The sequence below is a fragment of the Epinephelus moara genome, chromosome 19 (assembly GCF_006386435.1).
Source record: "Epinephelus moara isolate mb chromosome 19, YSFRI_EMoa_1.0, whole genome shotgun sequence".
NCBI classification, from domain to species: Eukaryota; Metazoa; Chordata; class Actinopteri; order Perciformes; family Serranidae; genus Epinephelus; species Epinephelus moara.
Genome location: NC_065524.1, coordinates 20,254,847 through 20,386,862, shown reverse-complemented (window position 1 = coordinate 20,386,862; position 132,016 = coordinate 20,254,847). Strand labels below are relative to the sequence as shown.

At 42.0% G+C, this 132,016-nt stretch overlaps 9 protein-coding genes across 12 annotated transcripts; 4 read left to right on the top strand and 5 right to left on the bottom strand.

Moving 5' to 3' along the window:
* Positions 1-10,360: 10,360 nt before the first annotated feature.
* Positions 10,361-24,419, bottom strand: trim8a (tripartite motif containing 8a). Of its 2 annotated transcripts, none has more exons than XM_050071558.1 (7): positions 24,155-24,419; positions 22,978-23,580; positions 14,054-14,149; positions 13,178-13,411; positions 12,883-12,914; positions 11,738-11,853; positions 10,361-11,630 (listed from the first exon to the last, which is right to left on the bottom strand). In XM_050071558.1, exons 2-7 carry the CDS (start codon positions 23,545-23,547, stop codon positions 10,972-10,974), a joined length of 1,707 nt encoding a protein of 568 aa, XP_049927515.1. In that variant the 5' UTR covers positions 23,548-23,580; positions 24,155-24,419; the 3' UTR covers positions 10,361-10,971. The 2 variants fall into 2 exon arrangements, with proteins under 2 accessions (XP_049927515.1, XP_049927516.1); XM_050071559.1 differs by having other exon boundaries at positions 24,159-24,419.
* Positions 24,420-26,406: 1,987 nt separating this feature from the next.
* sufu (suppressor of fused homolog (Drosophila)) lies at positions 26,407-37,758 on the bottom strand. 2 transcript variants are annotated; one of them, XM_050071589.1, is made up of 12 exons: positions 37,396-37,758; positions 36,889-37,023; positions 36,462-36,598; positions 34,570-34,712; positions 33,534-33,619; positions 32,871-32,943; positions 32,125-32,281; positions 31,866-31,968; positions 31,328-31,462; positions 28,150-28,288; positions 27,998-28,066; positions 26,407-27,904 (listed from the first exon to the last, which is right to left on the bottom strand). In XM_050071589.1, exons 1-12 carry the CDS (start codon positions 37,542-37,544, stop codon positions 27,815-27,817), a joined length of 1,416 nt encoding a protein of 471 aa, XP_049927546.1. In that variant the 5' UTR covers positions 37,545-37,758; the 3' UTR covers positions 26,407-27,814. The 2 variants fall into 2 exon arrangements, with proteins under 2 accessions (XP_049927546.1, XP_049927547.1); XM_050071590.1 differs by having other exon boundaries at positions 32,125-32,278.
* Positions 37,759-42,941: 5,183 nt separating this feature from the next.
* mettl18 (methyltransferase like 18) lies at positions 42,942-47,601 on the bottom strand. Its single transcript, XM_050071150.1, has 2 exons — positions 47,363-47,601; positions 42,942-44,063 (listed from the first exon to the last, which is right to left on the bottom strand). The coding sequence occupies exons 1-2, from the start codon at positions 47,465-47,467 to the stop codon at positions 43,098-43,100; spliced, it is 1,071 nt and encodes a 356-aa protein (XP_049927107.1). The 5' UTR covers positions 47,468-47,601; the 3' UTR covers positions 42,942-43,097.
* A 241-nt stretch (positions 47,602-47,842) lies between these two features.
* zdhhc16a (zinc finger DHHC-type palmitoyltransferase 16a) lies at positions 47,843-53,401 on the top strand. Of its 2 annotated transcripts, XM_050071140.1 has the most exons (11): positions 47,843-47,990; positions 49,454-49,711; positions 49,814-50,008; positions 50,115-50,203; positions 51,228-51,256; positions 51,344-51,477; positions 51,677-51,760; positions 51,850-51,935; positions 52,406-52,529; positions 52,757-52,827; positions 52,930-53,401. In XM_050071140.1, the coding sequence occupies exons 2-11, from the start codon at positions 49,478-49,480 to the stop codon at positions 53,030-53,032; spliced, it is 1,149 nt and encodes a 382-aa protein (XP_049927097.1). In that variant the 5' UTR covers positions 47,843-47,990; positions 49,454-49,477; the 3' UTR covers positions 53,033-53,401. The 2 variants fall into 2 exon arrangements, with proteins under 2 accessions (XP_049927097.1, XP_049927098.1); XM_050071141.1 differs by lacking the exon at positions 51,677-51,760.
* A 3,059-nt stretch (positions 53,402-56,460) lies between these two features.
* On the top strand, positions 56,461-63,321 carry ubtd1a (ubiquitin domain containing 1a). The gene is made up of 5 exons (XM_050071364.1): positions 56,461-56,796; positions 57,219-57,305; positions 61,227-61,454; positions 61,965-62,150; positions 62,366-63,321. Exons 1-5 carry the CDS (start codon positions 56,745-56,747, stop codon positions 62,578-62,580), a joined length of 768 nt encoding a protein of 255 aa, XP_049927321.1. The 5' UTR covers positions 56,461-56,744; the 3' UTR covers positions 62,581-63,321.
* Positions 63,322-66,061: 2,740 nt separating this feature from the next.
* On the top strand, positions 66,062-79,054 carry rrp12 (ribosomal RNA processing 12 homolog). The gene is made up of 34 exons (XM_050070916.1): positions 66,062-66,266; positions 67,605-67,825; positions 68,048-68,131; positions 68,218-68,294; positions 68,400-68,505; positions 68,595-68,711; positions 68,798-68,936; positions 69,039-69,166; positions 69,271-69,369; positions 69,447-69,538; positions 69,651-69,762; positions 71,438-71,538; positions 71,632-71,746; positions 71,833-71,975; positions 72,059-72,180; positions 72,265-72,329; positions 72,416-72,578; positions 73,112-73,266; positions 73,479-73,546; positions 73,636-73,729; positions 73,818-73,976; positions 74,090-74,170; positions 74,253-74,358; positions 74,457-74,564; positions 74,643-74,800; positions 74,883-74,974; positions 76,434-76,589; positions 76,678-76,850; positions 77,684-77,794; positions 77,884-77,930; positions 78,055-78,133; positions 78,317-78,384; positions 78,479-78,561; positions 78,657-79,054. Exons 1-34 carry the CDS (start codon positions 66,128-66,130, stop codon positions 78,757-78,759), a joined length of 3,864 nt encoding a protein of 1,287 aa, XP_049926873.1. The 5' UTR covers positions 66,062-66,127; the 3' UTR covers positions 78,760-79,054.
* Positions 79,055-79,209: 155 nt separating this feature from the next.
* On the bottom strand, positions 79,210-109,689 carry antxr1d (ANTXR cell adhesion molecule 1d). Its single transcript, XM_050070917.1, has 18 exons — positions 109,331-109,689; positions 102,071-102,142; positions 101,916-101,987; positions 101,489-101,570; positions 100,879-100,909; positions 100,720-100,793; positions 99,455-99,523; positions 99,283-99,363; positions 99,101-99,161; positions 93,903-94,001; positions 93,691-93,760; positions 88,913-88,991; positions 88,540-88,635; positions 88,407-88,445; positions 88,195-88,293; positions 87,954-88,118; positions 86,711-86,791; positions 79,210-81,231 (listed from the first exon to the last, which is right to left on the bottom strand). Exons 1-18 carry the CDS (start codon positions 109,486-109,488, stop codon positions 80,932-80,934), a joined length of 1,728 nt encoding a protein of 575 aa, XP_049926874.1. The 5' UTR covers positions 109,489-109,689; the 3' UTR covers positions 79,210-80,931.
* A 1,563-nt stretch (positions 109,690-111,252) lies between these two features.
* Positions 111,253-115,966, top strand: prdm8 (PR domain containing 8). The gene is made up of 4 exons (XM_050071999.1): positions 111,253-111,414; positions 112,163-112,382; positions 112,654-112,882; positions 113,039-115,966. The coding sequence occupies exons 1-4, from the start codon at positions 111,404-111,406 to the stop codon at positions 114,106-114,108; spliced, it is 1,530 nt and encodes a 509-aa protein (XP_049927956.1). The 5' UTR covers positions 111,253-111,403; the 3' UTR covers positions 114,109-115,966.
* Positions 115,967-118,320: 2,354 nt separating this feature from the next.
* Positions 118,321-122,729, bottom strand: gdf10a (growth differentiation factor 10a). Its single transcript, XM_050071922.1, has 3 exons — positions 122,203-122,729; positions 119,550-120,691; positions 118,321-119,421 (listed from the first exon to the last, which is right to left on the bottom strand). Exons 1-3 carry the CDS (start codon positions 122,462-122,464, stop codon positions 119,230-119,232), a joined length of 1,596 nt encoding a protein of 531 aa, XP_049927879.1. The 5' UTR covers positions 122,465-122,729; the 3' UTR covers positions 118,321-119,229.
* Positions 122,730-132,016: the final 9,287 nt, after the last annotated feature.

Below are 132,016 nucleotides of genomic sequence, written 5' to 3'. Positions count from 1 at the left end.
CACTTTTCACACAGGGCCATGTAGCTTTGGATTTTTTTTCTTCCTCATTAATAAAACCCTTCATTTAAAAACTGCATTTTGTGTTTACTTGTGTTATCTTTGACTAATGTTTAAATTTGTTTGATGATCTGAAACATTTAAGTGCGGAAAACATGCAAAAAAGTAAGAAATCAGGAAGGGGGCAAACACTTTTTCACACCACTGTATCGTCAGTGGGTCCCTTAGGTCTTCAGACCAGGACCCTGGCTGTCCCCCACTCCAGAACAAACACAAAAGGTGATTGTGCCTTTGAAGTCGTGGCACAAACGTTTACTATGCTATTTACAGAGATAGCACTGGCGATCTGAACCGGTCAGTGGCGAAAAAAAGCACTTTTAATGCGCAAGCTTATACGGGACGCATTTGCCCCCGTTACCGTTTTAGCTTGTTTCGCGGCTCCCGGCTGCATCCGCCTCCCTCAATACTGAACCAATTTTAGAATGAGTTGTACCTATGAATCATACGCACATATACACATGGGGAAATAGGGCCCAGGTTGAAAAATACTGAAGTTATCCTTTAAGAAGTAGTAGAATTTTCTCAACACATAAAGCAACATTTCATCCTTTAGTTTAGCAGAAATGTTTGAATTCAAAGTCAGTAAATTTGGAGATAGGTGGTTTTCAATGGACAGAAAGGGTATGGAAAATTGAAATCTGAAAAGTAAAGCTGTCAGACAAATGTAGTGGAGTAAAAGGCACAATATTCATCTTTGAGATGTGGTGGAGTAGAGGTATTAAGTTGCATAAAACAGAAATACTTAAGTAAAGTACCTCTGATTGGTACTTAAGTAGAATACTTGAGTAAATGCTCACCTGCATGAAATCCCTCCTCTCCTGTCTGCGTGATGACGGGCAGCATGTCTGTGGCACAGTGGGACAGAAGAGGAAAAAGTTGAGGGAGAGACTGCTAAACAAGCTGAGCACCAGATGTCCATGAGACAAGTTTAGTCAAAACAACTAAGTCATGCCAGGTGCTGCCATGGCAACATGAGAAATGACCACCTGTGTGATGCCCTTGATGGCAGCTTTCTGTTAACGAGGAGACAGGATTGAGGGGGAGGCGCGAACACGAGAAGGTGCAGGGACGCTTTAATTAGAGGAAGATTAAATAGATGATTTAGCATTATTCATACTCAAGCTGTTGCCCTGCACTATCCCAGGTGGTTGCCGTCATTGTGAAAGTGATGCCGTTTCCTTTTCTGAGAGGGGAAGGTGATGATTCAAAGGTAAGAAACAAGACGAGTAGCCCTCAAACGGGTCATGTGACTGATGGAAAATCGATGTGTTACAGTCCTCCGACCAGTTAATGTCACCTTGACGCGGAGCAGGTGCTGCTGCTTCTTATTTTCTGACTCATAAACCACATCCAACTTGGTGCGCGCTGAGTGGGAGTTTTGTGAACCTTTACACCCCTTTTATTGGATATAAGGGTTTTATGGTCCAGCGTCTGTGTGGTGATGCATTAAGTCTTCACCCTCGATGTAGAGGTTAAAGCAGCGTCCAGAGCAGTGCTTGTGTCTGTAGCATAGGCAGCAACAATCTGGCAGTTAACTCGGTGAAGTATGTGAAGACGTGTCACTGAAAATGAGGCATCACTCACTGCTAAATCAAATGTCTTGAGGGAAAAATTCACCCTACATCAAATTCCTGTGTACCTGAACTTACCTTTAGGTCAGGCTTTCTTTTCGTGGACACTCTTTTGCCTCAACTTTGAATTATGAATTTCACTTTACACTTAAACTTCCTATTTCTCTGTCCATATGAAAGCAAGGACCTGACCTTCTCACAGCTCTAAATTAGCATTAAAAGGCACCATTCTCCAAAAATAGCTTGTGGAATATAATAAGTCTATCCATCAACCATATGATTAGGATGTACTGTTTACCACAGCACTTTTGGGGGCACACAAATTAAAAAAAAGACAAAAAGATGGCCTCATTAATTTCAGAGCATTAGGAGAGGGCTTAGAAATGCTGATCTATGGGAGCATTAAAGATCAGCATAGAGTATATGGATTACTGATTTCAATAGGAATGACTGATGACTGGAAAGTACCATAAAGTACAGTCAGAGTAATCAAGTCACTACAAAAGAATACAACTTCAACTTCATGCCAGAGGTTGACTCATCACTTATGTGGCTGATGCTGAGTCACTCATTTTTAGCTCATTAAAGAACAGAAAAGCTGTGATGAGAGATAAGATGATGCAGCATTGCGGCTGGCGTACATGATCAAGGTGCTCAAAGACCTGAAGTGACGTTCAATGACGTTCGTAGTTCGCCAGTGGAAGAAAGAGTCGTATGGTTTCTCAAAGTACAGCAGCTGCTCTCAAGTGTAATACTGCCCGTTCTTAAACACACAGACGCACACACTCATAAACAACATATCAGAGTTCAAAACACTTCCTGGGGCCTGTCATCTGTCCACCTGCAGCTGTCCTCCGGTTCTCTGACCAGGGCCAGGGGTGGCATTAGGCAGTAGGATACTTCAACAGTCTGTAAAACTGAGTAACAGTTTCAGTTATCTAATAAATGTCAAAGCAGTCCACGTTCATTGTTAGTCCACTGTTGGGAGATCTAGGTAAGAAGGGTGAGTAAGAACATCAGGTAAAAGGATATCTGCCTCAGTGTGACATCTGTTTGCTATGGTATGTTATTTGGGACACTGGCTTAACGTATGCCAGTTGATTTAGTTCATGTCTGACTTTCTAAACAGACTTTCAGCTTTGCTTGCCCACCATAGGGATCACCTGGTAAAGACTTAAAGTAGGTAAACATTCCTGTAATTTTAGTGACTAATATTACACAATCGGTTTTGCTTTTTACCATGACATATAGCATTACTACGAACAAAGATGCCTTGAAGAATAGACATACAGCATCAATATACATTTGGCATGGGCTAATACAGTATAAGGTGCTACACTGTCTTTATTATTCCAAAGTAACACTTGCCAAAATATACTCTAATGCTATTTGTGACAGTTGAAGGCAGCTTCCTGCTACTCTGAGACACACACTCTGGCTGGAAATCTATTTTCCAAACTCTATCCGATGTTTACAGGCGGGTATTAGAACCTGATCCTTCGACGGCCACATTGGACCTCTCGGAAGATAATAAGTCCTCTTAAAGAAGCTAATTTCAAGATTGGAACTTATTTATGTTATTGCTAATAGTGTTACCCACAACCTTCCAAATGCATGCAGTTATTGCTCAGGCTTATACAGTGTGGTTCTGCTGACAAATTTGAGAAACTGCATCATCCCTTTCTGGACTCTGAAATCTCCTTATATGTAGCTTGCAAACTTTCAGTCACTGTCATTATTTTTTGGACACATTGCACCCATGAATCATTTTATTTTGCTTTCTTAACCTCTTGAGACCTGAGTTTTTGTTTGATTTGCATTTTTAATTTGTCCTACCTACTTGGGATCATGGGACCCACTAAGTAAAAAACTCAACATTGTCAATGATACTTACATTGTTTTTACATGGATTAGTGTATTGTGCTCTTATTACCACTAGATGGCACAAAAAATGTCCACAGATGAGGACAACAGATCTAAGTTTTGAGTTGTAATGGAGCCAGATCATGTACCGTCCCTGGTTTTATATAAGAAGAAGAAAAGATCGCCTGCTGCTAAGCTAATTTATACAGTGTAAAATGCCATAAGCTCGTGCTAATAACGTTAGCATGTTGTATTTGTGAGGAAAACATGTCCAAATAAAGACAAATATTTATTTGTGAATGCTGTGAGTTATGGTGAAGCCAATTTGTGTACTTGTGTTTTAAACTGTCTCTATTAAGCCATGTTTAAAGTATGTTTTGGGTGTATCTGGAATTAACTAAACTTTACAGCACTTCACAGAAACCATGCTGCTAACCAGTGTTTTGGCTGCGTAACTGCAGAGTGACACAGACACACCACTGCACAAGTATAAATGCTCACAATGGCGTAGGGTCTGCCGCACAGTACAGGTATAAATCCCGCTTAAGGATCAAGTAAACCCAAAATGCGATGTCCCCGTATGAGAACTGAAGATCCAGGAGGTTAAGCAGCTCAACATTTTAACACGCAAGTTAGGCTACTTTAATAACACTTAGCGCTTGAACATGCTTTGACACTATTCTTTATATTGTGATCTTTAACATATCCCATGATCGAGTTGAAGCTGTTCAACTTACTCATTCTGAGATAGTTACAGTGTACATATTATAGTATTTTTATAGTAACTTTTTCTTATTTTTATTGTGGACTGATGTTTTAATTATATAGCCTATTTATGTTTTTTACTTTTGCAGTACTTTGCCTTTATTTTTATTTCCTCTTAATATGTTCATTAGATGCACCAAACCCAAAACAAATTCTTTGTAGCCCAGCTAAGTGATAACCCACTTAGCAGTAAACCTTTGTCTAATTTTATTTACTGTACATCTACCCAAATCATTCACACATGTTGTAGTCTCTCCAGTCAGTTCAAGTAAACCAGTAATGCAGATGATTTTGGAAAGTACAGTCACTTCAAACATACCAATGAAACAGAAGAGTCTGCTAACTGGGGGTTTTGACTGTTTCTGTATCTGTTTCCTGCCGCGTCAGGTCGACTACATTCAACTTGTGTTCACTTTCTGTCGGTTTTATTTTCCCAATGCGACGAAATATCCTCTAAACGAGGCAGAAAACTGAAGCAGAAGTAGTCTAACTAACCGACACGTGGACATACCTGCACTTCTTTTGAAAAGTGCCACTTCCGTAGTGTATGTGTCAAACTGAGAAGTGATACAGGCGGGTTTTTGGTGGTAATTACCTGGCTAGGACAACTTCCTGTTTCCTGACTCGTCATCCTCGCGTCATCATGAGCAGACAGCACAGGTCAGTCCTTAGAAATGTGTCTCCAGTAACAGGTTGTAACAACGTTAGCTGACAAACGTGTATGGGCATGATTTCAGTTGTCAGGTAACGTAGAGCTAACAGTTTTTTCCATCATGCTGGACATTGTTATTCATCACAAATTTGTCAGCTAACGTTGTAACCTGTTACTAACCTAACCGGTTACATTGAGCGATAGGCCTACACTAGAAGGATGCAGTCGAAAACATAGCTAGATTATCATACCCTGTGTGTGTACTAATTACGTGCCTTACCCTTATTGATCCTGTAGCTGAAATTGTCTAGGAGCAGGAGCACGGATGCAAAATACATCCATGAGCAGGAGTCACCATGGATGCAGGGGTCACTTGCAGGTGCCAGGTGGGAGCTTCTCGCGAGATTTTGAAGGATCTCGTCTCCTCGTTCAGGAAAAAAAAATACCACGAAAAAAAAACAGAAAAAAATACTCAGAAAAAAAGAAAAAATTACACCAAAAAACAGAAAAATAAATAAATTACTCAGAAAAATAGAAAAAATTACACCAAAAAACAGAAAAATAAATAAATTACTCAGAAAAACAGAAAAAATTACTCAGAAAAACAGGGCTTTTTTTATTTGTCAAGTGAATGCAATACACTTCCGTAGTTCCCAGCTGGTGGGTCCCGGCCCAAAAGTGGTTTGGTTTGTCTCAATGGACCGCAAGTGAATCACGAATGTGTCAAATTTTGTAAATAACATTGAAGTGCATTGAACTTCTGGCGCGGAGTTTATATTTTGAAGTGCTGTCTCCTGCTGTAGAGTGAGTGAATAATGGACAGCTACTTGACAGATAGTAAACTAGCTTGAAGCCATGGCCAAAAACAAGTATGAGGTTGAATATATTAGACTGTGTGGACCTTGAACTCATGACAAAAAAGAAATCTGGACCCTATGGCTGGACCAGTTGCACAGCTGAGAGCTGGTATTCTTCCCCTGGCCATTGAGATTGAGTGATTCAACCACATCACGAAGAAAGCAGAATATGTGAGTGTGTGATTTGGGTGAAGTGGAAAGTGAGTCCCATTTTTATTCTATATTGTACAAACTATGATGACTTAAGGAAGATAATGTTCTTGACTCATTTAAACCCTGACACTGTCTGCTGCTCAAATGACCAAAACCTAGAATGTTTTTTTTTAATTCTGATGTATTTAAGTTTGCCAACTTTGTTGCTAGAGCCTGGACGAGAAGACAAGAAAGTTTGTTTAATTCGTATTTATCTTGAGTTCTTTGTTCAGTTTCACATGATAAATGCCTTTGTGAGTGATCCACAAACTTGGTCTTCCAAAATGATGATTGATGAGTCCATTTCCTTTCCTTTTAACACTGTCAGAATTTATGTTTGCTGGACTCTGGTCCTGGTTTGCTCCAAATTTATGGTGTCTTGTAAGCTTATGCAGGCTGAGCATAACTGCTTACATGACACAATAATAAAAATTCCTTCAATCATCCCACATCCCATAGTTTTCTGTTGGTATGTATATTTACTGTCTTTACTGTTCCCATGCGGTGCCTGAATAACCATCTGCGTAACACTGGAATTTCCCAATTTAGGAACAATAAAGTAGCTATCTATATCTATATGTCCATCTACGTAATTTAGTGTACAGTAACTTACAAAAAAGAGGAAGTTGTGGTATATGTGTGGGAAAGGGAATAACTATAAACTCCACATTATTAGTGCAGTACTTGAGTAAAGATATTTTATTAGTTTCCACCTCTGACACTTGCATGTGTCACTCCAGTGTGGTCTGAAGTTACTATGGCAACGGCTGAAGCACGCCTCTGTATACTCAGTCAATAACTGCATACAGCTGTTCTCCAAAGGGGGACTCTGAAATGCCTGCCATATTCACATATACCAACTGGTGCAGCTCACCTGCACACACCCTTCCTGCTCATTTCACGTATATACATTGTGTTTTTGTGTTGCCTGTTTCCCCTCTGCTGAAACCCGACAGAAAACTGGTTTGTGTTACAATGATTTCCAACGGCAAAAATAGACCTGGAGATCAATAAACATTGGCCACGGATCTTTGTCTTTGATGTTTTAGTGCTGTGTGTGTGTGTGTGTGTGTGTGTGTGTGTGTGTGTGTGTGTGTGTGTGTACACACTGCTATCCTGGATTGGAGTTTTGGCACAGATTTCAAAGGCCTTATCAGATGAAGGTTAGCATTCAGCATGGTTGATGAATAGCCGCTCTGTATGCATTATGCTGCATATGTCCATGTTCCTGTCAGTGTTACTGGGAGGGCTGCTACATCCAGACTAATAGCACTAATGGCCACTTATTTATTCCACATACTGTGATACTTAGGCTGCTATGTCAGCCGCTTCTCAGATCCATCGCTGAACTGACGGGACGGTTATGCAAGCTGCAAGCTGTGCAAACGCATTGGGACTATGTCAATAATATTCATGAAAGGCCTGAGATAGCGAGGAAATCTCCACCCTCGGCGGCTATATATCACCCGTGTGTGATGTTCATTACATTCCAGGAGTTATTTTATGACGAAGTGCTTTCTTACATCCAGTTTTTCTTTCTTTTGAATGACTGCTTTCACCCCACCCTCTTTGTGTCTGTATTGACCCCGTTTGATTATTCAATCTTAGAGCAAAATGATGAATCTACAAAGCCCTTTTCTTTCATTCTAAGAGACTAACGCTAAAATCCAAGGTGATTTAGGGGCAATCTTTTACTTTAAAGGTTCAGTTTGTAGGATTTAGGGGGGTATATTTGCAGAAATGCAATATACCCCCCTAAATAATGCAAGTAGGCTTTCTTTGGTGTATAGTCTTTGTGTTTTAGTTACCTTAGAATGAGCCGTTTTTAGCTACAAAGGGAGTAGGTCCTCATCTTAGGGGAACACCATGTTGTATTGCCGTGTTTCTACAGTAGCCCAGAATATACAAACCTAACGCTGGCTCTAGATAAGGCCATTCATGTTTTTGCGCTGGCCACCGCAGTTCAAAGGCCTTCTGCGATGAGAGCGTCGGAAAAACACCAATTTGATTTAGTGTAAAACTGCTTTATAAAAAACCCTCTGAGCCTCTGGATCTTACGTTATCAGAGAAAAAAGGTGAGCACACATTAGCAGTTGCGAACAGCGGCGGAGAGACACTGATTTTTTTTACGTGGAACTGCTTCATTCAGTGTTTTCACTCTTTTGATCACTGGGTCTGTTTGTTTTGGAGAGGAAGAGACCTCTGCAGATAAGGTGGCTCGTGGTAAAAACCTCCTGACCAATGACCACTGATGTAATTCTTCCAACTGTTTGCAATCTGCAATCCTCAAGGCTAGATGCCACCAAATCCCCCTTATTCTGACACACTGTTCCTTTAAGACATAGTAGATGTGTGTAAAATATCCTCTTCTCTATAAAACATCCTCGTCTGACTTAGCAGCAGCAGATCTGTGGGTGTGATGTGAATGTTGCAGAGCTATTAGTGACATCTCAGGATGCAAACATCTGTTACAATATCAACATTTCATCAAACGTAAACATTCTCTGAGAATGATAATAAATGTGGGGCAGGGAAATGTGTGTGTGTGTGTGTGAGAGAGACAGCGAGAGAGAGAAGGAGAGAAAGTGCCCACTCTTACTCCGATAGTACATTTAGCCAGTGACTAAAGCACACAAACGACAGCTGCACAACAGCTGATAGTTCCCCATGCACTGATAACACACACACACACACACACACACAGACACACACGTCCTGTTGCAGGCAGGGGCGTGCTGTACTCATACATAAAAAGCTCCAACACACCTGCCACAACAGAGCACAGCTGTCAAGTGCATCACCCTTTACCCTATATGTAACCTCACTGAGCGCGCACACACACACACACACACACACACACACACACACAGCCAACTTCTCCACATATATGAGGAAACACACAGTAACTGGCTGACTGTGCACCGACACCTGAGCACACATTCACTCATACAACAGGATTCAACTCGCACAAAACCTGCACGAGGCGGCGCAAACCAAACGCACGCAAAGCTGCACCCCTTTTTTCAAGCTTAACGTCTGTGCTAATACAAAGATTAATGAATTACTAATAGACTGTGTAACAACATGTAGTGGGCATTCAAAAAATATTGCTTCAAATAAAAATATATATACAATTTTCAAACTAAAATAAGACCAAATTCAGCCTTCTTTCACATTTAAATCCCTGCTGGTGCTGGTTTTCCAGTTTAAAAATGGCAACGCTGATATAAACATGCTATGAGTGAAATTATTTATATGGATTAAATTAATGGTATGGCCTCCTTCAGGATATCTGCTGTATGTTTTATTAATAACACACAGAAGGAACGGTGCTCAAGGGGAATGCTAATAGGCTTCCACACACAATAAATGTCAGATTCATGCCACACTGTAACTAAACCTCAGCTCCTCCTACTCCTACTCTGCCTCATGGATTCACTGCTGAAGGGGGCCGGGTACCAGAAATTTTAGTATTCGCTCTCTTGAATTTGAATGAAAAAAGCAGACCGGACGAGAGGAAACAGAGAACGAAACAGGAGGGCAGAACATTTTATAACCCATAAATAAGTGATGTGCCTCAGTTGCTCTGTATTTCCCCCCTCTCTCTAACCATTCTTCCCTTTCTCCTCTCCTCCCTCTTTAAACCCTCCACCCCGCCCCTCAGCTTGCTCCATCTATCTCACCGTCTAGCTGAGGGGGAGGGGAATGATGAAAGGAGTATGAGTGACAGATAAGTAGATGACTATGCTGTCCCAGCCCTCATTAAAACTCTGCGCTTATATCATCCGCCGCTCAAGCCCTCCTCCTCCTCTGCTGCCGCCGCGTCGCGCCCCAGCAAATGATACCCCGGGAGAGGAAGAGAGAGAGAGAGGTGAGGGGAGGGAGGTGCTGCTCATCAGTTATTCCTGTTCTCTGACCTAACTTGACAATGAGCTCCAATAATGAGACAAAGAGGGATGAGACAGAGATTTTGCCAGAGACCAGGATGTTGACAAGGAAGTGAACTGTCCTAAATTGGCAGATAATGGGCCTGCTGTGGTGCGGTCTGCAGCAAATCATTGTCTAAACCTCCTCCTCCTCCGTGTTCTCAGATTCCTCTGAATGCAGGAGATCTCAAACATGCGGTCATCCACTGTCCTTTTTTCCCATTTACAAACCTTTGAGCCTATGAATAGATTGTGGGTGACTTGCAGGGTGGGATGCACTGAAATAATAGCTTTTCTTTTTTTTTTCTACAGGAAGCTCTGACATTTCAACTGTTACCCAGTGACTGTAAAAGCTAAACAAATCACACAATGTGCCTCTCAGTACAAACAGGCCTTTGTGTGTCACTGTTTAAAGTGGTCAAAAGCCCAGAGGATGACTTTAAAAAGTGTAAACCAACGCTTAAAATACAACAAAGGTAAATTAATATGCTTGTTTATTTAATATTTTCCACTGATTTTGGTTTATTCATAATCTTGTATAAAAATTCTTGAAAAACCTGACAAGCATTTGTAGTCCAGTGTGTTTCTAAAGCCACATGGACTTTGGAGTGCATGGAGAGGCTCCCTGCATGCTTTCAGCCGCAAACAGGAAATAATCAAGAGCTAGGAACTTGCAAGTACAATAAGAGCGTGTTAACAGTCTTTTTAGGCACTGAAGTCTCTGGAGTCCCATGTCAGGACTCGTGATGAAGGATATGTTGTTTCTTTAGTTCACTGCTTGGATGAATTTTAAGACTACATTATTCACATTAGCACTTCCAGTCGAATTGATACGGAAAATAAATAAAAATGCAAACTTGTGTCGTCAAATTAGAGCATTACTACTGTCACTGTGATTCAGGAGGTAAACAGGGCTACCAATGTTATCATTGCATGGTTTTCCAAAATGGGAAATGTCAAAGTAACATGATCATGAGAAGCTGTGTTGGAGATGCAAACCGATATCTCTGAACCAAAAAACAAAATGTGGAAAATTTATATGATAATTCTAATTTAATAGAAACGGAACAAATGCTGATTCTGGTTGGTTACTTGGTCCCATAATGCTTGGTTGAAGACTGGCCGTACAGCCCGTAGAAGTCAGGGTGCCGGGTCGCCTGCGAGGCCTCCATCAGTCCCCTCATGGGAAAATGCTGCAGTGGCTGGCTTGCAGGTAGCGTGGCATGTGGGGGAAACTCCTGAGACGTCATGGAGGGGAAGGAGTCCGATGCTGGGTACGGAGGCCGGGCGCGAGCAGTGGATGCCCTGGAGCAGCAGCAGTTATTCAGAGTGCACATCAGTACTTTCCTCCCTTCGTACATGGCTTGTTGCGAGGCACCTCCACTGGGGAAATGCGACGGGGGGAATATGGTCCCTGAGTGGTGGCTAGAGCTGGACCCTAGACCCACCATGTGATGGGCTGCAGAGTCAAGGAGTCGGCTATGGCCGGGGCCACCATTTGGATTCTGGGAGAGGCCTTCAGAGGAATACATAGATGATGCACGATGGCTCTGATCAGCCAGGAAGGGTTTTTTGCTGCTGTAGATCAGGGGTGGAGGATCCTGGGAGGCGGCATTTGCTGCGTTACTCTCCAGGAAAGCCATGCCGTATTTCCTTTTCTGTAGTCCTGAACCAGTCCCCATGTGGGAGCTGGCAGAGCTGCTGTGAGACTGGACAAGCTCAAGGATGGGCGCCTCATTGAACGGTTCTGAGAGGGGCAAATGGTGGTGGGGCAGAAAGAGATAAGAGTTAATTCTGACCATACTGACATACATATCTCAAAATACACTTTTAGTAGTTGCAACTTTTTCTCACCTTCCAGCATTTTTCGCATGTTCTTTTCTCTTGTTGAAAGTTCGGTTAGCAAGTGATGAGAGTTGAGCTGGCCCACTCTGAGTGGAGGGATAGCACTAATCAGGAACGAGTTTGACCTAAAAAAAAAAAAAAGGAAGAGGGACACATTAAATACTTTGGACCAGATTCAATGAGCAGTTTGCACCCTTGGTTGAGATGCATTCTGCACCTTGACACCAGACTGCGTTTTACCGGAAGACTGGAAGCATACTTTGCTTGTCAAATGACCTACATACCTTAAATTAGAACCGCACTATATGAGGAAAATATGCCATATGCAATACTGTTGTTGAATGATATTCGCTGTGATAAATACAGGTGGTGAAGTGTACTCAGTTCTGCCTTTCTGCTCCTTTCAGTGTGCTGCTAACTACAAAAAATGACTTGCTGAATCAAAAAAATGAAAGAATATTAAGTCAAACATTCTTTTATTGAACAGACTGAGCGTTGAACTCAACATAAAAAGGCACCAATAAAAAAAGGAATGCAATTTTCTATGGATGTTCTCTTTTAATTAATCCAAAAATCCCTGACTGCACTATCACAGCCCTTTGCAATGTGTTCACAGTGGAGTTGACATCACGATGACGCCAAAAAATATGATACCGTGCAGCCCTACCTTACATGCAACAGTCAAGTATACAACTCTGCTTCAAGCATACATATCTTAAGTAGGATTATGCGAGTAATAAGATAAAAAAATACAGGGTGGGTGACTGCATATTCCTCTACTAGAGCCCACCTAAATTGCACAAGTATATGAAAAATAAATTGTGGTTGTGAAGGGAATGAGAGTCAGTGCACCAAGAAAGCATGCAGGAAAGCATCAGCAGTTTAGTTCAAAGTAATGAACAACTTCTTAGAAAGAAGAGAGAGCAGGAATATTAAATATCTACAATATGTAACTGTTTAATAATAGCAAACAACACTTCAGTACTTGCTGACTCGCTGCTTTTGTAAATGAGTTTCTAATTACACAAAGATTGCAGACACTAAGTTGCCTCGCACTTCTGTGTACCTTCTCACCCAGACTGTCTAATGTATGATTAACATTAAATTAACCATGTACCAGTTAAGTGAAATAAAACACAAGAACAAATGCGTACCTGTCCATTAGCAGCTGGTAAGGTTTTGTGTTCTGAAAAAGAAAACAAGATGCACAAGTCTTTCAGATCCACTTTTAAACAGCTACTGAGGAGAACAGAGGAACACAGACAGTGGGCCTGCTGTGATCTGTCTCTGCACATTGTGCATATGCATCAATGTTACAAAAAGAGCTTTGTGTGCGACAACGCTTTGACAACATTTGATTCTGTGGATGCAAACACTGTAAAAACATTGCCAGTAGGTGTGTGAATCATGCGTGTCTGTGTGGCAGTACAGACACGAGTGCATTTGTACCTTCATGAAGTTAATGCCGTCTGCTCTTTTGAAGAACGTTTGTACTGAGCTCAGGAGTTTTTCTGCTTCCTGGCGCCTCTCGTTGAGCTGCAAAACCTGCTGGGAGTTTTTCCTCACATACATGGTGTAAGTGCTCTCCAGCATCTGCATGGTTTCAGCCTGGTTCGCCTCTAGCAGCGCATGCATCCTCTGATACTGGGCTCTGGCACGCTCCTTCAGATCAGACACTGCGTCCTGTGCAGAAACAACAAGTTGGGGGAAAGGCTGATTTACAAACACACACGCTCACACCAATTATACGGGCATGCCCTCTCTGTTATGTCAAAATGAATCAACCAGCAATGGAAAGTGTGACTCAGCTTTTTGTCATGTCTGGAAAAACAAAATTACTAACAGGTTGTCACTATTCTTTCTTTAATCTGTCTCCAAATCCTCCAAAGGTGCAATATTAAATCTCTCTATTGCCAATTTAAACAAAGAATTTAACATTTTTAGCATTCAGCATAAAAAAAGACCTGGAATAAAGTAAAAGTGTGCTTCAGTACACAGTAATGAAACGAAGTGTTCTCTTTCTGTAGGTTAAAGTGTATTTTTTCTTACTTCATTTTGTTGAATCGGTGCTTTTTGAAGTGGGGGAAGTCATTTGCAAAAAGCATTTTCCACCCTAATGCACCAGCCATTCAAAGCTAGAGATAAATTACATTTTCTTTTCATTTCGCAACAGTGAACAAAGGTACGGAGTCATTTCATTACAGCGGCGTGTGGACGGAATTATTGCACAAAACCCACACGATGACAAATAACCGAGGGACACGTACTGATAATGTTCAGAACTGTGTCTCTGCGAGTACATGAAACGTGTGTGTTGTACTGTACCTTCATCAGTGTCTTGTCTGACTCCAGTTTGGTGAGCTGCTCATCGATGTTCTGAACACGACCATCCAGTCTGTCTTGCTGCCTCATTAGCATGGCCTGTGGAGAGATGGCACACAAGAGATGGATTAGACAGATGAACCACAACAGGATCCAGAGAAAAATTGAAAAAATATATATGTACAAACTCTTTCTTATAACTCAGACCTCTGCTGTGACCTCAGCAAACCTGGCTGCTATTCATGAGTCACTAAGACAACGTCCTCCACAATCTTGATTGGACGGAGGACAGAACAGCTGCCAGCAACAACCACATGCATTTATCGATGAAGCAAGCACAAACAAAGGCAAACACAATTGCACAAATCCATCTCTGATTGCTTCTGAGTTAGTCGGGGACTGTGCTACATCAAGTGAAGTCCATTGTTGGGACCAGCCTACTTCCTCTGTGGGCTGAATCAGGCTGCAAAAAGAGCCAGAGGCCAGTAAAAGAGCCGGTAAACATAATCCTTCTCCTTTTACTGCAGGAGATGGAAATCAATCTACAGTCACAGGCTGACAGCTAACTAGGAACAGGGGAGGGCAGGTACGCTTTTTAATGAACTGTTTCTGCATGGGAAAGGCACCATGCCCAAATAAGAGAAAACCTGCTGTCATGGCAACAAAGCCTTGTGTATGTATTTATATGTGAAAGCTAATGTGTATGTGAGGGAGCAGGAGGGAGCAAAAAGCGGGGGTGTCTCACTACCCCTCTCTGCTTTCTCATTTTGCCACATGCATTGCTCCCATTGTTTGCATTGGCCTCTGTGTCAGTGACAGATTGTCATGTCTGTGTGCATAATGCCGGGGTCGGCTCTCGGCTCTCTCCCTCCGCATGAGTGTACATGGGAGAAAGGGAACGGGAGGAAAAAGTGCAGTTGGGCTCTGCTTGCACATGCCAAGAACGGGCAGAGAGAAAGTGAGAAAGACATACAAAAAAGAGGGTGAAACCAACAGAGGGAAAGTTTGAATCGAAAAAGAGAGATAGGGAGAATGAGGACATTCCTGCGGTCTCTAGTGAGCGAGTTTCAGGGTAGCTGCGTTGTGGTATCACAGCAACAGGCCTCTTCAGCTGCTTACAACACTCATGGAGTCTTATGTACAACAACTGGCTGGCAACTACACTATACCACAATGAACAGTTCCAACAGTCAATCTGATTTCTAAAACAAATCTGCAAAAAAGGACTCAAATGCTAGCCAATACACAATACTACACATGTTCTTAGTGGACTCGGGCTGGCAGTTTTCCCCAGACATTTTTCTGTCTCTTCCAGTTCACATGGTTCACAATGTAAGGTAACTTGAACTAGGACACTGGCTTTGGGCATTTGAAAGGATGCACTAACAAAGGAAAATCCACATAATAAAACACAAAAGTAGTATTTAAAGCAACATAATGTGATTTCTTTGGGACACAGCATTGGCATACCTGACCAATCAATCACCATACAGTTGTTGGCGTATGTGTTAGCAAACAGTAGCCTAATTATACGTACAGCTGATGGATGTATTATTAAAAGTGGACACCAGACCCCTGAGATGGGGCCTATTCAGTCCAGTGACAATGTCCTTGCATGGCGGAGCTAAAAAGTTTCTAGCCTCAGGGGTACGCAGCCCACTAAATATGTGCTGTAGTGTTCCTCCCACTGGCCCCGCCCCAGAGTTCCTACTAGGCTCACAGACTTTACATCGTGATTAAGTCACATATTTTTAAATTGCTTTTTTCAGCCTATAATAAAAAGAGTCATAACTCTCGAATAAGGTGTCCTGTCAACAGTTTAACACGTCTCTTTTATGGTGGTCTATGGGGAAAATGTTTTTTTTTTTTTTTTTTCCCCTACTGTAATACCAGGAATGGCCACCGGGCACAACACACATTCCAGTTCTGTAATACATTCATAATCCAGTCGTATAGGACCAACATTCAAATTCAATTGGAGCCATGTGTCTAGCCTCCCAACAAATGTAGGTTCAATACTCATTCTTCATTTACCACCAAATCCTCTCTGGCTTCTCAGCTAAATGCTTCTCAGCAATTGTTAGCTAGTAGCTGTCTGAGCGTCCAACTTCTTATCCACTATATAATGCCTTCAAAAAATCCACTTTGTAAAAAACAGAAGCACTGTTCATGGTAGGGCTGGGTAATATGTCCTTAAAATTATGTCACGATATTTTTAGGCTATATCTCGATACACAATATTTATCTTGATATTTTTAAATCTGCTCAGAAGCACTCCATTAATGCTAGGACAGGGAGACAAAAAATATTTCTGACCAAATAACCTTTCTGATGCAAAAAAAGTTGTGTGGAAGACTTGTTTTTTTCTCCCAGAAAATAAAAACACAATGAGATTTCTGATTAATAATCATCAATAATTTGAATATAACCACTGAGTGGGTTACGGCAAGCGTTAAAACAAATAAAAAATCTGGTAAGTTGATAAATTTAACTCACTTTATCGAATTCAGCCTTAAAAAAAAAAAGGGAAAAACACTATTTATGCCATATCACAATACAACGATATCCCAAATCTAAGACAATATTCTAATATCTTGATAATGATGCCCTAGTTCATGGTATGTACACTACTCTCTAACAATCCCACAGTGCAATGCATGGTGAGTAAATATTGCACATCTAGATTGCCGTGTTCCCAATAAAAGTCCATATGAATCCTTCCCTGTTGTGATAATTACAGCCTCGGAAGGGGAAATATTTTGAGAGCTCCTAGTTCAGGAGTGACTTCCCGTGTCATGAAACACAAGCTCATGAGTTCCATCTAAAGACATATTGAGTGTCTATCATACAGGAAGTAGTGAATAAGTGAATGAAGGCATGATTTTAGACACAGCCGTTAACTGTGGTAGCTAACTTCAATGTTAGCTAGTAACAAACTTTGTAGGAAGCGCACAGCAGGTTTATCAAAGTCGTTTGTGTCACTACTTGCTGCAGCAGGAAACGTTGCTGATGAGAGCAGTGGGGGTAAACCAAATCAGTAAAGTTGCCTTATGGTCATAAAACCAAAACAATTAACTGAAAAACACTAAAAAGCTTCATAGAGAGGAGAATAGTGCAGAGTTGGGTGATAATTCTCTGTGGGTTTGTCACTACGAGTGACCCCTCTTAGATTACACAGTCATTTAATCTGCTGTTCATACAAAAATATTGATCAGTGCAGCTTTAAGTGCTTAGAAGAAAACATTTCCAATAATATGATCATGCATTCGTTGCTGCATCCCTGTTGCACTGTCAACGGTCAGCGTTACAGGGGAGTCTCACTAGAAAAATCAAGAAAGCATTTTACTTTATGGTTTGTATTACCGAGGTCGATGCAGTGTGAGCACAAGGGATGGGGACTAACCTGAGCTGTTGAAGCAAGCCCAACATCATAAAATCATCAATTATACAGTTGCTGGGGCAACATGCCTGCCTTTAATTAGCCTTCAGCTAAGTGTATGTTGTTTTTACTTTGGAGGAATGTAACTGACATCTACACTTGCATATAATTTATTTTTTTTCACAGGCAGAATACGAGCTCAGGGTTCAGATACTTTCCCTGTAGCCTCAGGAAGCTCAGCATCACGCACCTTGGAAACTATTCTTCTCAGTTCTGTTTTCTGGGGCATATAAACTAGCGTTTCGATGACCAGTTGATTGAGTGGTCAATTAACAGAAAATTAACTGCCAACTCTTTTGATATTTATGGATGGGTATCGGGAATCAACACCTTTAAGGTATTGACCCAAATAACCTAGTATTTAGTAGCACTGAAACTTCTCAAGTCAAACAGTTCGTGCATTTGATCTTTTTAATTCCCACCAAATAACCGCAGGAGTTGTTAGATTTAATGTGCCTTGTGACAGGCCCACTACCGCAGCAGCTCCAACCCATGATGTCTGTGGTGTGGTGAAGTCAACGCAGTGTATTTCACGATGTTCAGCATGCCAAGATGCAACCCCACAAGTGGTGGTGGCATTTTCTGCAACTGAATGCTTCCAATCAGACAATGGGTATCAAACAAAGTAGGAAAAAAAGTATGAAATTTAATTTCAAGGGTGCTAGTACTGGTATCATAACCCTTTAAAGCCTGCGACTCCGCACCGATTTGTTAGAACAGAAGAAGCCTGAGATGAGAGGTGAAACGTCTTCAAGACACTCAAGCATGTCCAGTTGCCTACGATATAGCACTTAGGATTACCATGACCTGGATGACTGAGAATCTTCACTAACAGCTTTTTAAACATTACCCAGCCCTGTTAATAATCATTTTAAGTCATAATAATCAAATAAGTCAATCATTTGCTTGCTCCATGCTTGTTAAACATGAGAATTTGAAGATTTTCTTTGTCAAACATACTAAGTCAACTGAAGAGGTTTGGATTTTCAGAATGTAGGATGGATAAAACACACCATTCGAAGACATCACGTTTACTGACAAAACAACAGCCCTGATATAAACCCAGTTTTTGACCAGTGAATGCACTGTAGAGCCATGTCACTATGAGCTATTCCTTGTATTGTTTGTATCAGATGTTAGTTCTATCAGTATGCACATTAGGATTGCAGATGTATTAAGGGAGCACCACTGGCTGAGCAAGTTGTGTTTGATGAATGGTTGGCCATTTCACCAAAGCATGACCTGTTCTACTTAATACATCAGTCATGCACATGCAAACCACAAGCACAGGGGTGAGGTGGGACATTGGTGGAATTCATCTTTGGTAAAAATGTACCAATTCACTAATGAAAGAGGACGAGAAGACAGCGCAGAAACATGTATCCATCCTGTTTGTCAGACCTTAAAGAAACACAGTAGACATGCTATGTAGCTACCGTTAGCAGCTAACATTACATTCAATTACTTTTGTGCACCTATAGAGGTTGGCCACATGGACATCATGCCCTGACATGAGACTGGCAGTATTCATGTTGAAAATCAACAGAGTGGTCCTTAATCATGTGTCACGCACTCATAACACATCCCACACCTGTTCTACATCTCCACACTACCTCCTGCTTATACAGGCCGTTTCAGCTGAACAGTCCTCTTCAAACAACCCCTAAAGGCTGACTCTGCCCTGCACGCTCACGTGATACCTATTTACTTTGCTGTGCTTTTTGTGTCATCCAGTTTTTCATGTACTGTGTGTGCAATACCTTTCAGACAGCACACCTGCATTAATAATAACCTTCTTAACACAGGGTATAAAAGCTCAGGGGTGTCTCATACCTTCTGTGTGACTGTTGTATTGACGAAAACAGGAAAGAACACTTTGTTGGGTTATTGCTGTCGTAAACGGTGCATGAACTGCTTTATGTGACTTGCCGTCACATAATGGCAACAGCTTCTCTGTGCCTGGATGCTTCTGCTCAACAACTGTGTCTTCCTCATTTTGCCATGTTTCCTCCAATTCCCTTTTTGTCTTGTGTGCTTGAAATAGCATAAGGGGACAGGAGGGAACTGTCTGGTTGCTGATCTCTCTGTAGCAGCGTGAAAGCCTACCTTTATCAAGATTAAATCCACCAATGATCACTTTCCCCACTGTCCTATTTAGGCATCCAGACACCCGCGGGTTGCCAGGAAGCTCATGTTTAAATGAGGAGCCTCAGGCTCAATGAACAGAGAGCCTCTTTCACAATCAACTGACAACCATTCCCTACGTCTGATGTCAATGGACTGCCCTCAGCATTCTGGGGAACTGACTCACTTCAGCCCAGATACAAGAAACTGCAAACGGCAGAGCTTCCATGAGCGATGGTTTCCTGCTGAGGTGCCTGAGAAAACCAAGGTGAGGCTGTGTGGGAGGACTCCTCCTCCGCCTGTCCCAGGGACGACATTACCATTATATTACTCCTCCTTTCTCGTCTTAAAATTACCAGCAAGCCTGCAAAAGGTTACTGTAAAAGTCTCCTTGGAGAGCCAAAGATAACCAAAGATATGAACATAGCTACATTGGTTTTTCCCTTTTTGTTTATCCCAAAAGCAACAAGAGTGCTGCCAGGGGAATTTAAAATCCTTTTACCAAAATAGACCACAGCTCTGTCAAGGAGAACGACCTCTTAGCAAGAAATGTAGAGAAGCCACTCTGGCCTCAAATTACTCGAAGAAATAAAGCAGCATACAAGAAGCCTAACTTTTGGCCATTGCCACATTTATCAGTGTTAGTGTGCACTCTGCGTCTGAAGGCCCAAGCATGGACAGTGTTAATTTGAGAAGAGCCAGGAACTCTGACTCCTGGATAACTCCATTTACCCTGCGAACATACAGTTGTGAAGGAACAGAAAGATGGGTGGGTGTGTGCATGTGTGTGTAGAGAGCAGCTGTGGAAAGGGCTGAACAGACATCTTTTGTCCCAATAATAGCTCTGAACCAGAGCAACAGTTTGCACCAAAGGCTTCAACCGATTTAGAACTTTGTGATCCACACACTGGAGAGAAATGCGTCTGTAACTTTCCCGACTGGAATAATACGATCACCAAACGTATCAACAAGACCGCAACACGGCAGATGCTAAAACTAATCTGATTCTCACATCCGCCCCTCAGCGATAGGGAGAAACAGGGAAGAAATGTGTATAAGGCAGTGTGGGTGGTTGTTTTTTTTACACCTTGCCACTTACATTAGACTTGTGAGAAAGCGAACCAAGATAACGTACAGACCTGAGGACAATACAGAAGTGGACGCAGCCATGACACCATGGTCTTAAATGCATCCTGAGGTCAACCCTGCCAAGGCAGTTCACTTTCCACCTACTCTCGGCCTAGTCCACACGCACACGGGTATTTTTTACAACATAGCTTTTTCTGTGCATGTTAGTCTTTTGTCCACATTCAAACTGCATTGTAGGTCACTGACCAGAGTCCTTTTGGAAACTCCTTTCAGGGTAAAGATTCTCAGAAAGTCCATTTTCAGTGTTGACGTGTAGACAGAGAAAACTAGGTTTTGGCACGAGATGTCAGAGTGTGCTTTTGTGAGGCATCACAAATGAGGCGACATTTCATGCAATGGTGGACGTGACAAAAATAGTGCTGGCTCTAACCTTGCTAACAGGACTTTTTACATGTTTGTACAGTTAGTCGTCGGCTGTACTGAGAATCAGAGGCACCAGAATGTGCTACAGAGGTCACATAGTAGCATTGCAGCCAGGTAGCCTTCGATAATAGCTTTTTTTTTTTTTTTGATTGGCCAACAACTTCATCTTCTTGAGGATAAAAAACAACCATTGGCCAGCTCACCCAGTGTAAAAGTCCATGGTATGTGTACTTAACTGTAGTTAAAACCCTTTATTAATACATGAATAACCAAGGCGTTTCGATGATAACACCCTGATAAAGACTCTGGTCGAAACACGTTGGTTATCCATGTATTAATAAAAGATTTTTAGCTAGACTCTTTGCCCCATCCTTGAAGAGCACCTGATTTTTTTTTTTTTTTTACAACTAACTACACAGAGCCTTAACCCAGCTCAGCACTAACTAGTTTTTCCTAAACTTCGTCTTCTTATGTGCGTAATTGGCCAACATGGCTTTGGGTAAGGTTTTTTTTTTTAATCTACAATAGAGTTGGTATGATACCAATACCAGTACAAGAACTGCCTCCAATACTTCTTAAAATGCTGGACTGGGTATCGACGAGTGCACGAATCTATGCACAGATCCGATACCACCTAATTTATCCATTACCTTTAAAGTAGTTTCACAACCGGATAAAATGGCAGAAATCAATTTGCTGCCTGCTACAGTAGCCTACACAGCAAGCTGCGCCATGCAGCCATTGGCAACTACTGTTTTAGAGCAGTGAAGAAGAATTGATTTCCAGTAAATAGTAAGAATAGAATAGAACGTCAAATTAAATAATAATAGAAAGGTCTATAGCATTTATTCTCTGTATGTATTTGTGAATGCTTTACAAAGGGTTTAACCTGAGTCATGCCATACAATGACAGCAATCATTTCACCTTTATACAGGGAGTGTTTACGCAATGGGATCAGATCAGTACTTGGTATCAGCCGATACACAAGTTCAGTTATCTGATTTGGTATTGGGAAGAAAAAATGGTATTGAAACGTCTCTAGTTTTATGGCTGACTGTTGGTTTGGCATGATCCTGACAGCATTTCAATTGTGTTTTTGCATTGTCATTTTGACAGAGATTTTGGGGGGATTTTTTGGGGGAACGAAGGAGAAAAATGTCTATTTTCAAAAATGCCCATGTATGTTTGATAACCACATACTGTAGAATCTATTTTCCTCTTTTCATCCCTTCTTTGTCTTCCTGAAAATTTCCAACCCCTGAAAATGGTTGAAATGCAAAGTTATAAAATTGCTGCCTTGTAAACATTTATACAAATCACCACATTTCCTTCTCAAAAACATTATGTCAGATCATTTATGGGCCTCTACAGCCCTACCCGTGTGCATTTCCTCCTGAACAACTCCTGAAACTGATCAGGGTAGCTAACATAAACAAACCACATGTGGATCCACCCCCACTGCACAGGGGTCACTGTTTCCGGTGGATGCAGATTGCATCACAGCACTTACCCGAGGGCACAGGGCGGCTAATGTGAAGGCGTGGCAATGTGGAATGGGTGGTTTGATCAAGGTTAAAAGCTGTGTGGGACGTATGCCTGCATGTGTGTGCATGTGTGTGCTATCATCTACCCCCTGAGGGGTGGCTTTCACCTGTCCAGTCCTCTCACATCAGAGTAGATTAAAGGCAGAGGCAAAGAGAGGAGGCCTTTATAGACTGCTGGACTGAAAGAAATGTTTGCTTTCAGGAATCCACGCAGGAAATCAAATCTTTTGACAGTCACCTGCCTGTCAGCTGACCGTTCCAAGTGAATGGGTGAGTAAGAGAGTATGTGTGGGTGCGAATTATGTACCTGCATTTGTATGCGTTGCGTATCCACATCGCAGACTGTGTGTCTTTGGTTAGTGCAGTGAGAGATGCAGCAGAATGGACACAGAGCCACCTGCTCTTCTTCACAGTGGAGCAGCCTGTACTCCTCATGACTGGGACAGGTCCAAGCGCTCAGCTCCTCGGCGTCAACTAACAGGTGTCCCGGGGCTGCACACGGCTGCTGTAGGTGCGTCTGGATGTGAGTTTGGCAGCAGGGCTCCTTACAGCGCAGACAGACCTTCCGCACGGGCAGCGGGGGGCCTCGTCTGCACAGGACACAGTGCAGCACAGCAGGGACCTTCTCAGTGTTCAGCGCGTTAAATCGCTTCACTATGTTGGCGAGCTTAAAGTTCTTCTCCAGTGTGGGCTTCTGCTCGTAGTCATGGTTGCACTCGGGACAGCGGACCGCGGCGCTGTCTTTGGCCCAAGCCTCAGAGATGCAACCCTTGCAGAAGTTGTGCTTGCATGGCAGCTGGATGGGTTCTTCGAAAACATTCAGGCAGATGGGACACAGGAGCTCCTCTTCGAAGCAGTTCTTCCAACTTTCATCCATGACTTCAGCTGGATCCAAACTGATGCTGTGTGACTAGAAAGAGCAAGAGAGTTAATTTCTAAACATGCATTACATTTTCCTGCAGAATGCTATCTTTGAAATGTCACCCTTATGGAAATTAAGCCTACATATTTCTACTTCCAAAATGGCACAGAGCGATGTGTGACGAACTATTTAGAGGTAAATGCCTGTGAGGAGTAGATCATAATGGTACAGGAATAAGCAAATGGAGCACTAGCAGGCGACGACTGACTCCAAAGGCACAGATTAAGTCAAGTGTCCAACCAAGTGCAACCACAGTGAAACTTCGACAACGCACCCCCAAACTATTGGCACGATAAAACAATTCACATTACGCACAATGATATTACAACATTTGGCTTGTGAGCTGGGGAATTCGCGACAGGACGGTACAAGCTGTGGCGTCTCAAAGCAAGTGACAACTTGCTACAGAATAACACTAGAAATGGGACTAATAAAATGTCACGCTGGGCTACACTGACATTTTATTTTCACGCGAGGACACTCTTTATAACTGTTAATAAAGCATTATAGCAGTGTAATAAAGCATATTAGGTGTGTTCTTATAGAAGAAAAGCAACGTTACCAACTATTTATTTTCCATGCCGTCGGCGGACTCAGTGCACCTATAATGCCGTAGAGCTTCGCATCCAGCCCGCGGTGAGATTCAGCTCCTCCGGTTAGGTGTTTGTGTCCGACGCAACGTTCAACACCGGGATTTTATAAAGATTCCCGGCTGGTGGTCGGCTCGTTTCGCTTTCCCGTCAACTCTCTGACTAATATTTAATGGTAAGTGCAGGCAGACTGTGAGTCGTCGGCTGGGAGCTCAGTGCTTCCACACCGACTGCCCCCCTCCGATAACGTGACCCGTCACAGAGTTGATACATAGACGGGGAGGAGCCGAGCGGAGGAAGGCGAGGAAACGGCCACAGCAAACTCTACCGGAGAGACTGCAAATGACCAGGAGACATGTGTGTGACCTGTCATCCTTTGCACCACTGGTTCCTAAAGTGGAGGCCCGGCTGGCTGACACAGAGGCCCCCAGGGGCCCATGAGAGGATCGGTGCATGAGGGGAATTTTAAAGACACAAGCTGAAACAATGTGAGCACCTTCCCTATGTGTGGACACAGTATACCTGGTATCACTTTATAATATCGCCAATAAATTGTAGCCAGCAGCTTTATTAATGGCTAATACACTTTCATAATGCCTCTGTCAGGCTCTATATTTTAACTGTTTTATTACCATAGAAATGGGTCAACACCAGCCAACGGGATTTACCACAACCTGGCAACCCAAACTTGCTTTTGGATCCATAAAGCATAAGTAAACTGTTTATTAAACATTAATAATGCCATAGTTTTCTACTTTAAACCCTTTATAATGAACCCTATTTTAAGATAAGACTGTATTAATCTCCCACCGGGGAAATTCACACATTACAGAGTCACAAAAATACAAATGAAATAAAATATAAAATCTATATACACTACATGCACCTTTCACTTAGGCAGATATAAGTATATGTCCATGATTTATAGTTGCATGGAATAAATGTATTACACATATGGTGTGTATTTTTACTGTAAAAATACAGAATTCTATCAATATTAATGCACAGTAAGTGGTAGAATTTCGCACAGAAATGCAATGTTACACTGATATAAGTAAGCCTACATATAAATGATATATACAATTATTATTATTACATACAAATATATAATTATCATACATATGTATAGCCTACATATTTTACATACTATATATATATATATATATATATATATATGACATAGTATAATTAAATGATAGATATAAGAATATTTACACAGTATAAATATTTATAATGTGTATATTACATATATAATGTGCATACATATTTTTCACCACACATATCCTCAATATGTAAAGGAAAGTAAAGATTATTGGAAATTCGTCTTGGGCACAGTGCTACATTTCATTGCTTCACAGCACAAGATAAAAACATCATCACAAGGAGAGTTCTGTCACATAAAACAGATGTGGACTGCATTTAACAATCACAACACAGGGACATACAGAGACGTCTAAAGTGCAAGAAAAAGTGCCGAGTGCTTGGGCGCTGTGTGTTCATTGCACTAGTTTTTAAACATTGTTCGACAGCTTAATGGAGGCTGGAACAAGTCTGTTGCTGTATATTATACACACACGTGGTTCACAAAAGACAAAGATCCTTATGTGCACACTTGCACTCAGAAACATTATCGTTGAAGACTGGAAGATTTAACGCCACCCCAAAGGAGGACAGAATTTGTTTGTCGTGTAGGTGAAGTTGAGAATGAGGTTCACTTCTTGTTATACTGTCCTGTATATTAAGACATAAGGAATGTACTTTTCAGTAAGATGGCCTCTATCTATGTTGATTTCTTTTGGTTGGATGATGATGAAAAATTTGAGTTTTGTTTCAGACAGGGAACCTTTTTTTGTGGCTGAATTTCTTTGCCAGGCCTGGGACAGAAGGCAGAGTTTTCTGCTTCTGGACTGAGTAGTTAAATAACATGTACTTTTGATTGTTACTGCAACGTTATTGTGATGGTGTCTTGTAAACCCATGAGTGTTGGGCACATGTAAGTGTGCGTGACACAAATAAAAATCAATCGTATAGTATGTGTAACATGTAGGCTATGAATATGTGTAATATATTCAGGAATACTACTGCACTTACAGTATACCACATACACATCACTTGTCAACCACCATGGTGATGCTGCATTATGGCAACAGTGTGTTTGTGTGTGAATGAGAGGCAAACACATTAATAAAAGCATTTACACACAAAATAGACAAACAGGCTCCTCTGTACTTCTGCATTAGTGTTCCATCTTTATTTGTGTAAATACCTACACGCTTTAATGCACTTGGGATTACAATCAGGCAGTTCAGTCATAAGATAGTAATTACAAAATACCATATCAACGATGTCTAAACTTTACATGTGTCACTCTGAATAAAAAAGACAAACGACAAAAATAAGATGCCATCACGTGTTGTATAAGAGTACATTTTGTAAAAAAAGACACTGGAGTGAAAGTAGTCTCTGCTTTTGTGTTACAATGGAATGACGGTCTCAGAGAAAGACTGAATGCAGCAGCCTTGATTCAAAGTGACTTCTCTTTAACAATCTAGGAGCTGTAGGCAGCATTAAGAGTCAACGGAGTGTATATGGTCCTTTTCAACACAAGGCACTGAGGAATTTTAGTCCAACTCGTTTTCAAGCAGGTCCTACTGAATAATAAAAAAAAAAAAAAACACAATTCTTATTGATGTGGCTGCTGGAGACAACACTTGAGAGAGGACACTGCACATGGTTTCCCAGTCTTTGAACACTTAAATGGACTTGATCTATTTTGTTTCATAACTTTTAAACACGCATCATCATCATGCGTGAGGAAAAAAAAGGAGTCATGTTATGGCACAGGGGAGTAGAGGTGGTTATACCTGCAGCATCTGCCACATAGCCAGGGAAACAGGTCAGATGCTTGTTTGATTATCTCAGACAAACAGGCACTGAATACTTGTAAATCATAGTTGAGCATGTCATGTCAATATTACAGAATCATGACTCATTTGACACAGTTAAAACTTTGGTATGACCACAAACACATAAGAGAAAAATGTCCAGCATTTGTAAATACTATACACATGAACTCAATTGAAAGAAAAAATGTTCAACATGAGACTTTTGCGTCCTTTCTAAGGCCAGTGGAATAAATAGACCTGTTTTTGAGATCAGCAACAGTTATCACTTGGGATATTACGTCAGGCGATCACAGGATGCGTTCTCAACTATTTTAGTGACGTATGTTTTGGACCTCAGACCTTGGCAGGCCTGACTGGAGGAATGACAACATCCTGTTTTGCCCTTCAGCTAGTGTGTCACCTACAATGATTGTTCTTACAGGTCAACCATCTGGACAGGCTGGTCTGAGGCTGATTTGACATTCTCGAGAAAGCATTCAAGCCTCGGAGAAATGTTGTAAACAGTGGGGGTAGTCTGAGAATGCAGTAACAGTCAAAAGTGTTTCGATCATCCCTCAGATCATTTTCAGGAGTGAAACAGTCTCGGGCCATCCACTGTGGGAACAGCATTAGCGAGCGACCTGACGGCTCAGGGTCGCTGCATGTTCTGGGAGGTCTCCTGTTCGTGATGGTCCACTCTGGGAGTGTGTGTCTGCAGGTGTTAATGTTTTCTAGTCATCAAGTGTCTCACTGCAGTGGATTATCAAACACAGAGTCTGGTAGGACAGAGATCTTCAGCTTCTTTTCTGGCCAACTGTACTCCTTTGGTAACTTTGTCTACAGAAAGAGAAAGGATATACTGGGTAAAACACAGAGTTGAACAAAAACCAAACAGAAAATAAAAGTTTAAATACAGGGGGTTTTACCAACCTCCTCCCGAGTGTTAAGTTCTTGTAAATCCCCAAGCATCTGCTCCACAAACTCCTCAGTCAACAATATCTATACAGGCAGAGCAGAAGGTCAAATAAATACATGAAATATGAAAGCACCACCTGAAAACTTGAGTTTATGTGTGTGTATACCTGAAGCCAGGGGCCATGGGCTGCATATGGATGCTCTTCAGTGGCAAAAGCTCCTTCAACTCCCGTAGACACAAATGTAATGGCTGTGTCTCCGTTGATACTTTTGTAAGTGAAGTGTCTCCCATGGAGCAACCGGCCCCTGTAAAAGATTAAACACAGCACAGCTTGAGCTACAAATTTGGTGCATGAGTGTGTGTTTTCATTCATTTTAACCATAACTAAACACTTATCTTTCCACATGATTTTTATTAGCAAGCTTTTAAAGTTAATATTAAGTTAATATTTTAGTTTCTGAAAAACATCTTTGTGCTGACTGAAGATATTCACCAGTTTTGATATCTACAGAAACATCTTTTTGCTCGAGGCAACAGTAACAGTCAGCACCTAATGGAGAAGCTTTAAAGAATTTATCTGTTGCAGGGACAAAAATGAAAATATAATTTGGAGAATGGAACTTATGTTGCATGTTTCTTCATGTGGCTTTATGTGCTGGTGCCAATTTCCTTGAGTAACTGCAGGCATTTATTAACAGTGAAATATTTAGTAATAAATCAACACAGGTACTAATGAAACCGTTCTTTTAGATATTTTTATCTGCAGCCAACATGATAATTTAAATGTGATAGGTGCATTTTACTGGTGGATACAACATATATAGGGGTTTTGTGATTAAACCAAAAAGTGATATCACCCTAAATTGCCAAGAAATTGGTTAGTAATAAGATGTTCAACGCAGTCTATTTCTAATATGACAAAGATGGATGGATCGGATCTTATGAGGTACTTATCTATAGTTAGTGAATTACCCTCAGTAGATGATAGTCAGCATGCCCCCAGCTTGGAGAAGCATGCAGGAGTACTGCCATGGAAGCTAAGTAATGTACTGCCATGGACAGGGACAGCAGGAAAACATATTTTGGCCGTCTTAAAAATCTTTAACAGTTTAAGTGTAGGCTATATTGAGAACATTTCCACCACTTCATCTTGATGCCGACAGCCTGTTCTGATGGGGAAGCCATTAACGGCTTCAGTTCCCAAACTATGCTTCCGTCAAAGTCACCAGACTCATTTTAGCTTGTTCAACAGAGAAGCTGCTCTTCTGCTGCCTTACTCAATTAGTTTGTGCCATTGTGTGACTTTGGTAAATCCGAACTAACACTTTTAAACACATAAATCACAAAAATAATACAACCAAACTGATCGAGGCAGTGCTACATCTGCAGCTCCTGCGTTCAGTGATGTTAAACGACTGTTTTACTCAATGGATTCTGGCTTTAAAGAGAGCAAATTAACAGCTTCAGTTCCCCTTCAGAAATCGCTGTCTGTCAGCAAATTAAAGAGGTGAGAATATTCTCAGTATAGCGTACACTTTGACTGATATTGATTTTTTTTAGGTGGCTAAAATACATTTTGTTGCTGCCCCCTTCCACAGATGTACATTGCTTAACTTCCGAGGTGGTACTCCTTCATGCTCCTCCAAACTGAGGGCATGCAGACTGACATCTATAATGTGTAATACACTAACTATGGGTAAGTACCTCATACACTCTCAATCAAAAGATCCAAACCATTCCATTAATTTGGGTCTGGTTGGATCTGTTGCACAGTGTGAAATGTTCAACTATTTTCACAACCTTTTCGGCTATTAAAAGTCACATAGCTTGTAGGCAACATTTGATGTAATCACACCCCATTGTCAGTATCATATAAATCGGGCCCTTTACACTGTGTTCTCACTCTTAACTCCCAGCACATCTCTCCCTCTCACACACAAAGGTCTCTGTGTCAACTAACTTTGGTCTTGTTCTTTCCTCAGACAGAGATTACATAAAGCAGGTTCATCCTGGTCTATTGCCTGTGCAGAGAGCATCACCAGCGGAGCATTTCTAAAAACCCCACAGTTCCCACTGAACAGTAATTGCTTCGTTGATATTTTGTCCGAGAAAAAAAAACGCATTCCAAGAAATGTCAAGTTACGTATAAAGGTGAAAACCAAGCCCAGATAGATATCAGCCATGGGTGTGCAAATTTTATCAGACACAGATCAAATCAGAGAAAGCCAAAACTCAAATGTTAAGATCCTGCAAACTGCTATGCCCCCATTTTGTTTTGTCACCATGACACGTAATGTAATAACTGTTTGTGTCTGCATGCGTAATTTTTTTTTAAATTTTCCTCATGTCAGCTAACAGCAACTTCATTATAGAGTTTAAGGTCACTGAAAATCATAGTTTTAATTCAGCAAAGCATGACCTTTAGTACTCTAAAGCTACTTCCTCCTGTTTAACACACTTCTTGTTGGTTAGGTGAGCAGTAAAGAGAGCAAGTGTCTCAATCATGGTGTCATTGAACAGTTATAACCTTTGCTTACTTCTCTAATTCATCAAGGATCAGGAAAAAAAAGTAAAAAATAAAAGCAAACCAATTTACACAAAACAAGCCAGACAAATACAAGAGACCAAAGTCTAGTGGCTCATGATCGTGACAGTACAAGATGTTAATATTAATGCCCCCCCCGGCTGAGCTGTACCGTGAGCTTCACAGTCGATGCACGCTTCCTTCTGCGCTATGATACAGTTGGCAGGTGAAGATCAGAGGAAGGAAAATAGTTCCTACATGAAACTAATTACAGCAAGGTCTGTTATTATCTTGAGTAACTGGATCAGGATTTGTGTAAACAGACATTGCTGTAGAGTTTTTCAAATGTCGTTTTTAGTGGTTTGAGCTTAACAAGGTGAGTGCTGTCTAGTTCAATTATATTCAAGAGAAGGCAGACATCTCTATGGCCGATATCTCCAACACCAGGCAGCTCATACTAAAACAATTTAGATAGATAATTAGCACTACAGGTAAGAGAAAATATATGTATTTTGATTCTGGGGTAAACTGTCTCTTTCAGTTATAAACCTGAAGGTCAATTTATCCATTTGACGTGTTGCATTTATGGCACCTAGCCAGCTTTTTACTCGACATTTTGAAGTGGCATTAAAGTAAAAGTAGTGGGAGGAAAGTCAGAGTTTAGTGCCAACTTGCAACATCTGATTTTCTCTGTGATATTCTGCCACACCCATCCAACACGAATATCTGGACTGTTTTGTTTTTTTATCTTGCTGTCTTCAGGACATTCCAAAAGGGTACATATCTTGTGTGGGAGTGGAAGAGAGAAATAGTGCAGTACCGCAGGCAGAGGGGCAGCAGTGTGCCTGACTCTTGGTTGAATTTCAGATGGACGCTCTCCAACTGTCGTGTTCGGACCAACTCATGAGGAACAATAGCTGCTGAACTCTCACTCTCCAAACTGTCCTTCCGACTCCTACGAAACAAACAAAGAAGAGAAAATAAAGCGTGGAAGGCAACAAAGGGGAAACACGAGTGAGGAAGCCTGATATGGTACACTCAGCAATGAGAGAATGTCTGTCTGTGAATAACAGCTACCGCAAAGGAAATGGCAGCTCCTTGGGCTTTGTCTGCGAATGGAAATGTACAGATTTCACAACTGCTCTCAAGGAGCCGTCACCTGATTCTGCGGAAGACTTAATTTCCACAGAAAAATACCAACAATTTAGTGACAAACCTGAATATTAAGCTTGTAGCTAAGAAACAATGGTGATAACAGTTCAGATGTCAGTTGCACCGTGAGTTACTACACATGGCGAAGGGAGTTATCCTGGTGCAACCCTAGTGATCCCATTTTGGTGTGTGGGAGGAATACTCACTGAGGTCTCTCGTGGCCCTGTCTCTGGCTGCTGATGGGTGGTAGTGCTGCCTTGCTGTTAAACTCCAGTCCTTTCCTCAGGGTCTCCCTGATCTGCTCTGTGTCTGTCAACACACAAAGATCAGCATGGAATTATCCCATCATGCACCGCTGACAGCATGAAGCCACAACTCCTGTGTACAGATTGGTCAAGCATTCTTGGGTCTTCTCAGCTTTAATTATAGGATCTACTCTTTTGAGTCCTTTAGGACTTGGCGTACCTTTGTCTGAGAGCCTCCGTGGCTGTGATCCTATGCAGATAGACCGGCTGTCCTCCTCATCCTCTGGCGGTCGACTCAGATCGTCCCACGCACACTTGGCGCTGACCCCACTCAAGTTAGAGCCCTCTGTCTCAATACCCTGGTCCACTCTATCCTGCTTAGATGAGCAAGAAATATACGCAATCATCAACACTAGCTCCCATAAAACTCACACAAGATTATTAAGAAAAGTTATGAGATTCAGAAATGAGAAGACACTGCATAAAGATTTCTGGGCCAACAGGGGGCACTCAATACTGTCAGAGAGCAAAATAATGTAGTTATGGAAAAGTCATTCTCTATAAAGGATTCCCCTTAAAATGCTTTGTAGATGTAAAGGTCACTTTGCCTCTGATATCCAGGACAAATCCTTGACCTGTTCCACGCCAGTCCCAGGTGGCACTGCAAGTTATAAATAGCAGTCTATATATATCTTAATGTATGGGCAATCGGTTTCCTTTGGATCACTTTTGAGTTAACTCTTCCAAATTTAGCTTCACTTTTTAACCCGAATCCTTTTACTGACCGTCTATCCAATCACAGGCCATAACTATAAACCTCTCTCATGCTATAATAGTAGATTGAGATGATGGTAAACAATTAATTTGGTAATATAGCAAGCAGCATAAGATTGCCTTTCATCTAACACACTATAAACACAACACAGTTCACTCTGAGGAGTGTGCAGAACTTAAAAAAAGCCTTACTTGTAGGTGTGGATCAATGTCAAAAATGGTCTCCCCTCTCCTCATGTCTGTGATTAGCCAGGGGCCACCAGCTCTGTACACAGGACAATCATCAACATTAGTCCCAGACAGCATTAACCATTAACGTTAATAGAGTTAAACACAGAGTTAATAAATAAGCAAGTAACTACATGCTACACTTGCTGGTCACAATGTATTAACTTCAATGACTGATGATTTGGAGGCAAGTGTAAATACTGTGTTACAATAGAAAATAAAGTCGTCTATATTTGATTTGTTAATACCAAACCATGAAATAAGATCTGGTCTGCATTATGTCAAGTAAGGACATGTTGGAAAATCATCAGCAAATTCACAATTTTTTCACACGCAAATGCACAAAAGAATGTCTCACGTCAAGTTATATTTACTGCGAATCTAAACGATGACTATCCCATCACATACTGGAATTAATTGTACTGACATTTATATTGACATGGCAATCCTGAGTCATGACACAGCAAATTAACATAGCTTGGTCTGAGTCACTTGTCAAACAAAGTTAAGCAACAAAGTAAAACCTAAGAATATTAACACAGCCCGATATATAAAGTTTAATTTTTAAATCTAAAACATGGCATCCTTATCTGGCTGCATTATGAATTCATGCCCAGCTGTACTCACACTCTGATTCCACGCATCAGCTCCAGGATGCCTTGACCGTTCCACTGCTGGGCCGCCTGTAGCTCCTCTGTACACACACCCACAATCTATAAGAAACAATGCAGAGCATGAAAGGATGTCGTCTACAGTCTTGTTACCTTCTGCGTACTTTTTACTGCTGCTGCCTTTATCTAAATGACGACAAGAACTAAGTCTTTGAAGTTAATATAAACATCACTAACAAAATTCATCATGTTTGCAGAAAACCATCTGTCTCACATTAGTGTACTGTGGCTGCTGATATTTGGTACCATTATGTTATAATAACTAAATGTCGCAATGAGTTTATAACAATTCAGTTGATGTGACTTGATGCAAAGAGGATGCAAAGACACTACAACACACTGAAGACTGTTGATCTCCTGTTGCCATAGAACTGACAATACACATACACTGAATGAACACCCGAAACTTATTTAACTGACGAGATGAGTGTACACACATCATTTACTTGACAACAGTAAGTCATTTCTACTTGGGTTTTCATTTCATACGTTAATTTAAATGCTTTTATTTTAGTATTTTGGCCTGATAGCAGACAGAATTTTTAACTCCCTACACTTTGTTTCCATCTTCAGCCTCACATTGCATCCACGCTAAACAATTTCTGTGGGAGAGGGGGATTTGATTTTCCCTCGATAGCAGTGACCATCTTGTCATGATAGTTATTACTCATAAGCATTGGTTGTTTTTCATTTCAACCGAGAAACCGCTGTTCCATGGCACGATGTCAGACAAATCAGTCAACTTGGTGGAGTGGGTGGATTCCAAGGTCTGAACCCAGGGAAAGTTTAGCTAAATGCACTGTATCTTATGATAAGTATGTGTCCTTCGTGATCATCACTAATACTAAAATGCAGTGCTACGGTCATCCTCATCTCTTCTGATTCTGGTCCATGTTTTGTCCAAATACCAGTTATCATCTTTGATTTATTGTGCCAAAAGATCCCAAAAGTGCTTGACATGAAGTTGCTTAAACTATGTGAATACTACTCACCTGCAGAAAGCTCACTGTGCCAAATGGCGTTTGAATTGGTTGCATCTGTGGGTCCTCTGTAAGCAACATATGCTGGATACGAGATTCACTATTGTCCAGTGGGCTGTGCCACGACACATGGTCGCCACTACAAAATGTGTTTTCTGCAGAAGAGAGAACAAAATGAGAGAATCACTTTTAAAGAACAGTAAAATGTGCTGTTTAAAGTTGTCTACAATACACACACTATCCTGCAAAGTACATTTTGGCCTGTACCTTCGGTCACTAGTGGGAAGCAATCCTACTTTCCTAAGTTTCATTATCTCATGGTACAGAATTGCTGAGGGAAAGTTGCAGTAACAGGAAAAGAGGGGACACAGATCAGCGAGAGAATGAGAGTGAGTAAGTGAGAGAGAGAAAAATCGAGAACCAAATGTGGCAACAAAAAAAAACTACATTTCCATTCAAGGAATCTGTCTGCTTGGGAGGTAACATGCACCCCGTCCAGATTCACTGCAGGAGAAAAGCGAGGGGGAAGATGGCCAGGAATCAGCATTCATTTAGCTCAGGAGCCCAGCCCACCCACGCGCAAATTGACCCCAGCTGGATAGCAGAGAAGGGCTGGGTGGTGAGGAGAGGGGAGCCTGGAGAGAATAGCCTTCTTCTCTTTCATGGCTTTTAAATGCCCCCTCCTCTCTCAACCACACTTTCTTGTTCACGGTATAATACACAACTGAAGGATTTAAAGAACTTAGCAGCATGGTATACACCCATTCCACAGAGTATACATTCACACACGACAACAACGATCTTGTTTGCCATTTGTGCAAACAATCCTATTAAAACTGTGAAGGAAAAGAAAGGGGAAACTAGACTTCCTGTCAATACCCAGAGCTCCAACAAACACAAATAATGTGTACCAAGACCACAGCCTGCAGCAGACTCCTCTAATCTTGCATGTTTGAATGTATCATAGGAAATACAAGGTACCTTTACAAAGAACACATTCTTCACATTCACAAAGACGTGACAAGGAGGCATGCCAACTGCAGCCACAGAGAGTTGTTCTATTAAAAATGTGTGCAGATGAATCATTTACTAGACTATTAACAAAATGTGACCAAATGAAAACACAAACCATTACTTTAACTTTGTCACACATTTTCCAGGTGACGGATTAAGAACGTAGGGCTTGAACTAACAACGTTTTTCATTACCTCTTTATCTGATGTCACTTTATTGATTAATCAAGTAAACAGTTCCTCCTTAAAAATTCTGACTATGAGCCCAAATTAATGTCTCAAAACTGCTTGTTTAATCTGACAAATATATAAAACGTTTAACTGAATTTAGATTAGCATGCATTTTTTTTAACAAATCCAGCCATCTATTTACACCAAATGTTTAAATCTAAATTCCCTCATCACTTGAACACTGGAATCTCCTTATTCTTTATCATTACTGCTGCAAAACTGTGCACAAGAGTTGTTCAAACCAATTTCTAAGTTGTTTAACAATAGAGTATGGCATTAAATTACTTGCCTTGACCTTGAGGGTTTTTTCTTAACATTTACAATCATCAATCATCACTCATGTTCAACGTCAGCAGATACTACACTGGACAAAATATATACTTCCTACATACAATAATGTGAATTCAGCCTGATTATTTTTCATATTTGCATCTTCCCGTACTGTTTACATTTCATATTGCTTTGTATTTTCTAACTATGCTCACTTATTATATTGCTTTCTTGTTTTTGCTCTATCCTCTTTACTGCTTCAGTGATGCAAATGTCCCTGCTGTGGGACTAATAAGGGATTATCTTATCTTTTAATGTGTGGCTTGCTCCATGCAAAGATGCAAAACGTACAGCTTTGTTTTGTACTCCTCTTAAACGCTGTGCTCTTACCTGACTGGAACACGTAGCGAGCCAAGCCTTGCATGAGTTCTGCGGGCCAGGTTGGTGGTGCCGTCTCTCCCGTCTCTCTTTTGAGTCTAAAAGTGAGTTCAAAGCCAAAACCACTGGGTCCGTCTGCCCCTGTGAATCTAATACGCACACACACACACACACACACACACACAAAAAGAAACTGGGTAAGAAGCTGTACTTTTATTTAATAGTAAATCACACTACTTGAGTTAGTCGGTGTTTAAGGGGTTCTGACAGGAGCAAAAATGTGGCATGCTTAAAAAGGCTTGATGCAATATGTACAGATTTCCCAGGTTTTTAACAATGCACAAACTAATGAAAAAGAAACAGAACAATGCAGCTATTAATCTCCATCTACCCAACTCCCATGTGCAACAGCAAGTCAAGTATTTACATTAGTACTTACTCATGAACCCTATTATCCCCATACAGGTCACTCAGTCCAAAGCTGACATAGTGCCAATGCTCCTGGATGTCTTGAGCTGGACAGCCCGTACTCCTATACATACTGATGTAGTCTAACGGGTCAGGCCCCCCTAACCTGTGAGAAGCATAAAATGAAAACCATCGGCCATGTCAGAAATTGTTATTGTTGTCAGTGCAGTGTGTTTACTCTTGAGTACACCTATATGAAGACAGTAAGCTTAGTTGGGAGACCATAACTGTGTAAAATTAATAGTAGTGTGCATTTTAATACATAGATTTTAGTTAGGGTGATATGCTTTGTAACTGAATCCTCCAACTCCCAAAAACAAAGTAGCAGTTACCCACTGTGTGACTCCTGTACGTAGTTAGCTAAAAAGTTAGCTTAGCAGTCATTAGCTAAACGTCTAGCCATCACTGCATGAACTTGTTCCACAAACTTCAGGCCCACAGATTTGACAGACCAGCAACAACAAAACGAGGTACCTACCAATATTTAACAATAGCTGTAACTTGAAGCGGGTTGGCCTGTTCGGGGTAAAGTCGCCGGCATTCCCCGTAGATAGCCTGCAGTCCAGGGGGAAACGTCGGCACCAGCCCGTGGGCTTGAACACCACTGCTAGGCCGTACCTCATCCATGCCACAACCTCGAACAAACCTAGTTCTTCTATAAAAAACAGCGTATACGCAGTTATATTCTGCTTTCTACCCCCGCTCAACTAAAACGGCACAACCCCAAACCATAAAAAGTCTTACACTACAAATGTAGACCGACGAAATACTGATTTAACTCGGACCGCTGTGCTGCACTCAGCAGGGACACAGCCTGTTGCTCATCTTTACAAAAAACTACCTCACCATTGGTTGGATGGGGTCGTGACGTAACTGACTGACGGCTTCAAATGACCAATCAGAAATGTTTTTTTAGGTTTGTGTGGATTGGTTGATAATTATGATTGGCTGATACACTGTCAATCAAACAGTAAGCAGATGTGATTTTAGGTCGAGGCTTCAAAAACTATGGCGTAATTATATTCTTTATTTTAGTAAAAATAGCAATACAAAAATGTAAATATACTCTCTCTATACATATATATATATATACTTTAACCCTGCATTTAAAAAAATACTTGAGTAAAAGTTCATTTATATTATCAGCAAAAATTAAGTATTTAAAGTAGTAATTACAAGTAAAAATGGACTACTGCTTGCAAAAAGAGTTATCTCACTCTCCTGGAAAAAGACCAGTAAACCAAAGATCATTAACTGAATTAAAGAATTATTCATAACTATAGGCCTACCTCTGGAAAAGATTACATACATTTGAATTCATTTTCTACAATTTATGGAGGATATTGATATACCTATTGTATTATATAACTCCATATTCACCGTGGAGTTATACCGTTTTAATTATAAAAGTATAACCAGGGACAGGGGTTGCAAATTAGCCATGGCTAGAAACCTGTAGTTATTGCATCTACTTTGTATTTTTCATATGAAGCAATGTCTAACGCATTTGTCCTTGTCAAATAAACAAGCAAATAAATAGAAATAAAATAGGATATCTGGGATGTTGGCATGAGAGTGCATATAATAGGCTTCTGTCTATATTTGGGCCACATGGCAGGGGGCCTTATTACATCCCAAATTAATAATAACAAGGAAGGAGTGCCAACTTGTAAGATGAAAAGGATTTATTTCAGAAAAATGAAAATATGAATTAGCAGACACTTATAATGGAAAAAACCAACATGCTAAGGTGAGGTACTTTTTAAAATTAATTTCCCCTGTTACTCATGGTACTGTGTCTCTCTTTCATAGTACTGAATGCAAGCATAGTGCACCAGTAATGAACCACAGTGTTTTATTACTCAACAGGTTTCTTCACACTACACATGCAGTGATGCAATAGCAGCCAACTTTTTCTGCCTATCACCAACACACAGTATAGACAGCCTGGAGCCAGGAAGTCAGGAACCAGGAGTATTAAGAATGAAACCACTGCTATGGACCTTAAACCTATAATGATGTTCAATCCATGTGGGAGATATGGGTGCAAATATAGAGTTTATATGGCATGGTATATCAAGGGATAACTTTAAAACACTACAGATACCTCAAAAATAACTGCTTTAAACCAGTACTATTGTACTTCAGGTCATCAAAGCAACTTATACCTCAACAGTAGCAGCCCATGATCGTGTAACTGAAAAGGATGTTGGCTGTTGTATCTAATCATATTGTTTATAACTAATCTAACTAACTGCCATCACCATGGCTGCAGATTTTTATAGAGCTAGGGCTGAGATAACATCTGAATAAAAAGACGTCCACGTGTGTGGGTTGTATAGGGCGTGGTAGCCCTTGGATTCTGGATATATTGTCCTTAAGTGCTCTCACTCCTTGTACTGTAATGCTTAAATGATGTAGGATTTTAAAAAAAAGTTATTAGAGTCAATAAGTTACAAAGGAAAATAATTCACTTTGATTTATTTTATTAACAACATGATTGATACATTTTTATCAGTCATTTACAAATGGGTTTATTTTATTCACAGTACTATTACATGCAATTTTAAATGAATTCCTCATTCATCATTTGAAGAAAAACAATAAACGCAAAATATAAATGAAAGTAACGCGTCGTAAAAACAAGACATGCTGGAATGAGTGTAAAACACACAAGTGTTTGTGCTTTCTTCTGATGGTCATGATTTCCGCTCTGTGGTGTGGTGCAGTAAGGCTGACAAACAAGTACCATGCCAAAAGAACTGAGCCCATAGATGACACCTGAACACGCCACCATCTATGGAATTCAGTTCTCATAGTAAAGCACTTATCAAACGTTGGTCCTCGGGTGCCTCTTGATCCTCGAATGGCTTATCATTTGACACAACTCATGCTTCATTATTAATGCTCTTTTCGACTTAGTTTATGGCCCACATCTTGATGAAATAAAACCACAATAAAGCCAATTTGTAATCAATAATACAGCATAAGAACGATGTACATTATACCAGATGCTGAGCAGCATGTTGAGCTGTATGCAGATCTTGTCGTCAGATCATAGCCAGCAGGTTATGAGACTGACTCACCCATGACCTTCCCTTTTTCTCAAGAAAAGCAGGGTGATGAGACGATAACGTCAGCCCTGCTTCTTTCATAAGAAGATTGAGCAAGAGGCCGTTACTGTATAAGGTGATATTAAACAGTGACCAATCATAGTTGGCATTTACATCACACAGTAGTGCAGTATGTACTTTAAAACACTGACTTCTTCATAAATTGGCATGAGATTGAGGGGCATTCTATGAAAGTGAAATGAAACCAAAGTGGAAAACAAACCTCCCAAATGTCGTTATGATTGAATGGACCCAGTGCTGCGGTTAGACTGAGCCTATGGAGAGTTTCAGGGTCGTCTGAGGAAACCTTCTCAACCTAAGTATTCCTGGAAATGCTTCTCAACCACTGAAATAAAAGTCTGTCCAGTGAGCTGATGCAAGCAGTGAATCAGATCATGGTGATAGTGCTCTAGTCGAGGCATGAAATGACTCATCATTTATGGCCGTACACTCCCAGGAAAAGAACTTTGGGACAATGTGATTACTGACATCCAGTTGGTCAATGTATCTTTGAACCCTCCAAAGTAAGTTTGAAATTAACCAACCTGAGTTCTTTTACAGTATCTCTTTAAAAAAAAAAAAAAAAAAACTTCACCTCATTCAAGGCCATATTGACAGTGACACTGCGGCGAGACAATTCCTAAATGTTATCTCAGTCACGGTAGTTTATTCAGTATGAGTGTACATTCTTTTAGGATGCATGCAATACAGTACAATGAACTTTCTGAGGAAGGCCACACCTGAACACGTTCAGGAAACTCCTATCTTTCCGGCAGTTGGACTGGGAAACAACCGGTTCTACGGCCTGTTACTAGAAAAGAATGAGGGCATGAACTCAGTCTTACTGCCTGCACTCATTTAAACAGCTCTCATATAAATATCTGGCACATTAACATAGCATGACCGCATTAACCCCCTTCATCATCTTCATGCTCAGAGAATGTGGAAGTTGGTTTTTCTTGGTAAGTACTCATTTCTACCTCATTTGAATATTTCACAATTTAAAACATGTTGAAAGTTCGTAGCTTGTACTTTAAAACAGGCACTTTTTACAAGTTTAAATACAGTGTCAAATATTTTTTTAATTGACTATAATTTGAGTTAGTTTCCTAATATATACTTACCCCAGTCATTCACTGAAAGCTTTCTCTCCAGATCTTGAATGTATCAGAAATACGTCTCCTCCTAAAGGACTCCTAGGACTGAGTTCCAAGCCTTAAACACTCTTTGGCAGTCCCATCTCAACAAAAAGATGTTTGAGTGTTGAATCAGCAGCATGTCTCTCCCAGCTTAATGAACATACAGTAAGCCATCCCTCCCCAGTTCACCTGCATGTTCTGTTCACTCTCCCATGTCCTCCAAGTCCCAAGGAAGGATACAGCATACTGTCTGACATTCACAGCAAAGGACCTTAAATACCACCACCTTTCACATCACCCATCAGCCTCCCTCCCTCCTCTCTATCTGTGTTTTTTATACGCTCCCTCCGTTCGGTAAGCCTGACAGTCACTTCCCAGTAAGAAGGAAACAGTGGGAGTGGTGAGCAGCACGCCCCCTCACAGTGAATCAACACATAATAGTTTCTGAGGAAAACCATCTGACTGGCCCTGCCCCCTGTTCCCATAAAGTAAGCAGGGGAAAGGCTGTGTCTTCTCGAGGAACCAGGAATTCCCCCACAGGCCGTGAACAGCTGTCGAGATGAGAGATGATGACGAAGCCGACACACTGGAAGCTTGCTGGCTGGGCATATGCAAACAGAAACCGTGTTTGGTGTTTCTCTATCTGCGTAAGAGTGAAATAGTGTTTAACCCTACAGTATATTTACATAATAAGTAAGTGGAAATTCTATCCACACACTGTGGGTGTCGAAATGCTCAGTCATGTTTGAGCTGGTGACACTGTGTTTCCTAGAAAAGTCTTTTATCTTTGCCCTTCTGATGAATAATATTTAGCAGTGTGTGCCACTTGCGTCATGGGCATGTTTATGATGAGATTGATTCATGTGAATATTTGTGTAGCTGGAGTCGATTTATTCTGGTGAGGTCTGATAGGGGTGTATTCAATAACACAGCCTACCTAAAATAACTCTGTTTGCTCTCCGCTCATAGTCAAACACGAAAGGGATGTGATACTGATTGTGTTCAATCAGCTGAAGATGATAGGACTGGGTCAGCAGGGTAAAAAAACCACAGCTATTAAACACGCTAGCTGACAGTAAAAGAGTTTCGTTGTTTGGTGACCTTGTAAAAATCCTCAGATTTCCTCATCCTCTTTACCTAGTCACCTCAAATACGAGAAACTAGTCTGGATTTCAAGCAAACTTCCTCAGAGAAAAAGCCCTGTCAGATTAATTCAACTGACTTCCTTGATCTGGACGAAAAGGGGAATCCAACGGTTTAGGGAAAAATTTCAGCAAAGTTCCCTTCCTGTACTCGGACGTGTAATTGCACATACTTCTTGGATGTATACACTCATTGTGTGTCACGTCTTTGTTTTGCAATGGAGCACACCCAGATTACGCAGTGACATTAACTGGAGGTAAAAACCCCGACAGAATCAAGAGGAGCCATTACTTGAATAGGAGGTACAGAGACCCCATAGAGTCCCACCGTTGATGTGCAGTGACTCTAGAATCCACTTTCAAACTACATCCTTGGGCTGGTGGGATAAGTTGCAATTGACATTTTGCGCCGGACTTCAGAAACAAGCCTGGCTTTCATGCTGCTGTTTGAACACTGGGGAAATCACTTGCAAAGGTCACTGAGCCCATTTCCTTTCTTTCCTCCCCATGCGTCTAAAGACCTGTAACAGCCCCTTTCAACTGCACTTCACTTACCAGCAGACATATTCAAATGTCTATATAGGAAGTGAGAGAAGGTATAGGTGACCAAAGACCAAACAGGAGATAAGACAGCATATTTTATTACAGCTTTTCTTTGTTTCACCATGGTTGCTGTTACATATCACGCACAAGCTTCAAATAAAAATGAAGTCCTGATATGAATTAGGATTAAACTGTGCAGTGATTCCTCCTCAAAGTGGAAACAGACATTTTTTTTTTTATTATTCAAGTTGCTTTTGCAGTTTTAAAACGTAGGACTACTACATGTCTCTGGAGTCCTTCTTCCCCGTCCCACCGGTGATCCAAAGAGAAAACACCCCTCTGCTCCACAAACGTCTCAAACAGGTGCAGCCCACCACCTACACCAAAGTAGTGGGACTTGGTGGCGAGGTAGACGAGTCCATCTGGGGCGAGCAGTCTGTGGAGGGTCTCGTGTAGCACTGGGTAGTAAGCAGTGTTGTATATTGTCTCTGAGGTGAATATAATGTCATATTTGGGATGTGGGTTCTCCGTTTGAAGCAGAGCAAGAAACGTGCTCCAGTCACCGGAGAAAAATCGACACTTGGCTAGTAATGGGTGCTGGGATAGGTCAACGGCTCTTATCTTAGGGGGTGGGTCGCCATCTTTTACCTCTTGTTTTGCTTTCACCTTCTTACAACCACCTTCCTCCTGGATTTTACCCTTTCCCTTCCTTTCTTTGTCATCTTCACTGTCCACTTCATCATCCTCTTGGCAGTTAAGCATTACATTTGGCACTGTGAGCTGTTCAATAACTGTACTGTTATAATCTTGGAAGTGGACCTCCCTGGCTCCTCTCTGCAGAGCCAGTATTCCCAACAGCCCCGCGCCACAGCCCAAATCCAAGACCGCCTTCCCCCCAAAGGTCTCTCCGTCTTTCTCAATCAGCTCCAGAAGGTCGTAAGTGCACTCCCACACTTTCAGCCCCCCCTCGTACACGCCAGAGATGAGATCAGACCTCTGCTCAGCGGTGCGCGAGAGAATTTCCTCACCGTCATCTCTCTCGGAGGCCGTCTTTTCAAAAACCGTCTCGTTGAGGAAGTGAAGAGGGGGAAGAGCTCCTATGGTAACTGTTTCAGTGACAGCATCCCTGAGGAGGAAGTGTGGGTCAGATGGCTGAACGTGCTCTTTGGCTTCTTTTGCTGGCTCTGCTGGTTTGGTATCTTCCTTCACCTGAAAAACACAAAACAGTGTGAATGATTGTGTGTGTGACAGGTCTGTGTGAATATATGACTACAATTCATAGAAAACATGTGCTTCAAGCTGAAAATATCCTGGCTTGAGAAACATTTGGAAGTACAGATATATAAATCAGAAAATATGCCTAGGATGTGACGCTGGAGGCAACTACTCACAGCACAGGAATGTTCAGATATAAATAATCATGGTGCTTTTGGGTGTTCAGAGGAATTTCCTACAAATTGTGGAGGTCATAAGTATGCTGTGCTGTGGGCTGTCAGTGTTTTGGACAGAAACACTGTTCATGTTTTATTAAAACAATTTTAATGTCACTGTCACTCACTTTGGTACTTTATTGAGTTACTTTTAATTCCGATATCACTGACGTGAGGTTGAAACATTCACAAAACTAGACTACACTGACATTGGGTCCAAACTCCAAGTTTCAGCTGACATGGCTCATGTGAGATCTGCTTATGGGATTAATTTTGTGACATCAAATGAAGCAGATGATCTGTTATTCAGTCTGGGATCCTATGAACATGTAACAACTTGAATCTATACGAATGCATAACAGTGCTGTCTTTGACTGGATGTTAACTGGTTTACAATTATGCTATAGACTATCTACCTTATTTTGTTTGTTTGTACGTGTATTTATTAGTTACAAAATGCTCTTTACACTGTAAAATATGATCTATTAGAAAAGGACTGGATGACTGGCTGATGAATCTAAGACATGAGACTGTTACACTCAGCCATGTGATTTATTGTCTGACCGAAAAACTGTTGCAAGTACAGCAAAACTCCAGATATCATGTGTGGCTTAGTCGTCAAACTGCTCATGTAGTCACACTTTCACAATTTAAATAAAAATTCCTGATTTTGTTTTTTTTCTTACATGCCTCTGAGCTTTGACGTCAGACATTGCAATGTCGACTCACACAGTCAGCTATCAGAATGACCTTGTATGGTTTCTGCGATGACTTGTTATTGACATGCCTCTGCCCTGTGACATCATGGCTCATGGGCAAGGAGATTGTCAACCTACGCTCTCTAGAGGAAGCACACCTACCTTACATTTCAATTTTCATTGGTAACTGTGATGAAATCATATAGTGGAACTTGCTTCATGCATAGTTCTTGTGTGTGTGTGTGTGTGTATGTGTGTGTACCCCTGACGATTTCTGGTCCATTCAACAGCATATTTTCCTACTACTATAACAGGAGACAGGTCTATATTTAAGCAATATTACGCTCGAGGGTGTGCTCAAACGTCATTTGTGGCACTTTAGTGATGCGTATGGACCTCGGTGCAAGCGCCTCGGTCCTGACCGCATCACTGTTTTGCCACAAATGATGTCTAAGCACACCCTCGAGCGTAATATTGCGATTATACAACTATTAACAGTAACAGCGTTGCCATGGATATGGCGGAGTAATATTTTTAGTGATGAGCCAGGTGTGCTGTTATGCTGATTTGAGCACATTTTAAATGTCTTGTCGACCAATCAGATTGCTTGGTCAGAACTACTTGTTGTATAATTATATTTGGATATTAGGCTATCTAAAATTTTCAGGATTGTGATGAGTTTTTCTTTAGATTTTAGGCCATATTTATGAATTCATATAGATCGTGTGTGTGTTTAGTATGTACCAAAGCAACAGCAGCAGCAGCCTCATCTTTTTTTAAACAAATCCATCCATTTAATAGCCTTTTGGTTTTGCTCTGGCAGTTACAATGTTGCCATGTAATATTTTTAATGATGAGCCAGGTATGCAGTTATGCTTATTTGAGCACATTCTAAATTTCTTGTTGACCAAATAGATTGCTTGGTTGGAACTACTTGTTGTATAATCATAGTTGGATAAATCTTAAAATCAATACTCTTCAGTCCTCTGATTTAGTCTCAACTCTCCTCTGTAAAAGGAAATGTCTGTAAAGATAAATTATCTGTCATTATTATAAATAAATACCACATCAGTTATTAATGTATATTGAAAAACTGTATAATTGTTCGAGAATTGTTTATCTTTAGTCATCTCAGTTTGTTTTTTATTACTTTTTTTTATTGAATCCATTTTAACGTCTGGAACCTCCCGTCTGCATTGAGCTTGAGACGCATCCGCGTTGAGGACTTGGCTCAGATTCTGGAGTTAGTCTCTTGTCCTGAATCCTCCTGAAGGAATCTGATCCCGTTTAATTCGGCAGTGAGAACCTCTTGCGACTGCATGCCTTTGCTGAGGTCGACCCCAGTGGGATTCAAGCCCTGGACCTTCTGAATGGAAGATGAGTGCTCCAACCACTACACTAGGGAGGGCCCATTTTACTACTTTTTTTTTTTTTTTTTTTAATTAATTCTGTTTCATAAATTAGGATATTGACCCCTTGAATTCATGCCTATTGATGTATAAATTCATAAGGGGTGCGTAAGGGGTGAAAACCATGATGTGGTAGTAAGTGGACCTTATATCATTCTTCTTCTTTTTTTCGAATGAATTTTCACTTTTACTTTCACAAGCAATAAGTTAGTGTTTTGCTTTCTTTGCTCTATACTGTCCAAGACTTACTTGTTCTCCTATGATCTATAAATGTTAATGCAATGCTGATGTTAGGCAGTAATTATAATAAGGTTTACGCCTATCATTATGGCTAAATATAGCACACACAGTGAAAACACCACCCATCTTTAAAGCCCTCTACACTGAATTTTTGTTGCACTTTTACTCCCTAAAGTGCATGAAATCTAAATAAGCAAAGTAACTGCTCAACTGTCAGAATTTACAAATTAACGGGCACTTAAAATAATACCTTTCACTTTCAAATGAAGACCAGTTAACTTGGTTTTGTATTATTTTTGTTGTATTATTTATAATTTGTATCTTTATTTATTTATTTATTCCAAGTATTTTAATTTTTCCTTTATTATAATTTATCACTTTTTCTCTCTTTTTTTTCCTACTCAGTTTCAAGCCCATTTACTCAATAATATGATGGTCTTGCCTTATTGTTGTAATTCTAAATTGTTAAATAAAGTTTACATAATAAAAGGTCTAAGCCCAGTGAGGGTCCTCTTCTTCCTTCACTGCCCCAAGCCCTCATAAAACCATACACGCCACTGCATGCACATTATGTTCCTTTCTTTAAATAACGACCTTACCCATGCCACCAGGTGGACTGGCATACGTCTCTAGTCTAAACTAACTATCTCACATTCATTTGACAGCTTTGAGCAGTTTGAGTAACTTAACCTAACACACACTATTAGTGAGCTAACGTTAACGTTACTCACAGATTTAGCAGCATTGCCTTTCTTTCCGTTTTGCAGTTCATTTCCATCCACGTCGTCTGGCTTTGTTGTTAGTGCTGGAACATCGAAGTTAAAACTAAATGACATGATGACTGACAGTGCTGCACACAGCTAGCCTGAGGTTGGAGAGTTGGTACCACCGCTTACTGCAGGATCCACATGGCGAGCAGTCTGTCGTGCAGTGGCGTCACTTAGCAGAGCCGCTCCGTGTAAGAACTACAAGTCCCAGAATGCTGAGAACCGCTGTAACCGTGCCCTAACTTGTTAATTTTTTTATTAATGGAATAGAGTAACCTTTTCTAGTCAAGTGTAATTAGGTTTAGAGGCATATTACATGCGAAATGTATGCGCATGAATGCATTTTTTTGAGAAACCATCCTTTCTTGAAACGACGTCTTTAATTCCTGACTCAAACTACCAGGATGCATTTCGCCGCAATGTCTGCGCAAGCGCACTAACTCGGGATCAGATTCAGATCTGTTAACTGTCACAGGAGGTCCATGATCCTGCCCTTCTTCGCTGATATGTGGCATTAATCCCGTTTTTGCTTTCCTTTTGAAAATGTCGACAGCAGGGCTGGTTTCGACGGGCTCCTTGCCTTCATAGAACAGTGAGTATTACCCTAAAATATTTTCAAAATGTTATTAAATACTACAGCGCAGCGCACAGCGTCGGGAAAACACTGTACACTGACATCCATACAAAAGGGATTTGGGAGCAGGACTCTGTAGGACTGTTTACAGGAGTGAACATTATGGACACATTAAATGTTCAGGCTTTCACGAGGCCGTAGTTTAGCTTATTGTCTTGTAATGGTGTTTGAAAAATAGCCTTACATTGTCTGATGGTGTGAAGCTGAATGCTACTGCTGCTGACAAACTCAGCTCCACTTCAGACCACTGCACCCCTTACACCTGAGGTGGCTGCAAAACCTCCACCCAGACTCCACCCTGTCTGGAATGCAGCAAAGCAACTAGGCTTTAGCACATTTACCTGATAGCTCGATTGTTCAACTGTCAACTGATTGTTTGGTTGCTTGTATATCTATGTTTTATTCAAGTAAATGGTCTGGGCTATTGATCTAGCTGCACTGTTAAATGATAGCTGGATAAAGTTGAAGTATCACTTGGCACAGACGGATGTCTGATATAAAAATAACTCAACAACAACAAAAGAAATCCAAGTTGACTGGCTTCCAAATTCAGCCTTAGGTAAGTTTGATATGATGCACTGGAACAGAGTGGAAACCAGTAGTCAATTGACAGACAATTAATTGGTGGCTACTCAGGTAATCGATTAATTGTTTCTGTCGTTTTTCAAGATTAAATGCCAAACATTGTCTGCTTACAGCTTAGTATCCGCAAACAATTTGGCTTAGTTATTATTTTTCTATTTCGTCATATTTTCTTTATGCCTACACACACATATATATATATATATATATATATATATATATATATATATATATATGTATACCAGCAACTTTGACGTAATCCAATTTTGGGGAACAAGAAAGTGTTTCTGATTCTGATTCTAATTTTTGTGTCTTAGGGGATAGTAACGTTAATATCTTGGTTTTGGATTGTTTGTCAAACAAATCAGGTGGTTGCCTTGTGCTTAAGGAAATTGCAATGGACATCACTATTTTTCTACAATTTACAGACCAAGAAATTCATTTATTAACTTAGAAAATATAAAGCAGATTGTGTGATAATGAAAATAATTAGTTGCAGCCCTATACTGGATTGTTTGTTGAAATTACCTCCTGTGTTCTTTTGGATCTATAAGGATGAGTTATACATGCCATTAGTGTTTATAATAAAATAGTCACGGGTTGCTCACTAGCTCACCTGATAGAGTGGCGCCCCATGTACAAAGGCTGCAGCAGCTGCAGTTTTGATTCCAACCCACTGCCCTTTGCTGCATGTCATCCTCACTCTCTCTCCCCTTTTCATGCTTTATCTGTCCTTTCTAATAAAGGCGTAAAAAGCCACCACAAATATCCTTAAAAAACAGTTACATTTAGTTAATTTTTGTTTTTGTGTGTGTTGTCGTTTCTTTATTTTCTTTTAGGTGTGCGCACATCACAGATGCAGGATGCGGTGTTGTCCCAGCTCAGCGCTCCACCTGCTGCGGTTTGTGCGGTTGCGGTCATGCACCAGGAGAGGAAGGATCACACTGCCCTTTTGGATAAGAGAATTATGGGCTTACATGAAACTGCTGGTGAACTCACTTTACTTTAACTCCCTCACAGACTCAGATGTGGTTTTCGACTCAGTCTTTGAACCAGTGTTTTGGACTGTGGATTATATCACACGCTGGTTTGGCTCGGTGAGTGAGTGGGTTTGTCTGTGGGCTTTTTGGTTACAGAGAGTTTAAAAGTTTTCCTCTGAGGAAAGTTCTCTACATGTGTCCATTATCTTTGCCTCACAGGTGTTTGTCACTTTGGTGGTGATACTGACGAGCTCCGTCTTGTTGGTAGCCTATCTGGTCCTACTGCCTATGGCCCTCAGCACGTACTCCCCTGGATGGATTGCGTGGCACCTTTGTTACGGCCACTGGAACCTCGTTATGATTGTTTTCCATTACTACAAGGCCACCATGACTTCCCCAGGGTACCCCCCTACAGTAAGATACCAAGTACACTTTACTGCAGAACCACAAAACTTTACTAATCTGGGTTTGAATTAAAGTTATACCTGGTAATGCAACGTAAATGTGTTCTTTCAATCAGGAAAAAAATGACAGTCCTTTTGTGTCATTCTGCAAAAAGTGCATCATGCCCAAACCAGCAAGAACACACCACTGTGGCATCTGTAACAGGTGAGTCAGTGTCATTTTTCTCTGGTTCTAGTATTGTCCTAACATGTAATTTTGCAGTCTCCATAGAAAGCTGGGGTAGGCAGAAATCTGGAAAGAAAAAAACAAAAACAAATGGAAGAATCTGAAAACACACCGTCCTCCTGCAGCTCTCCCCTCTCTGTCCTAAACCTCTTCCACCAGACAACTACATGCATATGCACATGCTTCCTACAGGATCCCAGTGTTTTCTATACATTTTATAGAGCTGCACATAGCTCATTTGTGCAGCTCCCCATTGCCCCTTTCTCCCTGCTGCTGTGGGGGCGTCTTCCCCATGTGGACAGTGAGCAGCAGCTCAAGAGACGGACCTTTCGTCGGCAGCTGTAGCAACTCAAATTCAGCCAGAATCTGTCATAAGCATTTTCTGTCCACCTCTGAAACACTTCACTGATATTGACACATTTTAATTTGTTTCTTGTTGGACTCTCTTTTTTAAAATCTGCCTTCCTTTTTTGGGTTGCTTTGCAGTGTAGGCAGTTGTTACCAATGCTGGAATAGCAACTCTCTATGCAAGACTTTGTACCATTACCAGGCTTTCACAGAAGGGGCGTGCATGCACATCTGCATTTGCAGAACAGCCAATAGAAATGCATTCTCTTGGAAAATGACCTGTGATTGCCTCAAGTGTCCAATCGTGGCCTAGATTTTCTAAAGCCTCAAAACAGAGTCAAGAGAAGGTGCAGAAATCGAGCGTTCTCTCAGGCCACTTTAATTACAATGTGCTCAAAGTGTATTATGGGATTTTTGTTCAATGAGGCCAAAATTAAACTTTCTACCCCAGCTTTAACCGACTGAAATGTCTTTATCGACCAATATCCTTTCGACTGCTTAGTGGAATTTATCGGATTTACAGGGGACAGACCTGGTTAGCAACAACTCTTTTGGTGGCAGACTTTTGGGTGCCATAACTTAATGTTAAGCAAGAAAAAACCTGCAGAGTTGTCTATTAGGTGTCAGAATTCATATTTTCTTTTTCTTTTTGCAGGTGCATTCTGAAAATGGACCATCATTGTCGTATCCTTTGTGCAAATATTGTTTCAAATATTGTATTTTGATGTGACTCTGAGGAGATGGTGGTTTTCCTTAACGTCGGCATCTCAGCTTGGCTAAATAACTGTGTGGGCCATTTCAACCACCGGTACTTCTTCTCCTTCTGCCTCTTCATGGCCATGGGCTGTGTCTACTGTAGCATCAGTGGCAGAAACCTGTTCCTAGATGCGTACAATGCTATCGAGGTAAGATGCTCAGATTGCTTGGACTGCTGCTGCCTGTGGGCCTATTTGCGGTTCTGTGCTCGGAGGGATTGTTGGGTTTTGTCTGTTACTTTTTATCCATGTTTGGCGTCTTTCTCTGCGGGGCTTAACTGTTCCTCACTGACACTGCCTTGTTTCTGTCTTTAACACTCGGGTTTCTGTGTGCGGGCTCTTCCATTAGCGCTTTAAGCATATGGATGCGGAAAAGCCAGGGGTGCCAGTAACAGGGATGGGACTTCTCATAGGGCTTCTCCCCCCTGGGCAGGTACAAATGTACACAGACACTAAGATGATTAAGCTTAAGTGTTTTTTATTATCTGTTATGTAACATGTGCTCTTTTCATTTATGTCAAGACCACCTATCAGACAGCTGCACCTCCGTACACCTTCAAGGATAAGATGATTCATAAGAGCATCATCTACATGTGGGTGCTTACCAGGTAAAATACACGTTTCATCTTGCACCTTGCTATACATAGCATACCATGCCACCTGCTGCTACATAAATCCATTATTCAAAGCAGGTTATGTGTGTGAAGTGGTTTCACTTTGGAAAAATGGCACAATTAAGGATACTCAAACTTATTAGTATGGATACCAAATATGCTAAAAAGTCTCAGCGTGCTGCTGATGGACACAGTTGTTCCACAATGCAGTGTACAAAGGAAATGTAGGAGCTGCTCTTAAGTGCAAAAACAGAGGTGTAACAGCTAGAGGGATACAAATGTATGAAATGTTTGGAAAACCATTTTAGTCCCTCTTTGTCAGCTATTATATGGCAGACGCGTCATGACTTACAAAATAATACAGTACAGTGATTTCTATCAGGCCAACTCCAAACATGGTGCACTACATATTACGCATTCTTAATGCAGCAGCAGATCAAATATAATGTATTTTGGTCTCTTAGCACTGTGGGATTGGCCCTGGGAGCCCTGACCTTTTGGCATGCAATGCTCATATCCAGAGGGGAGACCAGCATCGAAAAACACATCAACAGCAAAGAGACAAAGCGACTGGCAAGACGAGGACGGGTAAGCTTGTTCAATATATCAAAAGCTAAAATAATTCAGACTGTATTAAGTCAAAGGAAACCCCAAATCAAAAAACAGTGTCTCCAACATTCTGCAGCTTACACTAAAGCAGTCTAGACTGATAAGAGGAGAGATGTGAATATTTAATTGAGGGTGAACTGTCCCTTTTAAGGGAGGTTTAATAGGTTTTTAATTGCCCCTTTGTTTTCCTTTAACTTCTCTGTCAGGTTTACAGAAACCCGTTCAACTATGGCAGGCTGAACAACTGGAAAGTCTTCTTTGGTGTGGAAAAGAGAAGGTGTGTCTGTAATGATTTTCTGTTCAGGTACCTGCGCATTATATATGACCAATGCTGCCCTGTACTTCTTGTAACCTGTTTTACCTCATCTTTTGTCTGTAGCCACTGGGTGACGCGTGTTCTCCTCCCCTCTGGACACGCCCCGCTTGGAGATGGCTTGACATGGGTTGCATTCCCTTTTAAGAAGGACCTAGTACCCGTATGACAGACTCTACTCAGGCATACTTGTAGCCTAATTTCAGCAGTTTTTGCTGAGTCCAACCAGCTCTGGACATTTGATCTGGTTGGCTTAAAGGATCCTTGCATGGTGGCTCCATTCAGCTGAAGAAATGGGGTCACGTCAACCTCCAATACCTCAAGAACTTGCAAAGGCTTTGCTCATGGTTTGACGGTCTACATTTTTCAACAGTGAGGAGGCAATGTGTCATGGATGATTTGCTCTTTACTGGGTTTTACTTATTCTTACAAACAGGTCTTACTTGACTCTGAGCGTTGCGGAGACTGCAGCACCATGATAATGTGTAATTTATCTGTATTTTGTACCTGTTAAGTTAATAAATCTTTATAAATTGCTTTATTTAAACAGTTTGGCACAGTGAATACTCAGATCTTACCGTAGATGAGCATTCACTCTTATTTCATACATAGATTGCATTTTTTTTTTAAGATCAGACTCTTTTCAAAAAGTATGAATATTCACTCTAGTGATTTTAAGGTAGGCACCAGGATCTCTTCACAATACTGAGCAGGCAAACTCCAGCCCCAGTGTTATGTCACAGCAATGCTTACGCAGACAGACGCAGAGACATGCTGCTAGTAGTGGTGTGTGGGGGGGGGGGATTAATTGAGATGCAGATTTGATCTGCAGATTCATATGAATGTATTACATCAGAAACAAGCAGCCACAGTAGTTGAGATGCACTAAGATGATAGCAAATGAACAAGATGAGATATGAAAAGTTTTCTTTTAACTCTGCTAAAATCCTGCTGGCATGAAATTATTCCCAGGACATATTATTGATATAAAATTTGCATTTAATGCCTTTGATAAGCAGACAATTAGAAAATAATGGTGATGTCAGTTAAAGGGGGAATGCAAAAGAGAGAGACTGGCAGATAAGGAGAGAGGAGATTAAGGGATGATAACAGATTTCAGTCTGTTTCCAACCCTCTTTCACCCTGCCACTGCTCATCACATCCCCCACTGCATCTGAAACACATGACACTCACTCACACACACACACACACACACACACAGACATACTGTGCACAGACACAGAGGTGTCAGTATTCAATCTTCCAGCAGATGCCAGTGTTCAACACGTCAAGTTTAGTCAGAAGCTGTACAGTATGTTCAGAGGAGGAGGATAATGAGGAGTGCTCTAATTGAGAAAAACAAGAATCCTGCAGTTTTTTAAAAAGTTTTTTATTTTAGAAGTCATCAGTATTGATAATCAGGAAACAACAGCGTTTCAATAGTAATATTAAAACTGCATACTATTCTTTTTTTGTTAAAATATTTTCTCTCCTCCTGGTATTTCGGTATGTTGGTGTTACACACAGTTGTACTTCAGGTATTTAGGTGTTAAAAAGCCTAATGGCTGTAGGGACAAAGGATCTCCTGAACCTCTCGAGTCGCTCACTGCAGCTGCTCCACTGTCCTGCCAGGATGTTGCGGAGAGGGTGATTGACATTGTCCATTACGGCTTGCAGCTTATTCTATGTGCGCCCTTTCACCACAGTCCCCAGTGAGTCCAGTCTCCCGCCTAGCACTGAGCTGGCCTGTTTAACCACCCTGTCTGGATGTCTGCTGTTTTTGTCGGTCATGCTGCTTCCCTAACAGACTGCAGCATAAAACAGGGCACTCGCCACCACAGTGTGATGAAACATGAACAGCAAACTTGCAAACATCAAAAGATTTGCGTCTCATGAGTGCTCTTTCTTGTACAGAGCATTTGTATTTGCAGAGCAGTCCAGCTTGTTGTCCAGGAGCACACCCAAGTATTTATAGGTATGCACAACCTTAATGACCTCCTCCCCTATGCAGACTGGCTGGCAGGGTGGCTTTGATCCTCTGTAGTCCACCACCATCTCCTCAGTCTTGGTGGTGTTCAGGAGGAGGCGGTTCTTATTGCTCCAGTCGAGGGCCTCCAGCAGGTCCCTATACTCCCCCTCCTGTCCACTTCACACACATGCCACAACAGCTGTATCACTTCAATACTTCCAAATGTGGCAGGACTCTTACAGTCGGATGTGCGCAGTGTGAACAGGGACAGAGCCAGAGCTGTCCCCAGTGGGGCCCCCGTGCTGCACGCCAGTGTCCCAGAAACACAATTCCCCAGCCTGACGAACTGCGGCCTTGCTGTTAAGTAGTCCGTGATCCAGGAAGTCAAGGAGGAGGCCATCCCCATACTTCTGAGTTTGTCTCTCAGTATGGGAGGCTGAATAGTGGTAAATGCACTTAATGTGATACAGTAGATACGATACCTACAAGGGACCTCATTCAGGTTTTTAGTGGCAGCAGCACTATCTAGTGCCTTATAGGAGGTTTTAGGTGGTTTAAAGCTGTCATTGCAAATTGTGCCAATATCAGTGGTCATCAGGGCCCCTTTTCCCAAACTTTTTGTCATGGCCCTATACATTTACCTGGTTTGCCTTGCGTCACAGTATGCCCTTGTCTGTATGGTGCAAATACACCACATTGTCTTTATGTACTCTTGTTCCCAGATGGTTACAACACTACACATACTCTCAAGAAATGTAGTGTTTTCATGAAGGCCAGGATCAAGTTGAGCACATTCAATTGGCTCATTTTCTATCAAGAGCACATACTTACATCATCCCAGGAAGATTTGGATGCTTGGCTTCATGAGCAATAACAGAGTATTCCACCACACCTTACCCTTACCTGCATATACTGTACATCTACACCTGTTAATAGATAAGATGATAGAGTTAACTCAATTTTTGTGCCAGTTTTAAATTGGATAGGATTAACTTGCTCCCAGCCTGAGATACAACATAATCCAATATAGATTTAAACTTGATAGTTGACTTTATTCAGGCTGCATACAAGAGTAATTTACTTGAAACGACATATTGGTGGTTTTGTATCAGACTGGTTTCACGCAGTTTTATTTTAAATAAACTGTTAATAGCTAAGCAATAACCTTATAGAAGTGAGTTTTTGGAGGAAACACCAACAACGATACTTGGTTACTTAATTGTTTTGTTATATCATTAAAAGAGGTGTGTGCGTTTCAGGGCAGATAGTAGATTTTATTGAAACAAGGCCAGCACAATGTTCCCTGCCAGTGGAGAAACGTCAATAGACATTAATATAACAATAATAAAATTACTTCCGCCTTGCATTTCAGACTAAAATCCTTATTACAGGGGTTACAAGCGTCTATTTCACAGTAACCCCAAATGTTTTTTAATATTTTTGTTTCATCACCAAGTTTATAGTAATGAATGTTTTTGTTATTTCAAAATTCTGCTTATTTGCAAATTAAATTGTTAATTATTTCCAATTCTTCCATTATTCTGGAGGGGTAATTTCTCAGTTTCCGCTTTTACTCTGATTATCTTGACGCAGAGGTGAAGAGTTGGTCCAATCTGCGCATGCGTGCAGCCTGATAGGGATTTAATTCTAGATCAGTGCAAAGGGATTGTGCGGGTGAGCTGCATTCATTATGATTCGTGGGGGAAACGGATGTTGATTGCATTTTTTTTATTATTATTTTTTGGAGAAGCTGTTCACATTTCCTGGAAGGTCTGCAGGTCCAGACTGGTCACCAGCCCGCCAGCTCTGCACACACACACACACACACTGCTCCCAGTTTGTCAACCTGCTGACTCGCATCTCCTGCTGATCGTCGCGTCACGGTGATAACTTCACTTGGAAGCAAGTTCGGATGTGGCAAGCAAATTGCAGACGGATGCATAATTTAGCAGACTGGATTTCCGGTAGGCAAAATAAATTGTTTGTTAATACTAACCTAATATATTAAACGGCCTGTGACTGATAAGACTGCTAAATCCAATCCAAGTAGCATACATCCTTTCAACTATAAACATATACTATAAATTGTAATCATGCATGAACACATTTTTTTTTTTTAAATATTTGACTGGAAAATCAGAGCGGCATGAGGTTCAGGCGCGTGCCCCGTCAGCTGGCAGTACACGTGACGTAAACATCGCAGCTTGTCTGACCTCACAGGAACAAGGAGTGCTGAGCTGTCATTATTCCCTGATGATGCTTTTCACATAAGGCACCTAATTTACCATCATCTTTATATTATGTTTATGTATCCGACGTGATCGCACGTGCATTTTAAAGCATTAATAGACAGACTGATGATTTTTCTCCTTGGTGTGGCTTGTAGGGACAGTGATGGGAGGCTGTGTGGGGAGGAGTAGGATGGATGGACAAGGGAGTGCCCGAAGCTCGACAAGGATCAAAAAACGTGGAGGTAAGGAGCTGGATTGAGCTGCAGCCTCTAGGTTTATGAAATAAGGACATGTTTTTGTGAATGCTTTGCTGCACAAAATGTGAATTAGACACAAGAGATGATGCCCTTAAACCACACACTGGGAATAAGACAGGTTAATTTGTTAGGTGTTACAAATCAAATGAGGTGGACAATATGAGTTTAAGAGAGCCTACTAATATTTTTAAAGGCCTATTAGCCTACTATAATGTTAGAAATTGCTTCTGTGGTGAGTGTGCACACATCCTCTGACACATACTTATATAAGGACACATTATCAGAACCAGCACAGAGCAGCAGTTTTCATGAGAAGAAGTCTTAACAATTCATGCACCTATGTTAACATGCAGGCTGGGGTAGGATGCTTTGCTACACCCGTGTTGCACTGACGTCTTTCTCAGTCTGACAGCTTACTGTCTCAGGTGTTAAATGTTTCAGGCCGGCTCGTCATGTGTCTAATCTGTGCAGAGGACCTGCCCTGATACGACAGTGTTTTATGTAAACACCGGGCAATCCACTCCTTGTGGAAAAAGCGGCTGTGCACTCAGCTGGATTGTCATGCATTATGTATGGACAGCAGCAGTACCAGCAGCAGCAGCAGCGTTGGTCTGCACAGAGAGTTTTCATGTCAAAGTTTGACCTACTTGGTGCATGATTTGCCTCAAGTGGATCTGCTGCAAAACATATTTACATGCAAAAAGAAATCATTTACCTGCTAGGCAGACATGGATCACCTCACATGTCACAGGCTCAGACCTCCTACGATTGTTAGATAACTATTTGTTGATCAGCATCTGAGAGGCAGGTTTGTTTTTATTCGTATAAATAGCAGACTCGTCTCGCAGGAAACAATCACCTGTTGTGGGCAGTTCGCAGAAGTAGCTTCTCCTTCAGATTGTAATAGTCTGACAAGGGTTTATTGTCTGCTAATAGGTTTAGCATGTTGCCTTTGAGTATTTCTATCCTGCCTCTAAATAGAGCTGATAGGATTAGGCCTCTTGTGTAAAGAAGCCACCTTCTGCCTAGGACACTGAGTTTACTCTCTCCTCATTTTGAACCTCATTCCATGAACTGATCCTGTGGTATTTTGGGCTTGCGAGGTATTTTCAATCAGAAGGGATATAAGTGGAGGGAGTGTTGTCATTTTTAAGCAACTGGGGAAGTGTTACGATGGTTCACTGAGCTCCGAATCTCAGTCTGCACATCGTGGCAAACTAGATCAGGTGATTGTATCGACAGTTGGGCGGTGTGTTGAAGCAAGCTGGTTGGACACGACAGGACTGTCCTCTTCTTCAGGGTTGGTGTCTGTAGGTCATTAATGCGGACTTTTAACTGACTCACATCAAACCTCAGAGTAAGAGCAGCTATGGGAGTACCAAACTCAAGGGAGTACACCTACTATCACGGCCCAAACACACCCTTGAGGATCTTGCTGAAAAGTAAGTATTGGTTTTGGGTGTGGGGTGAAAGAGATGCTGACATGATTTTGGTTTTTGCACTGCTGACTGTGTTGTGCCATAATTAGTCTCAGAGATAGTCTGTACTGTTGATGCTGTTGTTAATGTATGAAGGCTTTTAGGGCAACAAACAATGTATGCTGTAAATGGAAATAGAACAAATGACTACAGAGAAAACAAACAACAGAAAGAGGTCGTAACAAAATGATTGAGAAAATCCACATTGCTACCTCTAACTGAAATGCATGTGCTTATGGAGAGGAACACGGATGTCACTTTGATGGAGATGTGAGGCTGATTTAACTCAGAGTTGCAGTGCTGATGTTTCTGAGTTAATGTATTTTCCAGTATGACAGGCATTCATGTCCATCCATCCATTTCTGCTGTTTGTATGCACCATGCTGAAATACTACAACTATTACAACAAGTAGTAGTAATGGTACTTAAATGGAGCAGCAATGATAATATCCCAAAAGTAACACTTCAATCCACTAAAACAGAAACTTAATCATTTCCTGTTTTAGTGGATTTTAATTGGTAGTTCCTCCGTCCATCAGACGTGTTTATGCCTGTGGAAAAAAAAACTTGCCTAAGCTTAGATTCCAGGTAGTGAGGGTTACATCTGAGGACACACTGGCAAAGCTGCACTCTGTGAACACGCACACTCCACTGTACACAAACACTGGGCCACTGACTTACTACAGCAGGGAGGTGGGTAAAACATTCTTCAAATAATGCAGGTTGCCATCACTGGTTGCATCTGCCTCATTCTAGTAAGCACAAAACCCAAATCAAAACAGTTCCTCCAGTTATGTAATGTTACAAATACAAGCTTTAAAACTTAAAAATGTCCCACATGAACTCTCTGAACTAAAAACTAGGAGTGGTGTTCATCCTCATATTTCTCGACAGCGGTGTTTCTCTAGCTGTTAGGCGCAAACTTCTTGAAGTCAGTGTTCATCAAACAAGGTCAGAGCAACTTGCAATTATCTCTGCGTACCTTCCAGCTTCTGGCAGTCAGGTTGCTTGTTATGATTCCAGACACAAATAATATTTGCATTGGTTTGGCTGGCATGTTAATGGACTCCTTTGCAACTTTGCAGCTGCCTGTGCTCAATCACAAAAGCAAACACGATGGCTAAAAACCCATGTTAATGCAGCATAGGTAAAAAGTTATAGCATATCAGTAACATAATAATGTCACAGACACTGGACTTCTGCTATATTGTAATTATGGCTCTGAAACGGAGAAATAGTTAATTTGATTTTAAAACTCACCCTGTTATTACTCATTCATAAAATGTAAATGATGATATGTGTACATGTATGTAGTTATGCAAGGAATACACCTCATATAAATCTGAAACTCAAGCCATCGTCTCATCTCTATAGGCCGTGCTGTCACATTTATCATCATATGGAGGCCTGCATTGACATTTGCTTGATGGGAGTGACATTGTAGCAGTGATGATGTCATAATTAATTTGCAGATGCTACGTGTTTATACTTCCATGTGCTTGTTGTTTTGGGCTCGTAATAGTGCCTGAGCGTTTCTGCTTGCTCTCATTGGTCAAAGAGTGCTCATCTCTCCAACCAATGCCTCATGGGATAGGGGCAGATAAATCCTGTTATGTGGAACCTGATTACTGCCCATAATCCACTGGTGTGTGCTTGTGTATGTGACTGCTTGTCAGTGCACATGTATGTGTTACTCGCCACCGCAGTAATCCACAGTACTATAAATAATCACTTTGATTTGTCCCCCTCTGTGAATCAAATGGTCCTTTTCTGTATTGCTGGTGCTGTACATCTAACATGCTATATACAGGCATGGAGACACCTGCAGTGGGTGTATGAAGCTACTTGGTTTATATGTTGTTTGAGTTGTGACAAAGAGTAGTTACATGCATAACAGTGCTTAGCCTATATTGCAAATGAATATCACAGATGCAATTGTGTAATCTCAAGGGCTGTTTTTCATCCGTCAGTATGGGAGTCCTAAGATGAGCCTTTTTGTCCATGTCTGACCTCACTGGTGTTTATATAACCAAATGTACACAACACAATAAAGCTGTAGTACATTTGAAGCATTTAGCTTCCATAATGTTTCTTATATTATAATGGGAAAAATGGGAATTATAATGGGAAATTATTTCTTGACACTCACTTGTATCTGAGAGTAAATGGTAACAGCTCAGCCATTTTACAGCAGCTATGACCTGAGCCAACCTGGCAACCATCAACAGCAGGTTTCTCAGAGCTTCACTACCAGATACTTGGTTTTACTGCCCTATAATCCCTTTGACATTAACTGTTTTAGCTGCGGCCATTCTATCATTAGGTGCAAAGTTGTTTTCATGACTGTCCAGCAGAGTGTAGCCCTGATCCTATGACATCGGATAGGTCTTTTGATCAGACTGAACACTCCCTTCTTTTTTACTTTCAGGACGCAATGAGCCCCTGAAGAAGGAGCGTCCAAAGTGGAAGAGCGAGTACCCGATGACGGAGGGCCAGTTGAGGAGTAAGAGGGATGAGTTTTGGGACACAGCTCCTGCCTTTGATGGACGGAAAGAGATCTGGGACGCACTCAGAGCAGCAGCCCTGGCTGCGGAGTGCAATGACCTGGAGCTAGCGCAGGCTATAGTGGATGGAGCCTGCATCACCCTGCCACACGGTATGAAACCACCCACAGGCACATGAACACTCACACACAAACTCACACACATGCCCTCTCAGATATGGAGATATGTGCTTCATCCAGCTATCAATTGTAAGCTTCAAATACCCTGGAACTTTCAGCACAAATGCATAAACTCACTGTAATAATTCTCTAAATGTCAAAGGACAGTTTGCAGAATCCCATGCATCAGTTGTTCAGAGATTACTGCTGTAATAGTTACATAATAGTCGCAGTGCTGCGTGACCACTGTGAATGGATTGGTGCACAGAAAGCCATGGCAGAGTTAGGTGGAAAAAAACACACTGTTCTTGCATATTTATCTACTGACACAAAAGAGTTTTGCTAGTTCAAGGACAATGGCGTTGTTGATGTTAATGTCATCATGCTTCCCCTGGATTATCTGACGAGAGAAAAGGTTTATGTCAGGGATAAAGTTAGTTGCTGTTACTGACAGGAGGGTTTTTGGAAATCAGTTGTTTATGCAGTCCATTTTTCCCTCTGCAGGCTCCCTCACAGAGAGTTATGATGAACTGGGCAACCGCTACCAGCTCCCAGCTTACACTTTAGCCCCACCTGTCAACCTCATCTCTGAAACGTCCACTGAGAGCAAAGTCTCTGACTCCACACAAAAACAAGCTCAACCTCCTCCATGCAGACAAGAGTTCCAGCTGAGGGTACGATTGTCAACAGGTAAGAAACACCCAGTGTAACCTATAATATGTATATTTATAATATGACATTTAAATCTACAGAAGTACATGTTCTACAGATTGCATGCACACAACACTTCATTGCATCTTGTCTCATCTCAGCTTGAGACTGATCTATAATTCATAGCTTTTCAGTGTCTCACAGCTTGCTCAGAAATCTGTGTCAACTCTATTCTTGCCTTGTGGTGTTCTTAGGAAAGGATGTGCGTCTGACAGCCAGCATGGCGGACTCCATCGCCGAGCTAAAGAAACAATTGGAAGAACAGGAGGAAATTGATGTGACTCGCCAGAGGTGGTTCTTTTCCGGGAAGCTCCTGACTGACAAGACTCGTCTTCAAGACGCCAAGATCCAGAAGGACTTTGTCGTCCAAGTGATTGTTAATACGAACCCTACGGTCATAGCTAACTGAGGGGTGAGACAGGCGGCTATGAAGAGAAGAAAATTTAAAGGACGTGCCAGAGGGGGGGGGGCAGGAATAGGAGTAGGGCTTGAAATTATTTCCAGTTGGCAATGCAGTGGAATTTTGTGTACATTTTTATATAAGAAATTATTGCTTTTATATTGCTCCTTTTTGTATTTTTTTCCTTTTTCCAAATGAAGTTAAAAATATTGAAAAGCACTGAAACACTTTAGATTAGAAGTAGAGTCCATAATGCACATCCCAGTGTCTGTCTGTCTGTCTGTCTGACTGTCTGTGTGGACATAAACTCACAGCTCTATTGTTTACACAGGTCCCCCTCCTCATCATGTGTGTTTGTACTTGTGCTTAAACTCAATATGGATCACTTGGGGGTCCAACTAAGGAAAATCCATTCCCTCTTTTTTTTTCTTTTTTTTTTTTCTTTGTTAAAGATTTCTATCATGCGATTTGAGAAGTAGGGTGAGGATGGCAGAGACCTATAGAGAAAAAGAAAACTGTAAATATCAGTTTCCATATGTGTTGTTTGGTCATGTTACTGTGCACATTTTCAATTCACAATTGTAAATTCGTAATAAAGACACGGAATGTAACGAAGGTACCTTTCTAAAAGGTAATAATAAGAGATGATCAGGTTTGTTTTTTATTTCATCACTCCAAATGAGATACTGTAGTCTTATGTACATATGATGCTCACTGTACTTGAATAACTTATCAATAAATATTGTACATTTAAGTCATCTTCCACTTTGCTGATTCTTACATACCTAAAGTGTCTATAGGAATGTGTCATGTTACGACTTATCCTAAAGCAATGGTTGGCCGACCAAATGGTCCCAGGGTGAATCTGAGGGATCACAAGATGGTTTAAGGGATAAGAAGGAAAGAAGGAAAATATAAATGTATTTTCAAGAGGTGTGGACTTGAGTCATAAATTTGATGACTTTAGACTCGATTTGACAAAGTAAAAAAAAAGACTCGCAACTCGACTTGGACTTTATGACCAGTGACTCATTAAGTCACTTGGACTGCATTTTGGCTTGAAGATACTTCATGCCTTTCCCCAAGCCAATTTTGGAACAGAAGTCATGGAAATGTTTCCAATATGAGACAAGTTAAATACAACAAGACAGTAAAGACACATATGAAATTCATTCTGTTGTGGTACAAGTTAATAGTGCTATGCTACGAAACTGCAATGTCACCACTAGTTTTTTATGATTAAATTCAGTTGCACTTTTTTTCTAACAAAATAAAAGTTTTAGAAAACATTCATGATTTTTGTAAATGCAATATATTATTATTCTGTTGTTAAAATGTCATTACATTTGGTGAAGAGTGCATGGTCTTGTTCAGGGCTTGACACTCAGAGTTTAGGGCTTGGGACTTTACTTAGGACCTGAGTGCAAAGACTTGAGACTTACAATATTCCTGACTTGGAAAACTTTTACTTGGTGCCACTTCTTCTCTTTTCTCACTTTTCGTCCTTTTTTCCCTAGTGAAATACAGGCTACTAACATCTCTGCAGGCCTATAAAAATCTCTCCAGTGACACAATCTAAAAAGAAAAAATGTTGTCAAACTGCTCACAGCTCATGACCAAAATGAGGCCATAATATGAGGTGAGGGGTCTCATTCAGAAACTGATCTGTTTTAAGGGGTCACAAACAGTGGTGGATAGTTACTATGTACATTTACTGAAGTACTGTACTTAAGTACATTTTTTAAGGTACTTATTTTACTTAAGCATTCCCACTTTTTGCTACTTTTTACATGTACTCCATTATATTTCAGACTCAGATATTGTACTTTCTACTCCACTACATTTATTTATTATCATTAGGCAGTATGAATAGTATTTGTTATATTGTAAAAGCTCACTGCTGGTACACACCTCCAGAAAAGATTAAATTGAGCCTTCAGTTGAAAGTAAGGTTTGGATTTGAAGATGACTCAAATCCAGGGTTTTCTAGAGGGTCCAGGGCTTTCTGGAGGGTCTACTACTACTACTGCTACTACTACTACTAAACTTTATTTATATAGTACCTTTCAAGAGTAAAACACAATAACAAAGCAAACAAAATCACTGACAAACAGTTTTAAATAAGTAGATTTTCAGAAGTGATTTAAAAGATGAGACTGAGTTTACAGCCCTGATTTCCTCAGGCAGCTCATTCCAAAGTCGTGGAGCTCTGACTGCAAAGGCTCTGTCACCTTTGTGGATTAATCTACACCTCGGAGCAACAAGCAAAGATCCATCTGAGGATCTCGGGGGAGAGGGAACATAAGACAATAGTAGATCTGATATATAACTTGGAGCAAGGCCTCCCAGGGCTTTGTAAGTAATCAATAAAATCTTAAAATCAATTCTAAAATTAACAGGTAACCAGTGTAGGTAAGACAGGATTCGTGTGATGTGGTCATGTTTCTAGTCCGTGTCAAGATTCTGGCAGCAGAGTTTTGGATGAGCAGGAGGCATGAGAGGGATTTTTTTTTACTGATGCCAGAGAGCAAGGAATAATCTAAACGACTGGTTATGAATACACAAATAACAGTTTCCAGATGTTTTTTTGGAAAGAAATGATCTGATTCTGGAGATATTTCTGAGTGGGACAGAGAACAAAGACTGTTTGATATTTGAACATTTGCACTATCTTGTCCTATGATCTCTGTCTTGTCAGCATTAAGCTGAGGGAAATTTTGTATATCCACTTGTGAATGTCACGACTGCAATTTAGCGGGTTAGTCATGTTTTGATAGTTATTAGTTGGATCACAGCTTAAATAGATCTGAGTATCATCTGCATACAAATGGAAACTGATACTATGCCTACGTGTAAAAGGCCAAGAGGGAGCATGTAAATTGAAAAGAGAATCGATGATGAATTAAACTAGACAAAGATACGACTTTATTAATCCCTTTGTCAAAATCACAAGCTACTGGGCAGTGCATATAATAAAACACAAGCCCCACCTTTACTGATATGTAAATGTATGTCTATTACTGCATCAGTAATTATAATTTAAAAGTAGGGCATACGCTATTCTGAAATGTGCCACTCGTAATAAGGAGTAGGCTACTTTTACTTTTTGAACTTTACGTATATTTTAATGCTAACATAATACTTTTGTAATTTTACTTAAGTAACACTGTAAATGCATGACTTACTCTGAACTGTAACTACACTGTTGTAGCCTACTTCTTCCACCATTGGTTAAAAGGTCAAATCCAAAAAGGTGAGGAGACACTGGCCTATAATTGGAATATAAAAAGAGAAGGACTGTTAATAGGAATACATTATATTTCATTAACGGAACCAAATTAAAATCCATGATTACAGCGGATAATGGTTCCTGAAGATGCTGTGATGCTTTTTAATGTTGTGTATGTTGTTTAGCGCCATCTCCTGGCCAAATGACACCAAGCCCAGGTCAGCCACGTGAGGTGAGTACACTCGTGACGTCATTAGCTAAGCGACAGAGTCATCTGGAGCTGCACAGACAGTTTTGGGGTAACGTGACTATTTTTCACCCCCGAAAATGGTCAAATCGGGGAAACTTCGCTCCGGGACAGCCTCGAAACTCACACGGTGGAAGAAAGGACACAGCAGCGACTCTAACCCGCAGACGAGTCGCTTCCGGCAGGCTGCTAAAAGCCGCTTCTTCAGCCGACCCTCCGGTAAGCCTCCCATTACACGTGGGTCTCAGGCTAGTGCTAACTTTAGCTAGTGTCAGCCATTTAACTTGGTACAGCTCAGGCTAACTATATATGTTGCGGCATTAAATGGTATTCAGCAATATCAGTTGTGTTGTCAGCTGGTTCCTACCTGTCTGTCTATTTCATTTGGTCAGCTGAAGTAACGTGACAGTCAGTTTAGTCTGCGAGTTCACATGATAACAACTGCTGTGTGTTTGTGCCTGTTGGAGCCACAGAGAGGGTTAACTGTGGGGTTAAATTAAGACAACTACTAATTACTGCTGATGTCATGCAGTTAACCTTCTGAAACAGATGGTCTCGACTATGACAGTGCAGAAATGTTCCTAAGTTTTTGGCTAGAGACACATTTGGTTGTGTTGGCTCCTGCACATTAGGCTTTAAATGTATTCATTGAGTTTAGACTGTAAGCTGTGATCTGAAGGTGTGTACATCCACACATCTGGTGAAGTGTACGACATGGAATCCAGAATTTCAGGGTCCCAAAAACAGTTATGTCATTGTATTTTTAATATTTGGTTGCAATCTACTGCAGTTATGACTGCTTCTATTTAACAATCCATAGACATTAGGATACACAGGAAGACAACCCAGGCTGTCCAGACACATTAAAAGAGGAATGAAGTATTAAATAGTCTTAATTAGAGTGGCTAAATCATTAAAAGAGCCAACATGTTTAGACTATGACCATGTTTCGGCAGGGCTTTAAAGACACACAGCTAAGGTATGGCCCCAACTATATAGTATATTACATATTTGTTATGTGTCTTTAAAGCCCAATTGAAGACCTGCAGTGGTAACATATTGGCTCTTTCAATGATTTAGCCACTACAATGAAGGTTTTTTAATTTCTCCTTTCTTGTTTTCTATGCTTTTGGAGTGCCTGGATTGCCCTCCTGTGTATCCTGTTGTTTCCTGCTCTCCATGAGCACTTGACACAGGGTTTAGATCTACATTTGATCACATAGAGCAACCGGTCGTCTCTCTCTTTCTAAATCCATAGACATTATTGGATACTAGGTACCCTTCCTGGTGATGCTTTGCCAGGCCTGTGCTGCACCAAGCTTCAATTCATTATTGCTTCAGAGGCTTAATGCCTTCACTCTCTCAGAAATTGAAATTCATACTTATGTGTAGTCTTAAAATATCTAATATGCTTTTGGATGTATGACCAGTATTCATCTGCATTATCTTCAAGTATCAGGCCTAAATAAAAAAAGGTGTGTACATGTGAAAACCCTGTGTTGACCAAGGATGAGTTCAGCTTAATGTTATGGTGTGCCTCTTGTTTTTCCCCCGCAGGAAAGAGCGATCTAACAGTCGATGCTCTTAAGCTACACAATGATCTGCAGGCAGGTCCGCTGGAGATTGGGCGTAAAGATGCCTGCATGGAAGAGGAGCCAGATTTGGCGTTTTCAGAAAGGACCTCGGGTACTTTCCTCAGCGGCCTGTCAGACTGCTCCAACCTGACCTTCAGAAAGGTGCAGCGCTACTGGGAGTCCAATTCAGCCGCTCACAAAGAGGTAGGCCTTAGACTGAAGGTGGATCATTTATTCCCAACACCCCCTAAGTAATAAGCTTTATACAGCTGGTTTGTATTATTTCCAAATGTCTTGTTTTAATGTAGTAAAATTGCTTTTTGCATTAGGAGCAAAAGCTAAAAAGTTGATGCAAGGATACCAACATTCTTAACAAATATATAACTTTTCTGTAGCTGTAACATTGTCACCTGTTGTGCCTCACAGATCTGTGCAGTGTTGGCAGCTGTTACTGAGGTGATCCGTGGCCAAGGAGGGAAAGAGACTGAAACTGAGTACTTTGCTGCTTTGGTGAGTTTTGCCTTAAAAACTGAGACATTACCAAATAACTTGTGGTGTTTTGAAAGCTGATAGTGAACCTGGATGTGCTTTTCTAGATGACCACCCTGGAGGTTGTGGATTCATCAGAGTCTCAAGCTGCAGTGGCGTACCTCCTTAATCTCGTCATGAAACGGTTGGACTTCAACAATTCTGGCTAAAACAAAGTTCCCACTCATGTCAGTGCTCATTAGATATGACTTGAAATGTTTTTTTCTGATCGGTATATTGTCTTCCCCAGGGTTCCTGCTCCAGTGCTCATGTCTAAGTTCTCGGACACCACTAAGGCTCTGATGGACATCATGTCTAATCAGGCCACGTCTGAGACCGCCTCTGCTCTTAGATGGGTAACTGAATTTGTCTCTTTGTGTTTGTCTTTATTGTTCACTGTTGAAACTTGCAGCATAGATTGAGGTTGTCATTTTTGCGCTTACAGATCCTGTCATGCCTGGCCACTTTGTTGAGGAAGCAGGATGCATCTGTCTGGACCTACCCGTCTACTCTTCAGGCTTACCACGGACTTCTCAGCTTCACAGTGCACAGCAAGCCAAAGGTCTATCTCACTTGCATAGTAACTGTCCTAGAGGTATTACGTGTAAAATGAGATGCTAACATTTCATGTCCACTTTGTCCTCTTAGGTCCGTAAATCAGCACAGCAAGGTGTCTGCTCCATCCTCAGAGGCAGTGACTTCCTGTTTACAGATAATGCCCCGACCCATCACCCTGCTGCAGTGACCACAGCCAAGTTCTGCATAAAAGAAATGGAACAGGCAGGAGGTGAGACAATGATTTAGTTTTTCTTACTGTGATGAAGGTAAATAGGTTATAGGATGTTCTAGTTGTACAGCTAGTTGTAGCTGATGTCTTTCTTCCCTTCAGGCAGCAAAGAGGACACCACCACACTTCACGTGCTGGGTCTTCTGAAGGAGCTGATGGGGACGTTTCCTCTGGGAGCCGTCAAGTCCTGCTGTGAGACTCTGCTGCGAGTGATGACACTGAGCCATGTGGTGAGAGCACAGAAACATTCATAGGTGCAGCCAGGTACAATTTGTCCACCTACATGGATACTCAGGTGTAGTTTTTAATGTTGTCACTGTGTTTCTGGCTGCAGCTGGTGACGGCGAGCGCCATGCAGGCCTTTCACAGGCTGTTCAGCGGGAAGCCAAAAGCTTCATCACTGTCACCAGAACTTAACGCACAGATCATCACGGTGAGAGGATAGAAACAAAACAAAACTCATGACACAAAATGTGCTGTTAAAGCTGACACGCCATTTCTGACCCTCAGGCTCTGTATGACTACCTGCCCAGTGAGAACGACCTGCAGCCTCTGCTGGCTTGGCTCGCCGTCATGGAGAAAGCACATGTTCACTTGGCGAGGTAATAAACTGTGTTTTCTATAACAGCATCGCAAATCCTGTCTTGTACTCATGTGATTGCATGTTTTCCAGCCAGCAGTTTGTGGATCAACAGTTTGTGTGTCTTTGTGTAGTTTGCAGAGTTCCCTGAGTTTGGGTCACCTCCCTCGCCTCTTCTCTGCCGCCATGTCCTGCCTGTTGTCGCCTCACACACAAGTGGTTTCTGCAGCCACCAATACACTAAAGGTAAACATATTATCTTCAGGACATCCACATTGAGTGCTGATAAAGATGTTTTTGTCTGTTAAGGCTCACTAGGCTCAGTGGTATTTCTGGATTATAATTAAATCTTTGAAGAATGCATTCCAGACAGGGAAGACGAAAAAATTAAATCTTCCAAACCAGCCAGAGCTAGAAATACCAGTGGACTGTAGTGAGCTATAGATGCAGTTTTCAGCTCTCCATGCATCTGTGTATGGAATGCAGGGCCGCCAACTATTTTGCGTTGACTGTGAGACTCACAGTCAATTTTTAAAACAATTTTAAAAGCACATGCCCCGTGCACAGCGCTGCTAGTCCTTATAACTTGGTGCAGGTGTTGGCAGTAAATAAGCAGATACACCGCACACAAGAGGGCTGTATTGCTTCCTCTTTTAATATAGTCTTCATTTGAAATATTACAAACAGTGTGTTTTACCCATGGCTTCATCAGGTTTGTTGTATTATACAACCCACAGGTGTTTTTAACAAGGCTGCAGCTGCACTGAATCCAGTCAGCAGCAGGGTGGACCATGTGCTGAGCAGACAAAAAAAACACCTGTGCATTGTATTATCCAACAAACCTGATGAAGCCATGGGCGAAACGTATTGTTTGTATTCTTTCAAATGAAGACTAAATTAAAAGAAGAAGCAGTCAGCCCTCTTGCGTGCAGTGTACCTGCTTACTTACTTTTGAAACACTCTCATGTGTTTCTTTTCTCCCCCGAAAAAGACATTTATAATGATAACATTGTGATGCATAAAGAGGACAGGACAGACAAGACCGCAGCACAGTGTCACAGCAGCACTGTGTAAACCCAGTCAAACATGCCATCACTTGGATTTTGATGAACATCTATTCATGCTGTTATGATACCGGCATTTCAGCGGGCTAATATTACAGCAATATCACTTCACATTTTATGTACCAAATAAAATCATTAGCAATCATTTTACTGAAATTTTCAATGTAATCATGTTCAGGGTGACGCTGACTATGACCACGTCAAATTTTATATTTATTATTTTACTGTCCTGTTTTGGAGAATTTAAAGGAAAAGTTAGCTCAATTTACATTATTACACACTGACAATTTCCTCATATTTGAATTGTCATAATTTCTTTTTCACTAAGAAGTTTGCTGACATTTCAGGATGACCCTGACTACGACCGTGTAAAATCTGAAGGAATGTTACTATCTCACTTCAGACTAAATTGAGAAGTTGGCAGCTCTGTGCTACTTACTACAGAAAATATGTTCTGTACAGCACTTTACAACCAATAAATGTGGATCCAGCTGTGGAAAAAGTGCACAGAAAGAAGGACAAATAAATTAAGTGGTGCAGTACACAAAATTTTAGGTGCAGGTTAAAAACGTTGCACAGGAGCGTCAGTAGCGTAGTGGATAGTGCCGGCGCCCCATGTACAGCTCTCTCTCTCTCTCTCACCCCGTGTCACTCTGTCCTGTACATTAAAGGCAAAAAGCCTGAAAAAATAATCTTTAAAAAAACAAACAAACAAACAAAAAAAACGTTGGTGCACAGAAAAAAGTATTTTGAGCCCTGCCAGCTAAGGAAGTTTAACAAAAAAGTGAGTTGGTAGTTTTAATTTGCAGCGTATGCAGGGTTCTAACTGATCATTTATTCATGATTATCTGTTTCAGACTCTGTTGACCGAATGTGTTGCACCTCACATGGACGAAATGGGCACGATCACTGCCACAGCCTCGGCAGGGAACCCCTCCTATGTCTGCAAAATGTTTCGGTAAATGTTCGCCAAGCTCAGTCTTTTCCCCTTTTGTACAGACTACATGTTAATGCTCGTCATGATAATTGTGGCTGTGTGCTTGTGTTCCAGTATCATAGAAGATGGTTTGTCCTACCGCTTCCATGCCTCCTGGCCATTTGTGCTGCAGGTCCTGGGTTGCTTCTATCGAGTTGCAGGGAAACAAGCTCACCCCATTATGACCAAGGTACAGACGCAAAAACTCTGTAGATCACTATGTGAGTAGAGAGAGATAAAAGTTTGTCTGAGTCTTTTGTGTTGTGTCCTTGACAGTCCCTGCAGTCTCTGGCAGACCTGCGCTCCACTCCTCAGTTCCCCTTCAGTGGTGAGTTGGACCTGGCTGTAGGAGGAGCCGTAGAGAGTATGGGACCTGAAGTTGTGCTGGGTGCTGTGCCCCTCAACATCACCGGCTACGAGTGAGTGAAAATATCACAAACACAAAACACTGAGTTATCTTCTTGTCATTATAGTGGTTTAACTGAGTGTGTTTTTTCACCAGGGATGACTTGGAGTTCCCACGCAGCTGGCTGGTCCCGGTCATACGGGATCACGTGAAGAACACTCACCTCGGCTTCTTCAACTCTTATTTCCTCCCTCTGGCCTCGACGCTCAAGCAGAGAGGTACACATACTGTGTAATGCTCCACACTGTGATGCTGGGTTTACTTTTTATGTATATGAACTCATGGCTGTTTTTGTGTTGTAGCTGAAGAATTAGAACAAGCTGGACAGAAACTTGAGGCCAAAGTCTACCAGACATTACAGATACAGGTAGCTCTACACAGACTTTGATGTGTTAAGAGTAAAAAAATCCACTGAATGAGTTGTTGAGAAATTCATGTCTGTACTGCTTTCAGATTTGGACCATGCTCCCTGGCTTCTGCACATGTCCCGTGGACCTGCTGGCATCTTTCAAAGGCATTGCCCGCACACTCGGTATGGCTGTTAATGAGCGGCCAGACCTGAGGCTCATAGTGTGCCAGGCTCTACGCACGATCGTCAACAAGAGCTGCTCCACTGGTGAGAAGACACACGTGTTCACAGATCCCCCTCATCCACCAGATTAGCTCTGATTCTTTAACTGGTTCCGTTCAGGTTCGGACACACAACAGCACAACGGAAGTAACCAGTTGTAAGATGGCGGGTTACAGTGATTACCTACAAGATTATGTTCTCTTAATACAGATATTTGCTTTTATTCAAATAACAAGATAGACCGGCTAATGATGATAAGATGACGTAGAAGACTGTTGTGTGCAAGACTCCATTCTCTCTTTCCGACCTGTAAAATATGACTGATCTCCTCATAGTTGGCACTTTAGGTCAAAGAAAACTTGCTGTTTTTAAATACAACTAGAAACCAACTTTTCAGGCTGCGAAACGATTTATTTTTGGTCTAAATGCTCCGAATGGTTCAAATGTAGGTGCAGGAACTGAACAAAACCTGTTTGATATTGGTGGACAAGGGGTAAGAGAGAGACGAAAACTACCCCAGCTACTTACTGTGGAATCAAGTAATCCCTTACCCTTTTGTTTCTGTTTTGTGTGTGTAGAGGAAGAAAAGGCTGAAGTGGGCCGCTTCTCTAAGAACTTCCTGCCTATCCTTTTCAATGTGTACGGCCAGCAGCCTGCAGCGGGGGAGTCTGGCACCTACAGGATGGCCGTACTCGACACCATCAAGGTCTACCTAACAGTCTCCGAAACACAGGTCAGTCAAGTTCGCTCACATTCTGCTGCTCAATGTTGTTTTGTGTTGCAGTTTGTGTTTTGTTAACATAGTTTAAAATTGTGATACTGGATACCTTGAGGTGTGCTAGGGTTGGAGGGGTGGGCATGCATCAGAAAAAACTATGTGTGGAGCTTAACATTTTTGATATCAATCCTGTCATGTGGTGGTGTCTAATTATAAACCATCCTCAGCTGATCTGCACGTTCCTGCAAAAAGCCACAGACAAGTTGAGCTGCAGCGACACCACTGAGTTCACACGGTAGGACATGAATATGATATATTCAGTTGCTCATATATCTTAGAATATCGTAAATAAAGGTATATGTAATCTTCCATTTTACTTCTCAGGCTGTCAATGATGGACCTTGTGGTTGCCATGGCTCCGTCCGTAGACGAGGTCACCATGACTAAAACCTTTGAGTTGATTAGGCCATATTTGGAGGTAAGGGTGCACACAATTTGAATTAAAAGCTTGTGAACATGAGTGTATTTCTTGTAAACTCTGTGTCTGTCGGTGCATTTGTTCTCAGACCAAGGAGCCAGGCATGCAGAAGAAAGCGTACCGTGTGCTGGAGGAGATGTGCGGAGGGGAGAGCGATGGCTGCAAATTGTTTGTCGTGGCTAATCTGGAAACGCTCAAAGTCGTCCTCCTGGAGACTCTGAAAAATGCCTCTTCGCCAGCTAAGAGGGTGAGACTGCCGTGTAGAGTGAGATAAAATAACTCAGACATTAAATGGGGTTGTGTGTCTTGATTTACGGTGCTGTCTGATTGAATCTTTCCATTTGTGTTTCTCTTTCCCAGCCGAGGCTGAAGTGTCTGATCCACATCGTGAAGAGGCTCGGTGAAGAACACAAAGACTTCATCACCACACTGCTGCCAGAGGTACAAACACAAGTGCTTGCAACAAACAAACACACTCAGTACTGATATTTGTTCATTTTCATGAGGTTGTTGTCTCTGTCAGGTGATTATATGCACCAAGGAGGTGTCTGTTGGAGCTCGTAAGAACGCCTACAGTCTGCTGGTGGAGATAGGAAACGCATTTGTCCGCTTCTGTGGAAACAGAAAAGGTAATGCACTTCCTCCTCCTTGTATTGTGAATGTGTAGGTACAGGCTTCTCATGTTGATTTGATTAGCATGCGAACTGAGTGTCTGTCTCTGATCCAGATGCCATGGAGCAGTATTTGGCATCAGTGTATGCAGGACTCACAGGCTCCGTCACCATGATCACCTGCACAGTGCTGGCACTAACCCGACTGGTGTTTGAGTACAAAGGTAAGCCTGCTGACTTTCAGCACCTTCCTGTTGGTGTTTTCATGGACCGGATTCAGTCTGACACCTTTTCCTCACCAGATGCTATAGAGGTGACCACCATGGAGCAGCTGCTGCAAAACATCTGTCTGCTGCTGTCGTCTCGCACCAGAGAGATTGTCAAAGCTGCCTTAGGCTTCATTAAGGTCATCCTCTTCATCATGGACCCCAAGACGCTGGCATCACACGTCACTGTCATGGTAGGCGTCGACACTGTGAACACGAGTCCACTGTAAGAGACTTTTGTGCCCTAATTTAATGCACTCTTTGTCTTGTGTTCAGATGGAGGGAATTGGGAACATCAAAGACGACGTGAGGAGGCACTTCAGAGCCAAACTGAAGAACATCTTCACCAAGTTCATCAGAAAGTTTGGGTGAGTGCTCTTTTTCTGTTTATTTTTTAAGACACTGTAAACCTCAACAGGGCACCATAAGGCTAGCTTGTGACTCTTAACCTGTGAGAACCCTTTGAAATCTGTGTGGCAGCTTTTACAAAATGCATGCCCATTTCCATTAACAGAAATTCTTTCCAGGATGTCTATCAGTACTATCCATTTCTCTCTTTGCATGCCAGCTGTATTGTTGTCCGGGTAGAAACAGTAGGCTTAAAGTCATAGGGCTTGGCTTACGCATGTGGTATTGTGCCATAAAAAGGTTGGGAAGATGAAAAAGGAAAAAAAAAAAGATTTGTAAATTTGTAAAATCGGGAGAAAGGGGAGAATTGTGAGTCCAGGAGGGAATCGTGAGAAGACAATGAAAAACATGAATCTCCTGGGAAAATAGGGAGGGTTGGCAAGTATGTCTTAAGGTGTGTGCAGAACCAAAGGTGAAGCAAATTTTCACCTGGCATTACACATACAAAAACAGCCACTGGAATGTCAGCTATGCTAACGGTTGTTCTAACTTACTGTGGAAGGCAGCTTATGCTGACGTTGGTGCTAATTTGGTTCATCGTAAAGTACAACTAGCTGATAGCTGATATTTTCAGAACTTACCATGCTGCTCGCTTTCCTCCAAGCACTCTCCTTTTCTGTCTCTGTATTGACGTTGAGTCTTAGAGCTGTGGGTGCCCACAGATGGCGACAGTAAGTTTGTCCTCCCTTTCTGATTGTTGATTTGGTTGATTTTATGATTTTTACACTCAGGTATTTTTCTCTTTTTAATTTTTGCCTATTTTTAAAAACCAAGTGAGGAATTATTTGGTTGTTTTTCCTGTTTCTGTGGCACTTCAAACAGCAGTGTCGGTAAACCATGTTAACTTCAACAAAGATCAAGCAAAATTACTGCATTTGTACATAATCATGTTCAGTCAGTGATTTGGAGCCTAAATAAAAACGTCTTTCACTGTGGTCTAAAAACTGAACAGAGCTGATGACTTTCTGAGCTGTTTCTGATTTGAAACTAATATTTGATCATCAAGGATGTTTTTTTTTTTCTTTTTTGTGTAAATAATGTGTGTTTGTCTGCTACCAGTGAACCAAAGCAGTGTTCTTGTAAACACAGCTGATTAAAGCCCTGTCAAGTGAAATTATTAGAAGATGTGAGAGTATGATTTGTACTCTAACATTAATATTAACAAAGGGGTGCTTTGTTTAATAATGACACCAGATGTTTGTTACACAGCTGACTCCTCTTAAACTGATTGTTTTGGAGCAACGGGTAGGGCTGAGGATCAGTCATGTACTCAGACACTACTTGCTTGTAGCCAGTTCTGCACCAGATGTCCTGATGGTACCAGGTGTCTCCTCTGGGAAAATAATAACCCAACTCTATCACTTCTATATGTTACAGTGTCATGTTACACATGTGTCTGATTATCTGCTGCATTTCCAGTTTTGAGCTGGTGAAGAGCATGCTGCCCGCAGAACACCACAAGGTGCTCGCAAACATCCGCAAGGCGGAGGCTCGCAGCAAGAGGAGGAAACAGGCCTCAGAAGAGCAGGATGACTCCGAGAGTGAAGAGGAGGAACCTAAAACAAAGAGTCAAAGGTAGATCACTTATCACCCACACAAAGCCCTGCCTGTCCCTCATACAGTTACACTTTATGTTAAAAACCTTCTGTCCTTCCCTCCTTAGTATTGAAGACATCCTTGCAGAGTCTGACAGCGATATGTCAGAGGATGAAGGAAAGGCTCGTAATGCTCCGAAGAAAGCAGGCAAAATGCAGAAAGCACGGGCCTGGCTCAAAGAAGGAGAGGAAGACGACCCACTTAACTTCCTGGATCCCAAAGTTTCCCAGAGAGTGTTAGGTGACACATTTTGTTTTTGATAGTTGCAGTGAGCCTGCATTTTATCATGCCTCTGTACCAGTAATAGCCATGGCTGGAGGCATTACGTTTTGGGTTGTCCGTCTGTCCATTCTCGTCCTGTTGTTGTGACCGTGATATCTCAAGAACACCTCAAGGAAATTTCTTCAAATTAGGCACAAACGTCCACTCCACTTAACAATGAACTGATTACATTTTGGTGGTCATAGGTCAAAGGTCGGTGTGACCTTACAGCCGTCTCAATCTCATGAATGCAATATCTCAAGAAGGTCTTTCCTCAAATTGGCACAAATGTCCACTTGGGCTCAAGAATGAACTGATTAGATTTTGGTGGTCAAAGGTCACTGTGACCTCACAAAAGATGTTTTTGGCCAAGACTCAAGAATTCATACAGTAATAATGACAAAATCTCAACAAATGTCTCATTGGATAAAATGATGATGTGATGATGTATGCAAAAGCTCAAAGGTCAACATCACCGTGACATCAGAATGTTCTGCAAAAACACTTCTGGCCATTACTCAAATATCATATCTCAGGAACAGAAAGGGAGACATTTGGTCAGATACTGAATCGGTGACTCTGATCTTAAGTGCCCATTTTGAAACTGTGCTGATTGGTTAGATCTCTTTTGCTGTCGGGGGGAAGACGTATATGTAGCATCCATGTTTTCACAGACATGGATGTAAACTGTAAGTGCAACTTGACTGGTACGCGGAGGCATACGGCCGCAAGGCAGTAATTCTAGTTTGTCAAGAAAAAAAGCTTACTATATCCTGTGAAGTTAGTTGTTAAATGGTTTTGTTGTTTCTCAGCCACCAACCCAGCACTAAAAAAGAGTGCCAAGGTCGACCATGGCTTCAAGGTGACATCAGACGGACGGCTGATCATCAGAGAGGATGACGAGGAAGCTGCCAAAGACAAAGGTAAGAGGAATCCTGTAGTTAGTCCAGTCATCTTCTACATTCCTTCTGTCTGAACGGGCTGTGGCAATAACTCATTACTTTTCCCACAGATGATGGAGAGATGAAAGATATTCTAGAAGAGGCTGGAGTCAAGAGTGTAAGTACTTAACGTGTGTGACACTGTAGTTATGTGGCGTTCTTGTTGCTGTAGAGAAATTATCATTATTGCTATTTTTCCATTTGTCATCTGTTTTTTTTTTTTTTTTTTTAATTCCCTTCAGAAAAAGACACAGAAAAGGAAGTTCCGAGATGATAACTTCGACGACGACATGGACATTGAACCCCAGCTGAAATATAAAGGTAGGGCTGGTAGATCACTCACCCTGTGTTACACTGAATCCATGAGGAAGACTTTGTTTTTCTTGCATGCTTCCAGTGAACGAGGAATCCAATACTGAGAAAATTCTTGATAAATGGAGTTGCATTTTGTCATGTCCCTAACGAATTGTGATTTAGACTAAGCAGCACATTTTCTCTTCTCAGCTGGGGGGTCAGGTATCCACAGACCGCTAGGAGGAAGGGAAGACGCTGGAGCAGATTACAAATCAAAGGTGAGTGTGACAGCATGCAGAAATGCACAGTGCAGGAGGTGCTGGTGATAAACTAGAGTTCTGAGTGTCTGTTTTTTCATCCTTCATCTCTCAGAAAGGAAAAGGAGATGTGAAGAAGAAAGGAAAGCTCGATCCTTACGCTTACATCCCTCTGAAGAAGGCCCAGCTCAATCGCAGGTAACAAAGTGTACTTTATAAAGCTCTTGACAAGGAATTGATTTATGTAAGAGTGTCAGACGCTAACATGTCTTCTCTTCTTTGTGTGTTCTCAGGAAGCGAGCCAAACTGCAGGGCCAGTTCAAGGGCATGGTGAGAGGAGCCCAGAAGGGGGCGCTGTCTGGAAAGAAAATGCAGAAGAAAAAGAGGAAAGCCTGAAGAACATTATCACTCAATGGACTTTAAATGCGTTATGTGTGTGAGGGTGTGTTCATTAACATATGAAAATGTAGACACACACCATGGATGTGTGCCTCTCTGAAAGACTCATGGAAGGTGAAACCAGTTTGTTTTGAAACTGTTTCATCTTTTAAAGCTCTCGAAATACTCTGATCGGCATCATACAGCTTTGAGGGCCTTTGGCTGTCAAGAAATGTGTAATCTGTTGTTTATGCATCAGATAAATTTTTTGGTAAACCCTTCTGGTAAACAAATGTATTTATGTGTGAGCATTGCCTGGCTACTGTACTGATTTGGGAGGAGTAATCAGCCTTTGTTACTGCGTTATTCTGTCACTTGAGGGCGCTGCAGACTTCTGGCTTGGTGACAGTGAACAGGAGTGTTCATGGATGCATTTAAGATGATTTAAATACATATTTAAAGCTGTTTGTGTACTGTAAAGTACAACAAAACAATATTTTCTTCAATATATTCTTCTTCTGTAATAATTTTCCTTATCAGAAACCCTGTTACCTCCAGCCTGCGGTTAGTTTGTCATGAGACAGTAAATGCAGCTTCTCGAAGACATTGACAGAGGAGCTGTAGGTTGTTCTGCAGGATGAGTTAACATACCATTACCCTCGTGTGATTCATTTCCCCAGATGGATCGCAGCAAAGTGAGTCATGTAGCGGCAGACTGACCTCCTAATCGCACTCCTCTTGTGTCTGAGCTCAGTGTCAGTCAGCGTTTTTGAGGAAGGGAGCAGATGATTCAGGACATTCTCAGACCAGACATCATCAGCGCTGCGGTTAAACGTATATAAAGTGGATTCAGACAGTATTCAGTCATCACTCTTTGGACACGTATAGAGTTAATTATTTTTTGGTTTACGGTGCACAATAACCCATAATGACAAGGTGAAAATGTGTTTTTAGAAATTGTTTTTCTAAAGTACGCTGCAGGACTACTGTACAAAAAGGTGCCACAAAGATTTATATCTTGTTGCAGAAATATGACTTTGAATAGACTCAAAAGCAATTAAAAACTCTTAGAATTTGGTATTAATTTTGCAGCCTACCTACATAAATGTCACGGATAGATTATTAGTTCCCTGAGTGTAATTAGTTTAATTAAATAACGTTGCTTAAAGAGAAACACATCACCTAATAAATATGTCCTAAGGTGTCTGTTGCACTCACCCCAATGTGTTTGTAAGCTGATTCACAATATGACTGCAAAAAACGTCCTCTTGAAATATAGTTTAACACTTTTAATAACTATAAAAGAAATAACTGCCAGACAGCACATAAAAAAAACATTTTGTTTATTGACACAAAAGGTTGTTAATAAAGAAATAATGCAGATGATCATTTCAGTCAGTAAATGCAGTATACAGGAGAACCCTGACGATACAACTTTGTAACACAATCTTTCATTTGATGCTAATGAAACCACAAACGCATGCCAGAATGCTTCTTTACATCCACCTTGATATCCCTCCCTCAAAGACTTAAAAAACCCACCTGGTGCTAAGTAGAAAACAGATGCAGACAGGGCTGGTGTTATAATAAATAAAATATGGAGAAACTGCCCTGCAGTTACAATAAGATCACTTAACTTTTGCACTAAATTTAGCTACGATGTAGAAAAAGTTTCTGTGGTTGAAAAGGTAAAATGATGAATCAGTCTGATTTATAGGAACCTAAAATATTGTACATTTAAAAGCCAACATAACCGACATTGATATCCTCTTTCGCTACATCCTCACTTGCCATTATTATACTCTACCAACCCAAACTATTCACCATCGTCACTCATACACAAACAGTCACAATCTAACGTTCAACAGCACATTAATCATTTATGTCTCATTTCCAGAAAGAATTGCACTTCCTCTTACCACTTAAATCAACATGACATCTACTACTGTACATACAGGCTTAATCAAGTAACTACATGCTTGCTGTTTCTATAGTTTCTCTTTTCTATAAAAATGTTAACTTTGATGAAACTCTAGCTGATTTCGACATCAGATAAATATTTTCTTGCTGTCCAGCAACAAAGCACAGAGCTTTAAATCAGAGCTCCTGGCTTGTAAGATTGAAAGACTGGGGGTGTTTTATGGAACGAGTGGATGTATCAGTTGTTTATTGGAGGCCCTCTCTTCGTGATCAGAGCCTGGGTGGGGGTCGAGACGGCGGGGGTCCTGGGGGCCCCGGGGGTGCACGAGATGGGGGTGGACCTGGAGGGGGTTGGGCCATGGGAGGGGGTGAGCGGGAGGGCGGCGTGGTGCGGGGCCCTCTCGACGGAGGCTTCGTACGGGGGACAGAGTTGGAGACCAGAGGTTGCTGTTCGGCGGGCGGGGGACTAGCAGGAGGAGGCGGCATGGGAGAGTGATGTGTGCGAGGAGGAGCCCGGTTGTTAGGGGTGGATTCCCCATCTTTGACCCGCTGGAAATTGATACAGCGACCCTACAACACACACAGGCAGGCAGATGAAAGTTAACCACACATCATTTCAATGCAGATCATAGATTTAAATGCAGCTCGTCTTTGTTCAAAATCAATGAGCCTCTTAGAACCACCAGCCAAAGTGGTGTGTGTGAGTTTTCGCCCAGCTCTGCTGACAGAGGCATGTGTGTTAGAGGCCTCCGGAGGGCACACAGAGCTGCTTCTGTCTTCTGTCCACACCTGCACTACAATAGCTGTGATGCTAGCAAAGACAGGCACTGACGAAGTTATCACACACACACGCTTTTGCAGTCTGCAGCTTTCCCCGTTTCCCCTCCTCTAGCCGAGGCGCCACTGCTGTGACTCGGCCTCTCTTGATGCAGAACAGAAAGTGGTTTATGTCTCTTATGTGCTTGACTTGTTGGAATGTAAAGGGACATTTCAATATCCCCACAATAGTTAACAGAGGCCCCTCAGCGTTTAACATAATTTACAAGACAGGGAGAATGGAACGCTTCTCTTATTGTTCTCATTGATGGTTTTCCTCTGTGTTCACTGCGTAGCATCCTCCTGCAGACACACACACACACACACACACACTGTCTTGCTCAGTCAGAATGTGAAGGATGGAGAGTAGGTCTCTGTGTCACAGACCCTTGGTGGTCTGATTATAACACCTTATTAAACAGAGAGGCCCTAAAGTCACCCAGGGGCCAATAAGAGGACCCCAGAAGCAGTAGCTTTGTGACTGAGGGGGCCATTGTGTTGTGTGTGTGTGTGTGTGTGTGTGTGTGTGTGTGTGTGTGTGTGTGTGTGTGTGTTTGTGTATATGAGGGGTGCGTAATTGATTGGGGCCAGCCCAGTTGGGGGGGTGACTGCTTCGGTCTTGTCACCGGGCCGCAGTGAAAAGGCCAGTTTGTGAGCAGCAGAGCAGCAGCACAACACCAGAGAGAGCATATGGACACAATGAGAACACAAGCTCATGAATATGAGTGTGTTTGTGTGTGTGTGTGTGTGTGTGTGTGTGTGTGACTGTAAGCATGCCTCCACCAGAACATATGGCCTGAATGAAACCTCGGCCTCATGAATAACAGAAAGAGTGGGAGAGAAAGGTTAGAGGCCCGGCTGCAAGAGAGCAGCGAAACAACGTAAGATTGGTGTTGCTGCAGAAAATTGGCGAAAAGAGGAGTTTTTTTTTCACTTTTCAAGTAGATGATTGTGTAAGAGGTCAGCAGTGTGTCACTGTGGTGGTCAGTCTCCCTGTGTGCCCCTTTGGCTGTGACGCCTGCCACTGCTTTACTTCCCCCGTTGGCGACTGTTTACTTCAAACCCTCAACTCCTTTCTAGGAGAAAAACAAAACCACCAAAACACCTCCAGCATCCCTCTCCACACCACTCCTCTGTCTGGCCTCTGTTTCTCCTCCTGAGCCCCAAGACTTCCCTCACAAACACACACACACACACACTTAAAAATCAAATACTTTGTGAGGGAACTGATGTGCGCACCCATTTGTCAACATTATAGTACAGAAAAACGGGGGAAAGACGGGAGAGTGGAGACACACATCTGACCTGACAGCTCTGCTTGTCACCTCGCATGACATTACAGCAATTCCACTCACATAAGGGAAATGCTTCATGTGCGCTCACAAGAGTTAACACACTTCATATGCTGCTCTGAAGCATGGAATACTTTGATAATGTCATGATAACAGATCTGAAATGGAGAGTATTAAAGGCTTTGTTTATCCAAATTACAAACACATATTTTATCACTCACATGTAGTGGTATCTAGCCATGGAGATAGTTTTGTTTTTATCCACTGAGGTTTTCAGTTGTCAGTTTCTGAGATGTCTTCTACCATGCCAATACATTAGAGGTAAATTACATTTGTGGTGCTTAATGCATTAAACAAATCACATTTACAAAATTCATCGGTAACATGTTTTTCCAAAATCAATGGCACGGTGGTTTTGGATCAGTACTTCCCATCTTTTTTGTCTGATATAGCACCCTTGACTCATGTTGGTTGGATGCATTTTCTGTGTCGTCAACCTATTGGCTGGAATCACTGTTCAAGATGAGACACAGTTGTCACTGGAATTACTTTTTATGGAGGAAATACTGGAGGAAATAATGGCTGACAGCATTTTCTGTGAATTATTCAGAGTACCAGTGAAACCGTGACATTATAAGCACACAGGTTTTTAAAACACGGATGCACATGCTAAAAGTATGCTACAGACTCCTTTCCCATTGCCAGTAAACCAGAGATGGCCCTGCAGCAGACGTCTTTCTGTGTATGTGGGGTTTTTCTTTTCTTTTTTTTGATGTCACTTTGACGTCACAGACAGGCCAGAAAACAGGTAAACAGTAGACGGCACTATGAGACGGCAGCACGGAGGAAAGAAAACTTAATGGTGGTTACTTTTTATCTTTCACTTTTTTTTTATGCTTGAGCGCTGCTTGGGCAAAGACGGATGGTGTTTCGTGATGGCACGTCATTGCATCTTGCCAGTTAAGGGGCTAAAATTAGTACATTCACCTGGGTGTTGTGTGCCCATCGGAGCCAGAGGCGATAAATACTCCTGGTGACTACAGAGTCATTTGACCTGGGTATGAATGCTGATTAAAATCATTCCCATTACATTAAAAATGTGCAGTGGGAGAGGGGCTTTAGATTTCCCTCATTGTTCATCGTTCAGGAGGTTTTTACCAGGAGCCAAATTTTCCGCAGTTGGGATGCATGATAATATTGGCCCAACATCAGTATCAGCCGATACTGGCTTAAAAATGGACTATCGGAATCAGTCAACATGCTGATAATGTTGATACATCATCGCTATTGGCCAATATCAGTTTTGAATTTAAATGTCAGAATCAGCCAACGTGCTTTTTCTAATTTCTGATTAATATTATATACATTTAATAGCATTCTATTTCATGTCTCCATCATAATATGATGTTAATTCCACAACAGAAGACACTTGATTATCTCTAAAATTAGGTAAGGAAAAAAGTGGATACATCGATACTGTTACTGGTTATTGGCCGAATCAGTATATCAGATATCGACCAAAAAATCCAATATCGTGCATCCCTAGTCCACAGAGTCTCTTCAGGGTCTCTTCCTCTCTAAAACAAATAAATGCAGTAATTTAAACCAGCAAAAACACTGAATAAAGCAGTTTCACGAAAAAAAGAAGAAGTATTTTTCGTACACTTTTGTCATAGAAGGGCTGCTAACTATGGTGGCCCATGGGAAAATACAAAAACATAAATGGCCCTATCTAGAGCCAGTGTTTGGTTTGTCTGTTCTGGGTTACTGTAGAAAAATGGCCCCCTCCCTATGTAGATATAAACGGCTCATTCTAAGGTGACGAAAACACAGTGATCTTTTTTTTTTTAAGGTGAATATACACTAAAGAAAACATGCCTCTTATTTACATGTAATTTCTGCCAATATATCTCCCTAAATCCTACACACTGGACCTTTAAAGCAGAAGAAGTGAGTAAGTTGACCTTGCTATGAGATTGTTTTGTCAACAAAATGATCAATGCTTTGAGCACCACAGACAGAATTCCATTCACTTTCACTGTAATTTGAGACTGAACCTCAGTTAAACTAAAACTATCTCCATGGACAGATACCAAAATATTGTGTTTGTTTTTGTAATTTGGGTGAACTGATCCTTTAACAGAGGTGATGGGGATAAAGAGGGAAGAGGGTGAGGGAGGGGAGGTGCTGCTGTGCTCATTTGTGCCGTCTGCATTGTGAGGATGGAGGGATGGTGGCCACCCTCTGGTCTGGTCTGTGCTGTGTGACGGGGCCATCAGAGCCGTCAGCTCTGGGGACAAAAGAAGGGAACCTCTTCTGTCACAATATGGCTCGTGGCCTTTCAACTCCCCATCTGTTTGTGTGACGCTCACTCGGGAGAGCTGACACACACGTTACAGTGACACGCACATGCACGCACGCACACACGGTAGGGAGAGATCAGATGCAAACGGGGAGCGTGGCAGAAACTGGCAGCCCCGCTGATGGCCGTTTGCAGAGGCAGTGATGTAGGAGTAATGTGGGGAGAAAGCAGGACGAGCTCCTCCTGAGCTGCTGGTTAACAATCTGCGTCAAGAAGACTGATCCACGCTAGTTATCGCTGTGCTTTTAGCCACCTTGTTGGGCTTTTTTTGCACTACCACTCTGCTGTTTGTCACCCTGCTACAGTTTCTTGCTTTTGCAGATGTTTGACACTGTGAGGTATTTAGATCTGGCTTTTGTCAACATGAGAAACCATCGTCGTCTTTTATGTGCGATATGGCTGTTAGCACCAATTCTGAACAACTATCACCCTTGCAACAAAAGTGGATTTTATCCCCCCTCATTTCTTTCCATGTGAGAAGTAGCGTTTCATTTTCCTCAGTTAATGACTCGTGAAGGGAGTTGTGGGGGTCATTGTTGAACCACAGTCCCACAGAAAGCAGCTGACAAAGACTCTAGAAACTTCTGTCCTGACAGAGATTAATTGTTCTGCTCCGATAAAAGCGAAAAAAAAAATCCAAAATGGAAAGACGGGATAAAAGCAATGATGATGAGCACTTTTATAGACTCCAGATACAGTACACACACACTGACACTGTTACATAGTAAAGATGAATCATGCAATTCAAAGAACAAATCAATAAATTTTACAGCGATATGGCCTCGGCTACAAGAGGCGACAATGAAACCATTTACAACGGAGCAGCTGTTTCTCCATGACAACCAGTATGATGATGAAAACATGTCAGTGGGGTTATGGGATGCCATACACAGGGTCAAGGTTAGATAAGAGAGGCTGCTCTGCTCTCTCTTGTTCTGCCGCTGTCGCACACTCGGCCACCACACAGTGATGTCATGATTTAGGACTTGGCTGCAGTAGCCGGTAATATAGCAAACACAGCCGCAATAAAACTCAGTATGACACTTTATTTTACTATAATTATCACCTCAAAGTACAGAGTGTGGAACATGCTATTTGGAAACATGACAGAAACCCAGTCATTTTCCGGGAGTCAAAGGGAATTCTCGGGTACAGAAGAGCACAGTGCTCCTTGTGCATGAACAATGGCAGCTTTGATGAAGAGAGCTGTATCAGTAACTCATTCACTGCTGTGTGTGTGTGTCAGTGTGCATGTAGAAAATCAGTACTGAGCTGCTGTGTCGGAGATTGTACATGTTGCTCGCTGACACGTGTTGTCTTTATGCAATGTGACAGACAGAATGCAGATGCTCAACTGTCCACACACACAGATGGTAAACACACTGAAATCTTCTGTACCATCAACCAACTCATTAAAAGCTCTTTGGTGGTTGTTAGCCACACGGCAGTCCCCCCAAATTACATATAATTACCAAATTATAGTTAGTCATCTCGTCTGTTTGTGGTACATCAGATTTTCTAGTCATGTTTTAGGTCAAAATTAAAATGAAATGTGACTGCAGCTGAGTATCAGGCTCACCTCCTCTCCAGGCTGTGGTCTCATCAGTGATACCTGGTCGTAGCCTCTCCTGAACAGAGCCCACAGAGCATCTAGCTTCCCCTGGAGGACGCAGAAAGAAAAACAAATGATTTCACAGGGATGTTAGTATTAAATGTGGCCAAAGTTTCAAATAACGAGGTAGACAACATATGTAAAAGTAGTCTAGGTGAGCAAAAACCTCAGGCCTCAGACCATTCTGAATACTCTGTATCCAAGGTTTTTTTCTGTTTTCAAGACAAGCTGATGTTAAATCATGATGGATTTCCTTATATGGTCATCTGTCCAGGGACAGTACTTACACTGCTACATGTAGCTATATGCTAACATCAAGGAAACATGTAATCTTGGATGTCGATGTTATTTTCTCCCTGATTTCGCATCATACTCCTGCTACTCAGAAGATTTTTTGATTTTTTTTTTATGGTAACATGCCGCTCCATTACAGTCATTCCCCACCTGCAATGACGGTGCACCGCATGGATGTGTAAAGAGAACTGGATGTAGTGTTGGAGGCGGGGCCCTGTTCATTCCTATAAAACTTGCTCAGTGGCCAAAAAAGTTCAACCTTCCTGGTACAAGATTACCCAGATCTTCCACATCATTGGGCCCAAGGAGCAAGTGCGCAAGTGACTTTCGCCAGCTGAGTGGCTAACTTTTGGTTTAGCCCTCTTCTTTCGTCAGTGGGGATAAAATTACATAATTGTGCAGCTCTTCTAGACTTTAAAATTGTTACCAGACCAAATAAATCAAATTGTGATAGTGAAACAAGTCATTTTTGGGGGGTTGTGACAAAATGTACTCACTCATTTACAGATGTCTCTTCAACAATTTAAGTCTATGCAAAAGTTGTAATTCCCCAGTTTGGCCACTATGTATAATTGGCTTCAAAGCTTGGCGCTGTTCCTGGGGGCTTGATGCAGAGATACTGAGATACAGAAAACCTGAAAACGCTGACCAATTAGAGCAGACTTGGTCTTTTCAGGAGGGGGGCATTAAGACAAGAAGAGACAGGTGCTCAAATGGAGCGTCTCAGACAGAGGGTGAATACAGGTGTTCCAGCACAGACAATATGAGGAAAATTAAGAGCTTTCTGAACGTTAAAACATGTAAACATGTTCTAGTAGAAACCCCAAATACAAGTATGGAGTATGGACATAGAAATGAGCATAATAGCCCCCCTTTAAACATACATTTAGCTTTAGGTAATGCATTAAAGACTTACCTTAATGGGTGTGTACCACCTCCTCTGCTGTGGGGGGCGGCGTGGTGGTTTTCGAGGCTTGGGCTCATATGGTTCAAATTCCTGTTCTGGCATCTTTACAACTGCATTTTTAGGTTTGTCCAGCTTCGCACCTTCCTCAGTGGACCCCTTCTCCCCCCATCGCACCTAAGAAAGCCTCATTAAAATGTATATTCTTTTGAGCGTTGGAAATGCGTGTGTGTGTGTATGTGTCGATACAAACCTCCATGCGTTTAATGCCACCCACTCCTCTTCCTCCGTAGTAGGATGCATCCACTGTGGGCCACCTCTTCTTTGGCATCCCATCCTCATCATCTGATTCCTTAGAGTGAAAGTCAATACATGACACTGCCCAAATTCTCCCAAACATACTACCATCAGTATTAACATCAATACTATCAATACAATCATTATGAGAGAAAAAACAAGTCTTACTGGCTCTGGAGGAGGAGGTGGTGGAGGTTCCTTGATCACCTTAAAGTTGAAAAAGAAAAGTAATGAGGGAACCAAAGATATACTCAACAGATGACCACACACTGACACACTGAAGTCTGAAGTTCAAACTTACCAAAGTGCAGCAGAGAGGCCAGAACCACCACATCAGCAGCAGAGCCAACAGCAGGAACACCACCAGCAACGATATTAGCACGATGGTGCCGTCGAACTGCACAAAAACACAGAATGATGGAATTCAGGTTAAACTGAACTACAAGATAACAAATGAGAAAAAGGTGAAAATGAAAAGCGGAAGTACTCACAGCCTCCTCTGATGACAGACACAACAGAGGAGACCTCAGAGAGGAAGGAGAGAAGAAGAAGACTGGAGGACCAGGAGAAGATAAGAAGGTTGAAAGAAAGTTTATTCAAATAAGGCAGCATGCCAGAGGGAAATATCATCATGTGTTGTGATAGTGCGGACTTTTTGAACAGGATGTACTTACACATTCAGTAGTAGTGATGTGAACGGAGCTGGTGATGTAGGAGAGGCCCTCATTCATGCTCACCTGCAGGTAGATCACCCTGCAATAACACAAACTCGTGACTGGTTTGATCTTCCGACACAGAAATGCAACACACATCACACGCTCAAGTGCACATCTGCTTGCGTGCACACATTTGCGGTCTTGTTGCGGCTACTGTAAAAGCTTGCCCCGAGGTGTCAAACACATTCCTCCATCTACTTTGTCCATACTCGCTGCTTTATAAGTGCACAAACATGCTGACATAGACACAAAGCCAAAGTCTTTAAAGAGGTCAGGGAGTTCTCCACCCACAGAAGGAATCTCTTCTGTTTGGATCAGACCCAGGCCTCTAATGTGGAAACCACAGACAGCTAAATGACTTCTTTTTCTGCAGGATTCAGTGCTGATATCTGCAGCTGGAGCTGCACAAAGATAGGGCAGGGCAGGGACAGGACACGGGTGAAAATGTTTAGTTTTCGGTGGGGTAGATGGCAGGATAGTGAGGGTGATGAAAACAAAGATTGAACAGCAATGAGGCAGCAAAAAGGACAGCAGAATATTTAGTTGACAAGTTATTCATAGAGCTCTTAAAGGGACAGTTCACCTCAAAATCAAAAATACATATCTTCCTCTTGTTTCGGTGTGAGTTGTTGATTGTTGGAGATATCGGCTGTAGAGATGTCTGCCTTTTCTTGAATGTAACAGAACTTAATGGCACTCAGCTTGTGGTGCTCAAAGCGCCAAAAAATGGGAAGCGTGCATCTACTGCTAGCTCACCTAGCACCACTGAGCTAGGTAATGTCACAGCTCAGACAAGAAGGGCGCGAGTAAATGCACACTTCCTTCTGCGTGGTGAAAAAGTTGGTAAAAAAGAAAATAGTTCCTACATGAAACAGCTCACAACAAGATCTGTAGATTATCTTGAGTGGTTCATGATTTCTGGAAAGAGACATTGCTGTTGAGTTTTTCAGATGTATTTTTTGGCGCTTTGAGCACCACAAGCCGAGTGCCATCTAGTTCCATTATATTCTATGGAAGGCAGACATCTCTACGGCCGATATTTCCAACACTTGGGAACTCACACCAAAACAATCTAGCAACAAACAAACTCGCACTACAAGTATGAGTAAAAATATGTATTTTTGATTTTGGGGTGAACTGTCCCTTTAAGACATATGGCCAAAAACAAGACATCTTAGCCAAATAGGCGTTTGAGGGCTGAAATGCAGACAGCTGGACTGTAGCTATAGGTTTGGTAAAGAATAGAGAAAGGCTTCTTGTGCTGTTCTTATGGTTTGGGGGGGGGCAGAGACAAGGGGGGCATTGAGCTCTGGGTTTAGATCTGAGGAGGGGGCGACAAGGATTAGGTCACTGCAGGGGTAGAGAGACGGGCAGAGGAGAGGAAACAGAGTGGGGGATGGTAGGAGGAGGGCCCTTCCTGTGCTACATCCCTTCAGCACTGTCCCTCCCTTCTGAGACCCCCTCTTCACTTCCTCAATCGCCGACTCTGTTTTCGCCTCCTCGCCCCCTCCTCTGTCCTCTCCATATGACTGTAGCTTGTCTTATAACTCATGCTGACACTGACTTCAGAGTAGGAAATTGGCGGTGCAGGTGCCACTCATCTTTTATTCTACTTCTTCCCTCCCTTCTCTGTCCCCCCCCTAACCCCATTTTATGGTCAGCCCTCCTTTCAGGCAGGCAGGGGACACGCTGCTATCAGCTCCTCTCTGACAGATAGATCTCAGCCCCTATCAATCATCAATCTGCCCACTATATATGTCTTTGCCCTGTGTGTGTGTGTGCAGGGGGGGAGCTGCATCCGGAAGGTTCCCAGTCAACATAGATTTGTATGACAGCAATGTCAATGACTTCATCATATGCGACAAGGCTTGGGTGGATCAGGAGGTGAGGTGAGGGTCTTTGGGGTTTGGGTGAAGAGGTGACGCTGGGAGCTGGACTCCCCAAGTCCCTCATGTATAGACTTTACAACTGCAAAACAGGAAGCAGTTTACCTATAATGTGATCTGACATGAAAGGGTGGTGTTACAGGGCTGCAGCTAGTGATTGTTTTCATTACCAATTAAGTCAGGGTCTATGAAACTGTGAAAAATGTACTTTGCAATCTATACAAGTAGGCGATCCATATACTATTGGTATAATCTGTCTACTTCTTGATGTTTGCCTGATTGTATATCAGCGAATAAAATGTGAAAATCTTTTAAGTATTTTGTCTCTCTGTATTACATTATATACAAATATCATGACTTTTTTTTGGTTTAGTTTACTTTTACTTTATTTACTGCTCACTTAATGACTGCCTCGGACAGATGGTGTGATATCAGGCTTGAACTCGGATCTTGAAAAAAAGCAGTTTGACAAAAAACAATCCTAGCACATGATCCACTGAGAAAGGCCATGAGACGGAGCTGAAAGCTTCACAAGACTCAAGTAAGTGGACCTTGAGCTGAGAATTTCTTTTTGTCAAGGCTTTAACTGTGTTGTCACAATGGTGCTGTTATTTTAGTAAGTCTGTGTTGTTATTTTTATTTTTTGATAATGTATCTTATTTACCATGTTTTTTGTAATAAAGAAGAATTCTAAAAACTTAAAGTTACAACCTCGAAGATCTCCACTTTGTTCTCTTTGGCGGCACCTATGGTGACAAGCAGTAATTGCAAGTGTGTTATTGGATCTTACTTCTCAAAAATCCAAACAGTGTCACCTGTCTTTTCCTCTGAATTTGCACCGCTATTATTTAAATTGCATTGCCTGACTGGAAAAAAACTGTTTGCCACTTCACACACGAGTGAGTTGAAGAGCAAGTCTGTCGTATTAGCTCCACCTAACCTCTCTGGTGCACCAACCACTACTGAGTAATGGAAAATGCATCAGTATCTATGTGCCGCTTGTGATTTTCCCAGAAATGTCGCTACAGACTTTCATCCATTGGTGTAGATATTACGGGGGGACACAGGGGACACACCCCCCTCAATATTTAGAACATGTGCGTTTTTGCCCCCCAATAAAATCACGAATTCAGCAGAGCACATAATTTGATGCAGACAAGGCATATATTGGTGCATAAAATTCCCCAGAATGCAGGAAATTACATGTTGACACTCAAATTTTCAGGTGGAGGACCCCCAAACCCCCTGTTTCATATGTGACCCCCATATGTGCTTAAAAGAAATGTAAGCCCTTGCTTTCATCAGGCTCACCATTGTATTACCTCATTTTGGAGATAGGTAGTGACTTAACTGACATTTTTTCAAATGGAAATCTTTGAGATTATTACTCTAAATAACAAATAAACTTGTGAAAACTGACCATCACAATTTAACAGCACCCAAGATGTTCTTGATTAGCTTGTTTTGTCTGTTGAAAGGTGGACTGTTTGCAGCTGTTAATATTTTAGTATGTGTTTCGATCATTTTAATTGTCAAATAGAAAACGTGATGATCTCAGGTGATGAAAGGGGGGATTTTGTTGAGAGGACCAGAAACAGCACTATTTTGGCACACAACAGTACATGACACCTGTCCAGCCTGCACAGTGGCACTCTCACTTCTCTACATATTTCCAAATCTATCTGCATGTTACTGCACCGCAGTCCAGAACTCATAAGCCAGCTGTTGGCCTCCTGTCTGGGCCCTTCAGCCATTCACAGCTGACTTCCTCTTTAGTAGCACTCACGGTGTTGAGGCAGTGCTGACTCTGCTCTAATGGACTTCAGTTATATGGAAGGATGTCTTCTTCAGGCACCATTGCAGTGTGTAATGACGCTCCCTGTTTTGCTCTGCTCTCAGGAGGAGCAGCCCCACCTGCAACAACGCCACGCTGTAAACAACTATTTATGGATTGTGACTGAGGTGAATTGTTGCTGTCTTTTTGTCAGTCCCCCAATACTTATCCTGTGAGGTACAATTAAAATTCCATGTGTCACGTCTGCTAAAATGTGTAAGTGAAATAATACTGTAGGTGACAGACTCTTAAATCTCCCTGTTGCCACAGTGTGAAAACTACATTTCTTCTTTCCCCATCTCTGAATAGTACTTCTCTATCAAAGCAGTACTTTTCACTGGCAGACAAGACAAGCTCAAATCACGCTAGAAATCTGAGTGACAGCAACAAGACAGATGATGACTGGGAGGTGTCTGAGGCCGCAGGCTGGAGTGTATAATTATGCACAGGACTGAAGGCAGCAGGGACGGGAAGGCTGCCGGGCCTCGGTCCTCTCCGAGCTCCGCTCACAGCATTGCTCTGTCTGCCCCACTAGAAACTTCTGCTCTGAATCCCCAAGAGCAAAGCTGGAAGCCCTCAGAGGAAACTTTACACTGCCCCACCGACTCCACTCACACTTTCGCTCTCCCAAAGTGTCAGACAGAGATTGGGATACATCACACAACACGCAAATGCACAAAGACATACACACACATACACGGTTGCGAAGGTCCTCTCCAGCAGGCTCTCATTAAGTCATGTTCCTGGGCTCTACTCCTGTTGTCCCCCTGTGATTGGTGTCTGGCTTCGTTAGCTGTGACAAACACTGATTGATCACAGACACTCAATGACTTTGGCCCTAATTTGTTCAAGGACAGCGGTCTTCTGTGTCCACACCAAACTTGCGTGCAGCTGGCAAATATCTGGGCTCAGAGTGTTACAGCTGAACACGGAGAGTTTGGCAACTGGAGTGATAGCCGAGAAAGAATGTGGGGGGTGAAAGAGGCAGTGAGAGCCAGAAGAGATGTGCAGCTTACCTCCCAACCTCCTCTACAACAGGAGCAGGACAGAGCAGGAAGGTATCCTCTATTCCAGCTGGTCTCTCATCTGCACAGGGAGAAACAAAATCCCACTTTATATAGCAGACATTTTAACATGTTCCCTAATTCTTCTTAAATGCACAAGCCAAACACAGAATCCCATGATGCATTAAAGCTTGTATGTGCTTGTGTTCGTTTGCAGAACTCACCCACAGTGAGTGTATCATTCAGTTTAAAGCTGCAGAGGACCTGGTCAATATTTCTGGCATGAAGAAACCCATTGCCTCTCACCACCACCTGGAAACTCTCTGTGACAAAAACCAACAGTGAGCGGGCACCATCAGAAATGATTGGCAATATGCACACTTGTGCAAAACAACGGTAACATAAACATATTTTCAGCTGTATGAGAGAGATATAAAAGATCAAAATTGGTCTCCTAATTTGGTTTGAAGTGGGAGAAAATTTCTAGTCTGCCATTATGGTGAGTGCTGGCAGCCATTCCCTTTCTCTGATGTGCTCAACTTAAGCAGGAGAAACTTGTGCATGCCTCATTACTGGTTGTTTATATCTGTGTGCTCGTGTGTGTATGTGTGGAAAGGCCATAATAAGCTCCGATGGTGCTAATGCTAAAAGTGCTGCTATTCACAAATATGTGCTGTGCAGTAGCCAGGAGGTGTGTGTGTGTGTGTGTGCGTTGCTGACCTTTAGTTTCCCTCAGGCGCTGTTAAAGCGCACTGACAGAGGCTTGCCAGCATATGCTGTAGTGTCTATGTGGCTGCTACCCAGCATATGTTAGAGAGTGGGAAAAAAACACTTGCTTAAAAACATGCCTGCAGGGCTGACAACAGCACAGCACTGTCACAGTAGGTCTGACCTTACCTATGGCACCATTAACACATGTCTGTATGCATCTGTATGCAACGTAGTGTACATACTGTATGTGTGCATGTGCATGTGTTCAGTATGTGCATGCATGTGAATGTGGACATGTGTATGTGTGTGTGGTCTCTGGCTGTGCACCGAGCTTTCCTCTAGCATTATCCAGGCTAACAGAAGTGAACGTTTGCCACACCTTTAACATTTAAAGCTCCAGCGTGAAGATCACTGGATAAAAACATCACCGGGTGTGTATGTGACAGTGTTCCCTTAAAGGTCAGACAGGCTGCTATGAAAAGCCGTAAATACAGATACACAAACAGAGGCAGAGCTGAGTGGAGAAAACAAACAGCACTTTACATTTGCCTGCACATCTCTGCATGTTTACAGATGCTGTTAAAATGTTAAGAGTGCAGATTTGTTGTTGGAGAAGATCCAGGAGGAGAAGTGGTGATCTAGCAGGCAGATGGAAGTCAAGCTCTCGCAAAACAGGGATAAGTTGTATATATATTACACATATAATAAAGATAATAAACACAACTGAATACGCTGCATCGTAGTTTGTACAGACAGTGCAGCCTCAAAAAGATAAAACCTTCTGTAAGTGAAATTTCTGATATTCTGCAACTGTGCACAGATGACCTCATACAACTGTGTCTATCTGTGTGTGCGCGCTTATTTACAGATGTTCAATGACTTGCAACTTGTCAGTACTGCTTATGTCATTTCCTCAGCCAGACTCAGATTCTCCATGTGTATACACACACACACACACACACAAACACACACACCACCCGATTAACCGCACATCTTATTGCAGACAGCCTCATCATTTACTGTTCCCAATGCCCCGTGTCTTCTCCCTCCTCCTGCCCCAATTTTACTATAAAACACAGCCGCAACAATCAGAACAATAAATTACAATAAATCTACAATAAATCTATATAATATAATCATATACAACTTGCATTGTATTAATTTTCACATAAACTGATGGTTTATGTGGTTTGCAGCCACAACAATGTGCAACGTAATTGGAGGTCTTAGAACTAATCATTCCTAATGCTCAGTGCCTTGGCTGCTTTAGCAGTCATCTCCCTTTCACACAATGTTACCATCAAACAGCATGAGCTGCACTGTGACAGGATGCATGTGCACACACACAAAAACACACAACTTGGAAATGGTACATGGCAGATATTATTCATATGACAACTGTCTAATTTTGAGTCTGATTATTGTTCTCTCTTTTAAAAGTAGAAAATGAAATAGAAAATTGTGTTTTTTTCCTCAGTCATTAAGTAGTGCATTGCTTTATAACTACATGTAACCGCTTAACATTTAGCAGAGAATGGTTTTATTCATTCAAATATTAAATCCTGAGTCATCCTGAATATTTCCCGACCAAAATGTTTGCTAGAAATTACCATTGTCAATTATGACGTATCGATTTTTCCACAGATGTTTTATCCATCTAATCTTACTAATCACTGATGGGTACAAAACAACAAAATCTGAACACACTATGACACAAACACACACTAAAAGGTCAGTGCTGTCAGACACATGGTGGGCACAGACTGGTGGTTCCCTGCCGACATGTTCAACACATATGCTTCTGTTCTCTGCTCTCTGCTCTCTGCCTGCCTCCGTGGCCACATGTCCGTTTACATCCACACCTGAGCGTTTGACAAGGATTAGATGTGTATGAATGTGTGCGACTATACACACGTACATGTGTGTCTTGTTCACGTGGAGAAAATGGACTACGGGCTTGTCCGAACGGCGGCTCTTCAATCACGTTAGTGCGACGGGACAGTGAAGGGCAGGGAGGGGCAAAGGAGGACGGAACAACGGGGAGGAAAGGGTCAGACGTTAATGAAAGCAGCAATCCCTGCTGTCATGTTAGATCTAAGGCCCAACTCTCACTGTCCTCTCAGTGTGTGTGTGTGTGTGTGTGTATGTGTGTGTGGGGAATCAGTGCTGTCATGTCTGATAGTGTGGCCCAACGTTCACTGTCCAGTCTGATGGCCTGTTTGCAGGCAGCTCGGTCTGGTCACTTCACATCAATGTGAGGGACATGTGTGTACATGTGCTTTTGGATGTGTGTGTTTGTGTGTGTGTGTGTGTGTGTGTGCTGACTAAAGGACATCTTTACGTGTGTGTTGGTGTAAAGCATGTATGGTATGTGACTACATGCAGGCACAGAGAAAGACAGAGAGCAAGACTGTCACAATACCTATGCAATATGTCAGTGTGTACTTATATGTAAATGCAGGATGGATGGATGGGGGTAGATGGTTATATTCAGACCTCTAAAGGAATCTTGTCCACACTCTTGAAGTTCCAAAATATAAGCAGACTCTTTCTAAATGCTTGCCAATATTATTATATGACATTATATTGCAAGAATAAGCTTTGAGGCAGGGACAGAAGTACTGTTATTTCTCCACAGGACAATTTAAAGCCAACCATAAGCATAAGATGTAAGCATTAGATGTCTAGTCTGGCTTACAGGATGTAGATTGTTGTAGATTTTAGATTAATATTTGTTGCATGTTACCATTTTCAAAATCCCCATCGTGTCGCTACATGAAACTCGTCTTGCAAAGACAGACCTATTTCCATACTCTGTTTAAGTGCTGTGTGTGAAACAACATCCTCTGGGCTAGCAACCTACACGCTAAAATCATAGCCTGTCCACAATAACGGATGTAGCTACCATGATGTCACCCATTGGTTTATGGACTCCATAGATTTATGATAATAACGAGATATACCAGAAGCCAAGATGGCACCTTATTCAGTTCAATGGAATTTTTTGTCTGGCGCATATGCCAAAAAAAATCCTTGCTTTTGGGTTTACTTCCATAATATGCGGCTTACTCAATATGCGCGATAGTGTTTTTCCCACTGGCCATGCCCGCAAGTTCCCCCTTGGATCATAGACTTTAAGAGACATTGTGATGATGTCACAGATTTTTTGCTTTTTTTGGCTCGAGAAAGTCATTATCAGCCTTGATTGCAGTTCTGTCAACAGTTTTACAGACGTCACTTTTGCAATCTTGGTCTAAGGGGGAAATGTTTTTTGGGCTGCACTGGATTTTTTTGCTGCATTACAGCGAGTTACCACTGGAAAAACTGGAAGCAAGGCTGAGCGGCGTTTCTAGTGGCCTGGTGGACTCCTGTTTTAAAGCCTCGAGTTCAGCATTTCGGCTGTAAACATGTTTCTTTCTGCTGTAAAGTTTGGTATTTTAACATGGGTGTCTATTGGGATTGATTCACTTTGGAGTCACCCCCAAGTGGCCATTAGAAGAACTGCAGTTTTTGGCACATCTGCGTTTGCTTCATTTTTCAGCCCTGGAGCTGCTTGGCTAAAATGTCATTCAATGTTTTATGTGGCTTTTTTTGTGGGGATTTCGCCATTTTAATGCCACCCCATAGTCCTCCTGATATTTATATTCCAAGGGCCTCCTTTCTGCAACCTGGGCTAACCTTGTTTAAAGAAATACAAACAACACATGGTGTCGGTGGGTTCAGTCAGACCTTTCTCCAGCACTGGCACACTGCAAGACAGTTCCGGCTCTGATTATTTGATGTCTAAAGTAAGAGTTGTATATTATTCATACACATCATGTTACAACAAAGGCAGCACACGGTACGCATCAGCCCATTACAGTTCTTGCCATTAGTTAATTAGACCAGAATCGGCTTTGGCTAAAGTGGGTCCTCGGTTTCTTAGTTCACTGACCATTAGGCTGTTCATCAATCGAATAATAAATGAGGCTGTTGCAGGATATTTGGGCACATGTCGAGTGACACACTCAGCCTCTTTCAACAGACCAGTAATTATCACATGGGTACAACTGTGAGTCTTTATTATTCCTTCCTCATATTTGTCCTTTAAAGGCAACATTTTCATTGCTCTAAAAATCCTCTCCCCTCCTCTCCATATCCTTTCCTGTCCTTCATACCCTATAATAGATGCTAATCTCCATTGGTCGCCCTGGTAGCACTGCTGCAAATGCACTCTCTTAAGTGAGTCCTAATAAGGTCATGTCAAAGCCCATCCATCCTGCTGGCTACTGCACATAACAGCTCCCTCTCTTCGCTGTTATCCTGTTTCTTACTTCCTGGAGCTGCTCTCCAGAAGCAGAAGAGCTGGACATGGAGGAAGAGGTGAGAAGGAGGACAGGGATGAAACAGCAATTTAATATATACGATGTGGCAAACTAGGCCAGAGAAGCAGCCATGCTTAAAGATTCACGGCTAATTCCTTTGACCAACACCCGTCCCCCCCTCTTCTCCTTTTTGCACACACGCTGTGCTGAAGCGGCTATGCTAATTTCCCCCGGCCGTGAATGACAATACGCTCTCTGTCACTCCGCGGTCATAAGCGTCCATGCGATTACTCAACCTCATGTTCCACTCCAGAGGCTTTAGATGACTGTCATCTGACACAATCACACACCGTGACTGCCCGGCTCCTTAACAAGGAGGGGAAGCCCTTGCACCTCACACCTCTTACCTCCTGCACACACACTGGATGGCTCTGCTGCTAGAATCTCAATGCAGGACCTCTTGATGATCTGAGAGAAGAAAAACACAGGCACAAGGCAATTTAATAATAATATAATTGTGTTAATCTGTGTGTGTGGATGAGTGTGTATCTGTATACATATGGTATGTACAGTACAGTATGTGTCATACTGAGTCAATGATTCCTCTCAGGGCTTGGAAGCCTCCCCACACAGGAAACACATGCTCCACGGTGTCTGCAATAGTTGCAAGCTAGAAAAACAAACAGACACAGCAAGAAAAAAAATGTTATTTGCTTTTCTATGTATTCGCAGCATCCTCAATATCCTGCTGCGGATCCTACCTGCGTCTGATTGAACTCTTTGACCCCTACGCAGTAAACAATGGCTCCCATGGACCTTGCTCTCTGAGCCTGCAAAAACAGAACAAATAAACCAAAATGCAGTGAGCCTTAAAAGACTTTGGTCGGCTCATGGAGGCAAATAAATCTCCCGAAAACACATCAGACCCTCTCAGTCCTCATGGTAGAAATTGTACACAGGAGCTAGATGACATGAAGCACATTAGCTCTGATGTAGCATAGCATAGTGTAGCAAAATCAGGTGCTCTTCAAGGATGGGGCAAAGATTCACTTAAAAAAAACAACAACTGGCCAGCTCACTCCATATCATAGGCAGGCAGTCCAAAAATGCATCCGAGGCACTCTGACTGTAGTTAAAATCCTTTGGATAACGAACGTGTTTCGACTAGTGAGTCTTCATCAGGGTGTAAAATGTATCAGAAACAGGTGTGCAATTTAAGAGCTCATGTGAGGGTCCTGTGACATAGCTCAGCTTTTCAATTTCTGCCACTTTATGTGTAGATATGTCACAATATATAACAATTTTTACTTTATTTCACTGTTGTTTCCTTTTTATTTATTTGGCATTGAACCTTTTTTTTTTGTTACTAAATATGTTCATTAATTTAAGTATACAATTATATAATTTTCATGTTTGTCAATGTGGTTTTTTTGTCTAAGGCTACACCAATATATCATGTGACCTGTGTGACATGGCCCTCACATGAGCTCTTAAGTTGCACACCTCTTTCCAATGCATGTTACACCCTGATGAAGACTCTAGCTCACGGATTTCAGCTATCCATGTATTAATAAAGGATTGATGCATTTTTTGGACTGCCTGCCTGTGAGTGAGCTGGCCAGTCCATGTTTTTTTTATTTTATTTTTTTTAACCAAAAATGTATTATTCACAAACAGGCAACTAAAAAAATAGCAAGATTTACCACGTGTTCAGTGTGGTACTCAATCTTAAATCATTAAAGTAATGTAAAACGATCAATGGAGCACCAAAGAGGGCGAGTCATTAACTTCATTGCAGGTGCACCAAAAATAAACCGTGAAATTATTTAATATATGAAGGGAAACAGTTTTAAAAAATACAAATCTCACAAAGTACAGAGCACAGTAAACAAAAAGTTGCTACCTACAGTAACAAGACTCACCCCTGGGGCAATGTTTGCAAGTCATTCCAGTCCTTTCTCATCAAGTGTTCACATTATTTTGTCTATCCATTTCAGATGCCCCTCTACTTTATAACCCATCTTACCTCTCGCTGAGCTGTGTCAAACTGCCACTCATTCAGCTCTCCGTCCGTCAGAGCGATGATAACGCTGGCTGTCCCTGCAGAACACAAAACTCTCTAATGTTCTCTGAAACAACACACTAAATGTAGGCAAATGCAATGAGAATATTAAACACAGCTTACCGTGCTTCTCTTGGTATATCTGTGCATTAGCCTGCAATCACAAAGTAGTTAAATAGTCAAGATTACGAACCAGTTAAATTAACTAAAAATAAAACAAGTGTGAGAGATTACAATCATCTGCACTGGTTTGAAGTGTGCTGATATTGCCAGAAAGCCAGCTCACAAATGTCACTTTGTTCAGTGTAGTCTGGCGAGGCTCCTCACTCAGGACGTCAACATGAACCATTCCCACACCTGATTAATCTTTGTTTTATATTTTCAAACTAAGATGTCATCTGGAAATGTTGTTAAAATTAAAACCACCAAAACATGTTGCTGACTGAATTGAAAATGAGAAATAGGCCACATGGGAGTGTGGAATCATGCTTTATCTTACAGTGCCTCACTTAAACAGTCATTCAGAAAGCTCAGCAGTTTCAAGAAGCAGCAAGTCATTCATGATCCGAGCCACTCCTCATACAGTACTAATCTAATTGGCCCTGGTTCCAGCTGCCAGGCTCAGTTAATCCTCAGTGAATATTTTCCAGAATAAAATCTTGTAGCGAGGACTAAGCTCGTGAGATTTGGGGCTGGCTTTGCCAACGTGTTGGGTTCTCAGCCTCATCCTTACCATCTCCAGGCCTAAGTTCATAAATGTGTCTCCTCCCGGGATAACTCTTCTCAGAGCTGTTAAGCCTCCAGTGATGGCTTCCCTGTAGAGTAAACAGACAGAGTCCTTGATAAAATACACTGGAAGAAAGCTGCTCTTAGGAAAAGACAAAGAAATAGAAAGAGGGAGAATGGTTTTAGTTGGAAAGTAATTGTGTGGCTCAGGTAGTATCCAGTCCTCAGCCAAAGTCATCCTCAGTTGACTGAATGCAATGCTTTGTGTTGGTAGGTTGCTTAAAACTGGATAAGATTTGTAAAGCAGTTAAATTCTGAGTTGTGGGAAAATCTGTTAAGAGAGGTCTGGAAAACCAAAGATAGAAACAACAAGAGGGGACATGTCTGAAGTGTAGTGCAAACCCAGACAGCGACAGTACAGGTGTGTGTCTCACCTGTTCTCCGTCAATTTCAGGATGATGTTTCCTCGTGTGGAGAAGACAATGAAGGACATTCGCAGCATGGGGCTGCAAACACACAGTTGTTTTACATTAAAACGGACAAAAACAGAAAAACACCCAAATTCTTGAATGACTAATCCGGCGAGTACCTGATAAACTTCTCTGCCAGCTGCTCCACAAAGGAGTAAATCTCTATCCAGTGATTCTTCACACTTCCAGATCTGAAAAACAACAAAAACACAACCTTATAAGGAAACAGTGGGATGTTGCCACAGATGACTAATTATCATCAGCCACAGCCAATTCAATTTAATTTAATTAAATGCAGCATTACTGAGAAACATGCCCAGAACTCACAGGGGGTTTGGGCTTATTCATTCGAAAATGTAAATGTTTTTCATCTGATAAGCTCAAAACAAAACTGACAGTGAAACTACGGCGGTTTTTATCCATGCTAGGGAGCGCAATGCTGGTCTGTCAGACACTTTGGTCCAGACTAAATTATCTCAAAAACCTTTGGATGGATTGCCATGAAATTTTGTAGACATTCTCAAGAGGATGAAGCCTACTGACCTATCATCTTGTTGTGACATGAGGTCGACTTTTGTGGTCCTGAGTGAAATGTTTCTGTTAAATGGATTGCCATAAAATTTGGTTCAGACATTCATGTCCGCCACAAGATGATCTGTAATAACTTTGTGGATCCTAAACTTTCATCTAGTGCCATCATCCGGTCAGAATTTTGATTTGTCCAAATACTTGATTTATGAGACCAGTACTTTTAAAACTAATGACAATCATTAGCTTTGACTGTACTCTTGTGTTCAGTGCTAGTTAGCTAGTGTTAGCATACTTACACCCTCATCATCAGTGTGAGTACTGGGGATGAGCCAGTACACAGTCCGTATCCATATCTGTACTCGGAATGGGCGGAGTTTAAACCAAATTTGGGTTGGGTTTAAACTGGAAATGGGTTTTTATTTTCTCAGGATTGAGCTTTAGATCCTTTTTTATCACAAGAGTAAGAGATTGAACACAGCTAATCGAACCCACGACTGCTGCGGCAAAGAAAATGCCTTTGTACCTAGAATGCCCACTCTGACCACTTAGCTACCGGGCACCCCTGATGATACATGTGCTTTTAAAAATACATTATTGTTACCACATTCTTGTGTCATCCGAATATTTAGCTTAAACCCAGAGAGTATGTTAGCATGCTGTACTTCGGTTGACATTGTACGTTTCTGCAAACCCCAGATATGTTACATTTCGATATGTTGAAACTTTACATTTCTTCGTGTTTTAAATTCAAATTTCATGTTGTGACAACACCGTGGTTAATGTGGTTATAGGCTTAGTCACAAAATCCATTTGGTAAGGGGGACGGAAACGATCATGTTCAGGCTCAACATACCCAGTTTGGTCACAGCTGGAAATGTCTCCGCCTCTCATTAAAAAATCCCGCTTTTGTTGGTGTATAGCAGCGGTCTGCTGCTTGGCAGCCGTCCCCCCTAGGTGTCATGCCATCCACCACCCCCTCCTCCTTCTGATGATGAACTCAGCTCATAAAAATAAAATCTGAACGACATCATTGGTATGAAACATGTGAGTGTAACATAACTGTGGTTTGCAGAAATGTGCAAAGCCAACATTTCATCCAGGAGACTGAGCTGCATAATCTATACCTTAATGAAATTTTCGAGCCCCACCTTAGCTTCAGAAAACAAATGGTAGGATTCAAAGGTAGTGTAGGTTTTGCGTGCAAGTATGTACAGACTGGATTTAATGGCCACTATATGTTTCAGGAACAACCGTGACAGTTTATCTGCTCCTCATTCGAGGACATTCCTCTGGCCACTCAGTCACATTCCATTAGTTTGGACTGTAACCTGTGAGCAGTGAAAGCTGCTGGTTAGCCTGCTAGATGCTGCTGCGTACATGACAGTGTCCTTAATGAAGCCCAATCCCAGGGGGCTGCTAATGGGGGCTAATTGCTGCTGGGCCAGAGGGTTGAGGTTAGACAGGGACAGATGTAGCAGTCCGCCTCTAGCAGGGACCATGAAGCAGGCAGCTGGCCTGTGTGTGTCCGCTTGTGTAGCCTTTAGTATTTGTGTTTATGTGATTGTGTGTGTGAGTGTGAGTGTGTGAGGGGGAACAGATGGTCCCAGTGAGCAGAGCCAGTCTAACAACAGGTTGGAGGTCTGCAGAGTGAAAAGACTGCGACATGAGCAACAGAGGGACGCAGAAGTAACACTCGGCGGGGGGTAAATGTGAGTGTGAGTGGGTGTGAGTGTCAGACTGTATGTGGTGAGTGTCCATTGAGGGAGGCAACATCGCAGAGCAAAAGGCAGGGCTCTGTGTGTGTGTGTGTGTGTGTGTGTGTGTAATAAGGTCATAAACACAGTGAATGTCTGAGCTGGTTAGACTCACTATGGCTCTTTTGTACCTCTCATTTAACCAGTTGCTTCCTGCTCCACTTATCCTTTCCCCTGGAAGGGAGGGCCATGATAAAGCCCTGATCCTGGAGGAGTCTCCTGGGGGAACGAGTCTCCCAGTTTGAAAAAATATTTATCTCATCCTAAGAGTCACAGAGTTTACTGGCACACAACAGAAGCTCAGTTTTAATCCAGTAAGCAGGACAGAAGGCATCTTAAAACACTGCTACAGTAAAACATGTTTACCAGTCCTTAAAGTGTTCTCTTCCTCAAACAGAGTGCAGCAAATGGATCCAACGCCAGACTATATTTACATGTGAATGAATGACTGAGGAGAAGTTGACCTGAGTAGTATTATAAGCCCTCTTTGTTCAGCTAATTAATTGATCAGAAATGAACAGGTAGAAGTTTTATTGCAGTCAATCATGCAACTTCTTAAATGTAAATATTTGCTGTCTGTATTATGTCTTTAGGTTTTGGACTTTTGTTCAGATAAAACAAAAAAAAAAAAATGGATTCATTACCCAGCCCCTCCAGGATGTTGTGATTGCAACAATAGAAGCAAATTCAATCAATCACTCTGAATTTGGTGCAACCTTTCAATTTTTTTCAATCACCGCAACGTTTCTACAAATTGGACTAATCATAGTAGTTTCCCCTGAGTTTCACCGATCATAGCAGCCCCACCACACACCAAAATCACTTCCTTGTTCCTGGTTGTGAAAATGTAGAAATAACCTCTCACATTTACCAACAAAAATTACTGCTAAAGACCGTGCAAGGCAATTCCTTGATGATCTGCACGAAAGCGGGGGTTTTGCATCGCTTGCAACGTTGTGGTGGAATACAAATAAAAATCACTGATAAACACATTTCCACTGCAAAACATCACTGGAGAATGGCTGAAATGCACGGACAACAGACAAGCCAAATCTGTTACATCCACAGTGCTAACGTTAGTGTATAAACCACAGACTTAGAAAAATTGCCCTTAATTTTAATGATTATACCAGGGGTGTCAAACGCCTGGTGGCCAGAACTGACTCGCCTGAGGGTCCAATCCAGCCGACTACACTAAGAGGTGCCAGGTTTCAGAGCAAGTTCAACAATTCTGTGTCAGAGGCTTTTTCACCCTGACCAGAGTACAGTTCACTGATATAACAATGAATACTTACTGTGATCATGTTTAAAGATACTGAACATTGTGCAAAATATTGTCAATCAGCAGCTTCAGTACAAAATAATCTGTATCAGGAAATGTATGGATAAATGTACATGTAATGACAGTGAGAAGTAAACTGACTGAACGTGGAAAAACTGAGACATACTATTGAAACTGAACTTATTTTTCTTAAGACTTCTCAGGCTGTTCATCTGTTTTATAAAAGAATGAACATCTACAGAGTGTAATTCTTTACATACACACACACAAAGGAAAATATTGGAGCTGATGGTACTTATTTTATTGGTCCGGCCCATCTGAGATCATACTGGGCTGTATGTGGCCAATGAACTAAAATGACTTTGACACCCTTGTATTATACACAAAAAACTGCATATATTTTTGCAATTTTCAACCTGCTCCTGTAATTTAATTGCAAAAATGCCTAACAACATAACATGCATCACTTTTTTTTTTTTTTCTTTTAGAAAAATGTCCGTGGAATCGGGCACAGTAGTCAGCAGCAATACAAAAAAACAAACAAAAAAAACAACCACCAAATCCTGGAGGGACTGATTACCCCTTGGCTCTGTGCATTTTTCATTATTTTCTGACATTTTAAGGGAATAAAATGTTATTTAATTAATCAGGAAAATAACTGAGAGACTAGTCACTAATAAAAACATTCCCTCCAGACACTGTATGAATGAATTTAATTGCTTTTAAATACTGCAAGAGGAAAGTTCTCATTCTTAACAAATGAAGAACAAACTTCAGTCAGTTGTTCTGTAAACTTATCTTTGCTTCTTTTATCAGAGAGCTACAGATCTAAATCACTGCCAGTGTCCATTTGTCCTCACCTTTCTACCTTCATTCCTAACTCTGCATAATATACGGGCAGGATTTCCTTTTGCCTGCAAGTATATGGACCAGTGAAAACAAATCCTTGTTCAGAACCCAGCCATATAACACAACACCTATTATTCTATTTGTGGGCAACCAGATAGAGAGGAAAAATGCAGCCTGGTATTTGGTGTGGGTCAGACATGGAGTGCAGGAATGTTTTCTAATGTTCATTCTGTGTGCTGAGATGCATCCAGTGGAGCACACACACATTCTACCCAGCATGCCTCATAACCCTGTGGAAGGTGAAGCCAAACATGTGAGTACGAGAAACAGTGAGGAGATGAGGATCAGTGCAGAAGCGTAAAAACATCCCTTTTGCGTGATTTCGCTCTGTTCTCTATCACTGGAGATTAGATTAGGTATCTGTGTGGCATTTAAGATGTGGAAAACACCCAACAAGTCGGTGCCATCCTGGGAAAAAAAAAAGAGCAGAAGCTTCCTGAAGGCTTGCTGAAGCATGCAGGTCCAGACAGTCAAACAAACAGAGGCGTACCACAGACTTGGCCGTGCGTGACATGCCACGCTCCCCAGGCTCCCCTGAATCTTTTTGAAGCAAAGGGTAAAGACTGAAGAGCGGCTGACAGATGTTCGCCATGGACATCCGAAAGATCATCAAATGTGTCGAAACCAAAGTAAAATGTCACTCAACGTGTCCAGCTCATAGATGGTGCACATGGGGCAACCAAGGACATACGGCGACCTTTTACTCAAACCATTACCTCACCGTACTCCCAAACGATATACACAGATACCACAGTGTTTAACAGCTTCACCACTAAATCACTGCTCTCATTCTTTTGACATCTTAACCTGTTATTCCTCTGCACAATCGAGGCAACAAATTTAACCGTACCTTTCGCTGTTTTAGTTGACATTCTATCCCTCTGTCTCTTCGCTCGCTTAGCACGTTTTGACAAGTCTGATCTTTCTGTATCCACATTTAATCTCACCTTGCAGCTGGAGCCAAGGTACGCCAAAAATGCCAATTATAACGTCTGAGCAGCTATGAACAGCAGCACAGTCTGAGGCCACAGAGATACCATCACACGTGGATAACTACTGGAATAGTCACAGGCGTGCACAGCCAAGAAAGGTGAAAGACATTCTCAGTGATCATGTAGCCTGAAAAATCTAACTATTATGAGATTTGATAGTTAGATATGTTTGTTGGGGCTTTGAGCTGGCCTAATGTGCCTTCCTTTTGTGCCACCAAAAAGCTTCAGGGCAGGCGGTAGTGTGTTTCAAATGGCAAACAGATATTTAAAGACTAATGTAGGGTTAGTCTAAGAGTTGGTATTAATGTTGGAAACAGGGTCACAGGCGTCTTTATATCCTGGAGGTCCAAGACATGGAAGTAATGGCAAGGTCTCTGGTTCAAAGAATGCTGGGGACTTTTGTCATCCTCGCTCTCTCGTTCCTCATTTCCTGTCTACTGACTTCTAACAAATGAAGACAAACATGCCCAAAATACTTAAAAGAATAAATAAATGTTCATTTCTAAGGATGCAGCTGCATCACTTTTATATACAGTGCAGCTTATGAGACATACTTTTAAAAGGGGACTTAAACTGTAACAAATTTTTTTCTGGAGGGTCAGTGGTTGAAATGACTCACTTTGTATTGAAGATCTATTCTGGTTGTTTACCTTTGTGTTGACATTTTATACTATTTTTGTACACCATACCAGCACTGGTGGTCTAGAGTAAATACATCACATCCTGAATCTGACTTGTCCATTGCAGGTGTCTACGAGCACTAAATTACAGAGGCGGAGGAGCTGGAGGAGGCTACACATTTGTCATAACTTGGCAACCCAAATGTTGTCCTTACAAACGGCTATAAAACTGATGGATAAAGCATTAATACATAGCTTGTAAACCTGTGATAACATCATTAGTCACAACTTATAAAACATACCTCTGGAAGTGGTGCCAATATACATGCTTTATGGTGTTTTTGTTCCATAAAAACATTAACCTAATCAGATTTCAACAGAAAAACAATAAAGAATGGGCCCTTCTTCTGGTGACTAAGCATGGCCGCTTCAGGATACAATCAGCCTAGTAGAGAGAAGAACAGTGGTTCTCAACCAGGTCCTTGAGTGACTTCCAGGGGGTCCCCAGAAATATAAGGAACAGTTTATTTTTAGTTTTCGCTAGAAGTGAGTCCAATATGAGTAAGAGTCATGAATGACTATTCTGATGACAGGTTTCATATCCTGCATTGTTACATCAACTGCTCTTAGTCATATTTAACAACCCAAATCTTCTCAGATGCATGGTCCCTGAAGCCATATCGTATCAAATGGGGGTCCATGACCAAATCTGATTCAATTTAGGGGGTCCTTGGCGTGGAAAAGGTTGAGAACCACCGGTTTAAAGGATCACCAGGCCACATAGCACCGCTGTGGGGCAGCTGCTGCAGCTGTGTCCGCAGGCGTCATCAGCCTGAAACTCTATCCATCCTGCTCGCCCTGCCCACATCCCGTGGGTAAAAGCTCAGTCTGTTTGCCTCTCCAATTTGAACCGGACGAAAAGAAAAGAAAAGCATGCCCTAATGTCCGCAATATTCCTCCTTCTTCAAATACAGTGCTATAAACATGCGCGAAAAGACACTTAAAGATAAACAACAAGAGTTGAAATGGCTTTGAACGTGGTTTCTGTGTTCCATTAAACAAGAAACTGCTCTTATTTAGGAGTGATTTTATGATACAAAGGTCAAACTGATGAAGGCCGGACTTCTGAATTTACAACTTCAAACTTGTAGGTGACTTTTCTTTAGTGCCGCCACAACAACAGAGCCTGAATCTGACTGATGCGCTCCGCGTTTCCAAACAACTGGGCGGTTGCATGGCAATGCGCAGCGATGGGAAAGTAACAAAGCCGTAAATAATATCGGACACTCACTTGTCCAGGACAAAATAGAGGTCGAAGGCTCCCTGACAGGACCTCTCCTCCTCCTCCTCCTGTTGCTCTCCCTGCAGCTCCCCTTTCACCGAGACATCGAGGAAGAAAATTCCCAGCAACGCCAAGGCGAGGAACATGCGAGTCTGTGTCCTCGCCATCTTTCCCGGTTACTGTTGACTACTCCAGCACTGTGACAACTACAGATCTTCACATTTTCTCTCTATCAGCTGTTTCTGGGTCGAGTGCGTGTGTATAACGCGCTGTTTTCTGGCTGTTCCGTCCTGTTAGGTTGGGCGCATTCAGCCCACAGGAGTCGTGTTCAGTTGAAGCCGGGCTCTCCCAACTCTTCTCTTTCAGCTGAGGAAGAGAAAAAAAAAGCAGTGGAGCAGGGCAGGATGGAGGAGAGGAGCGACACCCGAGGAGAGACACAAAACTCCACTTTTACACAGAAAAAAATGTAACACAAATCATGAGAAATAGGAAGCAGATTATCTGTCTGGGTGATGTTACGCAAAATGACAGACTGTTTGAGAATGGGAACAAACATCCTGTCTTTTTTGTTTATGAAACAGGATTAGAGGATTATAAATCAGATGTATTATTCTTTTTTTTTATTTTTTTTTATTTAGACTTGGTTAATTCAAATGATTCAATTCATATGATGCAACATTTCTACTCAATATTTTTTGCTTTTGCTTTATGATTATTTTGAATTTGTCAAATCAAACAGGCAGGCCGATTAGTTAAGATAAGTTTGCTTTTAATGATCAATACTTAAATTTTTGATCCATGCATACTGTCTCAGACATTTCGCTCTCAAATGAACAACAGTGGAACTGCAAAGACAGAAATTATAGGCCTGAATGCAAATGGACCAATGGCAGGATGTGATGATGACAGCTTTTCAGAGTCTTCCTGAGATTGTCATCAAACTTCCCACCACAATACAATGCGATAAGCGACTAAAATCCGACATGAAACAAAACATCTCCCAGCCTATAGTGTAATCATACTGTAGCTACCCAGACAGTTGGAGGCTTTCATGTGTTCCCGCTTCCTCATTACAGAAAGTTGGCTCTATAACCACCAGGACATTTACCCAAACCAAAGCTTTGATGCAGAATAATCCATTAAATGCTCATTAGACAGAAACATTTAGTTTATGAATAATGCATTTGCCCGGTGGCAAACCCAGACCACCCTGCATCATGTCATGTAACAGTGGCCAATTTTGCAATTTCCAAAATGTCCACATTAGCCGGGACAACTTCTACCACTCGTGCAACTCTCGTGTAGCTGCACTTATTGTTTCCAGAGATGTGACCAAAAACTGTCCCACATAGCGTGGATAGACTTGGATACTCTGTTTATCTGTTGCGCAAAGTGCAAATAGTGGAGTGACTGTTCTTTTAAAACCATAGGAGACAATAAGATGTCAGAAGAGCTCCTTGCACACATTATAATGATTTCTATCTGACTAACTGCAGGCTGGCACAGGCGTGTGTGAGGTCTTGTTCCGCAGGATGTGATCCCCTAAGATCAAGGCTTTAGGAAACTGTGCAGCTTACACGCAGTTAAGAGAGAGCACATTATATTTAATTTGTTGTACACTGTTTTATAGGTGAAAATGTAACTCTTGTTCATATGTAGTGCACAGTATGCCCACTGCTCAGCTGCATGCATGCTGTATTGGATGAATAACCCCATTACAGACACCCATAATGTGCATTATTGTTCATATCATCACTGTATTTCCTCACCAGCGCCCATATCTCTCTACCTCACTGACAGGACTGTAAATCAGACAGGGGAGAATTTGCCAAGGGACTAAATTCGAGGCGTGTGCGCGCGTGTATGTGTGTGTGCGTGAGCGCGCATGTGTTTATATCAATGCGCCACGCTCCAGTGCGCTCTCTGAAGGGGATAAGTGGGAGTGGGAGAGGAGAGGGACGACAGTACGGACGAAGATTCAGTCGGATAAGTAACTCGTCACCAAGGAACGAGAAGGCATCGTCACCGAGGTCCACTGCACCTGCTGCAACTTGCTGCCACACGGCACCAACATCCTCCTCCATGTCCAGCGGGTGAGTCCGACCCTATTAATGCACTTCTGCTTTCTCCACGAAGACGCACGATCTGTCTCTCAAATGCCTTTTTTCCCAAAAAGAATGGCATTTTGAGATTGGCACCACATCACTCTGTCATGATGCTGCGCGTCAACTAACATTTAAAGACAAACACATAAACGATCCGATACTTTTTACTGACCAGAGCGAGGAAAAAATCAGTAGTCGTAATCTTTGTGCGTTAATACTGTTGATAAATCACGAAAAAAAGCATATTGAACTTATCCTGCGCACAGAGGAGGCAGTTGGGCTCCACGGCAGATGGGGAGACAAAAGGAGAAACCGAGTGAAAAACTGAGACAAAGGACGTTAGAAATCATTTTGCCTCGACACCGGCTGCGCCCGCTTCACAATAAGGACGCTGAATTTTAGCAGAAAAAACATAAAATACTGTTGTATAAATTATTTTTTCCAATATTGCAAGCAAGACTATCCAGCCTGGATTTGGAGCACCTGAATCCAAATCAGCTCACGGCATGTCAGACCACTACAGCCTGTATTTCATTTCATATCTCAGCTGTTCCTCTATATTTTGTTTGACCAAAACCAATAATTAAAAACATATATTAACTGGTACACTTCTCATTTAGTCTACTCTCCTTTAAAGATGGAGTTAGGCCTCGTTTGTTTTGTCTTCATCTTGAAATAATAACTCAAACCTATTGTTTTCCTGCTCTCTAATAATAACCGTTGTATTTCATTGCAGTTTAACGATGGATCACACTTTTCTGCCTCGGTCAATCTGGACCGGTGACAGTAAATTCCTCCAGCATCCAGCGGATCTCTACACCAGTGTGGTCGTTACGCGCAGCATCCCTGTAGGCACGTGCTTTGGTCCGTGTGTGCTCCAAAACACTTTCTACGACACTATCGCCTTCATAGCGCAAAAATCCTGCGACAAGAGAGCTAAATCCTATGTGTTCAGGGTGAGTTGGAGCTGATCTTGTAGCCTGGTGAATTCATACCTTGATTTGTTTGTTCGTTATTTTAATTTTAACAATATTTAAACATATGATGCCCCTTATTCTTAATGCTATGATGCCATATCTGAATGCTGTCCATCTAACATTTTAAAACGTGGATTCAATTATTTTAACGATTTCACCTGCTGAATATCAATTTAAATATTGAATATTCTAGGAATTGCAAACTTGTATTAAAGATAGAAATAAAAATGTCAGTGATTCCTCTCAACAGGTGGACCCCGAGGCCATGCGTAATTCTGCGCTGGTGATGTCCTGGCTGCGGCTCGTGCAGGCTGCGCGCAACGGAGAGGAGCAGAACACAGAGGCCTTTCTGAAGGCTGGTCAGCTGTATGTGCGGACCATCCGGGACATACGGCAGGAGGAAGAGCTGCTGGTGTGGTACGACCAGGAGCTGTCTCACCTACTGGGCTTCACAGACATGAGCAGAGGATCAAGTGAAGGTGAGTGTGAAAGATCAGGATACTGGCAGGGCTTTAATATAAGGCCCTGAAAGCACAGTAGGCATCTTTAAATTTACTGACTTGTGTGAGGATGTAAATTTGTATATTTGGGGTTTGACTGTATAGTCAAGGTGTGATTGTTTTTTTGTCTTACAGAGTTCAAATGTGGAAGATGTAACCAGGTCTTCAAGAACGAATATCCTTTCCTGGCTCACTGTCGATTCCTGTGTACCCAAGTAAAGACTGACACCTGGAGCCGAGAGGTTTACGAGCACAAGCATGTGGAAATTAAGAGGCAACACCGAGTGACAGACTTCCACAACATCGCCAGAGATTTGGAGCACAAAAAATCTGGCAGCAGCGAGGACGCGGAGATTTCCCCCAAGAGAAGGAAATACGAGGAAACTCTTTTCCCCAAAGTGCGGAAAACAGTCCTGTTGGAAAAAACGAATATTTCAAATGATGACAATATCACACCGCTGATTAAGGGCTACGACCAGGCGGCAGGAGATGCGTCCTCCTCTGCGGGGAAACTGAAAGCTGATAAGATCAAACCGGATCATTTGGGATGTAAGAATGACGCTTTTACGCACAGCAGAGGGATGGACGCACAGTCGGAGGCAGGTGAGAGCTCTGGTGTGCACTCAAGCAGCAGCAGCAGTAGTGCGTTTTCTCTGGTCCTGTCCAACAGTCAGGGCGAGCAGAAAAGCGCTTTCTGCAAACCGAGTAAAAGAACTTCCCCTGTTGACCCCCAGGCGCATCTCAGCAGCGCTCCAACAGCCCCCTCTAGCCGCCTAGAGGAGATGACTGATGCCTTCACCTCCAGGACTGTTATGGGATACAACAATCTGATGGCATCCAACATCCTGAGCGGTGACTTACAGACTGTGCCCTCCCCGGTTGCACTGAACAATGCTTTCCATTACGCACCGGAGCACTGGTCCAGGAACATTGGCGTCCAGCTGCAGACCACATCTTCTCTCACGATCCTTCCACCGACTTTCACCTCATTCGGCGTGTCGGTGCAGAACTGGTGCGCCAAATGCAACCTGTCCTTCCGCATGACCTCCGACCTCGTCTTCCACATGCGCTCTCACCACAAGAAGGAGTTCGCTGCGGAGTCCCACGTGAGGAGGAGAAGGGAGGAGAAACTCACCTGCCCGATTTGCCATGAATACTTCCGGGAGCGGCACCACCTGTCCAGACACATGACCTCTCATAACTAAAACAAATAAGGGACAAAAACATTATTTATTTCTTTAACGATGCTCGTATTTAACAGGTTTAGACGGCGAGACTTTGGTGCGTAACAGTGAATGTAGGTAGCTGTAAAGAAAATAGCGAAACGGACACACGTGGCCATCACAGCCTGTCCACTAGATGACGATAGAGGTACGTGTAAGCTGATCTCACTGCAGTTTGTTGTCTGTCCTTTAGCCCTGTGTGTGTTAGGTTGATGATTATTTTTGTGCCTTATGGAACTCAGGAGGGAAGAAAGACGGAGAGATCTGGAGGACAGCTCATGATTGTCACAAATATCTCCTCGCTTATTTATCTGCTTTTTTCTGCTCTGGTTTGTACGACAGATGTGGACTGAGTGTGTTTGCACATTCGCTTTGAAATCTAAAATGATGAAAAATGAAACAGGCGTGTTGAGTGTTTTGTTCCATCATCATGTTGGGTGTCAGTTTTTGTCTGCTCCAACAGGCGGCGACTGAGACCAACTTTTCTCTCTCCTTTTCCCTCTGTGGATGATTTAATATAAACACCTATGAAATGTGTTTGTTGTGTGACTGGACTGTCCTGAATGCTAGATTCACTTTGTTTGCAACAGGGGGAAATTTGTAAGAAAAATGCATGAATCAATTGGAGGAAATTAACATCATGTTGTTCTGGGTCTGCTCTCATGCACTGCTGGACAATATGAGACAAAACTGTTGTTTAAAACAGTGGTTCCCAACCTTTTTTTCATGAAGAGATCCCCTTTTCTGTCATTCAGTAAATTGACGACACCTTACTAAGTGACATATTTTATGGATATTATATTCAATGCATAACAATAGCAGCACAGAACAACTGATAAACTGTACAATTACCCCAAATAGCAAACGCATAACTGCAAGAAATTTGTCTAAAATGAGAGATTGGATGAGATTTCAGCAGAATATGTCCTGTGAGTTTCACATCAAAGATGAGTTTTCCTGATGTTTATAGGAACTGTTTATACAATTATTTGTCTGTATTATTTCATTTTTATTTTTTCAACAAGCATACATACTTTATAGGCCTGTTTTTTGGACACATTCAGTGTTTTTTTCTCACTGATGCTTGGCCATTCTTCTGTTAGCGCTTTGGTTGTTTTACTGCATACTTCTTTTAATGCAAGGCCAGGCTGTTAGCAGAGAAAAGGCTCTGTGAATATGTGTCCAGGCCTTTACCGTGCCCATATCCTGTGAGTTTATATTTTGAATAATGATCTAAACTTTTAAGATCGCAATTTAATTTATTTTTCTCCACAGGAATGAATGAGATGCTGAGTATAGGCCTTCTGTATATATTTTTTAAAAGTATTCTTACACCCTGTAAAATCAAGAAGGCCTCGTGACGCCCTGTGAAGCTGTGGGGACCCCTAGTGGGGTTCATGACCCCCAGGTTGGGAAACAAGGATTTAAAATCTGTATACCATTTAAGATGCTTCACCAAACATTTCAGCATGCAATTTGAAGTAAATGAAAACAGCGAGAGATTGATTTCCAGGCTGCCACTCAAAAATTAAATCAGGTTCTAGTTTAAAAAAACTTTCATGGTTATCATTCATCTACAGTCCTGGATGAAGCCCACATAAACCTTTGAATTTGTGATTTTAATGTTTCTCAGTGAGCGCCTTACGTCCCATTCAGGTCAGGCTGCCGACAGATGGACATAAATAGCCGTCTCTGTTGCAGGTAAATGAGGCGGCAAGAAGGCATGAAGTTCATGGGAAAGTCAAGACTCGACCCTGTTCAGTCCCTCTGTAACGTAAGCGGGGAGGTAAACCCGCCCAGACTGCTGTTATCTACTTTTATTCGAGTAACAGAGCTTATCCTTCAGTTTTTTAATACCACAAACTGATTATGTTTTATTACTGGGACTGAAACCTCCACAAAAACTGAAAAAAAAAAATTGCCCCACAAAAAATTGGCTTTGAGAACACACTGCAACTTGTTCATAATCTTTCAATAAGTTTCAAAACCTCATATTTGTTTCCATGCTTAAATGGACTTCTTGGCTTAATAAAAGTTATTTGGAAACAGGTAAAAGTAGATTTTTCCCCGCTTCCAAAGGGAAAAATAAGATTTTTAAATAAAATACCCAGAGGTCCACATGATTAAATGGGTGATTAAGAGGCACAGTGTCACTCTATTAAAGCTACATCCTAATGAACACAACTATTAGTTCTCTGAGCTCAGTAACCATGTGAGGAAAGAGCCATTTCAGCCCAGACACAGAAAATCCTCTGTTGTCTAATAATGGCTGTATTGCTCTCCTTTAATTGAACAGTCATCATGTGGAAAAACAAATATTGTTCTTGGTTCCCCGTTTGCCTCGTTTGGTTTTGGCTTTTAGGCGCATTGGGCTCTGAACACGAGCCTAGACTACTGCGGTTTTCTCGGCTGGAATTGACCATTGTAAGTACTCTCCTGTGACTGTGATTGCGGTTGACATGGGGTTCACTTTGTAATAGCAGACTGTGGGTCCACACTGTAAAATGGATCAGTCAGGAAATGAGGAAAAAAATGAACCTGGATGTGTTCATTACAATCCGGCCCGCCTGCTCTGAAGCTAAAACATCTATTAATGTAAACATGATTTATAATAACCCTAATTACAGTCATCATCATAATTTAAACGGAGGTTAGACCCCGTAAAGGGTGCGTTCGTAAAAAGGTTTGTCGTTGCTGAACATTTCCACTTGTTCAAAATGGAGAAAACAGAATCATGCATTTGGTATTTCAGACATTTCTGTCTCCCCTTCTCCGTCAAACACGGATTAAAGATAATATGCCATGATACTGTTTATCATCATTATCATATGTTACAGTAAAACAGCGGCACACTTAAAAGCTAAAACGATAAGATGTCTCTCTTTATTTTATACCTACTGCTGGTTTAATATACCAAGTCTTTACCCCCCTTTTAAGTTCTCTTGTTTTATAGTTGTACGACATTGAATCCTGGAGGATTTAATGTGCCTTTCTGACAGTGATCAACAGAGAAAATCTTTTTTAGTCAAAGTGAAAACACATCTCTACAACGTGACCTAAATAAATCACAAATACAAAACACAAAATGCATGTTTGCAAAAGTACTCACCTCTTTTATTTATTGAAAACCCCCCCACCTAACTCATCACAGTCTGGTGCAGCCAGTTGGCTTTATAAGTCATATAATCAGTTCACCCAAAGTTAGTTGAGTCACTGTCGGTCATTTCCATAGAGATCTGTTTTCACTTTGACATTAAAGTGTCTTCCTCTGTTGGTCAGTGTCAGAAAAGCCACATGAAAACGCCTTTGATTCGTCGCTGTAAGACAATGAAACAAGTTGAAGGCTTTTTATAGTCTGTATATCTAATGGACAAAGGAATGCAGACAGGAGGGGCACAGTTTGTTTTTAGAGATGATAAAAGGTGACTCCATGCACAATGGCAACCAAAAGAATTATTATCAACTGCAATAAACAGGACAAGGGCTCAATCTTTTGTCCCTGCCCCCTACTGCGGTTGCTAAATGTCTCTGAGAGAAGATTACTGTCCAGTCTTGAACTTCAGAGCATTCTGTTGTTACAAACAGATGTGCTACTTTGTGCCAACTTTTTTCAGGCTCAAGGCAGAACAACCGCAGACTAACGAGTTAATAAAAGGCTCCCTCTGTCATTTCACTGTCAGTTTGACACGCTGTTTAAGCACCACACGGGCCACCTTCTTCCGCTTATGAATAAAAGTGACAAGGAGTTGAGTTAAAGTGGCTGAGATCTTGTGTCTGTAAACATCTGTTAAAAAAAGGCTATTGAGGAGAACATCCTGCGATTGGAAATGCCCTGCGTTTGAATGGAGGGGTGGAAAAGGGGAAGCGCACCGTGTTTTGAAGTTCAAGTGGCTGACGTCCTAATAGGTGCGTGCCTGCTTCTTCCATCAACCATTAATCCACGGCAGCTGCATCAGCCACATTATTTGCTGGACAACAGACATGTGAGCCTTTGGTGTGGGGTAATAATGGGTTCAAGGGGCTTGAGGGGAATGCTGGCTATCTTTGAGTGGAACCTTCCTGCGTTTGTGCAAAGTTATTTTGGAACAGTGGTGCCCTTTTAGGTTTGTTTTGACACAAAAATCCCCCCAGGAATCAAACGGTATATGCAGTAATGACCAAGAATAACACAAAGTGTATGAAACAATAATATTCCAGTAAGAGCTTTGGATTAAATTACTTTTTTATTCTAACTTATAGAAGGCTACCTTTTTCATAATTTAAACAATACACATGTACAAAACACAGTCTCATCTAAAATATAGTAATACATAACCTAGTAACCATGACAAATTATTTTAAACCAAGTTTCACATTCAAAATAGAAAAATATTTCTGGTTTCATTTTAACATTCTTGAAGTGTTATGAGGGGGTTGGCAGGTGTAAATGAATTCCAGATGCTCTCTACAATCCATTGGATATTTCCTTTTGAAGATATATAGAGCAAGAATGTACAATAACCGTCCATTATTGGAACAAATTAACGTTGCATGTATGTACAATGTGGCGTATGATTTGTTTAAAAGTAAGAACAGCTGTATGTAAAAATCAAGAAATATGTTTCATAATCTCTGTCATCTGTAGTGACCACGTAAGCTGCCTGATGACACGCTGGTAAAAGTCTTTTGTTTATAGCCTTTGTGTCCAAAGAAAACATGAACACAAACTCACTGTGAGCGATTTTGAAAAGCAAGCACATTCTGAGATAAAGGGAAAAATGCTCCTGTCCATGAAATCCTCAACATTATCTCAAACACAGAATCAAAACAACAGGGCTGCTTAGACATGTGGAGCCCTGACTTTACATGTGTGACTCCGAACCTCTCACTAAGGCAGATGCCAGACAATGTGTCTCTTCAAGTCTGCTGCCGCGGGACAGAAGACATGGAAGTGATTTCTCTACAGCCTATGTTCCTCGAGGAATAGCGACGGCCAAAGTGAGTTTGTTTCCCAGTATCAAGAAACCACTTAACAAACAGAGGTATGGTTCTGTCTCCATTAGTCCTGTTTTCTCTCTCCACATCCACCCTGTTTCGTCCTCTGCCCCCACTGACCTCCCCTTCCTATCTGCAGGAGCAGGACTGGACGGACATGTTGGGGTAAACCTTGAGCACAGGGTTCCTGGATTCATCCTGGTAGAGCACAGCCAGAGGACTCATCTTTTCTGGGACACAGCAGGGCTCAGGAACTCCTGGGATGATCCCGACGGCACGGACTATGCTCTGGATGGTGGCGTGGTTGGACGGCCTCGTCACCTGGGAGAGTTTGAGTGGAACGGAGAGGCAGAAAATCAGTTAAAGGGAAAAGAACAACATACAGTTACTCAAATTGGCACTATGGTTTTGGAACCAAATGAGAGTGACTGCGATGTTTGTGCTCCTACCTTAGGCATGGGGAATCCACATGTGCCAGCACAGTAGTAGGCCTCAAAGGCCTTGGGTGCTATGACCCACTCGCTCCAGCCAATGTCTGCGAAATCCACTCTGAGGTTCCTCCTGGAGCAGCCTCTGTGCTGGGTGTCGCCCCACTGCCTCCTTCTGGCCTTACGCATCGTTTGTTCATCAAAGTTCAACACAGGTGACTGAGAGTTAACGCTCCCCTTGTACTTTTTTCCGTCCTTTCCCTCATGTCTCCGCTCATGCTTTCGGCCATCACTGGGAGTCGGCATTGCTTTGACTTTCTTCTCGGTTGACTCATCAGGTTTGAGCCCCTGTGATGTTCGTTCTGCTTCTTTGAGAACCTGAGGTTCTTCTTTACTATGTGCTCCCCTACCTTGTTCTACTCCTTCTTCCTGTTGGCTCTTTCTCTTCTTCTCTTTCCTTCCTGGTTTAGGTTTGAGTGCCAGATACCAAGTGCTCTCCCAGAGGTCATCTTTCCTGTACACATCAGGCCTGTAGTCAACCTCAGGCAGCTCATTGTTTTGAATGGGGTCAGAGAGCAGAGTTGCATCCCTTCTTTCGCGTCCTTTTGACTCCGGTGAGGAGTTAGGTCTGTGAGAGGAATGTGAGGGCTCTCCTCCCTCGCTGAAGGGGTCATATCTCTGAAGGCTTGCTGCCACGCTGTTGGGCTCAGCCAAGGCCTGGTCATTAGCATACAGTAACAGGTAAGGCAGGCTGCCACCAGACAGTGCCACCTCTGCTTTCCTCTGGTACTGATGCTCTAAGTCCAGCTCCACTGAAACAAGAAGATGACCCTTGTTCCGTGCCTCCTTTATGACCTGGGTCACATCTTTCATCTGCCACACCCCTCTCCTGTGGGGGTGGAAGGTCACATTGCCTAGAAGTGACCCCATTGACCCAGATCTGACCTCTGACCCGGAGGAGACAGAGCGAAGGAGCAGGCTGATGGACGGAGAAGGGTGGACGGCCGAGGAGCGACAGGATGGGCTTTTGAAGCGTTTACAGAACCAGGGTTTCTGATGAGGGCGCCGATCGAGCAGGAAGTGGAATGTGGCAGAGAGGATGACCTCTGAGTCCTGGAGGGTTGTAAGGTTTAGTCGGTACACTGTCCGGTGGTCAGAGGAGTCTGCAAAGACAATCAGTCAGTTAGTGGCAGTCGGTCAGGTGAACAACCTGACAGTTAAACCTTTGTTTAATCCACAGAATGATTTTTGTAAAACCAAAATTGATCTTGTACATAAAAGATGAATCTCCACAGAGAGAATTGGGCAGTTTTGTAGCTCACAGGTGTTTCTGTGTTCTTGTTTTAAAAATGGGAAATAAGCAAAAACTAGATTCATATGTTTCATAGTTATTTGGCTTTTTTTGTTTTTTACTGATGGGCTGAAATATTTGGCATATTTAGATGATGAAAGTGTTTCCAGTGGGAAATCAGGATTTGAACCTTCTGTGAATTTACACATTTTCCACTGTTATTTGACAGTAGTTTAACAAGGAATGACTGAGAAAGGAACACACTGTTTCATAAAAGAGATAAAGGGAAAAAGGAGTCAAACTGCACTTGAATCATCCCTTCTGTGGTTTAAAACCTTGACAAGTGGGACTATTAAACACATGTCCTTGTTCTGTGTTACATGGCTGAGCTGTGGCTGCATGCCTTGGTAGGATTTCAGAAGGTGTCCTCAAGAGGAACCAGACTCTGGGGATCGGGCTGGCAGGGGTGGAGGGGGGCGAGCAGAGAGCTGCATATTCATGATGAACATTAACTTCAACAGCAGAGTTATTGTTCATTGTATAAGAGTTCAGCGGAAGTATGGACTGACTCAAGAGATATACATTACCCTGGATTCAGCCTGCATATGGAAATGCTTACCTCAGTTTCTCTTAAAGCTTCCCCTTAAGCCTAATACAGCCAGCACTGTCTGCCCAGACACCAAGACATAATCAACTGTTTTAACAGATCTTACATTGTTGTGAAAACTCTCTTACATCTCTCCTTGGATTACACTCAGCCTATGCAGTAAAAATACACACTTGTTATGATATGCCATCTGAGAACTATGTGGGATATAAATGCCTATGCGTTGTGTTTATAAAAACAGCATCAGACAGAGAGGAACGACTGTGCTTTAAGCCCTTTGACTCCAGGACGTGGAGTCACAAATGTCCTGTAGCCACAAGAAGCCACGACAATGACCCTTTGCGAGCGCGTAACTGCCGCTGAGGTTTCACTGTACTGAAGTTGCATGCATTCTTGCGCATATTGCGCGTCTGTCTGCGGTAATTGACCAGAAGGGGCACAGCTGCTGCCACAAACACAGTGTGCCCACAGCGTCCCAAAATCATTTAAATGCATTCTCAGACTGTTCCAAAACAATCCTACCTATTTAGAGCGTCTGGCCGAGCAATGCAGCCCCACTGAGCTCTTGCACTTTTAATAACCATCCATGGAGAGGATCAGGGGAGCTTTCTGACTCCTCTTGACATTTTTTTGTTTCTTTTTTGCTCGGATTACTGAGCACTAATGGGACAGGCTTTTTTTCCTGCACCGAAATAAAATCTAAATTGCTGCATTTTACAGGAGGCGATATCTATCGATTGCGCACTGAAGGCAGGTTATTGAATGTCTCCACACACCTTGGCTGGCTCTGAAACTCCTGACAGTGTTCCCCTCTCTAAGGCGGTTTTCCCTGTTGTATTTCTCGTACAGTTTGGACATGTGCTGGGAGACCATGTCCTGATCCAGGTCATCTAAAAGCGGGTCCGACGAGGGCTGGAGGAAGCTGCTGTCCTGTGCGCTCCCAGAGACCCCTTTCATGATCTTAACTGATGCAGCACCCAGGAAACAGTTCAACATCAACAGGAACAGGTGCGAGGAAATCATACGCAGAGCTGCCATTTAAGTGCTGAAATCAATACAAAATCCAAGAGGTGCAGAAAAATGTTGATCCAAAGTGGATTTTAAAGGCGCGCCAAAACAATCCGGATTAAAAAAGGCTGTGCGTAAATGTTCCACCTCTCCTCTCACTTTTCCGCTTCGCGCTCGGTGAGCCGTCTCACTCCTCTGCTTCAGACTACGTGGATGCTGAATGGGTTAGTCCGGGCAACAGTTGGAGCTGCTACTTTTACACTTGCGTCTGTGTGACCGCCAGAGGCTTGAGGGGGTTATACTGGAGCGGTGAGAGGTGCTGACGTATACTCCTGTCAGCCAACGAGGTCTCTGCAGAGCGCACAGCCAGAAGTGGAGGTCATGATGCTGACCCCCTCCCCCCTCCTTTCCTTCTTTGATGATGATGATGTTGATGATGATGATGTCTTCCTTATGTTGTTTTGCATCGGTGGAGTAATAACATTGATCCAGTGGCTTTGGCAGAGTGTTTCAGTGCAGCACTCACTTGTTTAGCACTGGTCAGACAAAGCCACTGTTGAAACTCAACAAAACTGTGCTTTTTTTTCTTTGCAGGCAAAGTAATTCCACCTCACAATTTCCAGCTCACCACATTATTTCCAGTAACTGCTTTTGACATGCTCTCAGTCACACATAATTAGCATAGAAACACCTACAATAATAGTCTGACCAACCACCCAAGGGCTATTGTTAGCGACAGTGATCCACATTTTGTACAGCGTGTGTGTTTCTGTGTGTGTGAGAGAGAGTTTTAAAGTGAACGGCTGCGGTGTAGCAGTGAGATGAAATTCTCCTGAAGGAATTACTGTGATTTTATTCATTGCAAACAGAACATGACCTCTACTTGCTAGATTCAAACTCAACACTTTTTTTCTCCTCGTGTGTATGTATTTTTGTATGTGTGTGTACATACAAGTTGTTTCCAGTGTGTGTCTCTGGTGTCTGGAGCTCTGTACCAACAATGCTTGTTTTGTGGAAGTGGTGGTCTCCAGCAGAGAGGTTGTAACTAGCTGGGCCTCTCGGGTCACTCTCTGCCACTACACACACACACATTTACACATGCACACATGCATGCACGAGCACATATACAGAGCTACATAGTACTTTTCTGGCCCCCAAGGGCCCCACAGGATACTCCTTTTCACTATGTTCCACACCAGCAACAGGTCTTAAATCTGGACTTTTCTGGAGATGTGTTTGAATGTGTGTGTGTGTGTGTGTGTGTGTGTGTGTGTGAGTGGCAGTGTCTATGGTTTTGTCGCAGCACACAAACACAAGAATGCTTCGCCTTTTCCCATATCATTTTGAGTTATATTCTGCTGAAAGACAAAATATGATTAATCGCTGTGGTTATTTGTTTGAATACATGCAATATTGTTTTCCACTTGGTGAAGCGCCGTCTTTGAAAAACACTGTGAGAAATCAGTGTGGCATTTGAGAGTGACCACTCTCTAAAACAACCCCCCTGGCTGCGCAAACCGATACTGAAAGATATACTGTTGTTTATTTGGAAGTAATAAAATTTGAAAACCAAACAATAATTGCTCAACAGTGAACTGTCGTTCTCTGTTATTAACAAGCCATTAAAAACCTCTTGTCAACATGGGAGTATCTCACTGCGGTTCCCTGAAGAAGCAAATGGAAAAAAAAACATGACAACCTTTGTTATTTTCACAGACCGAGTAGCTTGAGTCATTATCTGTTTAACAAAATAACAGAAATACCTCAAGAGTTTGAACAGACCAAACATATGCGCGAGCAGGGAGAGAGGGAGGGAGAGTTAAAGTGATATCTGAAACCAGGGCAATAGGGTCATAATAAATAGTCCTGGGGAGAAGACATCCCAACACAAGTTCAAGCGTGAGGATGACAACATGAAATGGCTTTGACCTCTAACCCCAAATATGTAGGGCAGTGTGAGATTAATGTTGGGCATTATCTACAATAATGCTCCTCTCCCCATCACTACTGCGAGAACAGCAGCATCACTGTGACTAGATCTAATAAGTTTTAAAAAACACAGCAGGACAGAGATGTCGCTGGTAAATGTTTTTCAAGAGATCTCAAGCAGGCGCATAATCTAACGCTATGGTAACACGCATCACTTCCAGCCTAATCGCCAGAATAAATGTTGGCATTTTACTTTTTTGCAAACCGCGAAGACATTACATTTATACGGTACTATGTAGTGAATACGTGGAAACTTTCTGTTTATGTTTCAACAATGCTGTGGTTAACGTGTGGTTATGTTTAGGAATGAAAACCACTTGGTCATGATTAGGAAACAATCATGTTTTGGCTTAAAACAACTGCCAATTTTGACACAAATTCTGTTAGAAATGCAGCAAGGGCTCACTTAAAAAACACCCAAGTTCTTTGGCACAAATGCTGCTGGAAAGTCATGACAACTTGCTAAAACACTCATGTTCGGTAGCACAAACTCTGCTGGTGACTTGCTAAAAGCACCTACATTTGGTGGCACAAGTGCCGCTGAAAATGTAGCAATGACTCATGAAAAGATGCCTACATTTGGTTGTACAATTGCAGCTGGAAATGCAGTGATAGCATGGTTGCTTGCTAGAAAACACCCAGGTTTGGTTGCACAAACGCCGCTGGAAATGCAGTGATGACTCACTGCAAATACACCTACATTTGGTGGCACAATTGCTTCTGGAAATGAAGCGATGGCTGATAGTTCGCTAAAAAACACCTATGTTTGGTGGCACAATTGTGGCTGGAAATGCAGTGATGGCTTGCTACGAAAATACTCGTTTGGTGGCAAAATCTCCGCTTGAAATGCAGTGATAGCTTGCTAGAAGCACCCACATTTGGTTTCAGAAACTCGTGGCACAATCCCTGCTGAAAATGCAGTGATAACTCACTAAAAATCACATATGTTTGGTCACACATTGCCACTGGAAATGTGATAGACCATGTGATAGCTTGCAACAGAAACACTCATGCTCAGTGGTACAATTTCCACTGGAAATGCAGTGACAGCTTGCTAAAAACACCTGTGTTTAGTGGCACAATCACTGCTGGAAACATGCAACGGCTCGCTACAAAATACTCATGTTCAGTGGCACAATTGCCACTAGACACATTGCATGATTGCTCGCAAAAAAACACCTTCGTTCGGTGGCACAATTGCTGATGAAAATGCAGTGGTGATTCACTAAAAAACATCCATGTTTGTTTGTACAAATGCTGCTGGAAATGCAGTGATGGCATGATTGTTTGCTAAAAAATCCAATGTTCGGTGGCACAATTGCCACTGGAAAGGCAGTGAAGCCTCGCAAAAACACAACCGGTGTTGTTGTTTGTTGATTTTGAACAGTGGTCTGCAGCTTAGCAGTCATTTTGCTGAGATGTCACGCCATCTGCCATCCACTCCACCTCCTGATGATAAAGATACATGTACATATACATGTAATCACAAGTACGTCACTTCAGAATTTATGATATACATATCAAACGTAGAAATGTAACATATCCGTGGTTGCAGAAACATATAATACCAACATTTTCTTCTGGCAACTGGGCTGGTCATCTCAGTACAACTTTAATGCTTCTGTCTGTGTATTAAGTGACAGCTCATAGTGCACAAAAATTGTATTTTGCTTATGTTGCTATTGGATCTTCAAAGCAACACGTGGAAGTAGTCAGGCTCACACTGAGACCACAACTCCACACATTTTGAGTTTGATGAATACGGCCACATCAGACGCATAACAGACACTTTCAGGCCAAGTGTGGACATGCAGCAATGTGATCTTTAGAGTCAGGAATCACATTAAAGGGACAACTGAGACTGCAGCCTCCATGATACACAGCATGCATCGCTGCATCACAGAGCTGAAGGAGACATGAAACAGAAGTTACCAGCTGCATGCAATGTGGATGGTTGACTAACTAATATAGTAGTGATATGAGTAGCTACTACCCATTGATCCCTGCAGCAGCACTGCACTGTGAAGCCTGCTGTATCTGACTACTCAGGCTGTGTTGTAGTTTGTTCAACATGGAGGTCCCCCCGTAGGGCCATCCAAAGCAAACAGGAGTTGTGTTCTGCTCTCTGTGGGGGTATGGAGGAGTGCAAGGAATTAACATGCCCGTGTGTGTGTGTATTTGTGTGTGTCTGCATGTGGTGCTAGGAACTGATGGTTGGTTCTGGAAATGCTCCTAGTTTAACACCTTTGCGTGGTATTGGGTGAGACTTTCTGGTTCCAGAGCTCAGCAGTGGGGGTCTGATAGATGTTTGTGTGTGGGCACAGGGGATTTGGTATGGATCAGTTATTGGCCAGCCATCCTCCAGTGACTGATGCTGTCATGGTTTGTCCAAAAAGAACAGTGCTGTGCACGCATGGGGGACGGACTAACTGGCAATGTCTTGTGCTCATAAAAATAAAGAGGGGGTAGTTTGAGCCAAATGTTCTCATGTTGTGTATCCTGCAGGATGTTTACAGCAGCTATAAGTGACTTGCTTGTGTACCTCGGGAATATTTTACGGGTAGACAAAACAACAGGTCACACTCTAACGCACAAGAGGTCACTCAGGATTGTAGGGACTTAGGCGGAAAGCGCCAGTGTCAGTTTAAAGGCTGTTTTAAGACTTTTAGGATCCTGTTAAGCAGACGAAAACATCCAGGTGGAAAATGTGGCCACATCTAAATCAGTGCATTGTTCTTTCGTGGATGCATTTCATTAAAGGGTCAGGTCACCCAAATTATGAAGAAAAAAGGAAATATTCACTTTTTTTGTAGTGGGTTTTGGATAAGAAGATTGATACCTCTTTCATACTTGTATGCTAATATAAAGCTATAGCCAGCAGGCAATTAGCTTAGCTTCACATAAAGTCTGGGAGCAGGGGGGAACAACAAGCCTGGTGCTGTCCAAACAAAAAAAAATCTGCCTACCAGCACCTCTAAATTCTACTAAGTAACACATTATATTTCATAAAACAGCCCAGTTGCCAGAAGAAAATGTCAGTATTGTACATTTCTACAAACCATAGATATATTACATGTGTTTTATACATCAACATTTTTAAAGTGATGTAGTTCTGATTACATGCATATGAGCTGACTTTTCATCAGGAGGAGTGGGGAATGGAGCATAGCGTGACACCATGGTGAGATGGCTGCCAAGCAGCAGACCACTGTTTGAGGCCGACAAACAACAACACCGGTTGTTTTTTAGTGAGACATTGGAGCATTTTTTTATTGTGCCACCAAAACCGGGTATGTAAGTTAAAACATGATCTTTTGCTCACCATAACCAAGTGTTTTTGTGCTTATACATAACAACACCTAAACCACAGTGCTGCTGAAATGTAAAGAAATTTCAACATATCCACTGCATAATGGTGCATACCTGTGGTTTGCAGAAACGTATAATGCCAACATTTTTCTGGTGATTGGTTAACCCTCCTGTAAAACCACATCTATGCTTTATGCTGCGCTAACCACCTGCTTATTCCGACTTCAGAAAAACAACCTTTCCTAAAAATGTTGAACAGTTTCCTCAACTTTTGTGGCAGACATGGAACTAGTTTTGCATTTATTTTTGTTTTGTGACCTGAAAAAATAAAAATCTAACAACTTTGACATTTCCACTTCCTACTCGATACAACTGAGGTCGAAAGGATTGTGTTTATGGTGCTGACAGTGTTGAAAACTTGCATTTATCAAATCAGCAGCAACATCTTCCTCCAGAAACAGTCTCCCAGTTTCTGGAGAGACACTTAAGTGTTGAATTTTACCAACAAATCACCACAGACGAAATTCCATTGTAATGGGGTGGAGGCAGAAATCTTGGTGACAGCAGATTAAACCAAAACTATTTGAGAAGTGGTACTAGTGGCTTCTGGTGGATTTGGATGAACTAATCCTTCAATGCTTATTTGTGGCAAAGAATTCTCTGCTTCAGTAGTGAGGCTGACACCAGGATATAAGTGTCCAGTAAAACACAGGCTTCCTTTACCTGGAGATTCATGTCTTTTGGCCATATTCAGAAAGTGTGACCTAACAAGGAGACACAGGTTGGATGGTTGTGAAAGACCAGGAATCCCTTCATGTCAATGTCATCCACTCTGCCCTGTAGGTAGGTGTGTGAGTGTGAGAAAGAGCAGGAGTGTGTGTGTGTGTGTGTGTGTGTGTGTGTGTGTGTGTGTGACTATGGAGACTATAGTTATGCTAGGGGGTGTAACTCTGTGACCCATTCACATGGTTAATAAAACATTCATAGAAGCAGAGGAATGTTATGGTTTTTGTGTGACTGTGCATGCATGTGCAGGCAAACACGTATGTGTGTGTGCATGCATGCATGTGTGAGAGATGGAGAGTGTGTGTGTGTGTGTGTGTCCTTGTGTCTGTGATGTTGGGCCTCCTGCAGCGACCCCACGGAGTGCACCATTCTGTCCACAAACAAAGGGCCGGCTGTTCCCCCCCCCGACTTCAACCGTGGACTGCTCCAACACCGCCGACCATTCGCCGCCGAGCTAACCAAATATTTCCCTTCCTGCTCTGAATTTGTCTCAATAAATAGTTTTGTGTTTTGGGGTTTTCTTTCTCCTCCGGCTCTTTGCCTTTGATAGACGACTCCTGGACAAACAGGTGGCCATGTAATCTCAGAAGACGGACTTATCTTTTAAACCTGAGGTGAAAAACTGGAGGACAGAGCCTGACTTCTACAATTCTCACCTCATGTGACATCCTGACTTTTGTATGGAAAGAAAAACGATCCCACAGTGCACCGAGAGTATTATTACACGCTTAATTGACATCTGACTGATTCATTTTTGGTTCACGTCTGTCCTCACAGCCCGTGGCGAAGTACAGAGAGACATATTGTGCTTAAGATCTCACTGACTGGCTGAGTATTTTCTCTGAGCGTGGCTCAAACCACTTGACAGGAGGGCTGATCGGTGATTAACGAAAATAAATGGAATATGTGTGTCCGTGTGTGTTTCAACCACTAGCAGGATTGATGTCCTTCCCCAGGTCTGACATTCAGCCTTTGTGCTGTGTCTCTCAATGACCACGTTATTCACCGGCTGAAACATCAATGTCGTACTATGTACGTGGACTAATAGCTAATAGCTTATTATTTTTGAGGTTCACACTCATGTCTTGTGTTTCTGCGCCTTCTATAATTGCCCCCATGGCGGCCTGTTTTTAATACCATAAAAATGTTTGTCAGTTATCCATTTATACAAAACAGTCTCCAGTTAGACGCATTTTACAGACAGTAACAAGTGAGCGTCGCTGAAGTAACTGAGTGTGCAGTGTTTGCTGGGAATGCAGAATATTCTAAAGAGAGTGTGATTTGAGCCTCGACTGGTGGTGTTGTGTTTACTCTGACGCCCATGATATTCATTACAGGCTGCGCTGTGTGCTGCTACTTCCTGAACATGTCCCATAGGCCCGTGACCTTCACCTCCACAGCCTGCCCTTAAACCCCATTGGGCTGGAGCCAGGATGGAGGAAATTGCACTGGGAGATTGATTGGCTAAATCCTTTAATTATTCGGATTTCACAATGGGGCCTGAGCGCCTGTGCCTTTGGTAGTTGACTGTGTCAAACACAGATGGGAATGTCTGGCCCTCTTGACACACCACACTGTGTTTTTATTTTATTTTATTTTATTCTAAAATTCAAGTGAAATTCAAGGTTTTATTTGAGGTATGGGAATTGCTGCCAGTTTCATAATATTGACGGAAAGCAGAGACGAAATACTCGGGAATGAGCTCGAGTGTTTTAACTATAAAACAAATCAAAGGGCACTTATTTGTCACTTCCTCCTCACTTCACATGTCTTGTGTTTTTTAACTTGAGCTCTAAGACGGGAAGAATGGACGGAGTGTATTTCTTCAGTGGGATGTGATAATTTTGTGCACCCATGCGTGGCTGTTTTACCAGAATGTGATATGCCCACACACATTCAGTACAATATCCTGCTGAGATTTACATGGGGTTTGTTTCTGTTGGGCTGACTTTAACCCAATGGCCTCAAGGTTCCCAAAAAAAGGGAGAGAGAGAGAGAGAGAGAGAGAGGCTGTTATCCCAGAGCTCCGGCTCTCTAAAGAAAGCAGATATGTAATACGTGTTGGGAATATGATGGCAGGGTCTTTTCATAGCTTGATGGATCTGTCAGATTGACCCTTGCTCTAATTTGCTTCTGTCGCCATCATTTAGCGTGGCGGTGTGTGATATTTCCCAATAAATTTACCCTCCTTGCAGAGTAATAACTGCGATATCTATTTCCCATTAGTGGGGGGTTCAGGCCTCCTGTCGCTCTCCGAGCTCTAATTGGACGTGACCATTGCCCCGGTGATGTCATGTTAGTGTGTTTCAGGAAGAGAAAAGCCCGGTAGTGGTAAGTGACTGATTACTGAAAGTTATGGAAGTGGAGATTGAAAAGGAACGTGTGGTTATATTTCCAAGTCATGTTGAATCTGTTTGATATTTTATGATTTTGGCAATTGTTGACACAAGAGCAAACATTTCTATGGGTCTAATGGGGATCTATTGTGTCTGGTGGTGTTACGGGCATGTCAGCCTACAGAATAAACATACAGTATTGCAGACTGAGAGCCGTGTATATTGTTAGCCCTAGAAAGCCTGCTGTAAGGTCAAGGCCAGAGCAGCGGTGGCCAATCTCACAGGAACGCGGATTCAATTAATATCAGCAAAGGCCCTTTGTTGATAACTTCCTGGTTTTATACAAAGTGAAACATCAGGTTTCAGTGTGTTATTGCTCCCATTCTGGCATCAGACTGGAAGACATGGGAGAACTTTGCTTTTAATTAATACGGAGAACCGGCACCACAACATGTTAGGGAGAACGCCAAGACGTTTTAGAAAAAGTATTTATAGGGGGAGCTGTGGTGCTGCACGGATGCTGTTAAATAAAATGAATCATTCTGGAGCTGTGGTGCTGCACGGATGCTGTTAAATAAAATGAATCATTCTGAAAAATATTAATATTGCACAATGTAAGAACATGGGAAATAATTAGTAAGCAGATATGTGAATTCTTAACAGTCCGTTATGTAAACAAAAACTAATGTCCACATTACAACTGTAGAGGGAAAAGACAAATTAATTAATAATGTCATGATAATAATAAATGTTTAGTGATGGTTTGTGTTACTGTTCACTGCCACACAGTAAATATAGTCTGTTCTTTTAACAGTGGATCATGTTGTTAACGTGCTAACTGGCTAACTAGCGTCAAGATGGTCTTCTGGTTCCCCGTTTTGAATGAGGATTACAGACTACCACCATCTGCTGGTGTGGAGAGTTATTTCCTCTCACACAGGCACAGAACGTATGTGTCGGTGGACCATCGGCTGTAGCCTTCGCTGTATGTTCATGTGACACTTTTTTAGCCGAGACACGGCGACGTCAGGCAACGCAGTAGAGGACCATCGTCACCACTAGCTCTCTGAAGTCAGTTTGGTGTATCTGGGCCTTAAACCTAACCAAACCAACTCAACCAATGAAGGCAATGCCAATCAGAGGGAGAGTAATGCAGGTCATA

Bases quoted from the DNA above. Each gene is read 5' to 3' on its own strand.
- trim8a (XM_050071558.1), bottom strand. From the start codon at position 23,547: ATGGATGAAAGTTGGAAGAACTGCTTCGAAGAGGAGCTCCTGTGTCCC. The intron at 13,412-14,053 runs GTACAGTACAAC...GTTTCTGCACAG, and splicing joins CAGACAAGACACTGATGAAG to GACGCAGTGTCTGATCTGAA. The intron at 12,915-13,177 runs GTACAAATGCAC...TTTCTTTTTCAG, and splicing joins ACGGCATTAACTTCATGAAG to AACACAAAACCTTACCAGCT.
- sufu (XM_050071589.1), bottom strand. From the start codon at position 37,544: ATGGATGAGGTACGGCCTAGCAGTGGTGTTCAAGCCCACGGGCTGGTG. The intron at 31,969-32,124 runs GTACGCCAAGTC...GTGTGTTGACAG, and splicing joins ACGGAGGCTCTCAGACAAAG to ACACAGAGCAGATCAGGGAG. The intron at 28,067-28,149 runs GTATACACACAC...CTGCCTGTATAG, and splicing joins CCCATGGCCCCTGGCTTCAG to ATATTGTTGACTGAGGAGTT.
- mettl18 (XM_050071150.1), bottom strand. From the start codon at position 47,467: ATGTCATTTAGTTTTAACTTCGATGTTCCAGCACTAACAACAAAGCCA. The intron at 44,064-47,362 runs GTGAGTAACGTT...TGTGTTTTTCAG, and splicing joins AAGGCAATGCTGCTAAATCT to GTGAAGGAAGATACCAAACC.
- zdhhc16a (XM_050071140.1), top strand. From the start codon at position 49,478: ATGCGGTGTTGTCCCAGCTCAGCGCTCCACCTGCTGCGGTTTGTGCGG. The intron at 50,009-50,114 runs GTAAGATACCAA...TCTTTCAATCAG, and splicing joins CCCCAGGGTACCCCCCTACA to GAAAAAAATGACAGTCCTTT. The intron at 51,761-51,849 runs GTACAAATGTAC...ATTTATGTCAAG, and splicing joins GGCTTCTCCCCCCTGGGCAG to ACCACCTATCAGACAGCTGC.
- ubtd1a (XM_050071364.1), top strand. From the start codon at position 56,745: ATGTGGCAAGCAAATTGCAGACGGATGCATAATTTAGCAGACTGGATT. The intron at 57,306-61,226 runs GTAAGGAGCTGG...TTTTACTTTCAG, and splicing joins AAGGATCAAAAAACGTGGAG to GACGCAATGAGCCCCTGAAG. The intron at 61,455-61,964 runs GTATGAAACCAC...TTCCCTCTGCAG, and splicing joins CTGCATCACCCTGCCACACG to GCTCCCTCACAGAGAGTTAT.
- rrp12 (XM_050070916.1), top strand. From the start codon at position 66,128: ATGGTCAAATCGGGGAAACTTCGCTCCGGGACAGCCTCGAAACTCACA. The intron at 68,295-68,399 runs GTTGGACTTCAA...TGTCTTCCCCAG, and splicing joins CTTAATCTCGTCATGAAACG to GGTTCCTGCTCCAGTGCTCA. The intron at 68,712-68,797 runs GTCTATCTCACT...TTGTCCTCTTAG, and splicing joins CAGTGCACAGCAAGCCAAAG to GTCCGTAAATCAGCACAGCA.
- antxr1d (XM_050070917.1), bottom strand. From the start codon at position 109,488: ATGGCGAGGACACAGACTCGCATGTTCCTCGCCTTGGCGTTGCTGGGA. The intron at 88,636-88,912 runs GTAAGTACATCC...GTTTTTGTGCAG, and splicing joins ACATCACTACTACTGAATGT to TTCGACGGCACCATCGTGCT. The intron at 88,294-88,406 runs GTAAGACTTGTT...TTTCACTCTAAG, and splicing joins CACCTCCTCCTCCAGAGCCA to GAATCAGATGATGAGGATGG.
- prdm8 (XM_050071999.1), top strand. The intron at 112,383-112,653 runs GTGAGTTGGAGC...TCCTCTCAACAG, and splicing joins CTAAATCCTATGTGTTCAGG to GTGGACCCCGAGGCCATGCG. The intron at 112,883-113,038 runs GTGAGTGTGAAA...TTTGTCTTACAG, and splicing joins GAGCAGAGGATCAAGTGAAG to AGTTCAAATGTGGAAGATGT.
- gdf10a (XM_050071922.1), bottom strand. From the start codon at position 122,464: ATGGCAGCTCTGCGTATGATTTCCTCGCACCTGTTCCTGTTGATGTTG. The intron at 120,692-122,202 runs GTGTGTGGAGAC...TTGTCTTTGCAG, and splicing joins GAGTTTCAGAGCCAGCCAAG to ACTCCTCTGACCACCGGACA. The intron at 119,422-119,549 runs GTAGGAGCACAA...AAACTCTCCCAG, and splicing joins GTGGATTCCCCATGCCTAAG to GTGACGAGGCCGTCCAACCA.